The 144,179-nt window shown below is 48.6% G+C and overlaps 1 protein-coding gene across 2 annotated transcripts; it reads right to left on the reverse strand.

Annotated features, from left to right (window-relative positions):
- Window positions 1-24,869: 24,869 nt before the first annotated feature.
- On the reverse strand, window positions 24,870-94,599 carry FAM131C (family with sequence similarity 131 member C). Of its 2 annotated transcripts, XM_063943915.1 has the most exons (7): window positions 93,933-94,599; window positions 77,095-77,236; window positions 48,146-48,309; window positions 46,063-46,147; window positions 27,725-27,907; window positions 27,272-27,382; window positions 24,870-25,879 (listed from the first exon to the last, which is right to left on the reverse strand). In XM_063943915.1, the coding sequence occupies exons 2-7, from the start codon at window positions 77,165-77,167 to the stop codon at window positions 25,524-25,526; spliced, it is 972 nt and encodes a 323-aa protein (XP_063799985.1). In that variant the 5' UTR covers window positions 77,168-77,236; window positions 93,933-94,599; the 3' UTR covers window positions 24,870-25,523. The 2 variants fall into 2 exon arrangements, with proteins under 2 accessions (XP_063799985.1, XP_063799986.1); XM_063943916.1 differs by lacking the exon at window positions 77,095-77,236 and having other exon boundaries at window positions 93,933-94,595.
- Between the last annotated feature and the right edge of the window lie 49,580 nt (window positions 94,600-144,179).

Consider the following 144,179-nt stretch of genomic DNA (forward strand, 5'->3'; position numbering starts at 1 on the left):
TACGCTCTCATTGATGTCACTGGCTGCTAGTGACTGGATAGGCTGCGCTCTCGGTGATGTCACTAGCTCCTACTGACTGGATAGGCTGCGCTCTCAGTGATGTCACTGGCTCCTAGTGACTGGATAGGCCGCACTCTGTGATGTCACTGGCTCCTAGTGACTGGATAGGCTGCACTCTCAGTGATGTCACTGGCTCCTAGTGAAGGGATAGGCAGCACTCTCAGTGATGTCACTGGTTACTGCATAGGCCGCACTCTCAGTGATGTCACTGGTTTCTAGTGACTGCATAGGCCGCATTGTCAATGATGTCACTGGCTCCTAGTGACTGGATAGGCTGCGCTCTCAGTAATGGCATTGGTTCCTAGTGACTGAATAGGCTGCGCTCTCAGTGATGTCACTGGTTCCTAGTGACTGGATAGGCTGCACTATCAGTGATATCACTGGCTCCTAGTGACTGAATAGGCTGCAGTCTCAGTGATGTCACTGGCTCCTAGTGACTGGATAGGCTGCGCTCTCAGTGATGTCACTGGCTCCTAGTGACTGGATAGGCTGCGCTCTCAGTGATGTCACTGGCTCCTAGTGACTGGATAGGCTGCACTCTCAGTGATGTCACTGGCTCCTAGTGACTGGATAGGCTGCACTCTCAATGATGTTACTGGTTCCTAGTGAAGGAATAGGCTGCGCTCTCATTGATGTCATTGGCTCCTAGCGACTGGATAGGCTGCGCTCTCAGTGATGTCTCTGGCTCCTAGTGACTGGATAGGCTGCGCTCTCAGTGATGTCACTGGCTCCTAGTGATTGGATAGGCCGCGCTCTCAGTGATGTCACTGGCTCCTAGTGAAGGGATAGGCTGCGCTCTCAGTGATGTTACTGGTTCCTAGTGAAGGGACAGGCTGCGCTCTCATTGATGTCATTGGCTCCTAGTGATTGGATAGGCTGCGCTCTCTGTGATGTCTCTGTCTCCTAGTGACTGGATAGGCTGCGCTCTCAGTGATGTCACTGGCTCCTAGTGACTGGATAGGCCGCGCTCTCAGTGATGTCACTGGCTCCTAGTGAAGGGATAGGCTGAGCTCTCAGTGATGTCACCGGTGACTGGATAGGCCACACTCTCAGTGATGTCACTGGTTACTGCATAGGCCGCACTCTCAGTGATGTCACTGGTTTCTAGTGACTGCATAGGCCGCACTCTCAGTGATGTCACTGGCTCCTAGTGACTGGATAGGCTGCACTCTGTGATGTCACTGGCTCCTAGTGACTGGATAGGCTGCGCTCTCAATGATGTCACTGGCTCCTAGTGACTGGATAGGCCGCGCTCTCAGTGATGTCACTGGCTCCTAGTGAAGGGATAGGCTGCGCTCTCAGTGATGTTACTGGTTCCTAGTGAAGGGATAGGCTGCGCTCTCATTGATGTCATTGGCTCCTAGTGATTGGATAGGCTGCGCTCTCTGTAAAGTCTCTGTCTCCTAGTGACTGGATAGGCTGTGCTCTCAGTGATGTCACTGGCTCCTAGTGACTGGATAGGCCGCGCTCTCAGTGATGTCACTGGCTCCTAGTGAAGGGATAGGCTGCGCTCTCAGTGATGTCACCGGTGACTGGATAGGCCACACTCTCAGTGATGTCACTGGTTACTGCATAGGCCGCACTCTCAGTGATGTCACTGGTTTCTAGTGACTGCATAGGCCGCACTCTCAGTGATGTCACTGGCTCCTAGTGACTGGATAGGCTGCACTCTGTGATGTCACTGGCTCCTAGTGAAAGGATAGCCTGCGCTCTCAGTGATGTCACTGGTTCCTAGTGACTGAATAGGCTGCACTCTCAGTGATGTTACTGGTTCCTAGTAAATGGATAGGCTGCACTCTCAGTGACGTCACTGGCTCCTAGTGACTGGATAGGCCGCGCTCTTAGTGATGTCACTGGCTCCTTGTGACTGGATAAGCTGCGCTTTCTGTGATGTCACTGGCTCCTAGTGAAGGGATAGGCTTTGCTCTCAGTGATGTCACTGGTTCCTAGGGAAGGGATAGGCTGCGCTCTGAGTGATGTCACTGGTTACTAGTGACTGGATAGGCTGCACTCTTAGTGATGTCACTGGCTCCTAGTGACTGGATAGGCTGCAGTCTCAGTGATGTCACTGGCTACTAGTGCAGGGATAGGCTGCGCTCTCAGTGATGTCACTGACTCCTAGTGACTGGATAGGCCGCACTCTTAGTGCTGTCACTGGCTCCTAGTGACTGAATAGGCTGCACTCTCAGTGATGTCACTGGTTTCTAGTGACTGAATAGGCTGCGCTCTCAGTGATGTTTCTGGTTCCTAGTGTATGGATAGGCTGCACTCTCAGTGACGTCACTGGCTCCTAGTGACTGGATAGGCTGCACTCTCAGTGATGTCACTGGCTTCTAGTGACTGGATAGGCCGCGCTCTTAGTGATGTCACTGGCTCCTCGTGACTGGATAAGCTGCGCTCTCTGTGATGTCACTGGCTCCTACTGAAGGGATAGGCTGTGCTCTCAGTGATGTCACTGGTTCCTAGGGAAGGGATAGGCTGTGCTCTGAGTGATGTCACTGGCTCCTAGTGCAGGGATAGGCTGCGCTCTCAGTGATGTCACTGACTCCTAGTGACTGGATAGGCCGCACTCTCAGTGATGTCACTGGCTCCTAGTGACTGGATAGACTGTGCTCTCAGTGTTGTCACTGGATCCAAGTGAAGGGATAGCCTGCGCTCTTAGTGATGTCACTGGCTCCTAGTGAAGGGACGTCTTTTATTGTACAATCTACAGGTAGACGTTTGAGAGGTACAATCCCCGTTACAATATTTTCTCCGAATTTGGTCATAATGTTATTTATTTGCATTCTCAGTAGTTCAGTTAGTATTATTATAAAGTGCAGAGAGGAAGAATTGATAACGAGAATTACAGCCAATATACAGAATAACACATTGTTCTGTGCCTACAAAAGCTGCCTGGACATTAGGGGCATTCGGCAACTGAAGCTGTGGGTAGATGACAGGTCCAATTAGGCAAACTGCCCTAAGTAGAGAGTAGAGGGCGGATGCGGAGTGAGCACTACGCCAGGTTGTGCAGTGCACCTTATTTCGCACTGCAAGGATAGGAATGCACACAAATAAGCGATAAAGTGGCAAACACCTTTGGTGTGTATAAGCTGACGACCGCTGCGGCACAACGGGGCAGGAGCATTATATTATGAGGATCTGAAGCAGACTGGGTACATAGGCCCTCATTCCGAGTTGTTCGCTCATTATTTTCCTTTGCATCGGTGCGATTTTACGCTAACTGCGCATGCGCAATGTTCGCACTGCGGCTGCGCCAAGTAAATTTGCTATGCAGTTAGGTATTTTACTCACGGCATTACGAGGTTTTTTTCTTCGTTCTGGTGATCGTAATGTGATTGACAGGAAGTGGGTGTTTCTGGGCGGAAACTGGCCGTTTTATGGGAGTGTGTGAAAAACCGCTACCGTTTCTGGGAAAAACGCGGGAGTGGCTGGAGAAACGGGGGAGTGTCTGGGCGAACGCTGGGTGTGTTTGTGACGTCAAACCAGGAACGAAACTGACTGAACTGATCGCAGTGGAAGAGTAAGTATCGAGCTACTCAGAAACTGCTAAGAAAAATCTTTTTGCAATATTGCGAATACTTCGTTCGCAATTCTGCTATGCTAAGATTCACTCCCAGTGGGCGACGGCTTAGCGTGTGCAATGCTGCTAAAAGTGGCTAGCGAGCGAACAACTCGGAATGAGGGCCATAGTGTGTAGAAGTGATGTGAGATGTCTATAGCGCTGCACACCTGCAGAAATACGCCCACTTACCCACTATGCACCAGACCCTACGGGTGTAGTATGGCTGACCGCCGGTCTCCTGACCGCCGGTCAGCTTACCGACGCCGGGATCCCGGCAGCATACCGACGCCGGGATCCCAGCGGGGAGGGGCGAGTGCAGCAAGCCCCTTGCGGGCTCGCTGCACTCGCCACGCTGCGGGCTCGGTGGCGACCTGCGGTCGCCACGGGTTCTATTCCCACTCTATGGGTGTCGTGGACACCCACGAGTGGAAATAGTCCCTGTTGGTCGGCATGCCGACCATCGGGAAAGTGAGCCGTCGGGCTCGTGGAGGAGGTCATGTGACTGTCGGTCAGCTGACCGGCGGTCACATGAATACCACCCAGACCCTACATGTACAACCCTGGACTGTTCTCAGTCACTGTGTAAAATCCAGGTACATCAATCTGCCCACCTGTTATTCCAGCATATACCACTCGGGGGCAGCAGAACCCCACACTGCTGGAAGTTCTATGAACACCTGGCTGAGAAGAGGTTTCCAGTAGATGGGGGTTTATAAGACCCAGCTGCCCCTGAGAATGACCCCTTGTTGTCAGAAGTGACACCTCTCTGGTCACAAGTTGTCATTATCACTGGGGTTACTCTTCAATGAGACAGGTGAGCTCGCCCTTCCCATGAGGACAGATCTGTGTAATCCTGGAGACACCTGGTTACACTACCTGTCATATGGTGTCACCTCCTCCTTGCATTACAGTGTGGCAGAGAGGGAGAGAAATGATGGAATTAGTACACTGTGATGTGGCTTTATCACACAGCACTGTACTGTACGACTGTATGCTGTCATCGGAAAGTCAGCACTGTACTGTACCGCTGTATGCTGTCATCGGAAAGTCAGCACTGTGCTGTACCGCTGTATGCTAACCCAGGAAAGTCAGCACTGTACTGTACCACTGTATGCTGTCACCGGAAAGTCAGCACTGTACTATACCGCTGTATGCTGTCATCGGAAAGTCAGCACTGTGCTGTACCGCTGTATGCTAACCCAGGAAAGTCAGCACTGTACTATACCACTATATGCTACCACTGGAAAGTCAGCACTATACTATACCACTATATGCTATCACTGGAAAGTAAGCACTGTACTATACCACTGTATGCTATCACTGGAAAGTCAGCACTATACTGTACCACTATACGCTATCACTGGAAAGTCATCAGCACTGCACTATACCACTGTATGCAGTCATCGGAAAGTCAGCACTATACTATTCCACTGTACGCTATCGCTGGAAAGAAAGCCCTGTACTATACCACTGTATGCTATCACTGGAAAGTCAGCACTATACTGTACCACTATACGCTATCACTGGAAAGTCATCAGCACTGCACTATACCACTGTATGCAGTCATCGGAAAGTCAGCACTATACTATTCCACTGGACGCTATCGCTGGAAAGAAAGCCCTGTACTATACCACTGTATACGGCCATAGGAAAGTCAGCACTGTACTATAGTATGCTGTCATCAGAAAGTCAGCACTGCACTATACCACTGTATGCTATCACCAGAAAGTAAGCACTGTACTGTACCACTGTATGCTATCACTGGAAAGTCATCAGTACTGCACTGTACTACTGTATGCTAACATCAGAAAGCTAGCACTGTATTATACCACTGTATGCTGTCAGCGGGGAAAAAGCACTGCACTATACCACTGTATGCTGTCATCAGAAAGTAAGCATTGTTCTGAACCACTGTATGCTAACCCAGGAAAGTCAGCACTGTACTGTACCACTGTATGCTGTCATCGGAAAGTCAGCACTGTACTGAACCACTGTATGCTAACATCGGAAAGTCAGAGCTGTACTGTACCACTGTACACTGTCACCACAAAGCCAGTACTGCACTATACCACTGTATGCTAACATCAGAAAGTCAGCGCTGTACTGTACCACTATACACTGTCACCGGAAAGTCAGCACTGCACTATACCACTGTATGCTGTCATCAGAAAGTAAGCATTGTACTGAACCACTGTATGCTAACCCAGGAAAGTCAGCATTGTACTGAACCACTGTATGCTAACATCGGAAAGTCAGAGCTGTACTGTACCACTGTATGCTGTCTCTGTACTATACTGTAGGGCACCCTGCAAAGACCATACCGGGAGATCAGGGTCGGGATTTTCAGATACCAAGTACTTTTGATAATGACCATAGTAAATCCTGAGACAATGACACGTCCTGTGATTAGCATGTATACTAGTATGTTATATGTAACAGTGACACGTCCTGTGATCAGCATGTATGTATACTAGTATGTTATATGTAACAGCGGCACGTCCTGTGATCAGCATGTATACTAGTATGTTATATGTAACAGCGGCACGTCCTGTGATCAGCATGTATACTAGTATGTTATATGTAACAGCGACACGTCCTGTGATCAGCATGTATACTAATATGTTATATGTAACAGCAGCACGTCCTGTGATCAGCATATATACTAGTATGTTATATGTAACAGCGGCACGTCCTGTGATCAGCATGTATACTAGTATGTTATATGTAACAGCGGCACGTCCTGTGATCAGCATGTATATTAGCATGTTATATGTAACAGCGGCACGTCCTGTGATCAGCATGTATACTAGTATGTTATATGTAACAGCGGCACGTCCTGTGATCAGCATGTATACTAGTATGTTATATGTAACAGTGACACGTCCTGTGATCAGCATGTATACTAGTATGTTATATGTAACAGTGACACGTCCTGTGATCAGCATGTATACTAGTATGTTATATGTAACAGCGGCAAGTCCTATGATCAGCATGTATACTAATACCTGTGATCAGCATGTATACTAGTATGTTTTATGTAACAGCGGCACGTCCTGTGATCAGCATGTATACTAGTATGTTATATGTAACAGCGGCACATCCTGTGATCAGCATGTATACTAGTATGTTATATGTGACAGCAGCACGTCCTGTGATCAGCATGTATACTAGTATGTTATATGTAACAGCGGCACGTCCTGTGATCAGCATGTATACTAGTATGTTATATGTAACAGCGGCACGTCCTGTGATCAGCATGTAAACTAGTATGTTATATGTAACAGCGACACGTCCTGTGATCAGCATGTATACTAGTATGCTATATGTAACAGCGGCACGTCCTGTGATCAGCATATATACTAGTATGTTATATGTAACAGCGGCACGTCCTGTGATCAGCATGTATACTAGTATGTTATATGTAACAGCGGCACGTCCTGTGATCAGCATGTATATTAGCATGTTATATGTAACAGCGGCACGTCCTGTGATCAGCATGTATACTAGTATGTTATATGTAACAGCGGCACGTCCTGTGATCAGCATGTATACTAGTATGTTATATGTAACAGTGACACGTCCTGTGATCAGCATGTATACTAGTATGTTATATGTAACAGGGACACGTCCTGTGATCAGCATGTATACTAGTATGTTATATGTAACAGTGGCACGTCCTGTGATCAGCATGTATACTAGTATGTTATATGTAACAGCGGCACGTCCTGTGATCAGCATGTATACTAGTATGTTATATGTAAAAACGCACGTCCTGTGATCAGCATGTATATTAGTATGTTATATGTAACAGCGAAACGTCCTGTGATCAGCATGTATACTAGTATGTTATATGTAACAGTGACACGTCCTGTGATCAGCATGTATACTAGTATGTTATATGTAACAGTGGCACGTCCTGTGATCAGCATGTATATTAGTATGTTATATATATAACAGTGACACGTCCTGTGATCAGCATGTATATTAGTATGTTATATGTAACAGCGGCACGTCCTGTGATCAGCATGTATATTAGTATGTTATATGTAACAGCGGCACGTCCTGTGATCAGCATGTATACTAATACCTGTGATCAGCATGTATACTAGTATGTTTTATGTAACAGCGGCACGTCCTGTGATCAGCATGTATACTAGTATGTTATATGTAACAGCGGCACGTCATGTGACCAGCATGTATACTAGTATGTTATATGTGACAGCGGCACGTCCTGTGATCAGCATATATACTAGTATGTTATATGTAACAGCGGCAAGTCCTGTGACCAGCATGTATACTAGTATGTTATATGTAACAGCGGCACGTCCTGTGATCAGCATGTATATTGGTATGTTATATGTAACAGCGGCACGTCTGTGATCAGAATGTATACTAGTATGTTATATGTAACAGCGGCACGTCCTGTGATCAGCATGTATATTAGTATGCTATATGTAACAGCTGCACGTCCTGTGATCAGCATGTATACTAGTATGTTATATGTAACAGCGGCACGTCCTGTGATCAGCATGTATATTAGTATGTTATATGTAACAGCGGCACGTCCTGTGATCAGCATGTATATTAATATGTTATATGTAACAGCGGCACGTCCTGTGATCAGCATGTATGCTAGTATGTTATATGTAACAGCGGCACATGCAGTGATCAGCATGTATATTAGTATGTTATATGTAACAGCGACACGTCCTGTGATCACCATGTATATTAGTATGTTATATGTAACAGCGACACGTCCTGTGATCAGCATGTATATAGTATGTTATATGTAACAGCGGCACGTCTTGTGACCAGCATGTATACTAGTATGTTATATGTGACAGCGGCACGTCCTGTGATCAGCATGTATACTAGTATGTTATATGTAACAGCGGCACGTCCTGTGATCAGCATGTATATTAGTATGTTATATGTAACAGCGGCACGTCCTGTAATCAGCATGTATACTAGTATGTTATATGTAACAGCGGCACGTCCTGTGATCAGCATGTATATTAGTATGTTATATGTAACAGCGGCACGTCCTGTAATCAGCATGTATACTAGTATGTTATATGTAACAGCGGCACGTCCTGTGATCAGCATGTATATTAGTATGTTATATGTAACAGTGGAACGTCCTGTGATCAGCATGTATATTAATATGTTATATGTAACAGCGGCACGTCCTGTGATCAGCATGTATACTAGTATGTTATATGTAACAGCGACATGTCCTGTGATCAGCATGTATACTAGTATGTTATATGTAAAGGCGGCACGTCCTGTTATCAGCATGTATATTAGTATGTTATATGTAACAGCGGCACGTCCTGTGATCATCATGTATATTAGTATGTTATATGTAACAGCGACACGTCCTGTGATCAGCATGTATATAGTATGTTATATGTAACAGCGGCACGTCCTGTGATCAGCATGTATACTAGTATGTTATATGTAACAGCGGCACGTCCTGTGATCAGCATTTATACTAGTATGTTATATGTAACAGCGGCACGTCCTGTGATCAGCATGTATACTAGTATGTTATATGTAACAGCGGCACGTCCTGTGATCAGCATTTATACTAGTATGTTATATGTAACAGCGGCACGTCTTGTGATCAGTATTTATACTAGTATGTTATATGTAACAGCGGCACGTCCTGTGATCAGCATGTATATTAGTATGTTATATGTAACAGCGGCACGTCCTGTGATCAGCATGTATATTAGTATGTTATATGTAACAACGGCACGTCCTGTGATCAGCATTTATACTAGTATGTTATATGTAACAGCGGCACGTCCTGTGATCAGCATGTATATTAGTATGTGATATGTAACAGCGGCACGTCCTGTGATCAGCATGTATATTAGTATGTTATATGTAACAGCGGTACGTCCTGTGATCAGCATGTATACTAGTATGTGATATGTAACAGCGGCACGTCCTGTGATCAGCATTTATACTAGTATGTTATATGTAACAGCGGCACGTCCTGAGACAGTAACACGTAACAGCGGCACGTCCTATGGTCAGCATGTATATTAGTATGTTATATGTAACAACGGCACGTCCTGTGATCAGCATTTATACTAGTATGTTATATGTAACAGCGGCACGTCCTGTGATAAGCATGTATATTATTATGTGATATGTAACAGCGGCACGTCCTGTGATCAGCATGTATATTAGTATGTGATATGTAACAGCGACACGTCCTGTGATCAGCATTTATACTAGTATGTGATATGTAACAGCGGCACGCCCTGTGGTCAGCATGTATACTAGTATGTTATATGTAACAGCGGCACGTCCTGTGATCAGCATTTATACTAGTATGTTATATGTAACAGCGGCACGTCCTGTGATCAGCATTTATACTAGTATGTTATATGTAACAGCGGCACGTCCTGTGATCAGCATTTATACTAGTATGTTATATGTAACAGCGGCACGTCCTGTGATCAGCATTTATACTAGTATGTTATATGTAACAGCGGCACGTCCTGAGACAGTAACACGTAACAGCAGCACGTCCTGTGGTCAGCATGTATACTAGTATGTTATATGTAACAGCGGCACGTCCTGTGATCAGCATTTATACTAGTATGTTATATGTAACAGCGGCACGTCCTGAGACAGTAACACGTAGCAGCAGCACGTCCTGTGATCAGCATGTATATTAGTATGTTATATGTAACAGCGGCACGTCCTGAGACAGTAACACGTAACAGCAGCACGTCCTGTGGTCAGCATGTATATTACTATGTTATATGTAACAGCGGCACGTCCTGTGATCAGCATTTATACTAGTATGTGATATGTAACAGCGGCACGTCCAGTGATCAGCATGTATACTAGTATGTTATATGTAACAGCGGCACGTCCTGTGATCAGCATGTATATTAGTATGTTATATGTAACAGCGGCACGTCCTGTGATCAGCATTTATACTAGTATGTTATATGTAACAGCGGCACGTCCTGTGATCAGCATGTATACTAGTATGTTATATGTAACAGCGGCACGTCCTGAGACAGTAACACGTAACAGCAGCACGTCCTGTGGTCAGCATGTATATTACTATGTTATATGTAACAGCGGCACGTCCTGTGATCAGCATTTATACTAGTATGTGATATGTAACAGCGGCACGTCCAGTGATCAGCATGTATACTAGTATGTTATATGTAACAGCGGCACGTCCTGTGATCAGCATGTATATTAGTATGTTATATGTAACAGCGGCACGTCCTGTGATCAGCATTTATACTAGTATGTTATATGTAACAGCGGCACGTCCTGTGATCAGCATGTATATTAGTATGTTATATGTAACAGCGGCACGTCCTGTAATCAGCATGTATACTAGTATGTTATATGTAACAGCGGCACGTCCTGTGATCAGCATGTATATTAGTATGTTATATGTAACAGCGGCACGTCCTGTAATCAGCATGTATACTAGTATGTTATATGTAACAGCGGCACGTCCTGTGATCAGCATGTATATTAGTATGTTATATGTAACAGTGGAACGTCCTGTGATCAGCATGTATATTAATATGTTATATGTAACAGCGGCACGTCCTGTGATCAGCATGTATACTAGTATGTTATATGTAACAGCGACATGTCCTGTGATCAGCATGTATACTAGTATGTTATATGTAAAGGCGGCACGTCCTGTTATCAGCATGTATATTAGTATGTTATATGTAACAGCGGCACGTCCTGTGATCATCATGTATATTAGTATGTTATATGTAACAGCGACACGTCCTGTGATCAGCATGTATATAGTATGTTATATGTAACAGCGGCACGTCCTGTGATCAGCATGTATACTAGTATGTTATATGTAACAGCGGCACGTCCTGTGATCAGCATGTATACTAGTATGTTATATGTAACAGCGGCACGTCTTGTGATCAGTATTTATACTAGTATGTTATATGTAACAGCGGCACGTCCTGTGATCAGCATGTATATTAGTATGTTATATGTAACAGCGGCACGTCCTGTGATCAGCATGTATATTAGTATGTTATATGTAACAACGGCACGTCCTGTGATCAGCATTTATACTAGTATGTTATATGTAACAGCGGCACGTCCTGTGATCAGCATGTATATTAGTATGTGATATGTAACAGCGGCACGTCCTGTGATCAGCATGTATATTAGTATGTTATATGTAACAGCGGCACGTCCTGTGATCAGCATGTATATTAGTATGTTATATGTAACAGCGGCACGTCCTGTGATCAGCATTTATACTAGTATGTGATATGTAACAGCGGCACGTCCTGAGACAGTAACACGTAACAGCAGCACGTCCTGTGATCAGCATGTATATTAGTAGGTTATATGTAACAGCAGCACGTCCTGTGATCAGCATGTATATTAGTAGGTTATATGTAACAGCGGCACGTCCTGTGATCAGCATGTATACTAGTATGTGATATGTAACAGCGGCACGTCCTGTGGTCAGCATGTATATTACTATGTTATATGTAACAGCGGCAAGTCCTGAGACAGTAACACGTAACAGCAGCACGTCCTGTGATCAGCATGTATATTAGTATGTTATATGTAACAGCGGCACGTCCTGTGATCAGCATTTATACTAGTATGTGATATGTAACAGCGGCACGTCCAGTGATCAGCGGGGGTCATTCCGAGTTGTTCGCTCGCAAGCTGCTTTTAGCAGCTTTGCACACGCTAAGCCGCCGCCTACTGGGAGTGAATCTTAGCTTATCAAAATTGCGAACGAAAGATTAGCAGAATTGCGAATAGACACTTCTTAGCAGTTTCTGAGTAGCTCCAGACTTACTCGGCAACTGCGATCAGTTCAGTCAGTTTCGTTCCTGGTTTGACGTCACAAACACACCCAGCGTTCGGCCAGACACTCCTCCGTTTCTCCAGCCACTCCCGCATTTTTCCCAGAAACGGTAGCGTTTTTTCACACAATCCCATAAAACGGCCAGTTTCCGCCCAGAAACACCCATTTCCTGTCAATCACATTACGATCACCAGAAGGTAGAAAAAACCTCGTAATGCCGTGAGTAAAATACCTAACTGCATAGCAAATTTACTTGGCGCAGTCGCACTGCGGACACTGCGCATGCGCATTAGCGACTAATCGCTCCGTTGCGAAAAAAAAAATAACGAGCGAACAACTCGGAATGACCCCCAGCATTTATACTAGTATGTGATATGTAACAGCGGCACGTCCTGTGATCAGCATGTATACTAGTATGTTATATGTAACAGTGGCACGTCCTGTGATCAGCATGTATATTAGTATGTGATATGTAACAGCGGCACGTCCTGTGATCAGCATGTATACTAGTATGTGATATGTAACAGCGGCACGTCCTGTGATCAGCATGTATATTAGTATGTTATATGTAACAGCGGCACGTCCTGTGATCAGCATGTATACTAGTATGTGATATGTAACAGCGGCACGTCCTGTGATCAGCATGTATACTAGTATGTGATATGTAACAGTGACACGTCCTGTGATCAGCATGTATACTAGTATGTTATATGTAACAGCGGCACATCCTGTGATCAGCATGTATACTAGTATGCTATATGTAACAGCGGCACGTCCTGTGATCAGCATGTATACTAGTATGTTATATGTAACAGCGGCACATCCTGTGATCAGCATGTATACTAGTATGTCATATGTAACAGCGGCACGTCCTGTGATCAGCATATATACTAGTATGTTATATGTAACAGCGGCACATCCTGTGATCAGCATGTATACTAGTATGTTATATGTAACAGCGGCACATCCTGTGATCAGCATGTATACTAGTATGTTATATGTAACAGCGGCACATCCTGTGATCAGCATGTATATTAGTATGTTATATATATATATAACAGTGACACATCCTGTGATCAGCATGTATATTAGTATGTTATATGTAACAGCGGCACGTCCTGTGATCAGCATGTATATAGTATGTGATATGTAACAGCGGCACATCCTGTGATCAGCATGTATATTAGTATGTTATATGTAACAGCGGCACGTCCTGTGATCAGCATGTATACTAGTTTGTGATATGTAACAGCGGCACGTCCTGAGACAGTAACACGTAACAGCAGCACGTCCTGTGATCAGCATGTATATTAGTATGTTATATGTAACAGCGGCACGTCCTGTGATCAGCATGTATACTAGTATGTGATATGTAACAGCGGCACGTCCTGTGATCAGCATGTATATTAGTATGTTATATGTAACAGCGGCACGTCCTGTGATCAGCATGTATACTAGTATGTTATATGTAACAGTGGCACGTCCTGTGATCAGCATGTATACTAGTATGTTATATGTAACAGCGGCACGTCCTGTGGTCAGCATGTATATTAGTATGTTATATGTAACAGCGGCACGTCCTGAGACAGTAACACGTAACAGCAGCACGTCCTGTGATCAGCATGTATACTAGTATGTGATATGTAACAGCGGCACGTCATGTGATCAGCATGTATATTAGTATGTTATATGTAACAGCGGCACGTCCTGTGATCAGCATGTATACTAGTATGTGATATGTAACAGCGGCACGTCCTGTGATCAGCATGTATACTAGTATGTGATATGTAACAGCGGCACGTCCTGTGATCAGCATGTATACTAGTATGTGATATGTAACAGCGGCACTTCCTGTGATCAGCATTTATACTAGTATGTTATATGTAACAGCGGCACGTCCTGTGATCAGCATGTATATTAGTATGTGATATGTAACAGCAGCACGTCCTGTGATCAGCATGTATACTAGTATGTGATATGTAACAGCAGCACGTCCTGTGATCAGCATGTATACTAGTATGTGATATGTAACAGCGGCACGTCCTGTGATCAGCATGTATATTAGTATGTTATATGTAACAGCGGCACGTCCTGTGATCAGCATTTATACTAGTATGTTATATGTAACAGCGTCACGTCCTGTGATCAGCATGTATACTAGTATGTGATATGTAACAGCGGCACGTCCTGAGACAGTAACACGTAACAGCGGCACGTCCTGTGATCAGCATGTATACTAGTATGTTATATGTAACAGCGGCACGTCCTGTGATCAGCATGTATACTAGTATGTTATATGTAACAGCGGCACGTCCTGTGATCAGCATGTATACTAGTATGTTATATGTAACAGCGGCACGTCCTGTGATCAGCATGTATACTAGTATGTGATATGTAACAGCGGCACGTCATGTGATCAGCATGTATATTAGTATGTTATATGTAACAGCGGCACGTCCTGTGATCAGCATGTATACTAGTATGTGATATGTAACAGCGGCACGTCCTGTGATCAGCATGTATACTAGTATGTGATATGTAACAGCGGCACGTCCTGTGATCAGCATGTATACTAGTAAGTGATATGTAACAGCGGCACGTCCTGTGATCAGCATTTATACTAGTATGTGATATGTAACAGCGGCACGTCCTGTGATCAGCATGTATACTAGTATGTGATATGTAACAGCGGCACGTCCTGTGATCAGCATTTATACTAGTATGTGATATGTAACAGCGGCACGTCCTGTGATCAGCATGTATACTAGTATGTGATATGTAACAGCGGCACGTCCTGTGATCAGCATTTATACTAGTATGTGATATGTAACAGCGGCACGTCCTGTGATCAGCATGTATACTAGTATGTTATATGTAACAGCGGCACGTCCTGTGATCAGCATGTATACTAGTATGTTATATGTAACAGCGGCACGTCCTGTGATCAGCATGTATACTAGTATGTTATATGTAACAGCGGCACGTCCTGTGATCAGCATGTATACTAGTATGTTATATGTAACAGCGGCACGTCCTGTGATCAGCATGTATACTAGTATGTTATATGTAACAGCGGCACGTCCTGTGATCAGCATGTATACTAGTATGTTATATGTAACAGCGGCACGTCCTGTGATCAGCATGTATACTAGTAAGTGATATGTAACAGCGGCACGTCCTGTGATCAGCATGTATACTAGTATGTGATATGTAACAGCGGCACGTCCTGTGATCAGCATTTATACTAGTATGTTATATGTAACAGCGGCACGTCCTGTGATCAGCATGTATACTAGTATGTTATATGTAACAGCGGCACGTCCTGAGACAGTAACACGTAACAGCGGCACGTCCTGTGATCAGCATGTATACTAGTATGTGATATGTAACAGCGGCACGTCCTGTGATCAGCATTTATACTAGTATGTTATATGTAACAGCGGCACATCCTGTGATCAGCATTTATACTAGTATGTTATATGTAACAACGGCACGTCCTGTGATCAGCATTTATACTAGTATGTTATATGTAACAACGGCACGTCCTGTGATCAGCATTTATACTAGTATGTTATATGTAACAACGGCACGTCCTGTGATCAGCATTTATACTAGTATGTTATATGTAACAGCGGCACGTCCTGTGATCAGCATTTATACTAGTATGTTATATGTAACAGCGGCACATCCTGTGATCAGCATTTATACTAGTATGTTATATGTAACAGCGGCACGTCCTGTGATCAGCATATATACTAGTATGTTATATGTAACAGCGGCACGTCCTGTGATCAGCATTTATACTAGTATGTTACATGTAACAGCGGCACATCCTGTGATCAGCATTTATACTAGTATGCTATATGTAACAGCGGCACGTCCTGTGATCAGCATGTATACTAGTATGTTATATGTAACAGCGGCACGTCCTGTGATCAGCATATATACTAGTATGTTATATGTAACAGCAGCACGTCCTGTGATCAGCATATATACTAGTATGTTATATGTAACAGCGGCACGTCCTGTGATCAGCATTTATACTAGTATGTTACATGTAACAACGGCACGTCCTGTGATCAGCATTTATACTAGTATGTTATATGTAACAGCGGCACGTCCTGAGACAGTAACACGTAACAGCGGCACGTCCTGTGATCAGCATTTATACTAGTATGTTATATGTAACAGCGGCACGTCCTGTGATCAGCATTTATACTAGTATGTTATATGTAACAGCGGCACGTCCTGTGATCAGCATGTATACTAGTATGTTATATGTAACAGCGGCACGTCCTGTGATCAGCATGTATACTAGTATGTGATATGTAACAGCGGCACGTCCTGTGATCAGCATTTATACTAGTATGTGATATGTAACAGCGGCACGTCCTGTGATCAGCATGTATACTAGTATGTAATATGTAACAGCAGCACATCCTGTGATCAGCATGTATACTAGTATGTGATATGTAACAGCGGCACGTCCTGTGATCAGCATTTATACTAGTATGTTATATGTAACAGCGGCACATCCTGTGATCAGCATTTATACTAGTATGTTATATGTAACAGCGGCACGTCCTGTGATCAGCATTTATACTAGTATGTTATATGTAACAGCGGCACGTCCTGTGATCAGCATTTATACTAGTATGTTATATGTAACAGCGGCACGTCCTGTGATCAGCATTTATACTAGTATGTTATATGTAACAGCGGCACATCCTGTGATCAGCATTTATACTAGTATGTTATATGTAACAGCGGCACGTCCTGTGATCAGCATGTATACTAGTATGTTATATGTAACAGCAGCACATCCTGTGATCAGCATGTATACTAGTATGTTATATGTAACAGCAGCACGTCCTGTGATCAGCATGTATACTAGTATGTGATATGTAACAGCGGCACGTCCTGTGATCAGCATTTATACTAGTATGTTATATGTAACAGCGGCACGTCCTGTGATCAGCATTTATACTAGTATGTTATATGTAACAGCGGCACGTCCTGTGATCAGCATGTATACTAGTATGTTATATGTAACAGCAGCACATCCTGTGATCAGCATGTATACTAGTATGTTATATGTAACAGCAGCACGTCCTGTGATCAGCATGTATACTAGTATGTGATATGTAACAGCGGCACGTCCTGTGATCAGCATTTATACTAGTATGTTATATGTAACAGCGGCACGTCCTGTGATCAGCATGTATACTAGTATGTTATATGTAACAGCGGCACGTCCTGTGATCAGCATGTATACTAGTATGTTATATGTAACAGCAGCACATCCTGTGATCAGCATGTATACTAGTATGTTATATGTAACAGCAGCACGTCCTGTGATCAGCATGTATACTAGTATGTGATATGTAACAGCGGCACGTCCTGTGATCAGCATTTATACTAGTATGTTATATGTAACAGCGGCACGTCCTGTGATCAGCATGTATACTAGTATGTTATATGTAACAGCGGCACGTCCTGTGATCAGCATTTATACTAGTATGTGATATGTAACAGCGGCACGTCCTGTGATCAGCATTTATACTAGTATGTTATATGTAACAGCGGCACGTCCTGTGATCAGCATTTATACTAGTATGTTATATGTAACAGCGGCACGTCCTGTGATCAGCATTTATACTAGTATGTTACATGTAACAGCGGCACGTCCTGAGACAGTAACACGTAACAGCGGCACGTCCTGTGATCAGCATTTATACTAGTATGTTATATGTAACAGCGGCACGTCCTGTGATCAGCATATATACTAGTATGTTATATGTAACAGCGGCACGTCCTGTGATCAGCATATATACTAGTATGTTATATGTAACAGCGGCACGTCCTGTGATCAGCATTTATACTAGTATGTTACATGTAACAACGGCACGTCCTGTGATCAGCATTTATACTAGTATGTTATATGTAACAGCGGCACGTCCTGAGACAGTAACACGTAACAGCGGCACGTCCTGTGATCAGCATGTATACTAGTATGTTATATGTAACAGCGGCACGTCCTGTGATCAGCATTTATACTAGTATGTTATATGTAACAGCGGCACGTCCTGTGATCAGCATATATACTAGTATGTTATATGTAACAGCGGCACGTCCTGTGATCAGCATATATACTAGTATGTTATATGTAACAGCGGCACGTCCTGTGATCAGCATGTATATAGTATGTGATATGTAACAGCGACACGTCCTGTGATCAGCATTTATACTAGTATGTTACATGTAACAACGGCACGTCCTGTGATCAGCATGTATACTAGTATGTTATATGTAACAGCGGCACGTCCTGTGATCAGCATTTATACTAGTATGTTACATGTAACAACGGCACGTCCTGTGATCAGCATTTATACTAGTATGTTATATGTAACAGCGGCACGTCCTGTGATCAGCATTTATACTAGTATGTTATATGTAACAGCGACACGTCCTGTGATCAGCATGTATACTAATATGTTATATGTAACAGCGACACGTCCTGTGATCAGCATGTATACTAATATGTTATATGTAACAGCGGCACGTCCTGTGATCAGCATTTATACTAGTATGTTATATGTAACAGCGGCACGTCCTGTGATCAGCATTTATACTAGTATGTTACATGTAACAACGGCACGTCCTGTGATCAGCATTTATACTAGTATGTTATATGTAACAGCGGCACGTCCTGTGATCAGCATTTATACTAGTATGTTATATGTAACAGCGGCACATCCTGTGATCAGCATTTATACTAGTATGTTATATGTAACAGCGGCACGTCCTGTGATCAGCATATATACTAGTATGTTATATGTAACAGCGGCACGTCCTGTGATCAGCATATATACTAGTATGTTATATGTAACAGCGGCACGTCCTGTGATCAGCATTTATACTAGTATGTTACATGTAACAACGGCACGTCCTGTGATCAGCATTTATACTAGTATGTTATATGTAACAGCGGCACGTCCTGAGACAGTAACACGTAACAGCGGCACGTCCTGTGATCAGCATGTATACTAGTATGTTATATGTAACAGCGGCACGTCCTGTGATCAGCATTTATACTAGTATGTTATATGTAACAGCGGCACGTCCTGTGATCAGCATGTATACTAGTATGTTATATGTAACAGCGGCACGTCCTGTGATCAGCATGTATACTAGTATGTGATATGTAACAGCGGCACGTCCTGTGATCAGCATTTATACTAGTATGTTATATGTAACAGCGGCACGTCCTGTGATCAGCATTTATACTAGTATGTTATATGTAACAGCGGCACGTCCTGTGATCAGCATTTATACTAGTATGTTATATGTAACAGCGGCACGTCCTGTGATCAGCATTTATACTAGTATGCTATATGTAACAGCGGCACGTCCTGTGATCAGCATTTATACTAGTATGTTATATGTAACAGCGGCACATCCTGTGATCAGCATGTATATTAGTATGTTATATGTAACAGCGGCACGTCCTGTGATCAGCATTTATACTAGTATGTTATATGTAACAGCGGCACGTCCTGTGATCAGCATTTATACTAGTATGTGATATGTAACAGCGGCACGTCCTGTGATCAGCATTTATACTAGTAAGTGATATGTAACAGCGGCACGTCCTGTGATCAGCATGTATACTAGTAAGTGATATGTAACAGCGGCACGTCCTGTGATCAGCATGTATACTAGTATGTGATATGTAACAGCGGCACGTCCTGTGATCAGCATTTATACTAGTATGTTATATGTAACAGCGGCACGTCCTGTGATCAGCATGTATACTAGTATGTGATATGTAACAGCGGCACGTCCTGTGATCAGCATGTATACTAGTATGTTATATGTAACAGTGACACGTCCTGTGATCAGCATGTATATTAGTATGTGATATGTAACAGCGGCACGTCCTGTGATCAGCATTTATACTAGTATGTTATATGTAACAGCGGCACGTCCTGTGATCAGCATGTATACTAGTATGTGATATGTAACAGCGGCACGTCCTGTGATCAGCATGTATACTAGTATGTTATATGTAACAGTGACACGTCCTGTGATCAGCATGTATATTAGTATGTGATATGTAACAGCGGCACGTCCTGTGATCAGCATGTATACTAGTATGTGATATGTAACAGCGGCACGTCCTGTGATCAGCATGTATACTAGTATGTTATATGTAACAGCGGCACGTCCTGTGATCAGCATTTATACTAGTATGTGATATGTAACAGCGGCACGTCCTGTGATCAGCATTTATACTAGTATGTGATATGTAACAGCGGCACGTCCTGTGATCAGCATGTATACTAGTATGTGATATGTAACAGCGGCACGTCCTGTGATCAGCATTTATACTAGTATGTTATATGTAACAGCGGCACGTCCTGTGATCAGCATTTATACTAGTATGTGATATGTAACAGCGGCACGTCCTGTGATCAGCATTTATACTAGTATGTTATATGTAACAGCGGCACGTCCTGTGATCAGCATGTATACTAGTATGTGATATGTAACAGCGGCACGTCCTGTGATCAGCATGTATATTAGTATGTTATATGTAACAGCGGCACGTCCTGTGATCAGCATTTATACTAGTATGTGATATGTAACAGCGGCACGTCCTGTGATCAGCATGTATACTAGTATGTTATATGTAACAGCGGCACGTCCTGAGACAGTAACACGTAACAGCGGCACGTCCTGTGATCAGCATGTATACTAGTATGTTATATGTAACAGCGGCACGTCCTGTGATCAGCATTTATACTAGTATGTTATATGTAACAGCGGCACGTCCTGTGATCAGCATTTATACTAGTATGTTACATGTAACAACGGCACGTCCTGTGATCAGCATTTATACTAGTATGTTACATGTAACAACGGCACGTCCTGTGATCAGCATTTATACTAGTATGTTATATGTAACAGCGGCACGTCCTGTGATCAGCATTTATACTAGTATGTTACATGTAACAACGGCACGTCCTGTGATCAGCATTTATACTAGTATGTTATATGTAACAGCGGCACGTCCTGTGATCAGCATTTATACTAGTATGTTATATGTAACAGCGGCACGTCCTGTGATCAGCATTTATACTAGTATGTTACATGTAACAACGGCACGTCCTGTGATCAGCATTTATACTAGTATGTTATATGTAACAGCGGCACGTCCTGTGATCAGCATGTATACTAGTATGTTATATGTAACAGCGGCACATCCTGTGATCAGCATGTATATTAGTATGTTATATATATATATAACAGTGACACATCCTGTGATCAGCATGTATATTAGTATGTTATATGTAACAGCGGCACGTCCTGTGATCAGCATGTATACTAGTATGTTACATGTAACAACGGCACGTCCTGTGATCAGCATTTATACTAGTATGTTATATGTAACAGCGGCACGTCCTGTGATCAGCATGTATACTAGTATGTTATATGTAACAGCGGCACATCCTGTGATCAGCATGTATATTAGTATGTTATATATATATATAACAGTGACACATCCTGTGATCAGCATGTATATTAGTATGTTATATGTAACAGCGGCACGTCCTGTGATCAGCATGTATACTAGTATGTGATATGTAACAGCGGCACGTCCTGTGATCAGCATTTATACTAGTATGTTATATGTAACAGCGGCACGTCCTGTGATCAGCATTTATACTAGTATGTTATATGTAACAGCGGCACGTCCTGTGATCAGCATGTATACTAGTATGTTATATGTAACAGCGGCACGTCCTGTGATCAGCATTTATACTAGTATGTTATATGTAACAGCGGCACGTCCTGTGATCAGCATTTATACTAGTATGTTATATGTAACAGCGGCACATCCTGTGATCAGCATTTATACTAGTATGCTATATGTAACAGCGGCACGTCCTGTGATCAGCATGTATACTAGTATGTTACATGTAACAACGGCACGTCCTGTGATCAGCATTTATACTAGTATGTTATATGTAACAGCGGCACGTCCTGTGATCAGCATGTATACTAGTATGTTATATGTAACAGCGGCACGTCCTGTGATCAGCATTTATACTAGTATGTTATATGTAACAGCGGCACGTCCTGTGATCAGCATGTATACTAGTATGTTATATGTAACAGCGGCACGTCCTGTGATCAGCATTTATACTAGTATGTTATATGTAACAGCGGCACGTCCTGTGATCAGCATTTATACTAGTATGCTATATGTAACAGCGGCACGTCCTGTGATCAGCATTTATACTAGTATGTTATATGTAACAGCGGCACGTCCTGTGATCAGCATTTATACTAGTATGTTATATGTAACAGCGGCACGTCCTGTGATCAGCATTTATACTAGTATGTTACATGTAACAGCGGCACGTCCTGTGATCAGCATTTATACTAGTATGCTATATGTAACAGCGGCACGTCCTGTGATCAGCATTTATACTAGTATGTTATATGTAACAGCGGCACGTCCTGTGATCAGCATTTATACTAGTATGTTACATGTAACAGCGGCACGTCCTGTGATCAGCATTTATACTAGTATGTTATATGTAACAGCGGCACGTCCTGTGATCAGCATTTATACTAGTATGCTATATGTAACAGCGGCACGTCCTGAGACAGTAACACGTAACAGCGGCACGTCCTGTGATCAGCATGTATACTAGTATGTTATATGTAACAGCGGCACATCCTGTGATCAGCATGTATATTAGTATGTTATATATATATATAACAGTGACACATCCTGTGATCAGCATGTATATTAGTATGTTATATGTAACAGCGGCACGTCCTGTGATCAGCATGTATACTAGTATGTGATATGTAACAGCGGCACGTCCTGTGATCAGCATTTATACTAGTATGTTATATGTAACAGCGGCACGTCCTGTGATCAGCATTTATACTAGTATGTTATATGTAACAGCGGCACGTCCTGTGATCAGCATTTATACTAGTATGTTATATGTAACAGCGGCACGTCCTGTGATCAGCATTTATACTAGTATGTTACATGTAACAACGGCACGTCCTGTGATCAGCATTTATACTAGTATGCTATATGTAACAGCGGCACGTCCTGTGATCAGCATTTATACTAGTATGTTACATGTAACAGCGGCACGTCCTGTGATCAGCATTTATACTAGTATGTTATATGTAACAGCGGCACGTCCTGTGATCAGCATTTATACTAGTATGTTATATGTAACAGCGGCACGTCCTGTGATCAGCATTTATACTAGTATGTTATATGTAACAGCGGCACGTCCTGTGATCAGCATGTATACTAGTATGTTATATGTAACAGCGGCACGTCCTGTGATCAGCATTTATACTAGTATGTGATATGTAACAGCGGCACGTCCTGTGATCAGCATTTATACTAGTATGTTATATGTAACAGCGGCACGTCCTGTGATCAGCATGTATACTAGTATGTTATATGTAACAGCGGCACGTCCTGTGATCAGCATTTATACTAGTATGCTATATGTAACAGCGGCACGTCCTGTGATCAGCATTTATACTAGTATGCTATATGTAACAGCGGCACGTCCTGTGATCAGCATTTATACTAGTATGTTATATGTAACAGCGGCACATCCTGTGATCAGCATGTATATTAGTATGTTATATATATATATAACAGTGACACATCCTGTGATCAGCATGTATATTAGTATGTTATATGTAACAGCGGCACGTCCTGTGATCAGCATTTATACTAGTATGTTATATGTAACAGCGGCACATCCTGTGATCAGCATGTATATTAGTATGTTATATATATATATAACAGTGACACATCCTGTGATCAGCATGTATACTAGTATGTGATATGTAACAGCGGCACGTCCTGTGATCAGCATTTATACTAGTATGCTATATGTAACAGCGGCACGTCCTGTGATCAGCATTTATACTAGTATGTTACATGTAACAGCGGCACGTCCTGTGATCAGCATTTATACTAGTATGTTATATGTAACAGCGGCACGTCCTGTGATCAGCATTTATACTAGTATGTTATATGTAACAGCGGCACGTCCTGTGATCAGCATGTATACTAGTATGTTATATGTAACAGCGGCACGTCCTGTGATCAGCATTTATACTAGTATGTTATATGTAACAGCGGCACGTCCTGTGATCAGCATTTATACTAGTATGTTATATGTAACAGCGGCACGTCCTGTGATCAGCATTTATACTAGTATGCTATATGTAACAGCGGCACGTCCTGTGATCAGCATGTATACTAGTATGTGATATGTAACAGCGGCACGTCCTGAGACAGTAACACGTAACAGCGGCACGTCCTGTGATCAGCATGTATATTAGTATGTTATATATAACAGAGAAATGCCAACACTACAACATCACCCAGGAACAGCCGTGTGCTCAGACACGGCACACGGAACGCGCATTACAGGACAGGTCTGAGTGGAGTAAGGCTTAGGGGCAAAACCTTATTCAGAAGAAAAGGCTGAGCGCTCTACAGTAACAAATATATTGCTGATGTGTGAGAGTCCACGTTCTGACCAGAGGATGTGTCCATGTTCCAATCAACGTGAGGCCACGTGTTTCTATGCTGCATTGTCCACATTGTATTCCTAACCAGCTGGTGGGTCCACCTGCTATAGCAGTCCATGTCCACTTTCTGTGAGGACCTCCACAATCTGGCCAGCTGGTCACCCTCTGTTCCCACTGTCATCCCTGCATTATCCACCGTCCCCTCCGTTCTGGAGGCCACAGGTTCTGACCATTCCAAGATGAAGGGTCAGATAATGGATACAGATCATAGCGATAAGTCTCGTTGGTGGCCTCGGTCACTGATGGTCTCCTCAGAGACAAGTCACGAGGAGGTGCTGGAATACAGAGAAGCTGACAATCACCAGTCGCTAACGATGGTCACAAAATGCCAGTCGGAGAATCGGTTTCTACGAGTACGGAACCTCCCATCTGTCTGCTGTACACTTAGTTGTAGAAGACCTCGTCCTCGGACAGAGAGCTGCTGTCCACGTAATGAAGCCAGCTGTTGAGTCGGGGTTTGCAGGCTTCAGGAGCAGTCTCTCCGTCCCCCAGTACCGGGGCCTTGGTGTTCTCCAGGCTGCTGCTTCTCACGCCATTCAGTAAGGGGGCCCCGAACACAGATTGGTTAGAAGGAGGCTCCGTCATGTCCCATCTCTCCATGGGCAGTAGCTGGTGGGACGTAGCGGCTAAGGACACAGCGGAGGAATAGGAGAGGCCTGGAAGGCTTCCACCCAGGTCTGAGCCGCAGGCCCCTTGAGCATAGCTCAGCAGTCGGCTCTGTAGGTAGAGGCTCTCCAGGTCTGCAGGGAAGAGAGAGATACCTGTTACAGAAGGCCAGGGCTTGGGAAATGCACCACCAGTGGTGGTGGTGGTGGTGGTGGTGGTGGTGGTGGGGGCACTAGCCTGACTACTCAGGATCTCAGTGTGAGGTGATACGTGTAGCCCAATCCCTGGCTCAGTAAAAGCAGTGGCACCTGGAACTGTGATCCCTCGCTTCCCCAATACTCCTATTCACTAAAGAAACATTAGATAGAGCGAGATGGAAGAAATACAAGAGGTAGAGAAAGAGAGAGGTAGGGGAAGAGAGAAAGATGAAGAGAATAAGAAAGGGAGAGAAAAGGAGAGAGGGAGACGGAAAGAAAGAGAGGGAGGGGGAGAGAGAGAGAGAATCATAGAGGGAGGGGGAGAGAGAGAGAGAATCATAGAGGGAGGGGGAGAGAGAGAGAGAATCATAGAGGGAGGGGGAGAGAGAGAGAGAATCATAGAGGGAGGGGGAGAGAGAGAGAATCATAGAGGGAGGGGGAGAGAGAGAGAGAATCATAGATGGAGGGGGAGAGAGAGATGGAGAGAGTTATAGAGGGAGAGAGATGGAGAGAATAAGAAAGGGAGAGAAAAGGAAAGAGATGAAGATAGATAGAGAGAGAGGGAGGGGGGAGAGAGCTGGAGACAGAGAAAGAGAGGGAGGAGGGGGGAGAGAGAGAGAGAGGGAAGGGGAGAGAAGAAAAGAGAGAGAGATGGAGAGAATAAGAAACGGAGAGAAAGACAGACGTAGAGAAAGGGGGAGAGAGAGAAAGGGGGAGAGAGGGAAGGAGAGAGATGGAGAGAATAAGAAATAGAAACACAGAGGGAGAGAAAGGGAGAGAGAGAAAGGGAGTGAGGGAGAGAAAGAGAGAGAGGGAAGGGGAGAAAGAGAAAGGGGGAGAGAGAGAGGGAGGGGGAGAAAGAGAGAGAGAAGGAAGCAGGGAGGGAGAGAGAGAGAGGGAGATGGAGAGAGAAAGCAAATCTGTGGAGGAACAGTGTAATTCTAGCACCAGACCTAACACGCGAGCTGTGTTTTGGGGTGACCCACTTTGTCCCCACTCCTTCGCACATAAACTGGGTTGCTCCCATTAATCAGCGCTGCAGCAGAGCCAGGAATAGAAGCGATTTGCGTGTGAGCATTCGGTTGCCAGGAGGACTTACAGAGCAGAGGACCGGGGCCCGGGGGACATACAGACTGTTCAGCAGATGGGACTCCTCTTATTAACCTCTGAGCTACATCTATGAGGACCAGATGGAGAACTAAATCTAGTCCTGGCCTATTGGGATCTCCGTGCAGCCTGCGGGACAGGTAATCACAGACCGCCCCATGCTTAGGGGAAGCCCCAGAAGTAAACACCAAGGGGCTGACAGGTGCAGGATTTCTGGCTTACCTTGTAGCTGTCGGACATCCTGAGACCCCAGCTCATAGCGCATTTCTTCATCGTCCAGGGAGGACCAAGCGCTCAGTGTAGCTTCGGTGATGGCGAATTGCTCTGCAACCCCTGGTGGAGAGGAAAGATCAGACAATGCTACTCGCTGCTGAATCTGTATCGGGGGATGGTTCCCTGTAACCTCCATTAACATTAACAACATATTCAACACCTCCACGCTTTATTTCACAGTCACCCTGGACCCTCTGCCCCTGCAGAACTGTGTTCCACCACCAGCCACGCGTTTCACTATTGGGAGTAATGCCAGGTCAGGTCTGATCATGGAATATCTGATGATGAGGATTGTAGTCTGGACAGAGTCTATGTAGACATTATATAGAGGTCACGTAATGTACAGTACACACTGTATCACAGCGTATACCCAATAAACAGCGTAGTGTCTTCCTACCTTACCTGCGGCAAAACGCGCTTCCTTCAGCTCGTCAGTCAGGTCTGAGTAATGCTCTTCATCTGTCAGCGAGGGGTCCCAGCCGGACTGGGGGGCGCTCCAACCCTTCCACTCAATAAGATGGGCTACACGCCCCCGCGCCATGGCTGTGGGCTTGGTGATATGGTCCTTAATGGTCTGCACCAGACCTAGATGGCATGACAGGGAACGTACAACTTAATATCACTGGGGACACAGGCTATGTCCTCAGTCATCTGATTAGCATATTCATATGAGTTATATACCAACAGCTGTACACTGTGGGCCTAATTCAGACCTGATCACAACAGCAAATTTGTTCTCTAATGGGCAAAACCATGTGCATTGCAGGTGGGGCAGATGTAACATGTGCAGAGAGAGTTAGGTTTGGGTGGGGTGTGTTCAAACTGAAATCTATATGCAGTGTAAGAATAAAGCAGCCGGTATTTACCCTGCACAGAAACAAAATAACCCACCCAAATCTAACTCTCTCTGCACATGTTACATCTGCCCCACTTGCAGTGCACATGCTTTTGCCCATTAGAGAAAGATTTTGCTTTTGCAATCAGGTCTGAATTAGGCCCTATATTCCGTATGATAACAGTGAAAAGATTGTTATATTCATAGTGTTATGTACAGACACATCTCCTTAACATATTTATATTATGTACCATATAAACACATTCTCAGGAGGTCAAACAAAGCGACAAATGATGTTACCTGAGCAATCCGGGGGTAGCAGCGATTGGTACCTGTGCGCAAGTCAGAGCCTGTGGCCGGAGAGACAAGCCAGCCACACGTGTAATGGCGTCTGCGGCACTGAAGGGGTTAACCCTCGTGCCCAGCGCCATGTTGCGGACTGTTTAAAAGTTTGTTGAATGATGTGTTTTAACATGTCATATGTAGTGCTCTGTGCACCATTGCAGGAAGACATGTTTAAATGTATTTATTTTATATTCAAGACAAGCTTGGTGTATATTTAAAGGGAAACACGTGTTTAAATGAAATGTATTTAAAGGAAAAATGGCTCTGTGCTAGCAGAGAGGTGTGAAGGACAAAACCTTTTGATGTGTAAGTTCCTTAGAGAGAGATACTAATCACTGGGTCTATGGGCTTGGAATCTGTTTCATGTAGGGGATGTAATTGATTTACGATCCGTGAATGGCAGATAAAGGAAGGAAGACTGTTTGTTTGTATTGTAGCCATTCCTGTTGTAATCTTAAACACTGGGATTGCCTGCAGATGGGAATGACCAGACACATTTGTATTTTGAAGATATGTGATAAATTTATCAATAGTGAATGTTAATCTGATACCAAACGTTGTCTGGGTGACAGGAAGGAGGATATTGTTTTATTGCACTTATATCCTTGTAAAATGTAATTTATTGGTATTTTGTAAAATAACCTGATTGGTTGGAGAAGACAGGGAGGGCTTACCCCCCTGTGGTACTGTGTGGAAAATTGACATAAAAAGGAGACCTGCGTGCCTCCAGAGTAGTAGTTGTACCATCTTTATTCTGCTGAAACATCTGATTGTATGCTGTTGCCCCTAGCAATAGGGAAGGGTTCTCTTTAGAACTATTGAGCAAATAAACATCTTTGCCTCAAGAAGACTGCTTCATCTTGTGACCAACAGGGTTAGGCCAAACCTAGCTCCGTTCTCCGGCTGTCCAGGGAAGCACCCAACGTCTCCAAGTTCCGCCCTCCGCCAGCTACCGGTAGAGGCCTAGCAAGTGGCTAGTGGGGATTCGTCAGCACCACACAGCTGTGGTAAAGCAGTGCGTCGGCACATACAGAGCAGAACCGTGGTTCCAAACGCCACGGCAGGTTAGGAGTTTGGTGGTGGCAGCGAGAACCCGCCCACAGCGCAGTGGGTGGAGTCAGTAACAGGCAGTTACTGACGGTAAGCGGGAATCCCCTATGTGGTCAGGCCTCGTGCGGCTTGACCTTCCATTCTGTGCGCAGTCGACGGGACGCGGCAAGCGGCGAGTGCTTCCGTACGGTACCGTCCTGTCACAGAAATTGGTGGCATAGTGGTGGGATATTCCCAGGCGGCTTTTCATCACCCGATTGGAGAAGCCGAGTTACTCAGGAGAGGAGTAACTGCAGCGCAGGAGAACGCACAAGATGGCGGAATTCAGCGGAATGTCCAAGGATGATCTGGAGATCGTATGCCAGGACAAGGGTGTGGATATCCCTTTCAACGCGTCCAGAAGCGTCATGCAGGCGGCGCTCAGGAGCTGGGAGGAGTCTCATCGGGTGGAGGTGGAAAACACTGACGGCGTCAGCATCGCAGAGGACGACCCAACAGTGGACCTTCGCACAGGACCGGTGAGAACCACAAGCCCCGCCCTCTCTCACAACAGCCATGTTTCCCAGCAATCCCTAGCAGGGCCAGGATCCCAACGTCCCAGGGGGGGCGACCCGGATACCCTAGCAGATCGGCTAGCGGAATTGGGGGAAAGGGCAACGGAGCAAGAACGCATGCTTGTCATTCGGATGTGGCATGCGGAGCGGGCACCACAGGCCGTGGTACCCCGGGAGCCGTTGTCAGCTGTTGTACACAGATCAGGACGTATTCAGTTTGCCAAGTTTGCAGACAGTGATGGGGACATTGGTGGACATTTACAAGTTTTTGAAAGGACTTGCAAACTACACGATCTACCCAAGTCGGAGTGGGTGAGACACCTTGTGCCCACTCTGCATGGAGAGGCCTTGGAGGCCTATCGAGGAGTGGCGACGGAGGACTGTGAGAACTACGACGAAGTCGCGAAGGCCCTCCTCCAGCGATTCTTCATCACTCCAGAGTCTTACAGGAAGAAGTTCAGAGACTTGCCCAAGAATCCTAGCAGCACCCATGAGCAGTTCGCCAACCAGCTGCGGCAGTACGTGGTGAAGTGGGTGAAGGATTCTGAAGCCACTACATGGGACGCACTGATCGACCTGATCTGCAGGGAGCAGTTCTACCGCAGGTGCGCCCAAGAAGTGAAGGAGTGGGTGCTAGATCGGGAGCCACCCAGCTTAAATATGGCTGCCCAATTAGCCGACAAGTATGTGGCAATTCGGCCACAGGGGCAGAAGCGCCCAGCCAGCAGCCAGCTCCAAAAGACTGCACCACCAAGGGGACCCCCCTCTTCAGCTCATCACCCCCAAAGACAAGCATCTTCCAACCCGGGTGCTCTTGGCCAGCAACCGCACCGCAGCGTCCCTGCAACTGATCAGAGATCATCGGTGCCACGACTGGAGAAGAAGTGCTACGGCTGTGGGAAAATCGGACATCTGAGGATGAACTGTCCTGCATCCCAAGCACCCAAGGCTCGTGCCCCAAATCCGAGTGCTGGAGCCCGGATCGCTTGTTTGAGGAGAGGAGATGAGCCTACAGAGACTGTTCCCCCTCCAGTCAGTCCGATGGAGTGTGGCGAGAGACAGGTGCACTCTGCGGAGAGAGTCACCTGCATGGCCAAACAGCCCCTACACAACATGTGGAGGCACCTGCAGCCAGTCCACGTGGGACCCCTGCAGGGAGAAGGCCTAAGAGACTCTGGGGCCTCAATCACTGTGGTGAGCCCCCACCTCATAGATCCTGCTGCAGTATTGCAGGGTCGCACTGCCACGGTCACCCTGGCAGAAGGAACAGAAAAGGCGGTTCCCATGGCAAGAGTCTACCTGGACTGGGGAGCTGGACCAGAGTTGCGAAAAGTTGCCGTCATGGATGGTCTCCCAACTGATGTGGTCCTAGGAAATGATCTGGGTGGTGGGATCGTCACTATGTTTGTTGGCGCCATTCCCCGGAGTCAAGTTCCAAAACCACCGTTGACATCAGCTACTCCAGCACAGCCCAGCCCAAAGGAAAAGACTACAGCTGCTAGACAACTGCCAGCACAGCCAACCACAGCATCAACCAGCCCAGAGGAAAAGATCACAGCGGCTAGATCAGTACATCGACCCCGCATGCCTTTTGCCTCTGGTATGCCTACGTCCCCTAGCAACGCAGAGGATGTCGGTTCCAGCTCGTGTGATCCTGTGGGGGTGCCCAATGATGCTCCTGACCCAAGTGGTTTGCCAACTCCGGCGGTGAGTATGAGAAACCACACTGACTTTTCCATGACTGACCCCTACCAGACTGACCCTAGTAGTCCCCACCTAGATCCCCCTGTAGAGTGTCCCAATTTAGGAGAGATTGAGGGCCACAGGCAGAAGTTTAGGGAGGCTCAACTCTCTGACCCATCCCCGAAAGGCATGAGGCGCCACTCTGGCAGCGGCCTTGACAGGGTTGGGGCGGGGAGGTTGACCTGGCGGGAAGGGTTAAGGTACAGGGTAGCCAGGAAAGTGGGAGGGGATAGACCAGATAGGGAATGTGTCCAACTGGTCCCCTCAGGGAACGTTCCTGCGCAACCGGTGTCGGTTGCCAGCGAAACCCCTTTGGACAGTAACCCGGAGACAGACCATACCCTGAAGTGCCTGACACAGAGCTTACCCTGGTCTGGAATGTCGGATGACGCCCAGACCAACTGTAAGGCTGGTGCCATGCGATGGCAGCCGGGGCACTCCAGCGTTTGTGTTGTCTCTGGGCCTCTGCCCATAGGAGAACCCTTGCAGCAAGTTGCTGTGGACATAGCAGGTCCCCTGCCTGTGCGCAGTAGATCGGGGAAGACACGCAGCCTCCCTGTAGTGGATGCCACACAGGATCCAGAGGCTGGTGGTCTGGCCGCCATCACTGTGGCACAGGTAGCGGACGAGGAGGAAGGAGTAGGCCTAGGTGACAGGGTAGGTTTCCCGAGTCATAGGTCGACGGAGGAGGATTGGAGGGCAGGTCTGACAGTTAGGGCAGACAGTTGCCAGATAGGTATGACGGAGGTGCAGTGCCTGGGGCACCATGTGGGAGGAGACAGGGGTAGGCCCAACCCAGAGGGGGTGGAGGCAACCAGAGGCTGTCCCCGACCCACATCACCCAGACCGGTACTGACCTTAGAACCTGTAAGGCCCTACGGACATGTTGTCATTGACTTTAGTCCTGTAGTGAACCCCTTGACAGAGATGGCTAGGAAGGGCATTCCCAAGTCAGTGGACTTTGCACCCGCTTGCGAGTTGGCATTCCAGTCATTGAAGGAGGCTCGGGTACCCGCTCCAGTGCTGATGGCGCACATTCTTGACCAGGACTGTGTGTTACGAACTATTGCGCCACTGCACGGACTGGGAGCTGTACAGAGCCAGAAAGAGCCTTATGGGCAGGAGCACCCTGTGGCCTGGTTGAGCAGTATACTGCTATTGTGGGAGGTGGGGTATGCCACGATTGGGACACCTTGGGTGGCACTTGTTTGTAATCGGCCCCCCACCGTGGTGACTTACCACCTACCCGTTAGGTGGCGGCAACCTACCTTGGGGAAATTGGACAGACTTTTGTGGTGGAGCCTTGCACTTGGACTTCAGGTGGACTATTTGAACATTGTGCACCCATGAAGAGAGGCCCACTGCACTATGGATGAACTGTCTAGGCCGGAGCCTACACACCCTAGGTAGCATCCCCTTCAACACAAGGGACTGCGGGACCAGGACCCAAATCGTTGGGACATGGGTCCCTGGTTGACCCGCTTGAATGGGGGGGAAGGAATGTGGCCGGAGAGACAAGCCAGCCACACGTGTAATGGCGTCTGCGGCACTGAAGGGGTTAACCCTCGTGCCCAGCGCCATGTTGCGGACTGTTTAAAAGTTTGTTGAATGATGTGTTTTAACATGTCATATGTAGTGCTCTGTGCACCATTGCAGGAAGACATGTTTAAATGTATTTATTTTATATTCAAGACAAGCTTGGTGTATATTTAAAGGGAAACACGTGTTTAAATGAAATGTATTTAAAGGAAAAATGGCTCTGTGCTAGCAGAGAGGTGTGAAGGACAAAACCTTTTGATGTGTAAGTTCCTTAGAGAGAGATACTAATCACTGGGTCTATGGGCTTGGAATCTGTTTCATGTAGGGGATGTAATTGATTTACGATCCGTGAATGGCAGATAAAGGAAGGAAGACTGTTTGTTTGTATTGTAGCCATTCCTGTTGTAATCTTAAACACTGGGATTGCCTGCAGATGGGAATGACCAGACACATTTGTATTTTGAAGATATGTGATAAATTTATCAATAGTGAATGTTAATCTGATACCAAACGTTGTCTGGGTGACAGGAAGGAGGATATTGTTTTATTGCACTTATATCCTTGTAAAATGTAATTTATTGGTATTTTGTAAAATAACCTGATTGGTTGGAGAAGACAGGGAGGGCTTACCCCCCTGTGGTACTGTGTGGAAAACTGACATAAAAAGGAGACCTGCGTGCCTCCAGAGTAGTAGTTGTACCATCTTTTCTCTATCGTCCTAGTGGATGCTGGGGTTCCTGAAAGGACCATGGGGAATAGCGGCTCCGCAGGAGACAGGGCACAAAAAGTAAAGCTTTAGGATCAGGTGGTGTGCACTGGCTCCTCCCCCCATGACCCTCCTCCAAGCCTCAGTTAGATTTTTGTGCCCGGCCGAGAAGGGTGCAATCTAGGTGGCTCTCCTAAAGAGCTGCTTAGAAAAGTTTAGCTTAGGTTTTTTATTTTACAGTGAGTCCTGCTGGCAACAGGATCACTGCAACGAGGGACTTAGGGGAGAAGAAGTGAACTCACCTGCGTGCAGGATGGATTGGCTTCTTTGGCTACTGGACATTAGCTCCAGAGGGACGATCACAGGTACAGCCTGGATGGTCACCGGAGCCTCGCCGCCGGCCCCCTTGCAGATGCTGAAACGAGAAGAGGTCCAGAATCGGCGGCAGAAGACTCCTCAGTCTTCTTAAGGTAGCGCACAGCACTACAGCTGTGCGCCATTTCCTCTCAGCACACTTCACACGGCAGTCACTGAGGGTGCAGGGCGCTGGGAGGGGGGCGCCCTGGGAGGCAAATGAAAACCTTTTTTGGCTAAAAATACCTCACATATAGCCTCCGGGGGCTATATGGAGATATTTAACCCCTGCCAGAATCCATTGAAGAGCGGGAGACGAGCCCGCCGAAAAAGGGGCGGGGCCTATCTCCTCAGCACACAGCGCCATTTTCCCTCACAGAAAGGCTGGAGGGAAGGCTCCCAGGCTCTCCCCTGCACTGCACTACAGAAACAGGGTTAAAACAGAGAGGGGGGGCACTAATTTGGCGTTAGAAATATATAAAAGATGCTATAAGGGAAAACACTTATATAAGGTTGTCCCTATATAATTATAGCGTTTTTGGTGTGTGCTGGCAAACTCTCCCTCTGTCTCTCCAAAGGGCTAGTGGGTCCTGTCCTCTATCAGAGCATTCCCTGTGTGTGTGCTGTGTGTCGGTACGTGTGTGTCGACATGTATGAGGACGATGTTGGTGAGGAGGCGGAGCAATTGCCTGTAATGGTGATGTCACTCTCTAGGGAGTCGACACCGGAATGGATGGCTTATTTAGGGAATTACGTGATAATGTCAACACGCTGCAAGGTCGGTTGATGACATGAGACGGCCGACAAACAATTAGTACCGGTCCAGACGTCTCAGAAACACCGTCAGGGGTTTTAAAACGCCCGTTTACTTTAGTCGGTCGACACAGACACAGACACGGACACTGAATCCAGTGTCGACGGTGAATAAACAAACGTATTCCTTATTAGGGCCACACGTTAAGGGCAATGAAGGAGGTGTTACATATTTCTGATACTACAAGTACCACAAAAGAGGGTATTATGTGGGATGTGAAAAAACTACCGTAGTTTTTCCTGAATCAGATAAATTAAATGAAGTGTGTGATGATGCGTGGGTTCCCCCCGATAGAAAATTATGGGCGGTATACCCTTTCCCGCCAGAAGTTAGGGCGCGTTGGGAAACACCCCTTAGGGTGGATAAGGCGCTCACACGCTTATCAAAACAAGTGGCGGTACCGTCTATAGATAGGGCCGTCCTCAAGGAGCCAGCTGACAGGAGGCTGGAAAATATCATAAAAAGTATATACACACATACTGGTGTTATACTGCGACCAGCGATCGCCTCAGCCTGGATGTGCAGAGCTGGGGTGGCTTGGTCGGATTCCCTGACTAAAAATATTGATACCCTTGACAGGGACAGTATTTTATTGACTATAGAGCATTTAAAGGATGCATTTTCTATATATGCGAGATGCACAGAGGGATATTTGCACTCTGGCATCAAGAGTAAGTGCGATGTCCATATCTGCCAGAAGATGTTTATGGACACGACAGTGGTCAGGTGATGCAGATTCCAAACGGCACAAAGGTGTATTGTCGTATAAAGGAAGAGGAGTTATTTGGGGTCGGTCCATCGGACCTGGTGGCCACGGCAACTGCTGGAAAATCCACCGTTTTTACCCTAAGTCACATCTCTGCAGAAAAAGACACCGTCTTTTCAGCCTCAGTCCTTTCGTCCCTATAAGAGTCATATCTGCCCAGGGATAGAGGAAAGGGAAGAAGACTGCAGCAGGCAGCCCATTCCCAGGAACAGAAGCGTTCCACCGCTTCTGCCAAGCTCTCAGCATGACGCTGGGACCGTACAGGACCCCTGGATCCTACATGTAGTATCCCAGGGGTACAGATTGGAATGTCGAGACGTTTCCCCTTCGCAGGCTCCTGAAGTCTGGTTTACCAAGGTCTCCCTCCGACAAGGAGGCAGTATGGGAAACAATTCACAAGCTGTATTCCCAGCAGGTGATAATCAAATTACCCCTCCTACAACAAGAAAAGGGGTATTATTCCACATTATATTGTGGTACTGAAGCCAGAAGGCTAGGTGAGACCTATTCTAAATCTAAAAAAATTTGAACACTTACAAAGGTTCAAATCAAGATGGAGTCACTCAGAGCAGTGATAACGAACCAGGAAGAAGGGGACTATATAGTGTCCCGAGACATCAGGGATGCTTACCTCCATGTCCAAAATTTGCCCTTCTCACTAAGGGTACCTCAGGTTCGTGGTACAGAACTGTCACTATCAGTTTCAGACGCTGCCGTTTGGATTGTCCACGGCACCCCGGGTCTTTACCAAGGTAATGGCCGAAATGATGATTCTTCTTCGAAGAAAAGGCGTCTTAATTATCCCTTACTTGGACGATCTCCTGATAAGGGCAAAGTCCAGGGAACAGTTGGAGGTCGGAGTAGCACTATCTCGGATACTGCTACAACAGCACGGGTGGATTCTAAATATTCCAAAATCGCAGCTGATCCCGACGACAAGTCTGCTGTGCCTAGGGATGATTCTGGACACAGTCCAGAAAAAGGTGTTTCTCCCGGAAGAGAAAGCCAGGGAGTTATCCGAGCTAGTCAGGAACCTCCTAAAATCAGTGCATCATTGCACAAGGGTCCTGGTAAAGATGGTGACTTCCTACGAAGCAATTCCATTCGGCAGATTTCACGCAAGAATTTTTCAGTGGGATCTGCTGGACAAATGGTCCGGATCGCATCTTCAGATGCATCAGCGGATAACCCTATATCCAAGGACAAGGGTGTCTCTCCTGTGGTGGTTACAGAGTGCTCATCTTCTAGAGGGCCGCAGATTCGGCATTCAGGATTGGATGCTGGTGACCACGGAGGCCAGCCCGAGAGGCTGGGGAGCAGTCACACAAGGAAAAAATTTCCAGGGAGTGTGATCAAGTCTGGAGACTTTTCTCCACATAAATATACTGGAGCTAAGGGTAAATTTATAATACTCTAAGCTTAGCAAGACCTCTGCTTCAAGGTCAGCCGGTATTGATCCAGTGGGAAAAACATCACGGCAGTCGCCCACGTAAATAGACAGGGCGGCACAAGAAGCAGGAGGGCAATGGCAAAAACTGCAAGGACTTTTCGCTGGGCGGAAAATCATGTGATAGCACTGTCAGCAGTGTTTCATTCCGGGAATGGAAACTGGGAAGCAGACTTCCTCAGCAGGCACGACCTCCACCCGGCAGAGTGGAAACTTCATCGGGAAGTTTTCCACATGATTGTAAACCGTTGGGAAATACCAAAGGTGGACATGATGGCGTCCCGTCTGAACAAAAAACGGGACAGGTATTGCGCCAGGTTAAGAGACCCTCAGGCAATAGCTGTGGACGTTCTGGTAACACCATGAATGTACCAGTCGGTGTATGTGTTCCATCCTCTGCTTCTCATACCTAAGGTACTGAGACTTATAAGACGTAGAGGAGTAAGAACTATACTCATGGCTCCGGATTGGCCAAGAAGGACTTGGTACCCGGAACTTCAAGAGATGCTCACAGAGGACTTATGGCCTCTGCCGCTAAGAAGGGACTTGTTTCAGCAAGTACCATGTCTGTTCCAAGACTTACCGCAGCTGCGTTTGACGGCATGGCGGTGGAACGCCGGATCCTAAGGGAAAAAGGCATTCCGGAAGAGGTCATTCCTACCCTGGTCAAAGCCAGAAAGGAGGTGACCGCACAACATTATCACCACATGTGGCAAAAATATGTTGCGTGGTGTGAGGCCAGAAAGGCCCCACGAAGAAATTTCAACTCGGTCGATTCCTGCATTTCCTGCAAACAGGAGTGTCTATGGGCCTCAAATTGGGGTCCATTAAGGTTCAAATTTCGGCCCTGTCGATTTTCTTCCAGAAAGAAGTGGCTTCAGTTCCTGAAGTCCAGAAGTTTGTCAAGGGAGTATTGCATATACAACCCCCTTTTGTGCCTCCAGTGGCACTGTGGGATCTCAACGTAGTTCTGGGATTCCTCAAATCACATCGGTTTAAAACCAGTCAAATCTGTGGATTTGAAGCATCTCACATGAAAAGTGACCATGCTCTTGGCCCTGGCCTGGACCAGGCGAGTGTCAAATTGGTGTTTTTTTTCTCAAAAAAGCCCATATCTGGTTGTCCATTTGGACAGGGCAGAGCTGCGGACTCGTCCCCAGTTCTCTCCCTAAGGTGGTGTCAGTGTTTCACCTGAACCAGCTTATTTTGGTGCCTTGCGCCTACTAGGGACTTGGAGGACTCCAGGTTGCTAGATGTTGTCAGGGCCCTGTAAATATAGGTTCCAGGACGGCTGGAGTCAGGAAAACTGACTTGCTGTTATCCTGTATGCACCCAACAAACTGGGTGCTCTTGCTTCTAAGCAGACTATTGCTAGTTGGATGTGTAATACAATTCAGCTTGCACATTCTGTGGCAGGCCTGCCACAGCCAAAATATGTAAATGCCCATTCCACAAGGAAGGTGGGCTTATCTTGGGCGGCTGCCCGAGGGGTCTCGGCTTTACAACTTTGCCGAGCGGCTATTTAGTCAGGGGCAAACACGTTGGTAAAATCCTACAAATTTGATACCCTGGCTAAGGAGGACCTGGAGTTCTCTCATTCGGTGCTGCAGAGTCATCCGCACTCTCCCGCCCGTTTGGGAGCTTTGGTATTATCCCCATGGTCCTTTCAGGAACCCCAGCATCCACTAGGACGATAGAGAAAATAAGAATTTACTTACCGATAATTCTATTTCTCGGAGTCCGTAGTGGATGCTGGGCGCCCATCCCAAGTGCGGATTATCTGCAATACTTGTACATAGTTACAAAAATCGGGTTATTATTGTTGTGAGCCATCTTTTCAGAGGCTCCGCTGTTATCATACTGTTAACTGGGTTCAGATCACAGGTTGTACAGTGTGATTGGTGTGGCTGGTATGAGTCTTACCCGGGATTCAAAATCCTTCCTTATTGTGTACGCTCGTCCGGGCACAGTATCCTAACTGAGGCTTGGAGGAGGGTCATGGGGGGAGGAGCCAGTGCACACCACCTGATCCTAAAGCTTTACTTTTTGTGCCCTGTCTCCTGCGGAGCCGCTATTCCCCATGGTCCTTTCAGGAACCCCAGCATCCACTACGGACTCCGAGAAATAGAATTATCGGTAAGTAAATTCTTATTTATTCTGCTGAAACATCTGATTGTATGCTGTTGCCCCTAGCAATAGGGAAGGGTTCTCTTTAGAACTATTGAGCAAATAAACATCTTTGCCTCAAGAAGACTGCTTCATCTTGTGACCAACAGGGTTAGGCCAAACCTAGCTCCGTTCTCCGGCTGTCCAGGGAAGCACCCAACGTCTCCAAGTTCCGCCCTCCGCCAGCTACCGGTAGAGGCCTAGCAAGTGGCTAGTGGGGATTCGTCAGCACCACACAGCTGTGGTAAAGCAGTGCGTCGGCACATACAGAGCAGAACCGTGGTTCCAAACGCCACGGCAGGTTAGGAGTTTGGTGGTGGCAGCGAGAACCCGCCCACAGCGCAGTGGGTGGAGTCAGTAACAGGCAGTTACTGACGGTAAGCGGGAATCCCCTATGTGGTCAGGCCTCGTGCGGCTTGACCTTCCATTCTGTGCGCAGTCGATGGGACGCGGCAAGCGGCGAGTACTTCCGTACGGTACCGTCCTGTCACAGAGCCTTGCGGACTTTAACACATTTCTCCCCTAAGTAGATATCTAGAAGTATAGACGTGGTGACCAGGACAGTCACACAGCTGCAACCGATGCCCCAGTGATGCCTTAAGACACCTGAATCTCAGACCTTCTGGTCCCTAGCACCACTGAATCCCTGGCTGACTCCCAGCAACATTGCAGATGTGACATAATGATGTCATCACGTGGTCAGAGGAGCACACCACGGCCGGAGATAAGGGAACCACCAGGGCATGGCAGAGGAACACAGCACAGCCTGAGATAAGGGAACCACCAGGACATGGCAGAGGAGCACAGCACAGCTGGAGATAAGGGAACCACCAGGGCATGGCAGAGGAACACAGCACGGCCTGAGATAAGGGAACCACCAGGGTATGGGAGAGGAGCACAGCACAGCCTGAGATAAGGGAACCAACAGGACATGGCAGAGAAGCACAGCACGGCTGGAGATAAGGGAACCACCAGGGCATGGCAGAGGAGCAAAGCACGGCCGGAGATAAGGGATCCACCAGGGCATGGCAGAGGAGCACAGCACGGCCTGAGGTAAGAGAACCACCAGGGCATGGCAGAGGAGCACAGCACGGCCTAAGGTAAGGGAACCACCAGGGCATGGCAGAGGAGCACAGCACAGCCTGAGGTAAGGGAACCAGCAGGGCATGGCAGAGGAGCACAGCACAGCCTGAGGTAAGGGAACCAGCAGGGCATGGCAGAGGAGTACAGCACGGCCTGAGGTAAGGGAACCAGCAGGGCATGGCAGAGGAGTACAGCACGGCCTGAGGTAAGGGAACCACCAGGGTATGGGAGAGGAGCACAGCACGGTCTGAGATAAGGGAACCAACAGGACATGGCAGAGAAGCACAGCACAGCCTGAGATAAGGGAACCACCAGGACATGGCAGAGGAACACAGCACAGCCTGAGATAAGGGAACCACCAGGACATGGCAGAGGAACACAGCACAGCCTGAGATAAGGGAACCACCAGGACATGGCAGAGGAGCACAGCTGGAGATAAGGGAACCACCAGGGCATGGCAGAGGAACACAGCACGGCCGGAGATAAGGGAACCACCAGGGCATGGCAGAGGAACACAGCACAGCCTGAGATAAGGGAACCACCAGGACATGGCAGAGGAGCACAGCACAGCTGGAGATAAGGGAACCACCAGGGCATGGCAGAGGAACACAGCACGGCCTGAGATAAGGGAACCACCAGGGTATGGGAGAGGAGCACAGCACAGCCTGAGATAAGGGAACCAACAGGACATGGCAGAGAAGCACAGCACGGCTGGAGATAAGGGAACCACCAGGGCATGGCAGAGGAGCAAAGCACGGCCGGAGATAAGGGATCCACCAGGGCATGGCAGAGGAGCACAGCACGGCCTGAGGTAAGAGAACCACCAGGGCATGGCAGAGGAGCACAGCACGGCCTAAGGTAAGGGAACCACCAGGGCATGGCAGAGGAGCACAGCACAGCCTGAGGTAAGGGAACCAGCAGGGCATGGCAGAGGAGCACAGCACAGCCGGAGGTAAGGGAACCAGCAGGGCATGGCAGAGGAGTACAGCACGGCCTGAGGTAAGGGAACCAGCAGGGCATGGCAGAGGAGTACAGCACGGCCTGAGGTAAGGGAACCACCAGGGTATGGGAGAGGAGCACAGCACGGTCTGAGATAAGGGAACCAACAGGACATGGCAGAGAAGCACAGCACGGCTGGAGATAAGGGAACCACCATGGCAGAGGAGCACAGCACGGCCGGAGATAAGGGAACCACAAGGGCATGGCAGAGGAGCACAGCACGGCCTGAGGTAAGAGAACCACCAGGGCATGGCAGAGGAGCACAGCACGGCCTAAGGTAAGGGAACCACCAGGGCATGGCAGAGAAGCACAGCACGGCCTGAGGTAAGGGAACCACCAGGGCATGGCAGAGGAGCACAGCACAGCCTGAGGTAAGGGAACCAGCAGGGCATGGCAGAGGAGCACAGCACGGCCTGAGGTAAGGGAACCAGCAGGGCATGGCAGAGGAGTACAGCACGGCCTGAGGTAAGGGAACCAAAAGGGCATGGCAGAGGAGTACAGCAAGCCGGAGATAAGGGAACCAGCAGGGCATGGCAGAGGAGCACAGCACGGCCTGAGGTAAGAGAACCACCAGGGCATGGCAGAGGAGCACAGCACGGCCTAAGGTAAGGGAACCACCAGGGCATGGCAGAGAAGCACAGCACGGCCTGAGGTAAGGGAACCAGCAGGGCATGGCAGAGGAGTACAGCACGGCCTGAGGTAAGGGAACCACCAGGGCATGGCAGAGGAGTACAGCACGGCCTGAGGTAAGGGAACCAGCAGGGCATGGCAGAGGAGTACAGCACGGCCTGAGGTAAGGGAACCAGCAGGGCATGGCAGAGGAGTACAGCACGGCCTGAGGTAAGGGAACCAAAAGGGCATGGCAGAGGAGTACAGCAAGCCGGAGATAAGGGAACCAGCAGGGCATGGCAGAGAAGCACAGCACGGCCTGAGGTAAGGGAACCACAAGGCATGGCAGAGGAGCACAGCACAGCCTGAGGTAAGGGAACCAGCAGGGCATGGCAGAGGAGCACAGCACGGCCTGAGGTAAGGGAACCACCAGGGCATGGCAGAGGAGCACAGCACGGCCTGAGGTAAGGGAACCACCAGGGCATGGCAGAGGAGTACAGCACGGCCGGAGATAAGGGAATCACCAGGGCATGGCAGAGGAGCACAGCACAGCCTGAAATAAGGGAACCACCAGGACATGGCAGAGGATCACAGCACAGCCTGAGATAAGGGAACCACCAGGGTATGGCAGAGGAGCACAGCACGGCCTAAGGTAAGGGAACCACCAGGGCATGGCAGAGAAGCACAGCACGGCCTGAGGTAAGGGAACCACAAGGCATGGCAGAGGAGCACAGCACGGCCGGAAATAAGGGAACCACCAGGGCATGGCAGAGGAGCACAGCATGGCCGGAGATAAGGGAATCACCAGGACACGGCAGAGAAGCACAGCACAGCCTGAAATAAGGGAACCACCAGGACATGGCAGAGGAGCACAGCACAGCCTGAGATAAGGGAACCACCAGGGTATGGCAGAGGAGCACAGCACGGCCGGTGATAAGGGAACCAACAGGACATGGCAGAGGAGCACAGCACGGCCGGAGATAAGGGAACCACCAGGGCATGGCAGAGGAGCACAGCACGGCCTGAGATAAGGGAACCACCAGGGCATGGCAGAGGAGCACAGCACGGCCTGAGGTAAGAGAACCACCAGGGCATGGCAGAGGAGCACAGCACGGCCTAAGGTAAGGGAACCACCAGGACACGGCAAAGGAGCACAGCACAGCCTGAAATAAGGGAACCACCAAGACATGGCAGAGGAGCACAGCACAGCCTGAAATAAGGGAACCACCAGGGCATGGCAGAGGAGCACAGCACGGCCGGAGATAAGGGAATCACCAGGACATGGCAGAGGAGCACAGCACAGCCTGAAATAAGGGAACCACCAGGGCATGGCAGAGGAGCACAGCACAGCCTGAAATAAGGGAACCACCAGGACATGGCAGAGGAGCACAGCACAGCCTGAAATAAGGGAACCACCAGGGCATGGCAGAGGAGCACAGCACGGCCGGAGATAAGGGAATCACCAGGACACGGCAAAGGAGCACAGCACAGCCTGAAATAAGGGAACCACCAGGACATGGCAGAGGAGCACAGCACAGCCTGAAATAAGGGAACCACCAGGGCATGGCAGAGGAGCACAGCACGGCCGGAGATAAGGGAATCACCAGGACACGGCAGAGGAGCACAGCACAGCCTGAAATAAGGGAACCACCAGGGCATGGCAGAGGAGCACAGCACAGCCTGAGATAAGGGAATCACCAGGACACGGCAGAGGAGCACAGCACAGCCTGAAATAAGGGAACCACCAGGGCATGGCAGAGGAGCACAGCACGGACAGAGATAAGGGAACCACCAGGACATGGCAGAGTGAATCAATTTTTTTGATGGGAGCCTAAAAGAGTTAGATGCCCCGGGGTCCCCACAAACCTTAGTCTGGTATTGGCAACTTTCCCACCTGTCCTCTTTAGAAGGTTTGATACATCGCCCCTTCAGCCAGCGATGTTGCTTCTGTACATGCATTGGGAGGGTGAAGGAGACCTAACATATCTTCCAATATTAGTGGTGGTTGAGGGGGTGAGCTGATTTGCGACCCCCTGGGCATGGCCACATTGCGGAGGCGACGTGTGTGTTTCACTTAGGGGGTTCAACGCATTACTGAGCTTGGTACCAGCGGGTCACACCATCTTAGGGTACCTGTGGACTACTATTGCAATTTCCCCCTGAGAGGGATCCAATCAGATTCCTCCCAGTGCCCCCCGCGGTGTGTGCATCACTGGACACACAGACAGAAGGGCTCTCGGGGGCCGAAACCCAGAAGTCCCATGACCCATGTGGCCATGCAAGCCGGCCGCCGCAGGAGATACCAAGAGGTGAGGAAATCTCCATCCTCTGACAGAGATCCTGGCCTGTCCCTCCCCTGCCAGCGTCCCGCTGCCCCCTCCCTGCCCTCCAAACAGCAGCAAATTGTCAATCACTGACAGTCCGCTGCCTTCCTGCCTTGCAGAACCCGGTTGTGCACGTGCAGAACGGGTCCTGCGCATGTGCAAAGTGCCGGACACCGGTACTTGTGGAGCTGGACGGCCCACTGTCCTGAGGTAGAGGGCTTTGCGCCCAAAATCTGTATTTTACTGTCAAGTGTGTATTATGGGGGGGAAGGGGGCATGTCGCAGTGACCCCTCATGGATGGCAGATACTGCACACGTGATTGGGAGGTAACTGGTGGAGACTGTGGCTGTACCTGAGCCTACCATGAAGATCTCACTCTAGAAGGAGTATCCACTAAAGCCAATCAAATACGCTGTGCTTTTCTGTGGTACCAGGCCTGGCGCCATAACACTGTGTGTGTGTGTATATATATATATATACTGTATATACGAGAACATCCGGAACACTAGCAGGACTTGCATGTTCTTTCTCAGTAAACTGAAAAATGAAACGAGGTGACGGATCCATGTGGTTTCCACAGAAACGTTCATCAATATTATCTCAGGAACACATCTAATTACTGAGCGACTGAGAAATTGTCACGCACAGCGGCCTGCAGACTCCGAGACACCCAACCTGGGGGTACACACCTTCACCAGGACACCCACCGGCTGCCCAGCCCCATGAGGGGGGACCTACCTCCTGCTCAGCCCCATGACAGGCACTTACCTCCTGCTCAGCTACATGAGGGGGCACTTACCTCTCCCAGCAACATGGATGTTGCTCGCTATAGTTGGCACTTACCTCTCCTGGTGGCACCAACCACTGCCCGAACATGTGCACTGAATGAGTTAAGACAGGTGCTCTTCTGTGGAAGGGACTTACCTGCTATTACTATTTTTGGTACGATATTTGATATTTCATCACGCTGTTACCTCTGTGTCCGTAACATCTTCCCAACACAACTGTAACAATCGCTTTGTAGCATCTAAATTTGTATGTAACCAAATACTAAGCGATACTCCGTACTGTATATTCGGAGCCTTGAACTGATGGATTGCGCCACCACATAACCTCAGCTAGGTAGGATCAGAGGTGGCATCTGTACTACACGAGTCGTATAATACCACAACCATTAGCCGCATTATACCGCACTTAAGCTCATTAGCTGCAACATACAGAGTAACAGTACCACCGCTGACCGGGCCAGACAGCACTACGGATCAGACGCCATTATTATGCCACAGGAAAAGCAACGGAGATCCTTTTCTGTGTTACAAGAAGAAGACCGATAACAGGCCGTCCCAGGTAATCCCTTTACCAGCAAATTACCTAAAGGACGCACTGTTACTGATAAATCCCTTACCTATGAGTGATGACGTAGCCAGCTCCGTGATGTCATAGTCACCAGAATTATCCTTTGAGTCACACATGAAGCCATTGGGCGTCTTCTGTGAGGAGACACAAGTGGAAAGGACACTAGTGTGAGTGGGAGCTTTACATGAGGGCGGCACTTTACATTGATGGAGTTAAAATTCCAAATAATGGTTTGTCCAAATATTATGCTGACATTTAGAAATGAGAATATGTCCTTCAAGTTATACTCTCACATTCTTTAAGGTATTCTTAGCTTCAAGTCTCATAAGCCTGGTTTGAAAGATACAAATATCGCAATGTAGTAATGGAATGTGTCTGAATGTTCTTTTCAAGGATAGCATCAGTGTGTTCCCAGGCTAGAAAATTAGTAATTATTTGATTATTAATAAGTTAGCCAATGCTGCACTCTGCTGTTAATACGAAATTGAGTTTAAAGTGTATACGTGACATTTTTATCTTGATTGGAAATTATCTGCACATGCTCAGAATATGAGATGACGTCTACTTAGAAAAACTTTATAAAGCCTAGTGACACTAATAAATGTCAGAGTACTGCTGATACACAATTGTGTCTGGGTGTGTCCATTGCTCTCCGGCTGTGATTAACTATTTGTTTTACAGATAGCCTGACTGATTGATATCTGCCCTTATTAACATGAGGACGGCACTTTACATGAGGGAGGCACTTTACATGAGGGAGGCACTTTACATGATGGTGGCACTTTACAGGAGGGAGGCAATTTACATGAGGGTGGCTCTTTACATGAGGGAGCACTTTACAAGAGGATGGCACTTTACATGAGGGTGGCACTTTACATGAGGGTGGCACTTTACATGAGGGTGGCACTTTACATGAGGATGGCACTTTACATGAGCTTGGCTCTTTACATGAGGGAGGCACTTTACATGAGGGAGGCACTTTACATGAGGGAGGCACTTTACATGAGGGTGGCACTTTACATGAGGGCGGCACTTTACATGAGGAAGGCACTTTACATGAGGAAGGCACTTTACATGAGGGCAGCACTTTACATGAGGGAGGCACTTTACATGAGGGTGGCACTTTACATGAGGGCGGCACTTTACATGATGGTGGCACTTTACAGGAGGGAGGCAATTTACATGAGGGTGGCTCTTTACATGAGGGAGCACTTTACAAGAGGGTGGCACTTTACATGAGGGTGGCACTTTACATGAGGGTGGCACTTTACATGAGGGTGGCACTTTACATGAGGGTGGCACTTTACATGAGGATGGCACTTTACATGAGCTTGGCACTTTACATGAGGGAGGCACTTTACATGAGGGAGGCACTTTACATGAGGGAGGCACTTTACATGAGGGTGGCACTTTACATGAGGGCGGCACTTTACATGAGGGCGGCACTTTACATGAGGGAGGTACTTTACATGAGGAAGGCACTTTACATGAGGGCAGCACTTTACATGAGGGAGGCACTTTACATGAGGGTGGCACTTTACATGAGGGCGGCTCTTTTTAGATGAGGGTAGCACTTTACATGAGTATGGCACTTTACATGAGGGTGGCTCGTTACATGAGGATGGCACGTTACATGAGGGAGGCACTTTACATGAGGGAGGCACTTTACATGAGGGCGGCACTTTACATGAGGGCGGCACCTTACATGAGGGCAGCACTTTACATGAGGGCAGCACTTTACATGAGGGTGTCACTTTACATGAGGGTGGTTTGTTTCATAAGGGCAGCACTTTATGAAGGTAACACTTCTACATGATCAGTGTTATTAGCTGTAGAGGTTGATGCAGGGCTCCAGACATAGCCACTGGTGACAAATGCCAGCGACACTGCTTGTGCCCTATACGGTTACCAACCAGCTGGAGTCTATGTTGGCCTAGAAGCTGAACCTTGTAGCGGATAATTAGCTGGTGAGATGGCCGGAGGCGTTAGGTGACACTGACCGGACACCGGTGTTATGTACAGTATGATACCTAGTTTCATGATTAATCTTTATAAATAGCTGACATTTATACCCGGACCCAGCCAGAACCTGATCCATCCACCTGGCAGTACAACGCCAATACTGCACCCACCTTGCCCAACATCCCCTCTTCATCGTCGTCCTCGTCTTCCTCTGGGCTCTCGGTGGGGGCAGTGCCCTCTGGTAGTGGTGGCAAGTCCGCAGCTGCTGGTGGGCCAGCTGGTTTCATGTTATTGTTGGACAAGTGAAAGTCTTTGTGGCCGCTGAAGAATAACTCTAGAATAGAAATAAATGACAGTAAAGATATGCGCCATCGCTGAGAGAGGAACACACTATGGCACCAATGTTCACAATCATGAGGCAAGACTAAGTCTGGGCACAAGAGCTCACAATCGCCATGTCCGGATCACTGTATCACATATTTGCTGCTTCTCCCAAACTATCTTCACTGTGGAAAGAATTTGAGACTCTGATCTGAGCAGTTACCCCTGAGATGACCCCAGTAATGATCCATCACGCAAGAACAGATAATATAACCCCCACCCCCTATAAGTGTGCAGCATTACTGCCTCACAGCACTGAGGTCTTGAGTTCAGCTCCCACCACGGCCCTGTCTGTGTGGGGTTTGTATGTTCTCCATGTATTTACATGTGTTTCCTGCAGTTTCCTCCCACACTCCACATACATACTGGTTGGGGAATTGGTTACTGCCAAAAGAAAATGATCCACAGTGTATGTGTGTGTCCGTGTTACTGGGAATGTAGATTGTAAGCTCCACTGGGGCAGGAACTGATGTGGGTGACTGATATAGTCTCTGTACAGTGCTGCGGTATATGTGTGCGCTATATAAATAACTGTAAAACATAATTCAATATGAATAATAATGGAAACACAGTGGGACTGCCCTCAGCAGCTGGCATCACCCTTATATGAAGGTTATCGGCTGTGAGACGACGCACCTCTTCTGTCATTGGTCAGTATTGTATTGTATAATGATTTACGCATAATGGACATTCAGTCACGGCCTTCAGCTGATTATTCCTGGCTGACCCATCACAAATCAGCAACCGATCACTGATCTATATCTGACAACACCCTTTATTACAGCTGTGACAATGACAATGTTGCTGTGATTAAAATGTCGACACCTGAAAAATAGTGACATTGATAGAATGCTGACATGTGAAATGCCGACATCTGCATCACGATCAGGTTTGTTGTTACCATTAGCGTTAAACAGACATTAAAGCCATTCCGGCCATTTCGTTCTAAACATGGACATCCTTCAAACCTGGACTGTTAGGTTGGAGGGCTGAGTTTGGGACCCACTGCTGGATGCTGATAATATTATGGGGGGTGATTCAGATCTGATTGCTGGGCTGCGTTTTCGTACAGCGGGCGATTAGGTCATAACTGCGCATGCGTCACAATGAGCACGCGCGACGGACAACAACAGGCATCGCTGGTCAGCGACGGGATGGTGCGAAAAAGCTGATCGCACGGGCGTTCGCACGGTGATTGACAGGAAGAGGGCGTTTGTGGGTGGTAACTGACCGTTTACTGGGAGTGTCCGGAAACACGCAGGCGTGTCCTAGCGTTTTCAGGGAGGGTGTCTGACGTCAGCTCCGGCCCCGATCAGCCAATTCTCATCGCACCGTAGGAGTAAGTCCTGTGCTGTGCACACACCGCACACAGGGGATTTTTAGCAGCTCGGCGTACACATACGTTCGCACACTTGCACAGCGAATTTACACTCCCCCTAGAGGCGGCGACTATCTGATCGCAGGACAGCAAAAAACGCAGCCCAGCGATCAGATCTGAATTACCCCCTGTGTCCTTTATGTTCCTGATACCCCATTCACTTGGCATTACGGCCGGGAGGGTTTTCCAGAGACTATTTCCACCTTCTGCTGCAGTGGCATGAGAGGCCGCAGTACCGGGCCTGCCCAACAGATGGCAGCCTGCTGTGACGGCACTAAGCTTGTGGCTCTGTGGGAGACCGGTCACTGCCCATGATGAGCGGAGCGTGTAGGAGCTGTAAGCCTCACACAAAGGCTGCCAGCCGCCTGAGAGAACGCTCTGTGCCGAGGGTCTCATTACGCTGTGTATATGCTGAATTGTGTACAATTAATGGATTAAAGGCTTACGTGGCGCGCAGACGTGTTCATAACATCCTGCACTGACATCATGGGATATTTTCTTATTAAAGTCCTGAAAATGCTAAATGATGTTTTATAATGTGACTTTAGTTTTAGGCTACAAGAAATGGTTATGAAAGCAAATAACCAGCCACCCGCTCCCAAAGCGGCCCATCCACCAATGATCTGGGCGCGACATTAGTTCCCGGGATGCCACTGCAGAATGCGATCATATTGGGTGACTGTATCACCCGGCACACGCAAGGGGGGGACAGGGGCTCCGAGAGGAACCAGTGATGTGCGGAGCGCGGTGCCGGAGCCGCTATGCATGCGCGGTCAGTCTGACCACCATACACAGCGGCCATTACTGAAGGAGGGTTCCTGAGGAAACCTGCCGGAACTACATCCCCGGTGTGTAGCCCATAGGCTACCACCAGTGGTGTTGTCAGGGATATAGCTGCAAATATTGTTTGATAAATGGGCCCCAAACACTGGAAAGCAGACAAAAATGGACGGTCAGACAAATTAGTTCAATCCAATCTGCTTGTTGTCGCTATTACAGGTGTATAAAGGCGGGCGAGGCGTTAGTACAGACAGGGGACCCTGTCACTGACTACATGTATTAACAACTTACTGCTGAGACTGCGGGAAATGTGCGGCCCCTGTGGAGGTTAGAGGGCGCCCAGCGCAGCCCATGTAGAGGTTAGAGGGCACCCAGTGTGGCCCCTGTGGAGGTTAGAGGACGCCCAGTGTGGCCACTGTGGAGGTTAGAGGGCGCCCAGCGCAGCCCATGTAGAGGTTAGAGGGCACCCACTGTGGCCACTGTGAAGGTTAGAGGGCGCCCAGTGTGGCCACTGTGGAGGTTAGAGGATGCCCAGTGTGGCCACTGTGAAGGTTAGAGGGCGCCCAGTGTGGCCACTGTGGAGATTAGAGGGCGCCCAGTGTGGCCACTGTGGAGGTTAGAGGATGCCCAGTGTGGCCACTGTGGAGATTAGAGGGCGCCCAGTGTGGCCACTGTGGAGGTTAGAGGGTGCCCAGTGTGGCCACTGTGGAGATTAGAGGGCGCCCAGTGTGGCCACTGTGGAGGTTAGAGGGTGCCCAGTGTGGCCACTGTGGAGATTAGAGGGCGCCCAGTGTGGCCACTGTGGAGATTAGAGGGCGCCCAGTGTGGCCACTGTGGAGGTTAGAGGGTGCCCAGTGTGGCCACTGTGGAGGTTAGAGGGTGCCCAGTGTGGCCACTGTGGAGGTTAGAGGGCGCCCAGCGCAGCCCATGTAGAGGTTAGAGGGCACCCACTGTGGCCACTGTGGAGGTTAGAGGGCGCCCAGTGCAGCCCCCCGCAGGGCATGAGGTTGCTACTGATAAAAACCTCTTACTGAAGGGTTAGTTCTAATTAAACTGTATCTGTAACATAAACCGGCATTATACGGAAACACTTGTCAGAGGACACGTTGCACAGACACGTCAGTTGTGTGTGTGTGTACGGTGTGTGTGTGTGTGTGTGTGTGTGTGTACGGTGTGTGTGTGTGTGTGTGTGTGCACGGTGTGTGTATAGTGTACCTTACCATAAGGACAAGCGCTGGTAACTATATATATGTCACATTTCCACAGATAATAGCTAGACTGACAATAGCACTCAGCAGCAGGTCGTGGCAGAACAATGCTCTGCAGGTTTCCGCAGCAGAGCAATATACTGCAGGCATTGTACTAGAGGAGGCTGCAGAGATGAAGGCCTGAGGGTCTCCATGACAACTGAGACAGGCACACAGTGGAAAAACAAGTTACACACACAAACATCACGCACACACATGACCACATCACAAACCCTCTGCCGCCTGCTATACATCACTGCACATCGCCCGCCAGCACATCGCCCCAAACTGGCCACAAATACAATACAAATGAGAATAAAGAGCAGGAGATGGAAGTATGGGGCACTGAAACAATTGTCCAACCCAGCACCACAGGCTCCCCTGCACACTGCCATATATCACAGGTTCCCCTGCACACAGCCATATATCACAGGCTCCCCCGCACACAGCCATATATCACAGGCTCCCCTGCACACAGCCATATATCACAGGCTCCCCTGCACGCAGCCATATATCACAGGCTCCCCTGCACACTGCCATATATCACAGGTTTCCCTGCACACAGCCATATATCACAGACTCCCCTGCACACAGCCATATATCACAGGCTCCCTCGAACACAGCCATATATCACAGGTTCGCCTGCACACAGCCATATATCACAGGCCCGCCTGCACACAGCCATATATCACAGGCCCTCCCGCACACAGCCATATATCACAGGCTCCCCTGCACACAGCCATATATCACAGGCTCCCCTGCACACAGCCATATATCACAGGCTCCCCAGCACACAGCCATATATCACAGGCTCCCCTGCACACAGCCATATATCACAGGCTCCCCTGCACACAGCCATATATCACAGGCTCCCCTGCACACAGCCATATATCACAGGCTCCCCTGCACACAACCATATATCACAGGCTCCCCTGCACACAGCCATATATCACCTGCACACAGCCATATATCACAGGCTCCCCTGCACACAGCCATATATCACAGGCTCCCCTGCACACAGCCATATATCACAGGCTCCCCTGCACACAGCCATATATCACAGGCTCCCCTGCACACATCCATATATCACAGGCTCCCCTGCACACAGCCATATATCACAGGCTCCCCTGCACACAGCCATATATCACAGGCTCAAAAAGATATACAGCGCTCATTGACACAGTGTAATCTAAAAAAGGTAAGTATTTCATAATAGGGTTTTTTGTTTTTTTAAAAAGACTTAGACAGTTAAAAAACATGCAATCTATGATATAATGTGTCTCAATATTGACTTCAGGTGAGTGAATATTGAGACACATTATATCATAGATTGCATGTTTTTTAACTGTCTAAGTCTTTTTAAAAAAAACAAAAAACCCTATTATTAAATACTTACCTTTTTTAGATTACACTGTGTCAATGAGCGCTGTATATCTTTTTTCCTCCTCTTGTTAATGAAAGGGTTTGACTACCCCTTATCTATTCAGCTGCTAGGAAAAGCACATTCATCACAGCGCCTGTATATATACTTGATATATATAACCTTTCATATATCACAGGCTCCCCTGCACACAGCCATATATCACAGGCTCCCCTGCACACAGCCATATATCACAGACTCCCCTGCACACAGCCATATTTCACAGGCTCCCCTGCACACAACCATATATCACAGGCCCTCCCGCACACAGCCATATATCACAGGCCCTCCCGCACACAGCCATATATCACAGGCCCTCCTGCACACAGCCATATATCACAGGCTCCCCTGCACACAGGCATATATCACAGGCTCCCCTGCACACAGCCATATATCACAGGCTCTCCTGCACACAGCCATATATCACAGGCTCCCCTGCACACAGCCATATATCACAGGCTCCCCCGCACGCAGCCATATATCACAGGCTCCCCTGCTCACAGCCATATATCACAGGCCCGCCTGCACACAGCCATATATCACAGGCCCTCCCGCACACAGCCATATATCACAGGCTCCCCTGCACACAGCCATATATCACAGGCTCCCCTGCACACAGCCATATATCACAGGCTCCCCTGCACACAGCCATATATCACAGGCTCCCCTGCACACAGCCATATATCACAGGCTCCCCTGCACACAGCCATATATCACAGGCTCCCCTGCACACAGCCATATATCACAGGCTCCCCTGCACACAGCCATATATCACAGGCTCCCCTGCACACAGCCATATATCACAGGCTCCCATGCACACAGCCATATATCACAGGCCCGCCTGCACACAGCCATATATCACAGGCTCCCCTGCACACAGGCATATATCACAGGCTCCCCTGCACACAGCCATATATCACAGGCTCTCCTGCACACAGCCATATATCACAGGCTCCCCTGCACACAGCCATATATCACAGGCTCCCCCGCACGCAGCCATATATCACAGGCTCCCCTGCACGCAGCCATATATCACAGGCTCTCCTGCACACAGCCATATATCACAGGCTCCCCTGCACACAGCCATATATCACAGGCTCCCCTGCACACAGCCATATATCACAGACTCTCCTGCACACAGCCATATATCACAGGCTCCCCTGCACACAGCCATATATCACAGGCTCCCCTGCACACAGCCATATATCACAGGCCCTCCCGCACACAGCCATATATCACAGGCTCCCCTGCACACAGCCATATATCACAGGTTCCCCTGCACACAGCCATATGTCACAGGTTCCCCTGCACACAGCCATATATCACAGGCTCCCCCGCATGCAGCCATATATCACAGGCTCCCCTGCACACAGCCATATATCACAGGTTCCCCTGCACACAGCCATATATAACAGGCTCCCCCGCATGCAGCCATATATCACAGGCTCCCCTGCACACAGCCATATATCACAGGCTCCCCTGCACACAGCCATATATCACAGGCTCCCCTGCACACAGCCATATATCACAGGCTCCCCCACACACAGCCATATATCACAGGTTCCCCTGCACACAGCCATATATCACAGGCCCTCCCGCACACAGCCATATATCACAGGCTCCCCTGCACACAGCCATATATCACAGGCTCCCTCGAACACAGCCATATATCACAGGCTCCCCTGCACACAGCCATATATCACAGGCCCGCCTGCACACAGCCATATATCACAGGCCCGCCTGCACACAGCCATATATCACAGGCCCGCCTGCACACAGCCATATATCACAGGCCCGCCTGCACACAGCCATATATCACAGGCCCGCCTGCACACAGCCATATATCACAGGCTCCCCTGCACACAGCAATATATCACAGGCTCCCCTGCACACAGCCATATATCACAGGCTCCCCTGCACACAGCCATATATCACAGGCTCCCCTGCACACAGCCATATATCACAGCCTCCCCTGCACACAGCCATATATCACAGGCTCCCTCGAACACAGCCATATATCACAGGCTCCCTCGAACACAGCCATATATCACAGGCCCGCCTGCACACAGCCATATATCACAGGCCCGCCTGCACACAGCCATATATCACAGGCCCGACTGCACACAGCCATATATCACAGGCCCTCCCGCACACAGCCATATATCACAGGCTCCCCTGCACACAGCCATATATCACAGCCTCCCCTGCACACAGCCATATATCACAGGCTCCCTCGAACACAGCCATATATCACAGGCTCCCCTGCACACAGCCATATATCACAGGCTCCCCTGCACACAGCCATATATCACAGGCTCCCCTGCACACAGCCATATATCACAGGCTCCCCTGCACACAGCCATATATCACAGGCTCCCCTGCACACAGCCATATATCACAGGCTCCCCTGCACACAGCCATATATCACAGGCTCCCCTGCACACAGCCATATATCACAGGCTCCCCTGCACACAGCCATATATCACAGGCTCTCCTGCACACAGCCATATATCACAGGCTCCCCTGCACACAGCCATATATCACAGCCTCCCCTGCACACAGCCATATATCACAGCCTCCCCTGCACACAGCCATATATCACAGACTCCACTGCACACAGCCATATATCACAGGCTCCCCTGCACACAGCCATATATCACAGGCTCTCCTGCACACAGCCATATATCACAGGCTCCCTCGAACACAGCCATATATCACAGGCTCTCCTGCACACAGCCATATATCACAGGCCCGCCTGCACACAGCCATATATCACAGACTCCACTGCACACAGCCATATATCACAGGCTCCCCTGCACACAGCCATATATCACAGGCTCTCCTGCACACAGCCATATATCACAGGCTCCCTCGAACACAGCCATATATCACAGGCTCTCCTGCACACAGCCATATATCACAGACTCCCCTGCACACAGCCATATATCACATCCCCTCCCGCACACAGCCATATATCACAGGCTCCCCTGCACACAGCCATATATCACATCCCCTCCCGCACACAGCCATATATCACAGGCTCCCCTGCACACAGCCATATATCACAGGCCCGCCTGCACACAGCCATATATCACAGGCCCGCCTGCACACAGCCATATATCACAGGCTCCCCTGCACACAGCCATATATCACAGGCTCCCCTGCACACAGCAATATATCACAGGCTCCCCTGCACACAGCCATATATCACAGGCTCCCTCGAACACAGCCATATATCACAGGCCCGCCTGCACACAGCCATATATCACAGGCCCGCCTGCACACAGCCATATATCACAGGCCCGACTGCACACAGCCATATATCACAGGCCCTCCCGCACACAGCCATATATCACAGGCCCTCCCGCACACAGCCATATATCACAGGCCCTCCCGCACACAGCCATATATCACAGGCTCCCCTGCACACAGCCATATATCACAGACTCCACTGCACACAGCCATATATCACAGGCTCCCCTGCACACAGCAATATATCACAGGCTCCCCTGCACACAGCCATATATCACAGCCTCCCCTGCACACAGCCATATATCACAGGCTCCCTCGAACACAGCCATATATCACAGGCTCCCCTGCACACAGCCATATATCACAGGCTCCCCTGCACACAGCCATATATCACAGGCTCCCCTGCACACAGCCATATATCACAGGCTCCCCTGCACACAGCCATATATCACAGGCTCCCCTGCACACAGCCATATATCACAGGCTCCCCTGCACACAGCCATATATCACAGGCTCCCCTGCACACAGCCATATATCACAGGCTCCCCTGCACACAGCCATATATCACAGGCTCCCCTGCACACAGCCATATATCACAGGCCCTCCCCCACACAGCCATATATCACAGCCTCCCCTGCACACAGCCATATATCACATGCTCCCTCGAACACAGCCATATATCACAGGCTCTCCTGCACACAGCCATATATCACAGGCCCGCCTGCACACAGCCATATATCACAGACTCCACTGCACACAGCCATATATCACCTGCACACAGCCATATATCACAGGCTCCCCTGCACACAGCCATATATCACAGGCTCTCCTGCACACAGCCATATATCACAGGCTCCCTCGAACACAGCCATATATCACAGGCTCTCCTGCACACAGCCATATATCACAGACTCCCCTGCACACAGCCATATATCACATCCCCTCCCGCACACAGCCATATATCACAGGCTCCCCTGCACACAGCCATATATCACAGGCTCCCTGCACACAGCCATATATCACAGGCTCCCCTGCACACAGCCATATATCACAGGCTCCCCTGCACACAGCCATATATCACAGCCTCCCATGCACACAGCCATATATCACAGGTTCCCCTGCACACAGCCATATATCACAGGCTCCCCTGCACACAGCCATATATCACAGGCTCCCCTGCACACAGCCATATATCACAGGCTCCCCTGCACACAGCCATATATCACAGGCTCCCCTGCACACAGCCATATATCACAGGCTCCCCTGCACACAGCCATATATCACAGGCTCCCCTGCACACAGCCATATATCACAGGCTCCCCTGCACACAGCCATATATCACAGGCTCAAAAAGATATACAGCCATATATCACAGGCTCCCCTGCACACAGCCATATATCACAGGCTCCCCTGCACACAGCCATATATCACAGGCCCTCCTGCACACAGCCATATATCACAGGCTCCCCTGCACACAGCCATATATCACAGGCTCCCCTGCACACAGCCATATATCACAGGCTCCCCTGCACACAGCCATATATCACAGACTCCCCTGCACACAGCCATATATCACAGGCCCTCCCGCACACAGCCATATATCACAGACTCCCCTGCACACAGCCATATATCACAGGCCCGCCTGCACACAGCCATATATCACAGGCTCCCCTGCACACAGCCATATATCACAGACTCCCCTGCACACAGCCATATATCACAGGCTCCCCTGCACACAGCCATATATCACAGGCTCCCCTGCACACAGCCATATATCACAGGCCCGCCTGCACACAGCCATATATCACAGGCTCCCCTGCACACAGCCATATATCACAGGCTCCCCTGCACACAGCCATATATCACAGGCCCTCCCGCACACAGCCATATATCACAGGCTCCCCTGCACACAGCAATATATCACAGGCTCCCCTGCACACAGCCATATATCACAGCCTCCCCTGCACACAGCCATATATCACAGGCTCCCTCGAACACAGCCATATATCACAGGCTCCCCTGCACACAGCCATATATCACAGCCTCCCCTGCACACAGCCATATATCACAGGCTCCCCTGCACACAGCCATATATCACAGGCTCCCCTGCACACAGCCATATATCACAGGCCCTCCCCCACACAGCCATATATCACAGCCTCCCCTGCACACAGCCATATATCACAGGCTCCCTCGAACACAGCCATATATCACAGGCCCGCCTGCACACAGCCATATATCACAGGCTCCCCTGCACACAGCCATATATCACAGGCCCGCCTGCACACAGCCATATATCACAGGCTCCCCTGCACACAGCCATATATCACAGACTCCACTGCACACAGCCATATATCACAGACTCCCCTGCACACAGCCATATATCACATCCCCTCCCGCACACAGCCATATATCACAGGCTCCCCTGCACACAGCCATATATCACAGGCTCCCTGCACACAGCCATATATCACAGGCTCCCCTGCACACAGCCATATATCACAGGCTCCCCTGCACACAGCCATATATCACAGCCTCCCATGCACACAGCCATATATCACAGGTTCCCCTGCACACAGCCATATATCACAGGCTCCCCTGCACACAGCCATATATCACAGGCTCCCTGCACACAGCCATATATCACAGGCTCCCCAGCACACAGCCATATATCACAGGCTCCCCTGCACACAGCCATATATCACAGGCTCCCCTGCACACAGCCATATATCACAGGCTCCCCTGCACACAGCCATATATCACAGGCTCCCCTGCACACAGCCATATATCACAGGCTCCCCTGCACACAGCCATATATCACAGGCTCCCCTGCACACAGCCATATATCACAGGCTCAAAAAGATATACAGCCATATATCACAGGCTCCCCTGCACACAGCCATATATCACAGGCTCCCCTGCACACAGCCATATATCACAGGCCCTCCTGCACACAGCCATATATCACAGGCTCCCCTGCACACAGGCATATATCACAGGCTCCCCTGCACACAGCCATATATCACAGGCTCTCCTGCACACAGCCATATATCACAGACTCCCCTGCACACAGCCATATATCACAGGCCCGCCTGCACACAGCCATATATCACAGGCTCCCCTGCACACAGCCATATATCACAGACTCCCCTGCACACAGCCATATATCACAGGCTCCCCTGCACACAGCCATATATCACAGGCTCCCCTGCACACAGCCATATATCACAGGCCCGCCTGCACACAGCCATATATCACAGGCCCGCCTGCACACAGCCATATATCACAGGCTCCCCTGCACACAGCCATATATCACAGGCTCCCCTGCACACAGCCATATATCACAGGCCCTCCCGCACACAGCCATATATCACAGGCTCCCCTGCACACAGCAATATATCACAGGCTCCCCTGCACACAGCCATATATCACAGCCTCCCCTGCACACAGCCATATATCACAGGCTCCCTCGAACACAGCCATATATCACAGGCTCCCCTGCACACAGCCATATATCACAGCCTCCCCTGCACACAGCCATATATCACAGGCTCCCCTGCACACAGCCATATATCACAGGCTCCCCTGCACACATCCATATATCACAGGCTCCCCTGCACACAGCCATATATCACAGGCTCCCTGCACACAGCCATATATCACAGGCCCTCCCCCACACAGCCATATATCACAGCCTCCCCTGCACACAGCCATATATCACAGGCTCCCTCGAACACAGCCATATATCACAGGCCCGCCTGCACACAGCCATATATCACAGGCTCTCCTGCACACAGCCATATATCACAGGCCCGCCTGCACACAGCCATATATCACAGGCTCCCCTGCACACAGCCATATATCACAGACCCCACTGCACACAGCCATATATCACAGACTCCCCTGCACACAGCCATATATCACATCCCCTCCCGCACACAGCCATATATCACAGGCTCCCCTGCACACAGCCATATATCACAGGCTCCCTGCACACAGCCATATATCACAGGCTCCCCTGCACACAGCCATATATCACAGCCTCCCATGCACACAGCCATATATCACAGGTTCCCCTGCACACAGCCATATATCACAGGCTCCCCTGCACACAGCCATATATCACAGGCTCCCTGCACACAGCCATATATCACAGGCTCCCCAGCACACAGCCATATATCACAGGCTCCCCTGCACACAGCCATATATCACAGGCTCCCCTGCACACAGCCATATATCACAGGCTCCCCTGCACACAGCCATATATCACAGGCTCAAAAAGATATACAGCCATATATCACAGGCTCCCCTGCACACAGCCATATATCACAGGCTCCCCTGCACACAGCCATATATCACAGGCCCTCCTGCACACAGCCATATATCACAGGCTCCCCTGCACACAGCCATATATCACAGGCTCCCCTGCACACAGCCATATATCACAGGCTCCCCTGCACACAGCCATATATCACAGACTCCCCTGCACACAGCCATATATCACAGGCCCTCCCGCACACAGCCATATATCACAGACTCCCCTGCACACAGCCATATATCACAGGCCCGCCTGCACACAGCCATATATCACAGGCTCCCCTGCACACAGCCATATATCACAGACTCCCCTGCACACAGCCATATATCACAGGCTCCCCTGCACACAGCCATATATCACAGGCTCCCCTGCACACAGCCATATATCACAGGCCCGCCTGCACACAGCCATATATCACAGGCTCCCCTGCACACAGCCATATATCACAGGCTCCCCTGCACACAGCCATATATCACAGGCCCTCCCGCACACAGCCATATATCACAGGCTCCCCTGCACACAGCAATATATCACAGGCTCCCCTGCACACAGCCATATATCACAGCCTCCCCTGCACACAGCCATATATCACAGGCTCCCTCGAACACAGCCATATATCACAGGCTCCCCTGCACACAGCCATATATCACAGCCTCCCCTGCACACAGCCATATATCACAGGCTCCCCTGCACACAGCCATATATCACAGGCTCCCCTGCACACAGCCATATATCACAGGCCCTCCCCCACACAGCCATATATCACAGCCTCCCCTGCACACAGCCATATATCACAGGCTCCCTCGAACACAGCCATATATCACAGGCCCGCCTGCACACAGCCATATATCACAGGCTCCCCTGCACACAGCCATATATCACAGGCCCGCCTGCACACAGCCATATATCACAGGCTCCCCTGCACACAGCCATATATCACAGACTCCACTGCACACAGCCATATATCACAGACTCCCCTGCACACAGCCATATATCACATCCCCTCCCGCACACAGCCATATATCACAGGCTCCCCTGCACACAGCCATATATCACAGGCTCCCTGCACACAGCCATATATCACAGGCTCCCCTGCACACAGCCATATATCACAGGCTCCCCTGCACACAGCCATATATCACAGCCTCCCATGCACACAGCCATATATCACAGGTTCCCCTGCACACAGCCATATATCACAGGCTCCCCTGCACACAGCCATATATCACAGGCTCCCTGCACACAGCCATATATCACAGGCTCCCCAGCACACAGCCATATATCACAGGCTCCCCTGCACACAGCCATATATCACAGGCTCCCCTGCACACAGCCATATATCACAGGCTCCCCTGCACACAGCCATATATCACAGGCTCCCCTGCACACAGCCATATATCACAGGCTCCCCTGCACACAGCCATATATCACAGGCTCCCCTGCACACGGCCATATATCACAGGCTCAAAAAGATATACAGCCATATATCACAGGCTCCCCTGCACACAGCCATATATCACAGGCTCCCCTGCACACAGCCATATATCACAGGCCCTCCTGCACACAGCCATATATCACAGGCTCCCCTGCACACAGGCATATATCACAGGCTCCCCTGCGCACAGCCATATATCACAGGCTCTCCTGCACACAGCCATATATCACAGACTCCCCTGCACACAGCCATATATCACAGGCCCGCCTGCACACAGCCATATATCACAGGCTCCCCTGCACACAGCCATATATCACAGACTCCCCTGCACACAGCCATATATCACAGGCTCCCCTGCACACAGCCATATATCACAGGCTCCCCTGCACACAGCCATATATCACAGGCCCGCCTGCACACAGCCATATATCACAGGCCCGCCTGCACACAGCCATATATCACAGGCTCCCCTGCACACAGCCATATATCACAGGCTCCCCTGCACACAGCCATATATCACAGGCCCTCCCGCACACAGCCATATATCACAGGCTCCCCTGCACACAGCAATATATCACAGGCTCCCCTGCACACAGCCATATATCACAGCCTCCCCTGCACACAGCCATATATCACAGGCTCCCTCGAACACAGCCATATATCACAGGCTCCCCTGCACACAGCCATATATCACAGCCTCCCCTGCACACAGCCATATATCACAGGCTCCCCTGCACACAGCCATATATCACAGGCTCCCCTGCACACATCCATATATCACAGGCTCCCCTGCACACAGCCATATATCACAGGCTCCCTGCACACAGCCATATATCACAGGCCCTCCCCCACACAGCCATATATCACAGCCTCCCCTGCACACAGCCATATATCACAGGCTCCCTCGAACACAGCCATATATCACAGGCCCGCCTGCACACAGCCATATATCACAGGCTCTCCTGCACACAGCCATATATCACAGGCCCGCCTGCACACAGCCATATATCACAGGCTCCCCTGCACACAGCCATATATCACAGACCCCACTGCACACAGCCATATATCACAGACTCCCCTGCACACAGCCATATATCACATCCCCTCCCGCACACAGCCATATATCACAGGCTCCCCTGCACACAGCCATATATCACAGGCTCCCTGCACACAGCCATATATCACAGGCTCCCCTGCACACAGCCATATATCACAGCCTCCCATGCACACAGCCATATATCACAGGTTCCCCTGCACACAGCCATATATCACAGGCTCCCCTGCACACAGCCATATATCACAGGCTCCCTGCACACAGCCATATATCACAGGCTCCCCAGCACACAGCCATATATCACAGGCTCCCCTGCACACAGCCATATATCACAGGCTCCCCTGCACACAGCCATATATCACAGGCTCCCCTGCACACAGCCATATATCACAGGCTCAAAAAGATATACAGCGCTCATTGACACAGTGTAATCTAAAAAAGGTAAGTATTTAATAATAGGGTTTTTTGTTTTTTTAAAAAAGACTTAGACAGTTAAAAAACATGCAATCTATGATATAATGTGTCTCAATATTCACTCACCTGAAGTCAATATTGAGACACATTATATCATAGATTGCATGTTTTTTAACTGTCTGAGGGCCATATTCAATTAGCAGTGATAACGGACTTTTCACGTGAAAAGTCCGGTTTTCGGGTGAAAAACCGGACTTTTCACGTGAAATGCAATTACAGCCTATTCAATTATCCTGGAAAATTTATCGGTGATCATGTTTTCACTAATTTCACTTCACCTTCTCTGAAGCAGGTGAAAAGTTGGGAAAAGTCACTATTTTAAGGTAAAAATGTTTGGATATGGGCCCTCATTCCGAGTTGTTCGCTCGGTATTTTTCATCGCATCGCAGTGAAAATCCGCTTAGTACGCATGCGCAATGTTCGCACTGCGACTGCGCCAAGTAACTTTACTATGAAGAAAGTATTTTTACTCACGGCTTTTTCTTCGCTCCGGCGAACGTAATGTGATTGACAGGAAATGGGTGTTACTGGGCGGAAACACGGCGTTTCAGGGGCGTGTGGCTGAAAACGCTACCGTTTCCGGAAAAAACGCAGGAGTGGCCGGGGAAACGGTGGGAGTGCCTGGGCGAACGCTGGGTGTGTTTGTGACGTCAAACCAGGAACGACAAGCACTGAAATGATCGCACAGGCAGAGTAAGTCTGGAGCTACTCTGAAACTGCTAAGTAGTTAGTAATCGCATTATTGCGAATACATCGGTCGCAATTTTAAGAAGCTAAGATTCACTCCCAGTAGGCGGCGGCTTAGCGTGTGTAACTCTGCTAAATTCGCCTTGCGACCGATCAACTCGGAATGAGGGCCATGGTACAGAACTCCTGGGACACCCCCCTTTATGACTAATTAGGCACGTTGAAGTTTTTAATTATTTTTAATTGGCCAATAATGACATGTCATTTTTGGGGTGAAAAAGTAAAAAGTGATGGAAATTGGGGTTCAAGGTATGGGACAGGTATATTGGGGTGCTTTATGAGTGGGACAGGTGTTTTTTAGGCTTGCAGATGGGAGTAATCGGTCTGTTTCCACTTTTTTTTTAAGTACCCTAAAATGACCCAAATATATACTTATACCCATTTTCATGTACCCCAAATTTAATGAGAGCATTTATTTTGCTCAAAAAAACTTGCTTTCTATCATTTTTTTGCATTTAAAAAAAAATGCATATAACCGCCATTTCATACAATTTAAGTCCCCAAAAACTCTCTAATATGATCTCTAACACACTTCTCTTCTGTTTTCCTATGTTAGTTTAGCATTTTTTGGGGTACAGGCTGATTTCTCCATTTTCACCTGCACTTTTCACTGCAAGAATTTTCACGTGAAACCCGGTCGGAATTGAATAGGTCGAAAAATGGAGCGTTTTCGCGGCAATTTTCGGCCGATTACCGCGAAAAATTTTCGGGCGCAAAATTGCCGCGAATTTGCGGAAAATGGAAAAACGGAGCGTTTTCGCGGCAATTTTCGGCCGATTGCCGCGAAAAATTTTCGGGCGCAAAATTGCCGCGAATTTGCGGATAATTGAATATCCCCCTAAGTCTTTTTAAAAAAACAAAAAACCCTATTATGAAATACTTACCTTTTTTAGATTACACTGTGTCAATGAGCGCTGTATATCTTTTTTCCTCCTCTTGTTAATGAAAGGGTTTGACTACCCCTTATCTATTCAGCTGCTAGGAAAAGCACATTCATCACAGCGCCTGTATATATACTTGATATATATAACCTTTCATATATCACAGGCTCCCCTGCACACAGCCATATATCACAGGCTCCCCTGCACACAGCCATATATCACAGACTCCCCTGCACACAGCCATATATCACAGGCTCCCCTGCACACAGCCATATATCACAGGCTCCCCTGCACACAACCATATATCACAGGACCTCCCGCACACAGCCATATATCACAGGCCCTCCCGCACACAGCCATATATCACAGGCCCTCCTGCACACAGCCATATATCACAGGCTCCCCCGCACACAGGCATATATCACAGGCTCCCCTGCACACAGGCATATATCACAGGCTCCCCTGCACACAGCCATATATCACAGGCTCTCCTGCACACAGCCATATATCACAGACTCCCCTGCACACAGCCATATATCACAGGCCCTCCCGCACACAGCCATATATCACAGGCTCCCCTGCACACAGCCATATATCACAGGCTCTCCTGCACACAGCCATATATCACAGGCTCCCCTGCACACAGCCATATATCACAGGCTCCCCTGCACACAGCCATATATCACAGGCTCCCCTGCACACAGCCATATATCACAGGCTCTCCTGCACACAGCCATATATCACAGGCTCCCCTGCACACAGCCATATATCACAGGTTCCCCTGCACACAGCCATATATCACAGGCTTATCTGTTCCCGCTGTGTACTGCAAACCTTCATCCCATGCACCTCTAGGGTCTGTGGGGGTAATTCAGACCTGATTGTAGCAGCAAATTTGTTAGGAGTTGGGATAAACCATGTGCACTGCAGGAGGGGCAGATGTAACATGTGCAGAGAGAGTTAGATTTGGGTGGGTTATTTTGTTTCTGTGCAGGGTAAATACTGGCTGCTTTATTTTTACACTGCAATTTAGATTTCAGTTTGAACACACCACACCCAAATCTAATGGTGCCCATACACTTGTGCGATGCCACGCGACGCGACATCGCGGGGCATCGCACCGGCAGTTCAGGTGCGATGAAATTGCACCTGTACTGCCAAAGTGATTACCATGTGATCATGCGATAGATCGCATGGTAATCACCTGATGGGCACGTCACCGCTGAGTGGGAGCGGCCTCCGTCTGCTCCCGGCGGCTGTCCATCGTGCATCGCAGTGCGATATATCGCATGTGTTTTTAAAACACAAGCGATCGCACTGTGATTCGATAAACATTAAGTGCAGCACATACTATCTTGAGATGCGAGATGCAACCGGCGTGCCCGCGCATCGCGTCGCAAGGTATATAAAATATCTCCCAAGTGTATGGGCTACATGACTCTCTCTGCACGTGTTACATCTGCCACACCTGCAGTGCGCATTGTATGTATTGTATTGCTCCAGGTCTGAATTACCCCCAGTAATCTCAGATGTTGCCTCTCATTGTGTGACCCTGCATTACGCTGCACACATGAAGCCGTCACACCCGCTGTCACATTTCAGTCTCTGATAAATTGCTCATATGAGTCACTAAAAGCTTTCTGTAGCCGAAGTGCCGCTGGTACCACCACGAGCTGCTCACCGACCGGCAATGATCAAACTAATGGCCCCGTCACCATCCCTTTCTCTTCAGATGTGGCATCACATACCATCGCGTTGCACAGACTGACACCCCTGGCTCTGCCCTTACCCCCTTGCTCAGACACAGATCGATGTCGCCATGTGAACAGCATCCCTGAGGTGACTATTCCGCAGCAGCCCTAATTACACCATCAACAGGGATTCTGCCACAGGGAGCTCTGACACTACTGCTCCTACCGGGGACGCATCCAGTTATCCAACGGTACACAGGCCGCAGGCACCAGTCCATACGTCCTGGCAATAGCTTGCTCTGCAGACCTCTGTCCGACGATGGGACCCATTACTGCAACGCCCTATACATTGCCCTGCTCCACAGTCCAGTGTCTGTGTGCTTTACACCACTCCACAGAGCACGTGCCCACTGCTCCACAGTCCAGTGTCTGTGTGCTTTACACCACTCCACAGAGCACGTGCCCACTGCTCCACAGTCCAGTGTCAGTGTGCTTTACACCACTCCACAGAACACGTGCCCACTGCTCCACAGTCCGCGTCGGTGTGCTTTACTCCACTCCACAGAACACGTGTCCACTGCTCCACAGTCCGCGTCGGTGTGCTTTACACCACTCCACAGAACACGTGTCCACTGCTCCACAGTCCAGTGTCTGTGTGCTTTACACCACTCCACAGAACACGTGCCCACTGCTCCACAGTCCGCGTCGGTGTGCTTTACACCACTCCACAGAACACGTGTCCACTGCTCCACAGTCCGCGTCGGTGTGCTTTACACCACTCCACAGAACACGTGTCCACTGCTCCACAGTCCAGTGTATGTGTGCTTTACACCACTCCACAGAACACGTGCCCACTGCTCCACAGTCCGCGTCGGTGTGCTTTACACCACTCCACAGAACACGTGTCCACTGCTCCACAGTCCAGTGTCTGTGTGCTTTACACCACTCCACAGAACACGTGTCCACTGCTCCACAGTCCAGTGTCGGCGTGCTTTACACCACTCCACAGAGCACGTGCCCACTGCTCCACAGTCCAGTGTGTGTGCTTTACACCACTCCACAGAACACGTGTCCACTGCTCCTCAGTCCAGTGTCGGTGTGCTTTACACCACTCCACAGAACACGTGTCCACTGCTCCACAGTCCAGTGTCGGTGTGCTTTACACCACTCCACAGAACACGTGTCCACTGCTCCACAGTCCAGTGTCGGTGTGCTTTACACCACTCCACAGAACACGTGCCCACTGCTCCACAGTCCATTGTCGGCGTGCTTTACACCACTCCACAGAACACGTGTCCACTGCTCCACAGTCCAGTGTTGGTGCGCTTTACACCACTCCACAAACCACGTATCCACTGCTCCACAGTCCAGTGTCGGTGTGCTTTACACCACTCCACAGAACACGTGTCCACTGCTCCACAGTCCATTGTCGGCGTGCTTTACACCACTCCACAAACCACGTATCCACTGCTCCACAGTCCAGTGTCGGTGTGCTTTACACCACTCCACAGAACACGTGTCCACTGCTCCACAGTCCAGTGTCGGTGTGCTATACACCACTTCACAGAACACGTGTCCACTGCTCCACAGTCCAGTGTCTGTGTGCCTTACACCGCTCCACAGAACACGTGTCCACTGCTCCACAGTCCAGCGTCTGTGTGCTTTACACCACTCCATAGAACACGTGTCCACTGCTCCACAGTCCGCGTCGGTGTGCTTTACACCACTCCACAGAACACGTGTCCACTGCTCCAGAGTCCAGTGTCTGTGTGCTTTACACCACTCCACAGAACACGTGTCCACTGCTCCACAGTCCAGTGTCAGTGTGCTTTACACCACTCCACAGACCACGTGTCCACTGCTCCACAGTCCAGTGTCTGTGTGCTTTACACCACTCCACAGAACACGTGTCCACTGCTCCACAGTCCGTTGTCGGCGTGCTTTACACCACTCCACAGAACACTTGTCCACTGCTCCACAGTCCAGTGTCGGTGTGCTTTACACCACTCCACAGAACACGTGTCCACTGCTCCACAGTCCAGTGTCGGTGTGCTTTACACCACTCCACGGAACACGTGTCCACTGCTCCACAGTCCATTGTCGGCGTGCTTTACACCACTCCACAGACCACGTATCCACTGCTCCACAGTCCAGTGTCGGCGTGCTTTACACCACTCCACAGAACACGTGTCCACTGCTCCACAGTCCAGTGTCTGTGTGCCTTACACCGCTCCACAGAACACGTGTCCACTGCTCCACAGTCCGCGTCGGTGTGCTTTACACCACTCCACAGAACACGTGTCCACTGCTCCACAGTCCAGTGTCAGTGTGCTTTATACCATTCCACAGAACACGTGTCCACTGCTCCACAGTCCAGTGTCGGCGTGCTTTACACCACTCCACAGAACACATGTCCACTGCTCCACAGTCCAGTGTCGGTGTGCTTTACACCACTCCACAGAACATGTGTCCACTGCTCCACAGTCCAGTGTCTGTGTGCCTTACACCGCTCCACAGAACACGTGTCCACTGCTCCACAGTCCAGTGTCTGTGTGCCTTACACCGCTCCACAGAACACGTGTCCACTGCTCCACAGTCCAGTGTCTGTGTGCTTTATACCATTCCACAGAACACGTGTCCACTGCTCCACAGTCCAGTGTCTGTGTGCTTTACACCACTCCACAGAACACGTGTCCACTGCTCCACAGTCCAGTGTCTGTGTGCCTTACACCGCTCCACAGAACACGTGTCCACTGCTCCACAGTCCAGCGTCTGTGTGCTTTACACCACTCCACAGAACACGTGTCCACTGCTCCACAGTCCGCGTCGGTGTGCTTTACACCACTCCACAGAACACGTGTCTACTGCTCCACAGTCCAGTGTCTGTGTGCTTTACACCACACCACAAAACACGTATCCACTGCTCCACAGTCCAGTGTCTGTGTGCTTTACACCACTCCACAGAACACGTGTCCACTGCTCCACAGTCCAGTGTCGGTGTGCTTTACACCACTCCACAGAACACGTGTCCACTGCTCCACAGTCCAGTGTCTGTGTGCCTTACACCGCTCCACAGAACACATGTCCACTGCTCCACAGTCCAGCGTCTGTGTGCTTTACACCACTCCACGGAACACGTGTCCACTGCTCCACAGTCCGCATCGGTGTGCTTTACACCACTCCACGGAACACGTGTCCACTGCTCCACAGTCCAGTGTCTGTGTGCTTTACACCACTCCACAGAACCCGTGTTCACTGCTCCACAGTCCGCGTCTGTGTGCTTTACACCACTCCACAGAACACGTGCCCACTGCTCCACAGTCCAGTGTCGGTGTGCTTTACACCACTCCACAGAACCCGTGTCCACTGCTCCACAGTCCATTGTCGGCGTGCTTTACACCACTCCACAGACCACGTATCCACTGCTCCACAGTCCATTGTCGGCGTGCTTTACACCACTCCACAGAACACGTGTCCACTGCTCCACAGTCCATTGTCGGCGTGCTTTACACCACTCCACAGAACACGTATCCACTGCTCCACAGTCCAGTGTCGGTGTGCTTTACACCACTCCACAGAACACGTGTCCACTGCTCCACAGTCCAGTGTCGGTGTGCTTTACACCACTCCACAGAACACGTGTCCACTGCTCCACAGTCCAGTGTCTGTGTGCCTTACACCGCTCCACAGAACACGTGTCCACTGCTCCACAGTCCAGCGTCTGTGTGCTTTACACCACTCCACAGTCCACAGTCCGCGTCGGTGTGCTTTACACCACTCCACAGAACACGTGTCCACTGCTCCACAGTCCAGTGTCTGTGTGCTTTACACCACCCTACAGAACACGTGTCCACTGCTCCACACTCCAGTGTCTGTGTTCTTTACACCACTCCACAGAACACGTGTCCACTGCTCCACAGTCCAGTGTCGGCGTGCTTTACACCACTCCACAGAACACGTGTTCACTGCTCCACAGTCCAGTGTCGGTGTGCTTTACACCACTCCACAGAACACGTGTCCACTGCTCCACAGTCCAGTGTCAGTGTGCTTTACACCACTCCACAGAACACGTGTCCACTGCTCCACAGTCCGTTGTCGGCGTGCTTTACACCACTCCACAGAACACGTATCCACTGCTCCACAGTCCAGTGTCGGTGTGCTTTACACCACTCCACAGAACACGTGTCCACTGCTCCACAGTCCAGTGTCGGTGTGCTTTACACCACTCCACAGAACACGTGTCCACTGCTCCACAGTCCAGTGTCAGTGTGCTTTACACCACTCCACAGAACACGTGTCCACTGCTCCACAGTCCGCGTCGGTGTGCTTTACACCACTCCACAGAACACGTGTCCACTGCTCCACAGTCCAGTGTCGGTGTGCTTTACACCACTCCACAGAACACGTTCCCACTGCTCCACAGTCCAGTGTCGGTGTGCTTTACACCACTCCACAGAACACGTGTCCACTGCTCCACAGTCCAGTGTCGGCGTGCTTTACACCACTCCACAGAACACGTGTTCACTGCTCCACAGTCCAGTGTCGGTGTGCTTTACACCACTCCACAGTCCACAGTCCGCGTCGGTGTGCTTTACACCACTCCACAGAACACGTGTCCACTGCTCCACAGTCCAGTGTCTGTGTGCTTTACACCACCCTACAGAACACGTGTCCACTGCTCCACACTCCAGTGTCTGTGTGCTTTACACCACTCCACAGAACACGTGTCCACTGCTCCACAGTCCAGTGTCGGCGTGCTTTACACCACTCCACAGAACACGTGTCCACTGCTCCACAGTCCAGTGTTGGTGTGCTTTACACCACTCCACAGAACACGTGTCCACTGCTCCACAGTCCAGTGTCTGTGTGCTTTACACCACTCCACGGAACACGTGTCCACTGCTCCACAGTCCAGTGTCTGTGTGCTTTACACCACTCCACAGACCACGTATCCACTGCTCGACAGTCCAGTGTCGGTGTGCTTTACACCACTCCACGGAACACGTGTCCACTGCTCCACAGTCCAGTGTCGGTGTGCTTTACACCACTCCACAGAACACGTGTCCACTGCTCCACAGTCCAGTGTCGGTGTGCTTTACACCACTCCACAGAACACGTGTCCACTGCTCCACAGTCCAGTGTCCGTGTGCTTTACACCACTCCACAGAACACGTGCCCAGTGCTCAACAGTCCAGTGTCAGTGTGCTTTATACCATTCCACAGAACACGTGTTCACTGCTCCACAGTCCAGTGTCGGTGTGCTTTACACCACTCCACAGAACACGTGTCCACTGCTCCACAGTCCAGTGTTGGTGCGCTTTACACCACTCCACAGAACACGTGTCCACTGCTCCACAGTCCAGTGTCAGTGTGCTTTACACCACTCCACAGAACACGTGCCCAGTGCTCCACAGTCCAGTGTCAGTGTGCTTTATACCATTCAACAGAACACGTGTTCACTGCTCCACAGTCCAGTGTCGGTGTGCTTTACACCACTCCACAGAACACGTGTCCACTGCTCCACAGTCCAGTGTTGGTGTGCTTTACACCACTCCACAGAACACGTGTCCACTGCTCCACAGTCCAGTGTCGGTGTGCTTTACACCACTCCACAGAACACATGTCCACTGCTCCACAGTCCAGTGTCTGTGTGCTTTACACCACTCCACAGAACACTTGTCTACTGCTCCACAGTCCGGTGTCAGTGTGCTTTACACCACTCCACAGAACACGTGCCCACTGCTCCACAGTCCAGTGTCGGTGTGCTTTACACCACTCCACAGAACACGTGTCCACTGCTCCACAGTCCAGTGTCGGTGTGCTTTACACCACTCCACAGAACACGTGTCCACTGCTCCACAGTCCAGTGTCTGTGTGCTTTACACCACTCCACAGAACACGTGTCCACTGCTCCACAGTCCAGTGTCGGTGTGCTTTACACCACTCCACAGAACACGTGTCCACTGCTCCACAGTCCAGTGTCGGTGTGCTTTACACCATTGCACAGAACACGTGTCCACTGCTCCACAGTCCAGTGTCGGTGTGCTTTACACCATTGCACAGAACACGTGTCCACTGCTCCACAGTCCAGTGTCGGTGTGCTTTGCATCACTCCATCAAACGCCTGGCATTGGACTTAGTGATGTAAGGCTTGCGTGCAGCCTCTTGGCCTTGGGAACCCATTTAGCTCCTGCCACACAGGATATTGGGGGTCATTCCGAGTTGATCGCTCGCTAGCAGTTTTTAGCAGCTGTGTAAACGCTATGCCGCCTCCCACTGGGAGTGTATTTTAGTTTAACAGAAGTGTGAACGGTTGTATCGCAGAGCGCCTGCTAAAGATTTTTGTGTAGTTTCAGAGTAGCTCAAAACCTACTCAGCGCTTGCGATCACTTCAGACCATTCTGTTCCGGATTTGACGTCACAAACCTGCCCAGCGTTCGCCCAGCCACGCCTGCGTTTTTCCTGGCACGCCTGCGTTTTTCCGCACACTCCCTGAAAACGGTCAGTTGCCACCCAGAAACGCCCACTTCCTGTCAACCACTCTGCGGCAAGCAGTGCGACTGAAATGCATCGCTAGACCCTGTGCAAAACTACATCGTTCGTTGTCCCCGTACGTCGCGTGTGCGCATTGTGCCGCATGCGCAGAACTGCCGTTTTATAGCCTGATCGCTGCGCTGTGAACAAATTCAGCTAGCGATCAACCCGGAATGACCCCCATTGTGCTTACATGTGGAAGTTCGGAACTCTTCAGCTATGGAAACAGCAGAGCGTTGGCAACTTTTACGCACCATGCGCATTAGCAGTCGCTGACTGCGCTCTGTGATGTTACGTGGTCTTCCGCTCCGTGGCTGAGTTGCTGTTGTTCCTAAAAGCTTCCACGTTCTAATAATATAACTTACAGGTGACCGTGGAATATCCAGCAGGGATGAAATTTCACAAACCGTCCTATTGCGAATGTGGCGTCCTATCCCAGCACCGCGCTATCACTGAGCTCTTCATAATGACACATTTTGTATCACACGTGTTTACACATGGCTGGGTGCCTGATTTTATACACCTGTGGCAACGGGTCTGATAAGAACTTATAGGCCCTACTTCACTCCCCCCCCGTCTCTCAACCCCTCCCGCGCGCCGCCGGGTCGCCTGTCGGCTGTATCGGCCATCGGGCACATTGCCGGGTGTGTACGGCCTATTAGACTTTTCCTTAGGAAAAAAATAGATTTTAGATTGAACAGGATATTGTAAATAATATAACAACAATGGGATGGGGGAGGACCAAGATGACGGGACCTGTAACCTAATATCTTCCTGCACAACCTGTAGAAGTAATCACAGCAAGCCAGCAATTTCTGCAGCTCTCAGTGACACATCTGCACCTGTCGGCAGGTAGTTTGGGCCACTGCCCCACCTGTCTCAGGTGTGCTGGTGCCTTCACCAGGCTGTAGGTGTCAGGTCTTCCCATACATGTTCCATAGGAGTCAGATCAGGCTCACACAGACTATTTCAGGACTGTCCAAGGTTCTGTTCTTACCTATTCTTTGGTGCTTTGAGCCGTGTGCTTTGAGTCATTAGTCTGTTGGAGGATTCACATATAACCCAGCTTCTTCCATGTGTCTCAGTAGGAACGGGGCTCTTTTCTTTGAAAGCATAAGCTCCAGTTGTGACTCCTCTGTCCAAAGGAAGCATTGTCATCCGTCCGAAGGAATATTGTCATCCATCCGAAGGAAGCATTGTCCTCTGTCCGAAGGAAGCATTGTCCTCCGTCCGAAGGAAGCATTGTCCTCCGTCCGAAGGAAAAATTGTCATCCGTCCGAAGGAAGCATTGTCCTCCGTCCGAAGGAAGCATTGTTCTCCGTCCGAAGGAAGCATTGTCCTCCGTCCGAAGGAAAAATTGTCATCCGTCCGAAGGAAAAATTGTCATCCGTCCGAAGGAAGCATTGTCCTCCGTCCGAAGGAAGCATTGTCCTCCGTCCGAAGGAAGCATTGTCCTCCGTCCGAAGGAAGCATTGTCCTCCGTCCGAAGGAAGCATTGTCATCCGTCCTAAGGAAGCATTGTCATCCGTCCTAAGGAAGCATTGTCCTCCGTCCTAAGGAAGCATTGTCCTCCGTCCGAAGGAAGCATTGTCCTCCGTCCGAAGGAAGCATTGTCCTCCGTCCGAAGGAAGCACTGTCCTCTGTCCGAAGGAAGCATTGTCATCCGTAAGAAGGAAGCATTGTCCTCCGTCAGAAGTAAGCACTGTCATCTGTCAGAAGGAAGCACTGTCCTCCGTCAGAAGGTAGCATTGTCCTCCGTCCAAAGGAAGCATTGTCCTCCGTCCAAAGGAAGCATTGTCCTCCGTCCAAAGGAAGCATTGTCCTCCGTCCAAAGGAAGCATTGTCCTCCGTCCAAAGGAAGCATTGTCCTCCGTCCGTAGGAAGCATTGTCATCCGTCCGTAGGAAGCATTGTCATCCGTCCGTAGGAAGCATTGTCATCCGTCTGAAGGAACATTGTCGTCCGTCTGGAGGAAGCATTGTCCTCTGTCCGAAGGAAGCATTGTCATTTGTCCTGAAGGAAAGCAATGTCATCCGTCCAAAGGAAGCATTGTCCTCCGTCCAAAGGAAGCATTGTCCTCCGTCCAAAGGAAGCATTGTCCTCCGTCCAAAGGAAGCATTGTCCTCCGTCCGTAGGAAGCATTGTCATCCATCCGTAGGAAGCATTGTCATCCGTCCGTAGGAAGCATTGTCATCCGTCCGAAGGAACATTGTCGTCCGTCTGGAGGAAGCATTGTCCTCTGTCCGAAGGAAGCATTGTCATTTGTCCTGAAGGAAAGCAATGTCATCCGTCCAAAGAAAGCATTGTCATCCGTCCTGAAACAAGCATTGTCATCCGTCCGAAGGAAGCATTGTCATCCGTCCAAAGAAAGCATTGTCATCCGTCCTGAAACAAGCATTGTCATCCGTCCTGAAGGAAGCATTGTCATCCGTCCTGAAGGAAGCATTGTCATCCGTCCTGAAGGAAGCATTGTCATCCGTCCTGAAGGAAGCATTGTCATCTGTTGAAGGAAGCATTGTCATCCATCCTGAAGGAAGCATTGTCATCTGTTGAAGGAAGCATTGTCATCCGTCCTGAAGGAAGCATTGTCATCTGTTGAAGGAAGCATTGTCATCTGTTGAAGGAAGCATTGTCATCCGTCCGAAGGAAGCATTGTCATCCGTCCTGAAGGAAGCATTGTCATCTGTTGAAGGAAGCATTGTCCTCTGTTCAAGTTGCATTGTCATCCGTCCTGAAGGAAGCATTGTCATCTGTTGAAAGAAGCATTGTCATCTGTTGAAGGACGCATTGTCATCTGTTCAAGTTGCATTCTCATCCATCCTGAAGGAAGCATTGTCATCTGTTGAAGGAAGCATTGTCATTCCTCCTGAAGGAAGCATTGTCATCTGTTGAAGGAAGCATTGTCATCCCTCCTGAAGGAAGCATTGTCATCTGTTGAAGGAAGCATTGTCATCTGTTGAAGGAAGCATTGTCATCCCTCCTGAAGAAAGCATTGTCATCTGTTTGAAGGAAGCATTGTCATCTGTTGTAGGAAGCATTGTCCTCCGTCCTGAAGGAAGCATTGTCATCTGTTGAAGGAAGCATTGTCATCCCTCCTGAAGGAAGCATTGTCATCTGTTGAAGGAAGCATTGTCATCTGTTGAAGAAAGCACTGTCATCTGTTGAAGCAAACATTGTCCCACAAGCATTGTATCATTATTTGTTTTAGCAGATTCCAGTCTGGCTTTTTTATGTTGTTTTTCAGAAGGGCTCCTTACTGGGTCTTCTTCCATGGAACCCACTGTCTCTAAGAAAACATCAGAGTGTACCATCAGACACTGATATACCATGACCTTGGAGTTCAGATACTATCTCATTGGAAGATTTCCTGGGCTCATTTTCTACCTGTCTCACAATCCTCCTATTTAATCTGGGGTCGTTTGTCTCCAGAGAGGTGGGCTACAGTCCCATGAACTTTAAACATCTTAATATTTACAACTATGATCACAGGAACACCAGGCTGCTTGGAGATGGTATAATAGCCTTTACCTTTAACATGCTTGTCTATAATTTTCTTTTTGAGCTCCTCGGACAACTCTCTCCTTTCATTTCTCTGATCCATGCTCAGTTAGGTGCACACGATGATACCAAACAGCTGAGGTACTGCTTTTCTCTATTCACAGTAAATAGGCTGGATGACAGATTAGAAGATTGAAGACATGTGTGATGATAATTCAAGAAAGCATTTAGATTGAAATATTTATCCATTAATTTATTAGCTTTTCTAAGGGGTACCAACAAATCTGCCCAGGCCATTTTAGAATATCTTTGGAAAATTAGCAATAATTTATCTGTTTTCACGGTTTCATTGCTGTATTCTGTAACATAGCAAAGGCATGCGGGTATACATGAGACAATGGCTTTTCCTTTCATCACTACCCAGGAGGAATGAGCTGTAGGGGTACCAACAAATTTGTCTACGTGTGTGTGTGTATATGTCACAGCTGCAGAGGAGATAGCGCTCACAGCGGCACTTTCCAAACTCCCTGTATATCACAGATCAATGGCAGCACTGGGGTCGGCGACATCCGGTGAAGGGCGTCACTTCACGGTTAGGGGGTGTGGCCTTAAAGAAGCCCCCATTTGCGGGCTAGTTAAATCACTCTGAGGGGTACCTAGTATCTCCAGAGAAGCTGTGCTGCCCACGGAAACTGCACTGCCGTGACATGATCCGGGCGCTGCAGGATAATGTTACACTGCAGCAACCGGGGGGAGCCAGCATTTCGGTGTCACCTCCTGGAAGGGTGAGACCCGGGTGCGGCCGGTCCCCCCCTAGTGACGCCTCTGTCACAGATACATATTTATCTCACACCTATATGTGGGCGAGCCACAGAAGACACTTTGAGAGAAGGCCCTTCTGGATCTGAAGAGGTAAGTGACAGTGGATGAGTGCTTGTGGTTGCTTTGCTGGGTTCGCTGTAGTTCTGAGATTTATACGTCGGAATTTTCTTTTTGAATGCGTCCCAGATATGTAATGAAAGTAAAGGTGTCAGGAAACAGATCAGAGGTCCGCACACAACCTTTCATTAAGCCAGAAAATGTGATTAATAGTCACCAGCTTAGGCTGAGCGTCGCCATAGATACAGGGAAATGGCCGGGACACTCCGTGCGGCCCAAGTGCTGCGGCGAGACAGGACGCCTCACAGAGACGCTGCAGGACAATCTGCGTCTCCCACCTTCGCTTCTCCTTCCCACCTACGCCCATTCCCTGAGCATACGTGTAACTTTGCATTCTGAGTCTAGGAACAGAGCTGGGACGCGGGTGGCCTGCTCCCTGTGGCGCGGCTGGCGCAGGTCTGGGATCACCCCTCCGGACATTCTGCAGCCAATAGCCACATGAGCTAAATATTTTGCGTTGCAGCTTGGAAAGGGGGCTCATCTGCAATAGTTACTGGGCACCTGATATTATGTCAGGCACAGGATAGGTGAGAAGGGGTCACGTGGGTATCTGCAGGCTGCGCATCAGCTGGTCCAAGTATTCGCCATGCCATGGCTACGCACACACGGATGGACTGATCTGTCCGCTGATGGAATCAGATCGCTCTTGTGGGACTGACACGAGATGACTTCTAGTAAAGTGCCAGCTGCCTGTAACATCAGAATTTCCATTTAAGCCGCCTGTGGTGTAATGCTTGTGGTGCCGCTTGTGGTGAAATGCTTGTGGTGCCGCTTGTGGTGTAATGCTTGTGGTGTAATGCTTGTGGTGCCGCTTGTGATGCAATGCTTGTGGTGCAATGCTTGTGGTGCCTCTTGTGGTGTAATGCTTGTGGTGCAATGCTTGTGGTGCCTCTTGTGGTGTAATGCTTGTGGTGTAATGCTTGTGGTGCCATGCTTGTGGTGCAATGCTTGTGGTGCTGCTTGTGGTGTAATGCTTGTGGTGCCATGCTTGTGGTGTAATGCTTGTGGTGCCGCTTGTGATGCAATGCTTGTGGTGCAATGCTTGTGGTGCCTCTTGTGGTGTAATGCTTGTGGTGCCATGCTTGTGGTGTAATGCTTGTGGTGCAATGCTTGTGGTGCCTCTTGTGGTGTAATGCTTGTGGTGCCATGCTTGTGGTGTAATGCTTGTGGTGCCGCTTGTGGTGTAATGCTTCTGGTGCCGCTTGTGATGCAATGCTTGTGGTGCAATGCTTGTGGTGCAATGCTTGTGGTGCCTCTTGTGGTGTAATGCTTGTGGTGTAATGCTTGTGGTGCCTCTTGTGGTGTAATGCTTGTGGTGCTGCTTGTGGTGTAATGCTTGTGGTGTAATGCTTGTGGTGCCATGCTTGTGGTGTAATGCTTGTGGTGTAATGCTTGTGGTGCAATGCTTGTGGTGCCTCTTGTGGTGTAATGCTTGTGGTGTAATGCTTGTGGTGCTGCTTGTGGTGTAATGCTTGTGGTGCAATGCTTGTGGTGTAATGCTTGTGGTGCAATGCTTGTGGTGCCTCTTGTGGTGAAATGCTTGTGGTGCCTCTTGTGGTGCAATGCTTGTGGTGTAATGCTTGTGGTGCCGCTTGTGGTGAAATGCTTGTGGTGCCTCTTGTGGTGCAATGCTTGTGGTGCCGCTTGTGGTGCAATGCTTGTGGTGCCGCTTGTGGTGCCGCTTGTGGTGCAATGCTTGTGGTGCAATGCTTGTGGTGTAATGCTTGTGGTGCAATGCTTGTGGTGCCGCTTGTGGTGAAATGCTTGTGGTGAAATGCTTGTGGTTCCGCTTGTGGTGCAATGCTTGTGGTGAAATGCTTGTGGTGCCGCTTGTGGTGTAATGCTTGTGGTGCCGCTTGTGGTGCAATGCTTGTGGTGAAATGCTTGTGGTGCCACTTGTGGTGCAATGCTTGTGGTGAAATGCTTGTGGTGCCGCTTGTGGTGCAATGCTTGTGGTGCCGCTTGTGGTGCAATGCTTGTGGTGCCGCTTGTGGTGCAATGCTTGTGGTGCAATGCTTGTGGTGCAATGCAATGCTTGTGGTGTAATGCTTGTGGTGCCGCTTGTGGTGCAATGCTTGTGGTGCCACTTGTGGTGCAATGCTTGTGGTGCCACTTGTGGTGCAATGCTTGTGGTGCAATGCAATGCTTGTGGTGTAATGCTTGTGGTGCCGCTTGTGGTGCAATGCTTGTGGTGCCACTTGTGGTGTAATGCTTGTGGTACCGCTTGTGGTGCAATGCTTGTGGTGTAATGCTTGTGGTGCCGCTTGTGGTGAAATGCTTGTGGTGCCTCTTGTGGTGCAATGCTTGTGGTGCCGCTTGTGGTGCAATGCTTGTGGTGCCGCTTGTGGTGCAATGCTTGTGGTGCCGCTTGTGGTGCAATGCTTGTGGTGCCGCTTGTGGTGCAATGCTTGTGGTGCCGCTTGTGGTGAAATGCTTGTGGTGCAATGCTTGTGGTGCAATGCTTGTGGTGCCGCTTGTGGTGAAATGCTTGTGGTGAAATGCTTGTGGTGTAATGCCTGTGGTGCCGCTTGTGGTGCAATGCTTGTGGTGTAATGCTTGTGGTGCCGCTTGTGGTGCAATGCTTGTGGTGCCGCTTGTGGTGCAATGCTTGTGGTGAAATGCTTGTGGTGCAATGCTTGTGGTGCAATGCAATGCAATGCTTGTGGTGTAATGCAATGCTTGTGGTGCAATGCTTGTGGTGCCACTTGTGGTGTAATGCTTGTGGTACCGCTTGTGGTGCAATGCTTGTGGTGTAATGCTTGTGGTGCCGCTTGTGGTGCAATGCTTGTGGTGCCACTTGTGGTGCAATGCTTGTGGTGTAATGCTTGTGGTGTAATGCTTGTGGTGCAATGCTTGTGGTACCACTTGTGGTGCAATGCTTGTGGTGCAATGCTTGTGGTGCCGATTGTGGTGCAATGCTTGTGGTTTCGCTTGTGGTACCACTTGTGGTGCAATGCTTGTGGTGAAATGCTTGTGGTGCCACTTGTGGTGCAATGCTTGTGGTGAAATGCTTGTGGTGCCGCTTGTGGTGCAATGCTTGTGGTGTAATGCGTGTGGTGCCGCTTGTGGTGCCGCTTGTGGTGCAATGCTTGTGGTGAAATGCTTGTGGTGCCACTTGTGGTGCAATGCTTGTGGTGAAATGCTTGTGGTGCAATGCTTGTGGTGCAATGCTTGTGGTGCCACTTGTGGTGCAATGCTTGTGGTGAAATGCTTGTGGTGCAATGCTTGTGGTGTAATGCTTGTGGTGTAATGCTTGTGGTGCAATGCTTGTGGTACCACTTGTGGTGCAATGCTTGTGGTGCAATGCTTGTGGTGCCGATTGTGGTGCAATGCTTGTGGTTTCGCTTGTGGTACCACTTGTGGTGCAATGCTTGTGGTGAAATGCTTGTGGTGCCACTTGTGGTGCAATGCTTGTGGTGAAATGCTTGTGGTGCCGCTTGTGGTGCAATGCTTGTGGTGTAATGCGTGTGGTGCCGCTTGTGGTGCAATGCTTGTGGTGAAATGCTTGTGGTGCCACTTGTGGTGCAATGCTTGTGGTGAAATGCTTGTGGTGCAATGCTTGTGGCGCAATGCTTGTGGTGCCACTTGTGGTGCAATGCTTGTGGTGAAATGCTTGTGGTGCAATGCTTGTGGTGCCGCTTGTGGTGCAATGCTTGTGGTACCACTTGTGGTGCAATGCTTGTGGTGTAATGCTTGTGGTGCCGATTGTGGTGCAATGCTTGTGGTTTCGCTTGTGGTGCAATGCTTGTGGTGCCGCTTGTGATGCAATGCTTGTGGTGCCGCTTGTGATGCAATGCTTGTGGTGCCGCTTGTGGTGCAATGCTTGTGGTGTAATGCTTGTGGTGCCGCTTGTGGTGAAATGCTTGTGGTACCACTTGTGGTGCAATGCTTGTGGTGAAATGCTTGTGGTACCACTTGTGGTGCAATGCTTGTGGTGTAATGCTTGTGGTGCCGATTGTGGTGCAATGCTTGTGGTTTCGCTTGTGGTCATCATCATCATCACCCTAATATTGACCACTGATTCTTCTAAGAACAACATGTAAAACACATCCTGTGCAGATGTCCCTCCTACCGTTTGAAACCCCAGCGAACGTCCACATGTAGAATGAGGCTTTCCCATTTCCCAGATGACTACCGCTACGGGCTGTCTCTCAGCAACTGTATATACAAGGCCCGGTTAGATCGCAATTTAGAAAACATATCTCTAAGCAACATCTCTGAAGTTCTGCTACATTATTATTACGCAGAGCTACCCGGTGGTAATTTGCCGTAACACGAAGGCCAGCATGAAGCTTGGGGTGTCTAGAAGGTGGCCTTAAGACCGTTAAAGGGGGCTTATTCTTAAACAGGCCCCTAGGAGTAATGCTCACCAGTGGGTTAGGTGCTTCCACGCAGGGCACAGGTCACTCAGGAGAGGAATGTTTGAGTGACTATATCAGCGGGACTGAAGGCTCAACATAGCGGCTCAGCTGTCCTGCCCTGTGCGGGTGCCCACTGGCTGGCACATATAGCCCAGCAGGCGAGTATATGGCACTGGCATATGGTATAGAGCAGGGGTGGGGAACCTCAGGCCCGGGGGCCGTATAAGGCCCGCAAAGCCACTTGATCCGGCCCTCCCAGGCTAACCTAACCTCAGCAGCAGCCGTAGGCAAGAGCTCACTCCTGAGCTCCGGATTCCGGCTCTAGCAGTGTGCGTGTGTGCCTGTGCGATGCTATGGGAGAGATGTCATGATGTCTCTCCCATAGTTCTGAGGAGCGGCCAGCCAGGCAGAGGGCAAAAGTCTGGAAGCAGGAGCGTGGCTTGTGAGTACTGTGTTTTTTCTTTCTTTTAATGTGTGTGTGTGTAAGCGGCGCTTCTAGGGGTCATATCTAATGGGGGCAGGCCAATTTTTAAGTTGATAATTTTTGTATGGCCCCCAAAGGGTTTTTATAAATATCCAAATGGCCCTTGGTAGAAAAAAGGTTCCCCGCCCCTGGTATAGAGCAATAGCAAAACTGTGGCAGGGCATGCTGGGATATGTAGTTACACAGCAGCTGTAGGGCTACATGTTGAATACCGCATCTATATAGCATTGACTCCTGTGAGTGGGGTCTGATGTACCATCAATATATAACCCGAGAGACTATTCTTACAAAGCTTCTCGGCAGGTTGAAGCTGACAATATAAAGCAGCAATGGCGGGATTTACACTCAGTGTCAGATATATGGCTAGATGCATCATCACTTGGAGAGTAATAAAATGGAGAGAAAATGCTAATCAGCTCCTAACTGCCACGTCACAGGCTGTGTTTGAAAAATGACAGTGAGCTAGTACTTTATCACTTTCCATTTTATCAAACTCCAAGCGATGGTACCACCTGTGTGAGATACACAGTCAGTAGGTAGTTATGTACCACCTGTGTGTGATAGAGTCAGTAGGTAGTCACGTACCACCTGTGTGAGATACAGAGTTAGTAGGTAGTCACATACCACCTGTGTGTGATACAGAGTCAGTAGGTAGTTACGTACCACCTGTGTGAGATACAGAGTCAGTATGTAGTCACGTACCACCTGTGTGAGATAGTCGGTAGGTAGTCACGTACCACCTGTGTGAAATACAGAGTCAGTAGGTAGTCACAATCCACCTGCGTGAGATACAGAGACAGTAGGTAGTCACGTACCACCTGTGTGAGATACAGTCGGTAAGAAGTCACGTACCACCTGTGTGAGATACAGACTCAGTAGGCAGTCACGTACCACCTGTGTGTGATACGGAGTCAGTAGGTAGTCACATACCACCTGTGTGAGATACAGAGACAATGGGTAGTCACGTACCACCTGTGTGAGATACAGAGTCAGTAGGTAGTCACATATCACCTGTGTGTGATACGGAGTCAGTAGGTAGTCACATACCACCTGTGTGAGATACAGAGTCAGCAGGTAGTCACGTACCACCTGTGTGTGATAGTCACTAGGTAGTCACGTAACACCTGTGTGTGATAAAGTCAGTAAGTAGTCACGTACCACCTGCATGAGATACAGAGTCAGTAGGTAGTCACATACCACCTGTGTTTGTTGCAGAGTCAGTAGGTAGTCACGTACCACCTGTGGGAGATACAGACTCAGTAGGTAGTCACGTACCACCTGTGTGTGATACAGAGTCAATAGGTAGTCACATACCACCTGTGTTTGTTGCAGAGTCAGTAGGTAGTCACGTACCACCTGTGTGAGATACAGAATCAGTAGGTAGTCATGTACCACCTGTGTGAGATACAGAGTTAGTAGGTAGTCACATACCACCTGTGTGTGATACAGAGTCAGTAGGTAGTTACGTACCACCTGTGTGAGATACAGAGTCAGTAGGTAGTCAAATAACACCTGTGTGTGATGCAGAGTCAGTAGGTAGTCACGTACCACCTGTGTGTGATACAGAGTCAGTAGGTAGTCACGTATCAACTGCATGAGATACAGAGTCAGTAGGTAGTCACGTACCACCTGCATGAGATACAGAGTCAGTAGCTAGTCACGTACCACCTGTGTGAGATACAGAGTCAGTAGGTAGTCACATACCACCTGTGTGTGATGCAGAGTCAGCAGGTAGTCACGTATCACCTGCGTGAGATACAGAGTCAGTAGGTAGTCACGTACCACCTGCGTGAGATACAGAGTCAGTAGGTAGTCACGTACCACCAGTGTGAGATACAGAATCAGTAGGTAGTCACGTATCACCTGCGTGAGATACAGAGTCAGTAGATAGTCACGTACCACCTGTGTGAGATACAGAGTCAGTAGGTAGTCACGTACCACCTGTGTGAGATACAGAGACAGCAGGTAGGCAGGTACCACCTGTGTGAGATACAGAGTCAGTAGGTAGTCAAGTACCACCTGTGTGAGACACAGAGTCAGTAGGTAGTCACGTACCACCTGTGTGAGATACAGTCGGTAAGAAGTCACGTACCACCTGTGTGAGATACACACTCAGTAGGCAGTCACGTACCACCTGTCTGAGATACAGACTCGGTAGGTAGTCAAGTACCACCTGTGTGAGATACAGTCAGTAGGTAGTCACATACCACTTGTGTGAGATAAAGAGTCAGTAGGTAGTCACGTACCACCTGTGTGAGATAGTCGGTAGGTAGTCACGTACCACCTGTGTGTGAAATACAGAGTCAGTAGGTAGTCACAATCCACCTGCGTGAGATACAGAGACAGTAGGTAGTCACGTACCACCTGTGTGAGATACAGTCGGTAAGAAGTCACGTACCACCTGTGTGAGATACAGACTCAGTAGGCAGTCACGTACCACCTGTGTGTGATACGGAGTCAGTAGGTAGTCACATACCACCTGTGTGAGATACAGAGACAATGGGTAGTCACGTACCACCTGTGTGAGATACAGAGTCAGTAGGTAGTCACATACCACCTGTGTGTGATACGGAGTCAGTAGGTAGTCACATACCACCTGTGTGAGATACAAAGTCAGTAGGTAGTCACGTACCACCTGTGTGAGATACAGAGTCAGCAGGTAGTCACGTACCACCTGTGTGTGATAGTCACTAGGTAGTCACGTACCACCTGTGTGTGATAAAGTCAGTAAGTAGTCACGTACCACCTGCATGAGATACAGAGTCAGTAGGTAGTCACATACCACCTGTGTTTGTTGCAGAGTCAGTAGGTAGTCACGTACCACCTGTGTGAGATACAGAATTAGTAGGTAGTCATGTACCACCTGTGTGAGATACAGAGTTAGTAGGTAGTCACATACCACCTGTGTGTGATACAGAGTCAGTAGGCAGTTACGTACCACCTGTGTGAGATACAGTCGGTAAGAAGTCACGTACCACCTGTGTGAGATACAGACTCAGTAGGCAGTCACGTACCACCTGTGTGTGATACGGAGTCAGTAGGTAGTCACATACCACCTGTGTGAGATACAGAGACAATGGGTAGTCACGTACCACCTGTGTGAGATACAGAGTCAGTAGGTAGTCACATACCACCTATGTGTGATACGGAGTCAGTAGGTAGTCACATACCACCTGTGTGAGATACAAAGTCAGTAGGTAGTCACGTACCACCTGTGTGAGATACAAAGTCAGTAAGTAGTCACATACCACCTGTGTGAGAGACAAAGTCAGTAGGTAGTCACGTACCACCAGTGTGAGATACAGAGTCAGCAGGTAGTCACGTACCACCTGTGTGTGATAGTCACTAGGTAGTCACGTAACACCTGTGTGTGATAAAGTCAGTAAGTAGTCACGTACCACCTGCATGAGATACAGAGTCAGTAGGTAGTCACATACCACCTGTGTTTGTTGCAGAGTCAGTAGGTAGTCACGTACCACCTGTGGGAGATACAGACTCAGTAGGTAGTCACGTACCACCTGTGTGTGATACAGAGTCAATAGGTAGTCACATACCACCTGTGTTTGTTGCAGAGTCAGTAGGTAGTCACGTACAACCTGTGTGAGATACAGAATCAGTAGGTAGTCATGTACCACCTGTGTGAGATACAGAGTTAGTAGGTAGTCACATACCACCTGTGTGTGATACAGAGTCAGTAGGTAGTTACGTACCACCTGTGTGAGATACAGAGTCAGTAGGTAGTCACGTACCACCTGTGTGAGATACAGAGTTAGTAGGTAGTCACATACCACCTGTGTGTGATACAGAGTCAGTAGGTAGTTACGTACCACCTGTGTGAGATACAGAGTCAGTATGTAGTCACGTACCACCTGTGTGAGATAGTCGGTAGGTAGTCACGTACCACCTGTGTGAGATACAGACTCAGTAGGTAGTCACAATCCACCTGCGTGAGATACAGAGACAGTAGGTAGTCACGTACCACCTGTGTGAGATACAGTCGGTAAGAAGTCACGTACCACCTGTGTGAGATACAGACTCAGTAGGCAGTCACGTACCACCTGTGTGTGATACGGAGTCAGTAGGTAGTCACATACCACCTGTGTGAGATACAGAGACAATGGGTAGTCACGTACCACCTGTGTGAGATACAGACTCAGTAGGTAGTCACATACCACCTGTGTGTGATACGGAGTCAGTAGGTAGTCACATACCACCTGTGTGAGATACAAAGTCAGTAGGTAGTCACGTACCACCTGTGTGAGATACAAAGTCAGTAGGTAGTCACGTACCACCAGTGTGAGATACAGAGTCAGCAGGTAGTCACGTACCACCTGTGTGTGATAGTCACTAGGTAGTCACGTAACACCTGTGTGTGATAAAGTCAGTAAGTAGTCACGTACCACCTGCATGAGATACAGAGTCAGTAGGTAGTCACATACCACCTGTGTTTGTTGCAGAGTCAGTAGGTAGTCACGTACCACCTGTGGGAGATACAGACTCGGTAGGTAGTCACGTACCACCTGTGTGTGATACAGAGTCAATAGGTAGTCACATACCACCTGTGTTTGTTGCAGAGTCAGTAGGTAGTCACGTACCACCTGTGTGAGATACAGAATCAGTAGGTAGTCATGTACCACCTGTGTGAGATACAGAGTTAGTAGGTAGTCACATACCACCTGTGTGTGATACAGAGTCAGTAGGTAGTTACGTACCACCTGTGTGAGATACAGAGTCAGTAGGTAGTCACATACCACCTGTGTGTGATGCAGAGTCAATAGGTAGTCACGTATCACCTGCGTGAGATACAGAGTCAGTAGGTAGTCACGTACCACAAGCGTGAGATACAGAGTCAGCAGGTAGTCACGTATCACCTGCGTGAGATACAGAGTCAGTAGGTAGTCACGTACCACCTGCGTGAGATACAGAGTCAGTAGGTAGTCACGTACCACCAGTGTGAGATACAGAATCAGTAGGTAGTCACGTATCACCTGCGTGAGATACAGAGTCAGTAGATAGTCACGTACCACCTGTGTGAGATACAGAGTCAGTAGGTAGTCACGTACCACCTGTGTGAGATACAGAGACAGCAGGTAGGCAGGTACCACCTGTGTGAGATACAGAGTCAGTAGGTAGTCACGTACCACCTGTGTGAGATACAGTCGGTAAGAAGTCACGTACCACCTGTGTGAGATACAGACTCAGTAGGCAGTCACGTACCACCTGTCTGAGATACAGACTCGGTAGGTAGTCAAGTACCACCTGTGTGAGATACAGAGTCAGTAGGTAGTCACATACCACCTGTGTGAGATAAAGAGTCAGTAGGTAGTCACGTACCACCTGTGTGAAATACAGAGTCAGTAGGTAGTCACAATCCACCTGCGTGAGATACAGAGACAGTAGGTAGTCACGTACCACCTGTGTGAGATACAGTCGGTAAGAAGTCACGTACCACCTGTGTTAGATACAGACTCAGTAGGCAGTCACGTACCACCTGTGTGTGATACGGAGTCAGTAGGTAGTCACATACCACCTGTGTGAAATACAGAGACAATGGGTAGTCACGTACCACCTGTGTGAGATACAGAGTCAGTAGGTAGTCACATACCACCTGTGTGTGATACGGAGTCAGTAGGTAGTCACATACCACCTGTGTGAGATACAAAGTCAGTAGGTAGTCACGTACCACCTGTGTGAGATACAAAGTCAGTAGGTAGTCACGTACCACCAGTGTGAGATACAGAGTCAGCAGGTAGTCACGTACCACCTGTGTGTGATAGTCACTAGGTAGTCACGTACCACCTGTGTGTGATAAAGTCAGTAAGTAGTCACGTACCACCTGCATGAGATACAGAGTCAGTAGGTAGTCACATACCACCTGTGTTTGTTGCAGAGTCAGTAGGTAGTCACGTACCACCTGTGTGAGATACAGAATCAGTAGGTAGTCATGTACCACCTGTGTGAGATACAGAGTTAGTAGGTAGTCACATACCACCTGTGTGTGATACAGAGTCAGTAGGTAGTTACGTACCACCTGTGTGAGATACAGAGTCAGTAGGTAGTCAAATAACACCTGTGTGTGATGCAGAGTCAGTAGGTAGTCACGTACCACCTGTGTGTGATACAGAGTCAGTAGGTAGTCACGTATCAACTGCATGAGATACAGAGTCAGTAGGTAGTCACGTACCACCTGCGTGAGATACAGAGTCAGTAGGTAGTCACGTACCACCTGCGTGAGATACAGAGTCAGCAGGTAGTCACGTATCACCTGCGTGAGATACAGAGTCAGTAGGTAGTCACGTACCACCTGCGTGAGATACAGAGTCAGTAGGTAGTCACGTACCACCAGTGTGAGATACAGAATCAGTAGGTAGTCACGTACCATCTGTGTGAGATACAGAGTCAGTAGATAGTCACGTACCACCAGTGTGAGATACAGAATCAGTAGGTAGTCACGTACCACCTGCGTGAGATACAGAGTCAGTAGATAGTCACGTACCATCTGTGTGAGATACAGAGTCAGTAGGTAGTCACGTACCACCTGTGTGAGATACAGAGACAGCAGGTAGGCAGGTACCACCTGTGTGAGATACAGAGTCAGTAGGTAGTCACGTACCACCTGTGTGAGACACAGAGTCAGTAGGTAGTCACGTACCACCTGTGTGAGATACAGTCGGTAAGAAGTCACGTACCACCTGTGTGAGATACAGACTCAGTAGGCAGTCACGTACCACCTGTCTGAGATACAGACTCGGTAGGTAGTCAAGTACCACCTGTGTGAGATACAGAGTCAGTAGGTAGTCACATACCACCTGTGTGAGATAAAGAGTCAGTAGGTAGTCACGTACCACTTGTGTGTGATACAGAGTCAGTAGGGCACATATCACCTGTGTGAGATACAGAGTCAGTAGGTAGTCACATACCACCTGTGTGTGATATTCAGTAGGTAGTCACATACCACCTGTGTGTGATACAGAGTCAGTAAGTAGTCACGCACCACCTGCGTGAGATACAGAGTCAGTAGGTAGTCACGTACCACCTGTATGAGATACAGAGTCAGTATGTAGTCACGTACCACCTGTGTGAGATAATCGGTAGGTAGTCACGTACCACCTGTGTGAAATACAGAGTCAGTAGGTAGTCACGTACCACCTGTGTGAGATACAGAGTCAGTAGGTAGTCACAATCCACCTGCGTGAGATACAGAGACAGTAGGTAGTCACGTACCACCTGTGTGAGATACAGAGACAATGGGTAGTCACGTACCACCTGTGTGAGATACAGAGACAATGGGTAGTCACGTACCACCTGTGTGAGATACAGAGTCAGTAGGTAGTCACATACCACCTGTGTGTGATACGGAGTCAGTAGGTAGTCACATACCACCTGTGTGAGATACAGAGACAATGGGTAGTCACGTACCACCTGTGTGAGATACAGAGTCAGTAGGTAGTCACATACCACCTGTGTGTGATACGGAGTCAGTAGGTAGTCACATACCACCTGTGTGATATACAGAGTCAGTAGGTAGTCACGTACCACCTGTGTGAGATACAAAGTCAGTAAGTAGTCACGTACCACCAGTGTGAGATACAGAGTCAGCAGGTAGTCACGTACCACCTGTGTTTGTTGCAGAGTCAGTAGGTAGTCACGTACCACCTGTGGGAGATACAGACTCAGTAGGTAGTCACGTACCACCTGTGTGTGATACAGAGTCAATAGGTAGTCACGTATCACCTGTTTGAGATACAGAATCAGTAGGTAGTCATGTACCACCTGTGTGAGATACAGAGTTAGTAGGTAGTCACGTACCACCTGTGTGTGATACAGAGTCAGTAGGTAGTCACGTACCACCTGCGTGAGATACAGAGTCAGTAGGTAGTCACGTACCACCTGTATGAGATAGTCAGTAGGTAGTCACGTACCACCTGTGTGTGATACGGAGTCAGTAGGTAGTCACATACCACCTGTATGAGATACAGAGTCAGTAGGTAGTCATGTACCACCTGTGTGAGATACAGAGTCAGTAGGTAGTCACGTACCACCTGTGTGAAGCTGGGAAATGGAGGTATGTACAGGGACCTCCACAGAGTCAGAGGTGGTAGAGGTGGATTATTCTATATAACTGTGTGGGTGTTTATAGCAAGCGGTGAGAGTTTTGTGCAACTTCCCCGTATTTATCATCAGCAGTAAGTACAGCACGTGGGTTTTGCAGCCCTGTCCGTCATCTCACCCTCTGTGATTCCATGCTGTGAATAAGGTGGGAGGCACTACAAACCTCCTGAATATGTACAAATAAAATCTGACCGTGGTGTATGGCTTGACCTTAAGAGTGACCCCAATAACTCAACCACTTTACTCCTGGCTGAAATCAGCGATGGCTGTTCTGTATTATATACAGTGTCTTATACATGCTGCACCTATACAGCACCCATGCAGCATCCTGATAATCAGCTGTCCTGTAATATATACAGTATTCGTATAGGACACATGCAGCATATATACAGCAGATCAGTCCCTGATAATCAGCTGTCCTGTAATATATACAGTATTCGTATAGGACACATGCAGCACATATACAGCAGGTCAGTCCCTGATAATCAGCTGTCCTGCAATGTATACAGTGTATATGTATAGGACACATGCAGCACATATGCAGCAGGTCAGTCCCTGATAATCAGCTGTCCTGCAATGTATACAGTGTACATATAGGACACATGCAGCACATATACAGCAGATCAGTCCCTGATAATTAGCTGTCCTGCAATGTATACAGTGTACGTATAGGACACATGCAGCACATATACAGCAGGTCAGTCCCTGATAATCAGCTGTCCTGCAATGTATACAGTGTATATGTATAGGACACATGCAGCACATATGCAGCAGGTCAGTCCCTGATAATCAGCTGTCCTGCATTGTATACAGTGTACGTATAGGACACATCCAGCACATATACAGCAGATCAGTCCCTGATAATCAGCTGTCCTGCAATGTATACAGTGTACGTATAGGACACATGCAGCACATATACAGCAGGTCAGTCCCTGATAATCAGCTGTCCTGCAATGTACACAGTGTACGTATAGGACACATGCAGCACATATACAACAGGTCAGTCCCTGATAATCAGCTGTCCTGCAATGTATACCGTGTACGTATAGGACACATGCAGCACATATACAGCAGATCAGTCCCTGATAATCAGCTGTCCTGTAATATATACAGTGTACGTATAGGACACATGCAGCACATATACAGCAGATCAGTCCCTGATAATCAGCTGTCCTGCAATGTATACCGTGTACATATAGGACACATCCAGCACATATACAGCAAGTCAGTCCCTGATAATCAGCTGTCCTGCAATGTATACAGTGTACGTATAGGACACATGCAGCACATATACAGCAGATCAGTCCCTGATAATCAGCTGTCCTGCAATGTATACAGTGTACATATAGGACACATGCAGCACCTATACCACAGGTCAGTCCCTGATAATCAGCTGTCCTGCAATGTATACAGTGTACGTATAGGACACATGCAGCACATATACAGCAGATCAGTCCCTGATAATCAGCTGTCCTGTAATATATACAGTGTACATATAGGACACATCCAGCACCTATACAGCAGGTCAGTCCCTGATAATCAGCTGTCCTGCAATGTATACAGTGTACGTATAGGACACATCCAGCACATATACAGCAGGTCAGTCCCTGATAATCAGCTGTCCTGCAATGTATACAGTGTACATATAGGACACATCCAGCACATATACAGCAGGTCAGTCCCTGATAATCAGCTGTCCTGCAATGTATACAGTGTACGTACAGGACACATGCAGCACATATACAGCAGATCAGTCCCTGATAATCAGCTGTCCTGCAATGTATACAGTGTACGTATAGGACACATGCAGCACATATACAGCAGATCAGTCCCTGATAATCAGCTGTCCTGCAATGTATACAGTGTACATATAGGACACATCCAGCACATATACAGCAGGTCAGTCCCTGATAATCAGCTGTCCTGCAATGTATACAGTGTATATGTATAGGACACATGCAGCACATATACAGCAGATCAGTCCCTGATAATCAGCTGTCCTGCAATGTATACAGTGTACGTACAGGACACATGCAGCACATATACAGCAGATCAGTCCCTGATAATCAGCTGTCCTGCAATGTATACAGTGTATATGTATAGGACACATGCAGCACATATACAGCAGATCAGTCCCTGATAATCAGCTGTCCTGCAATGTATACCGTGTACGTATAGGACACATGCAGCACATATACCACAGGTCAGTCCCTGATAATCAGCTGTCCTGCAATGTATACCGTGTACGTATAGGACACATGCAGCACCTATACCACAGGTCAGTCCCTGATAACCAGCTGTCCACTACACTCTGGTGGTCATTCCGAGTTGATCGCTCGCTAGCTACCTTTAGCAGCCGTGCAAACGCATAGTCGCCGCCCATAGGGGAGTGTATTTTCGCTTTGCAAGTGTGCGAACGCTTTTGCAGCCGAGCGGGACGAAAACTTTTTTTGCAGTTTCTGAGTAGCTCAGGACTTACTCAGCCGCTGCGATCACTTCAGTCTTTTTGGTCACGGAATTGACGTCAGACACCCGCCCTGCAGACGCCTGGACACGCCTGCGTTTTCCCTACCACTCCCAGAAAACGGTCAGTTGCCACCCACAAACGCCCTCTTTCTGTCAATCTCCTTGCGATGGACTGTGCGAATGGATTCTTCGTTAAATCCATCGCACAGCTACGATCCACTTTGTACCCATACGACGCGCCTGCGCATTGTGGTGCATACACATGCGCAATAGTAACCTGTTCGCTGTGCTGCGAAAAAATGGCAGCGTGCGATCAACTGGGAATGACCCCCTCTGTCCCTATACATTGCATTATTGCAGAATAAAGACCCCATAACATGAATGTATAAGGCACAGGTGTCACCACAGAGATGGACTTATTGCAGCAACTCTCAGTGCAGCTTGTGCTGGTCATACAGGTAATTGCCCCAATGCCCCCAGAACACTCTAATGCCCCCAGAACTCACCTTTAGAGATACAGGATCCCATAGTGACCAGCAGGGAAATCCCAGACTCAGCTCCAACTGGACACTTCTCCCCCCAGCCATCCACAGCCCACCATGGTGTACAGAGGGGTCTCAGCAGCCTCCACTCAGCTGAGGGTCTCAGCAGCCTCCATTCTGAGGGTCTCACCAGCCTCCATTCAGCTGGGGGTCTCAGCAGCCTCCACTCAACTGCGGATCTTAGCAGCCTCCACTCTGAGAGTCTCACCAGCTTCCACTCACAGGGTCTCAGTAGCTTCCACTCAACTAGTGGTTCCAGCAGCCTCCAAACACCAGGGGGACAGGCCAACCTCCGCTAAACTGTGGTCTCAGCAGCCTCCATAGATCTGGGGGTCTAAGCAGCCCAGCCTCCAGAGGAATAGCGGTCTCAGCAGCCTCCCCACAACTGGTGGTCTCAGCATTCTCCTCGTCACGGAACTGGGGGTCTCTGCAGCCTCCACACCGCCGGGGCTCTCAGAGGTCCCGCTCGGTCCCCCGGCTGGCCCTGGGCAGGAGCTGGCAGCGGCTGGTTGGCATCCCTGGCACCGGGAGTGAGGACGGAGGAGGAGAAGGTCTGTGTGCTGCTCAGACTCTCAGACAGTCCGCCCCTCTATCCTCATATCTGGGAGGGTCTCAGCGTCTGCTGTACGAGGAGGTGACACTGGCAGCAGCAGCAGCAGCCGGGGATTAACGCTACCTGTGCCGGGGAGCAGCCACAGGATCCAGGTGAGATCACCGCACACAGGAGCATCATACAGGTGACATCACCGCACACAGGAGCCTCATCCAGGTGACATCACCGCACACAGGAGCCTCATCCAGGTGACATCACCGCACACAGGAGCCTCATCCAGGTAACATCACCGCACACAGGAGCCTCATCCAGGTGACATCACCGCACACAGGAGCCTCCCTCCAGGTGACATCACCGCACTCAGGAGCCTCATCCAGGTGACAACACCGCACACAGGAGCCTCATCCAGGTGGGATCACCGCACACAGGAGCCTCATCCAGGTGAGATCACCGCACACAGGAGCATCATACAGGTGACATCACCGCACACAGGAGCCTCATCCAGGTGACATCACCGCACACAGGAGCCTCGTCCAGGTGACATCACCGCACACAGGAGCCTCATACAGGTGACATCACCGCACACAGGGGCCTCCCTCCAGGTGACATCACCGCACTCAGGAGCCTCATCCAGGAGACAACACCGCACACAGGAGCCTCATCCAGGTGGGATCACCGCACACAGGAGCCTCATCCAGGTGAGATCACCGCACACAGGAGCCTCATCCAGGTGACATCACCGCACACAGGAGCCTCATCCAGGTGAGATCACCACACACAGGAGCCTCCCTCCAGGTGACATCACCACACACAGGAGCCTCCATCTAGGTGAAATCTCCACACACAGGAGCCTCCATCCAGGTGAGAGCACCACAGACAGGAGCCTCCATCCAGGTGAGATCACCGCACACAGGGAGCCTCCCTCCAGGTGAGATCACCGCACACAGGTAGCCTCCATCCAGGTGAGATCACCGCACACAGGAGCCTCCCTCCAGGTGAGATCACCGCACACAGGAGCCTCATCCAGGTGACATCACCGCACACAGGAGCCTCATCCAGGTGACATCACCGCACACAGGAGCCTCATACAGGTGACATCACCGCACACAGGAGCCTCCCTCCAGGTGACATCACCGCACTCAGGAGCCTCATCCAGGTGACAACACCGCACACAGGAGCCTCATCCAGGTGGGATCACCGCACACAGGAGCCTCATCCAGGTGAGATCACCGCACACAGGAGCCTCATCCAGGTGGGATCACCGCACATAGGAGCCTCATACAGGTGACATCACCGCACACAGGAGCCTCCCTCCAGGTGACATCACCACACACAGGAGCCTCCATCCAGGTGAGATCTCCACACACAGGAGCCTCCATCCAGGTGAGAGCACCACAGACAGGAGCCTCCATCCAGGTGAGATCACCGCACACAGGGATCCTCCCTCCAGGTGAGATCACCGCACACAGGGAGCCTCCATCCAGGTGACATCACTGCACACAGGAGCCTCCATCCAGGTGAGATCACCGCACACAGGAGCCTCCCTCCAGGTGGGATCACCGCACACAGGAGCCTCCCTCCAGGTGAGATCACCGCACACAGGAGCCTCATCCAGGTGACATCATGCACACAGGATCCTCCATCCAGGTGACATCACAGCGCACAGAAGCCTCATCTAGGTGAGATCACCTGCACACAGGGAGCCTCCATCCAGGTGAGATCACCGCACACAGGGAGCCTCCATCCAGGTGAGATCACCGCACACAGGAGCCTCCATCCAGGTGAGATCACTGTACACAGGAAGCCTCCATCCAGGTGAGATCACCGCACACAGGAGACTCATCCAGGTGAGATCACCGCACACAGGAGACTCCATGCAGGTGAGAACACAGCACACAGGAGCCTCCATCCAGATGAGATCACCGCACACAGGAGCCTCCATCCAGGTGACATCACAGCGCACAGGAGCCTCATCCAGGTGAGATCACCTGCACACAGGAAGCTTCCATCTAGGTGAGATCACCGCACACAGGGAGCCCCCATCCAGGTGAGATCACCGCACGCAGGAGCCTCATCCAGGTGAGATCACCACACACAGGAGCCTCCATCCAGGTGACATCATGCACACAGGATCCTCCATCCAGGTGACATCACAGCGCACAGAAGCCTCATCTAGGTGAGATCACCTACACACAGGGAGCCTCCATCCAGGTGAGATCACCGCACACAGGGAGCCTCCATCCAGGTGAGATCACCGCACACAGGAGCCTCCATCCAGGTGAGATCACTGCACACAGGAGACTCATCTAGGTGAGATCACCACACATAGGGAGCCTCCATCCAGGTGGGATCACCGCACACAGGAGCCTCCTTCCAGGTGAGATCACTGCACACAGGAGCCTCATCCAGGTGAGATCACCGCACACAGGAGCCTCCATCCAGGTGGGATCACCGCACACAGGAGCCTCCCTCCAGGTGAGATCACCGCACACAGGAGCCTCATCCAGGTGAGATCACCGCACACAGGAGCCTCCCTCCAGGTGGGATCACCGCACACAGGAGCCTCCCTCCAGGTGAGATCACCGCACACAGGAGCCTCATCCAGGTGAGATCACCGCACACTGGAGCCTCCATCCAGGTGAGATCACCGCACACATTGAGCCTCATCCAGGTGATATCACCGCACACAGAAGCCTCATCCAGGTGACATCACCAAACACTGGAGCCTCCCTCCAGGTGAGATCACTGCACACAGGTAGCCTCCATCCAGGTGACATCACTGCACACAGGGATCCCCCATCCAGGTGAGATCACCGCACACAGGAGCCTCATCCAGGTGAGATCACCACACACAGGAGCCTCCATCCAGGTGACATCATGCACACAGGATCCTCCATTCAGGTGACATCACAGCGCACAGAAGCCTCATCTAGGTGAGATCACCTGCACACAGGGAGCCTCCATCCAGGTGAGATCACCGCACACAGGGAGCCTCCATCCAGGTGAGATCACCGCACACAGGAGCCTCCATCCAGGTGAGATCACTGTACACAGGTAGCCTCCATCCAGGTGAGATCACCGCACACAGGAGACTCATCCAGGTGAGATCACATGTATCCAGGAGCCTCCATCCAGGTGAGAACACAGCACACAGGAGCCTCCATCCAGATGAGATCCCCGCACACAGGAGCCTCCATCCAGGTGTGATCACCACACATAGGGAGCCTCCATCCAGGTGAGATCACCGCACACAGGAGACTCATCCAGGTGAGATCACCACACACAGGAGCCTCCATCCAGGTGACATCATGCACACAGGATCCTCCATCCAGGTGACATCACAGCGCACAGAAGCCTCATCTAGGTGAGATCACCTGCACACAGGGAGCCTCCATCCAGGTGAGATCACCGCACACAGGGAGCCTCCATCCAGGTGAGATCACCACACACAGGAGCCTCCATCCAGGTGACATCATGCACACAGGATCCTCCATTCAGGTGACATCACAGCGCACAGAAGCCTCATCTAGGTGAGATCACCTGCACACAGGAGCCTCCATCCAGGTGAGATCACTGCACACAGGTAGCCTCCATCCAGGTGAGATCACCGCACACAGGAGACTCATCTAGGTGAGATCACATGTATCCAGGAGCCTCCATGCAGGTGAGAACACAGCACACAGGAGCCTCCATCCAGATGAGATCACCGCACACAGGGAGCCTCCATCCAGGTGTGATCACCAAACACAGGGAGCCTCCATCCAGGTGACATCACCGCACACAGAAGCCTCATCCAGGTGAGATCACCTGCACACAGGGAGCCTCCATCCAGGTGAGATCACCGCACACAGGGAGCCTCCATCCAGGTGAGATCACCGCACACAGGAGCCTCCATCCAGGTGAGATCACTGCACACAGGTAGCCTCCATCCAGGTGAGATCACCGCACACAGGAGACTCATCTAGGTGAGATCACATGTATCCAGGAGCCTCCATGCAGGTGAGAACACAGCACACAGGAGCCTCCATCCAGATGAGATCACTGCACACAGGGAGCCTCCATCCAGGTGTGATCACCAAACACAGGGAGCCTCCATCCAGGTGACATCACCGCACACAGAAGCCTCATCTAGGTGAGATCACCTGCACACAGGGAGCCTCCATCCTGGTGAGATCACTGCACACAGGAGCCTCCATCCAGGTGAGATCACTGCACACAGGACCCTCATCCAGGTGTGATCACCACACACAAGGAGCCTCATCCAGGTGACAACACCGCACACAGGAGCTTCATCCAGGTGAGATCACCGCACACAGGAGCCTCCATCCAGGTGAGATCACCTCACACAGGAGCCTCTATCCAGGTGAGATCACTGCACACAGGAGCCTCCATCCAGGTGAGATCACCGCACACTGGAGCCTCCATCCAGGTGAGATCACCGCACACAGGAGCCTCATCCAGCTGAGATCAGCCGCCATACAGGTGAAATCACCGCACACAGGGAGCCTCCATCCTGCTGAGATCACCGCACACAGGGAGCCACCATCCAGGTGAGATCACTGCACACAGGAGCCTCCATCCAGGTGAGATCACTGCACACAGGAGCCTCACACCAGGTGAGATCACCGCACTCAGGGAGTGTCCATACAGGTGAGATGACTGCACACAAGGAGCCTCATCCAGCTGAGATCATCGCACACAGGGAGCCTCATCCAGGTGAGATCACCGATCACAGGGAGCCTCATCCAGGAGAGATCACATGTACCAAGGAGCCTCCATACAGGTGAGATCACCACTCAGAAGTAGCCTCATCCAGGGGAGATCACATGTACACCGACGGTGTAATGGTTAGCATTACTGCCTCACAGCACTGAGGTCATGGGTTTGATTCACATTCTGGCCCTAACTGTGCAGAGTTTGTATGTTCTCCCTGTACTTCCGTGGGTTTCCTTCGGGTACTTCGATTTCCTCCCACAATCCAAAAATGTACTGGTAGGTTAATTACCTCCCAACAAATTAACCTTAGCGTGAATGTGTACGCCTGTACGTGTTGTAGGGAATATAGATTGTAAGCTCCACTGGAGCAGGTACTGATGTGAATCGCCAAATACTCTCTGTAAAGCGCTGCGGAATATGTGTGCGCTATATAAATAACTGATAATAATAATAATCATAATAATGCACCCAGGAGCCTCATCCAGGTGAGAGCATCGCACATAGGGAGCCTCATCCAAGTGAGATTACCTGTACCCAGGAGCCTCATCCAGGTGAGATCACATGTACTCAGGAGCCTCATCCAGGTGAGATTACATGTACCCAGGTGCCTCATCCAGGTGAGATTACATGTACCCAGGAGCCTCCATCCAGGTGAGATCACATGTACCCAGGAGCCTCATCCAGGTGAGATCACATGTACCCAGGAGCCTCATCCAGGTGAGATCACATGTACCCAGGAGCCTCATCCAGGTGAGATCACATGTACTCAGGAGCCTCATCCAGGTGAGATTACATGTACCCAGGTGCCTCATCCAGGTGAGATTACATGTACCCAGGAGCCTCCATCCAGGTGAGATCACATGTACCCAGGAGCCTCATCCAGGTGAGATCACATGTACCCAGGAGCCTCATCCAGGTGAGATCACATGTACCCAGGAGCCTCATCCAGGTGAGATTACATGTACCCAGGAGCCTCATCCAGGTGAGATTACATGTACCCAGGAGCCTCATCCAGGTGAGATTACATGTACCCAGGAGCCTCCATCCAGGTGAGATCACATGTACCCAGGAGCCTCATCCAGGTGAGATTACATGTACCCAGGAGCCTCATCCAGGTGAGATTACATGTACCCAGGAGCCTCATCCAGGTGAGATTACATGTACCCAGGAGCCTCATCCAGGTGAGATTACATGTACCCAGGAGCCTCATCCAGGTGAGATTACATGTACCCAGGAGCCTCATCCAGGTGAGATTACATGTACCCAGGAGCCTCATCCAGGTGAGATCACATGTACCCAGGAGCCTCATCCAGGTGAGATTACATGTACCCAGGAGCCTCATCCAGGTGAGAGCATCGCACATAGGGAGCATCATCCAGGTGAGATCACATGTACCCAGGAGCCTCATCCAGGTGAGACCACATGTACCCAGGAGCCTCATCCAGGTGAGACCACATGTACCCAGGAGCCTCATCCAGGTGAGATCACATGTACCCAGGAGCCTCATCCAGGTGAGATCACATGTACCCAGGAGCCTCATCCAGGTGAGATCACATGTACCCAGGAGCCTCATCCAGGTGAGATCACATGTACCCAGGAGCCTCATCCAGGTGAGATCACATGTACCCAGGAGCCTCATCCAGGTGAGATTACATGTACCCAGGAGCCTCATCCAGGTGAGATCACATGTACCCAGGAGCCTCATCCAGGTGAGATTATATGTACCCAGGAGCCTCATCCAGGTGAGATCACATGTACCCAGGAGCCTCATCCAGGTGAGATCACATGTACCCAGGAGCCTCATCCAGGTGAGATCACATGTACCCAGGAGCCTCATCCAGGTGAGATCACATGTACCCAGGAGCCTCATCCAGGTGAGATCACATGTACCCAGGAGCCTCATCCAGGTGAGATCACATGTACCCAGGAGCCTCATCCAGGTGAGATCACATGTACCCAGGAGCCTCATCCAGGTGAGATCACATGTACCCAGGAGCCTCATCCAGGTGAGATCACATGTACCCAGGAGCCTCCATCCAGGTGAGATCACATGTACCCAGGAGCCTCATCCAGGTGAGATCACATGTACCCAGGAGTCTCATCCAGGTGAGATCACCTGTACCCAGGAGCCTCATCCAGGTGAGATTATATGTACCCAGGAGCCTCATCCAGGTGAGATCACATGTACCCAGGAGCCTCATCCAGGTGAGATTACATGTACCCAGGAGCCTCATCCAGGTGAGATTATATGTACTCAGGAGCCTCATCCAGGTGAGATTACATGTACCCAGGAGCCTCATCCAGGTGAGATCACATGTACCCAGGAGCCTCATCCAGGTGAGATCACATGTACCCAGGAGTCTCATCCAGGTGAGATCACATGTACCCAGGAGCCTCATCCAGGTGAGATTACATGTACCCAGGAGCCTCATCCAGGTGAGATCACATGTACCCAGGAGCCTCATCCAGGTGAGATCACATGTACCCAGGAGCCTCATCCAGGTGAGATCACATGTACCCAGGAGCCTCATCCAGGTGAGATCACATGTACCCAGGAGCCTCATCCAGGTGAGATCACATGTACCCAGGAGCCTCATCCAGGTGAGATTACATGTACCCAGGAGCCTCATCCAGGTGAGATTACATGTACCCAGGAGCCTCATCCAGGTGAGATCACATGTACCCAGGAGCCTCATCCAGGTGAGATTACATGTACCCAGGAGCCTCCATCCAGGTGAGATCACATGTACCCAGGAGCCTCATCCAGGTGAGATCACATGTACCCAGGAGCCTCATCCAGGTGAGATTATATGTACCCAGGAGCCTCATCCAGGTGAGATCACATGTACCCAGGAGCCTCATCCAGGTGAGATCACATGTACCCAGGAGCCTCATCCAGGTGAGATCACATGTACCCAGGAGCCTCATCCAGGTGAGATCACATGTACCCAGGAGCCTCATCCAGGTGAGATCACATGTACCCAGGAGCCTCATCCAGGTGAGATCACATGTACCCAGGAGCCTCATCCAGGTGAGATCACATGTACCCAGGAGCCTCATCCAGGTGAGATCACATGTACCCAGGAGCCTCCATCCAGGTGAGATCACATGTACCCAGGAGCCTCATCCAGGTGAGATCACATGTACCCAGGAGTCTCATCCAGGTGAGATCACCTGTACCCAGGAGCCTCATCCAGGTGAGATTATATGCACCCAGGAGCCTCATCCAGGTGAGATCACATGTACCCAGGAGCCTCATCCAGGTGAGATTACATGTACCCAGGAGCCTCATCCAGGTGAGATTATATGTACTCAGGAGCCTCATCCAGGTGAGATTACATGTACCCAGGAGCCTCATCCAGGTGAGATCACATGTACCCAGGAGCCTCATCCAGGTGAGATCACATGTACCCAGGAGTCTCATCCAGGTGAGATCACATGTACCCAGGAGCCTCATCCAGGTGAGATTACATGTACCCAGGAGCCTCATCCAGGTGAGATCACATGTACCCAGGAGCCTCATCCAGGTGAGATCACATGTACCCAGGAGCCTCATCCAGGTGAGATCACATGTACCCAGGAGTCTCATCCAGGTGAGATCACCTGTACCCAGGAGCCTCATCCAGGTGAGATTATATGTACCCAGGAGCCTCATCCAGGTGAGATCACATGTACCCAGGAGCCTCATCCAGGTGAGATTACATGTACCCAGGAGCCTCATCCAGGTGAGATCACATGTACCCAGGAGCCTCATCCAGGTGAGATTACATGTACCCAGGAGCCTCATCCAGGTGAGATCACATGTACCCAGGAGCCTCATCCAGGTGAGATTACATGTACCCAGGAGCCTCATCCAGGTGAGATTACATGTACCCAGGAGCCTCATCCAAGTGAGATCGCTGCACACAGGGAGTCTCCCTCCAGGTGAGATCATCGCACACAGGGAGCCTCCATCCAGGTGAGAGCATCGCACACAGGGAGCCTCCATCCAGGTGAGAGCATCGCACACAGGGAGCCTCCATCCAGGTGAGATCACATGTACCCAGGAGCCTCCCTCCCTTGTGGGTGACCCCAATTAACTCACGGTTAACCGCAGACCGCAAAGTTCCCACCTTTGGTTATAATGGAGCGCCGCTACGCTATATTGTAACCAGTGCGCTCCTCCTGATTGACAGGGCAGGAGCACACAGCCAATCAGGAGAGTGCCATGACGTGGCGCTCCCTGATTGGCCGGTGGGACTCTCTTTGACAGGAGTCACGGGGGGTCCCGGCAGTCGGGGAAAGGGGTTCCATGTGTAAACATGGGACCCCTTTCAGTTCGTGGTTCGGGTATTTCGTTTTTTTATTTTAACAAGTCCCTGGGTTACAAAGATAAAGAAGAGGACCGATCTACACAGGATTGTTTGTAAGTATATATTTTATTTACAGGTACCCCATGGATCCTACTGGAGAAGAGGCCGAGGGGCTCCGTGTCAACATAGGTAAGTATGTATGTAAGTGTGCATGTATGTACATTAAAGTTGTACTTTCACGGTGTCTGTGTTTATTTTTATTTGGGTATTTTTTGTAGTAGAACTACAGGTACCAGCGGGCCCGTTTTTTTCTCTGCATGCTGGTACTTGTGGTTCTCCAAGTACCAGCTTGCGGGGAGGCTTGCTGGGACTTGTAGTTCTGCTACAAAAAAACAATATTCTTATTTTACACAAAACGCTATCAGCCTCCCATCCACAGCCCACGGATGGGGGGGGGGACAGCTTTGGGCTTCACCCCTGGCCCTTGGGTGGCTGGAGGGGGGGACCCCTTGATTTAAGGGGTCCCCACTCCTCCAGGGCACCCCGGCCAGGGGTGACTAGTTGGGGGGGGGGTAATGCCAGGGCTGCAGGGACCTATATAAAAGTGTCCCTCGGCTGTGGCATTATCTCTCTGACTAGTGGAGCCTGGTACTGGTGTTAAAGATACGGGGGACCCCAACGTTTTTTGTCCCCCGTATTTTTTGCACCAGGACCAGGCGCAGAGCCCGGTGCTGGTTGTTTAAATATGGGGGAAACCAAGTCATTTTTTCCCCCTGTATTTTTACAACCAGGACCGGCTCAAAGAGCCCGAGGCTGGTCATGCTTAGGAGGGGGGACCCCACGCAATTTTTTTTTATTTTTTTTATCACTTTCATCACTTCTCATAATATACACAACGAAGCCCTGCACGGATCTCACAGATCCGGCCGGGATTCGTTGTGTTTTGTCAGACAGTGTTTTACCAATCACTCCCGTAAAACACTGCCCGACATTACGAATGACATCGACATCGGAAAAAAACGAAAATGCAGAATACGACAGCATAGTAAATGCCACGTAAAAAAACCCAAAAAGTTGCAAATTCACACTACCGATGTCATTCGTGTTTAATCTGCCACCAAATCCCGACAATTACGATCTTAGTAAATATACCCCCAAGAGGTCTGCTGTTCCCCCTTCTGCGATTCCCTGAAGGCTCTCTGGCGCTGCCTTGCATAAGAGCTATGAAATTACCAGCAGCTAGGAGCCGGTACAGAAAGGGGCCATGAAGTATTATGGAATCTGCGAAAATACATTTTCTTAGTGGTAGAATTTAAAAAAAATCCCTGCTCACTGGTGCTGACATCATGGGAGAAATATCCTCCTTGAATTTCATGTTTTTATGTCCATGGACTTAGACTGGGTGTTGATGAGTCAGTCAGTATATATACTCGTATATCTTATTCAATGATGCCGAGTGATTATTACCTTTATTCAATGATACATTTTTTCCTTTCCCATTTTATTTTAGTTTACTCATCTGCCTTAATATCTTCTGTATTCAATGCGTTGATGATTTTGTCAGCTAATTAGCCAATTTACATGATAGTGAGATGATTCATAGCCTGTGTTACTTGGAGGATTTCAGGGAACATTTCAGTGAAAACGCGGTTCATTAGTTTTCGAGCTTATCATGAACAGACATACATACATACAAACTAATTTATGTACATAGATCGATATACCATGAACAGACATACATACATACATACATACATACATACAAACTAATTTATGTACATAGATCGATATATCACTGTGATATTCCAGTTACCCATGTCTTTCTATCATCAGGGTAAGTGTTTTCTGTTCATCCTGAGGTATAACACAGAGCGGCTCTCTGTACGCACTTGAACCTGATGCAGAGAGCAGAGCTGGGTCAGGTCTAAAGGCACCAAAATAAACAGCTCTTCCTGATGCTATAAAGAAATGGCTGAAAAGTGCAGACACCCTGTAAGTAACGGCTGTTACTGCTATAATCTCAGAATTTACTGACTGGGGTGCAACGTGATCTTTTCTGTGTGTGGCAGGTTGTATGCTGTTTATACTGACAGCAAATTATAGTCTTTTTTTTGTGTCCCCGTTGTCTTATTATTTTAATAATTTATGACCTGAAAATAAAGGTTACAAGAATGTTTCCATATGGGTCAGAGAAATACAGAGAATAACATAATATTGCTCTCTCTATGGAACCCATTCATCATAGAATATTTGCGGCTTAATTCCAGAAAATACCCGTTTTGGGGGGTTAACCACAAATATTTAGTATCACCCAAATGCATCACTGAGCAGATAAGCACCAATACCTACTGTGATCCATCCATTCCCACCAGCAGCCGCACCCCCCACAGGTTTCTGTGGATGATGCTGAGATATCCATTGCAGCTAATGCCACCTGAAGGTGCTACTAGCCCGTGAGAGGGTTCCCCCTCCCCGGTAATGGCAGCACTCAGAGCACATTGCAGGGACTGGCTCCTTTCTTTTTGAGGCCGTCTCTGTCACCTGTGGCCAGTCATGGCTATACTTAAATCCTGGGCCGTTAGGGTGCCTTGAGGTCTGCGTTTGGGATCCTCTGGCATATGCAGTTATTGATAAATGAGCCCCTATAGCACATACTGGGCTGATGTAGAGTCGGTAGTTCAGAGAAAAGGGAGAAATTTGCACCTGGGCAGGTGAGGTGGCGCAGGTGTTACATGTGCAGGGGCAGTTAGAGTTGGCAGGGGCATGTCCTAGCTGAACTCTACACTGCAGTGTAAAAATGAAACTGCCCAGCGTGTGTGGGCTACATGCAGAAGCAGCCAGTATTTACCCTGCACGCAATAATTAGCACATGCATTTGTTCCCCTTGTATAGTAACGTGTAAGAGCTCACGGTCAGGTTATCGGCAAATCGGACTCAAAGTCGCCAACCTAAGCTGGCGCCATCACAAAATCAGCACGTGGGGCTTATTTGCACGATAGGGACCTCCGATGTACGTATCTGAGAGGAGCATGGACCCCCAACAGTGCAGAAAAGGGGGTCGCAGTGAAGGTAACCTGACAGTTCAGGTAATGAGGAATGAGAGGGGAGGGGGGGTCTTTTGAAAATTTCCACCTTAGAGGCATATAAACTGGGAATGCTCCGGCACTGGCTGTAGCTAAGCAACGCCATTATGTCCATACATTCCTGTGTTCCTGGAAGTTTCCATGCCGGCACCGCAGCGGCAGGTGGTAATAAAGCTGGTCGCTCGCAGGCAGCAATACAGTGGGCTATTCATGGCTACGTATATAGCTAATTTAGGTGACTCGGACTAAAATAGAGTCAGATAACGGGAGGTGGCAGCAGGGGAGCAGCAGATTTAACTTTCCACACAGCAAACTGGGACATCGTCGGTGCGACAGAAGAAATAGCCTGCTATATTTACAGAGTGGGGAAACCTCGCTCGTGTCACACAGTGTTTCCTGATGACGGATTGAATTCAGAGATTGCACAGGGCCGAATTCAGCATGGATCGCTATTCAGAGAATCTGCAAATGGAGCGATTATCGGACGACTGTGCATGTGTAACATTCGCATTGCGCACGCGCAAGGGGTAATAGCAACAGAAATTGCGTACAGATCATAATCGCAATGTAGCCGTTGATTGACTGACAGGAAGCCGGCGATTCTGGGCGGAAACCTGACGTTTTCTAGGTGTGTCAGAAGAAAAAAAAACGCAGGCGTGGCCAGGCATTTTTGGGGAGGGTCTCTGATTTCGGCGCAGACCACTTCCAGCTCGCCTCAGTCGCAGATTACTGACAGCCTCAGACCGACTTTCATTTGCTCAGACGGCAAAAAATCTTCGATGTTCCGGAAATTGCGTATGCATCTGTGAATGGACAGCGATCTGTGATGCATTCCCAAACTTGCACGGGGAGTTTTCTCTTCCTGTCGGGCGGCGCCTTTCTATTCGCAGACAACCGCAATTTGTCAGATTAACGATCCATACTGAATTAGGCCCTCAGTTACATACATCGCGAGGCCTGCCCCAGAGCGCCAGAACGTAGGGATCAAAGACAGGGTCAGTAGCGGATCTTGCCATGGGCAAGCAGGACTTTTGCCCGGGGTGCTGCCTTCTGGAGGGCGCCGGCACCACCCGGAGGGCGCCACACCATGGCAAAATCCGCTACTGTGCCCCTCGCCGCTGTGCCCCCCGCTGTGAAGGGAACCAGACGCTACGTGTCTAGCTTCCCTTCATGGAGGGGACCTTTGCTGTGCGGTACACAATGATGTCATTGAGCACCGCACAGCATTGTGGCACAGACGCTAGGGGTCATAATTGACCTCTAGTGTCTATGCTGATCCGAGGAGAGGAGCGGCGTCGGTGGAGGTCTGCAGCGGTCTGGAATCAGGAGCGGGGATAGTAAGTATACATTTTTTTTTCTCTTTCAGCGGCGCTACAGGGGGCACAAATAGGGGCGTAACTGACTACACCCCCGTATGAAGCCACGCCCCTATCATTTTGCCCGGGGTGCCACAAAGGCAAGAACCGGCCCTGGACAGGGTCACTGTATATAGTAAGGGGCCCATTTTGCGCAGTTGCGGAGCAGGACAGGAAAAAGACACGTTAAGCCTGGGAAGGGCGGATTATTTTGTGGGACCCGCCAATTTGCAGACATTGCCATGGCTGGCGGCCTACCTCTCGGGGGCTTAGAGAAACGTTTTGTGTGCGTCTTCCATATTGGAACACGAGACGCGAGGCTGTTACTGCTACCCGTTCTGTGAGCCAGTGTAAGATACGTGACCAGGTTATACTAACACCAGACACATGTGACAATCACCACGGTCACACAACTGAGGGGCACAATCACGTTTATTCTGTTCTAACGCCCTGAAACGTCCCTGAAGCTCCTCTGAGGGAAGAATGTGTTTTCCTATCCGTGAGAAGTGTCACAAAGACACAGGATCAGAACAGCCTCTGTTCCTGCACGTAATTTCTTCCAGGGCACTCCCTGTCTCTTACTCGTATCACAGGTGCATCATGGTGCATGTATGTCGGCTACAGCTGCTGCATGTCAAGGTCATGGCAGGTTGTGGCATTGTGCCGCCTGGCAGGTCGGTGGTTCATGGGTTAAATCCAGAAGGCGAGCCCCTCGTCACACGCCTCTCAGCACACGCTGATGACAGGAGCAACAGAGTCATTATGGAAACCCTTTTTTGGTGAAGCTCTGGGTGTCCTTGGGCAAAGTCATTTCATGTGTGCGTGTGTCAGATGCCAATTACCCGGCCGTCCCTGTGAGGTAGGAACAGCACCGTCGCCCATGAGCGCCTCCTGCCAGGCCTGGTGACCACGTTTAACCCTTGTTCCGCCAGTGGGGAGGGGGGGTCTGAATCTCCCTCCCCCCTGGGAGAAGCGGGGATGATTGCACTGACGTCTTTCTGTGCCCAGAATCCAATGGCTTCTCTGTGGTGATACTCCAGCCGTCACTATGGGGGTAAAGTCAGGACGGAGATGGGTCCGCAGCTCGGGACAAGGTTTATAACGCTGCATGTGAGGCGGTGATAAGACGGGTCATTCTCTTTCTACAGCTCCATCCAGATAGGTAAAGTGACGCAATATAGTACAATCACCTAAACTGCGCCACTCCTGCCAAACCAGCCTGACAACCAAGTGAGAGGGTCGGTGTCCAACGGGTCACAGGCGTAACGCTGGGGTCAGAGCTGTATATAGAACACATTGGGCCCTAGGCAAGATACTGGTGTGGGCCCCCCTCCCTCAAACAATCCATAGCACTATATATTCCCTAATACCCTAACCTAAACGCCTAGACTAACCCTAATACCCTAACCCAAACCACTACACCAACTCTAATACCCTACCCCTAATACCCTAATCCAAACCACTACACCAACTCTAATACCCTACCCCTAATACCCTAATCCAAACCACTACACCAACTCTAATACCCTACCCCTTATACCCTAACCCAAACCCCTAAACTAATCCAAATATCCTATCCCTAATACCCTAACCCAACCCCTAAACTAATCAAAATATCCTATGCCTAATACCCTAACCCAAACCCCTAAATTAATCCAAATATCCTATCCTTAATACCCTAACCCAACCCCCTAAACTAATCCTAATATCCTACCCCTAATGCCCTAACCCCAACCCCTAAACTAATCCTAATATCCTATCCCTAATACCCTAACCCAACCCCTAAACTAATCCTAATATCCTATCCCTAATACCCTAACCCTTAAACTAATCCTAATATCCTACCCCTAATACCCTAACCCAAACCCCTAAACTAATCCTAATATCCTATTCCTAATATCCTATCCCTAATACCCTAACCCAAACCCCTAAACTAATCCAAATATCCTATCCTTAATACCCTAACCCAACCCCCTAAACTAATCCTAATATCCTACCCCTAATGCCCTAACCCAAACCCCTAAACTAATCCTAATATCCTATCCCTAATACCCTAACCCAACCCCTAAACTAATCCTAATATCCTATCCCTAATACCCTAACCCTTAAACTAATCCTAATATCCTACCCCTAATACCCTAACCCAAACCCCTAAACTAATCCTAATATCCTATTCCTAATATCCTATCCCTAATACCCTAACCCAAACCCCTAAACTAATCCAAATATCCTATCCTTAATACCCTAACCCAACCCCCTAAACTAATCCTAATATCCTACCCCTAATGCCCTAACCCAAACCCCTAAACTAATCCTAATATCCTATCCCTAATACCCTAACCCAATCCCTAAACTAATCCTAATATCCTATCCCTAATACCCTAACCCTTAAACTAATCCTAATATCCTACCCCTAATACCCTAACCCAAACCCCTAAACTAATCCTAATATCCTATTCCTAATATCCTATTCCTAATACCCTAACCGAAACCCCTAAACTAATCCTAATATCCTATACCTAATACCTTAACCCAACCCCCTAAACTAATCCTAATATCCTATCCCTAATACCCTAACCCAAACCCCTAACCAATCTTAATATCCTATCCCTAATACCCTAATCCAAACCCCTAAACTAATCCTAATATCCTATCCTTAATACCCTAACCCAACCCCTAAACTAATCCTAATATCCTATCCCTAATACCTTAACCCAAACCCCTAAACTAATCCTAATATCCTATCCCTAATACCTTAACCCAACCCCCTAAACTAATCCTAATATCCTATCCCTAATACCCTAACCCAACCCCTAAACTAATCCTAATATCCTATCCCTAATACCCTAACCCAAACCCCTAAACTAATCCTAATATCCTATCCCTAATACCCTAACCCAACCCCTAAACTAATCCTAATATCCTATCCCTAATACCCTAACCCAACCCCTAAACTAATCCTAATATCCTATCCCTAATACCCTAACCCAAACCCCTAAACTAATCCTAATATCCTATCCCTAATGCCCTCACCCAAACCCCTAGACCAGAGGTGGAAAACCAGTCAGAGGGAAAGAGCCTACGGTGCACGCCCAAAAAATGGGGCATGCCCTAACTGACCCATTTTTGGGGGTCATTCCACGTTGTTCGCTAGCAGATTTCGGTCGCTGCGCAGCGATCAGGCAAAAAAACGGCATTTCTGCACATGCGTATGCGGCGCAATGCCCACGCGCATCGTACTATTACAACGAACTATAAAGTTTCACATAGGGTCTAGTGATGCTTTTCAGTCGCACTGCTGGCCGCAGAGTGATTGACAGGACGTTTCTGGGTGTCAACTGACCGTTTTCAGGGAGTGTGTGGAAAAACGCAGGCGTGCCACATAAAAACGCAGGCGTGGTTGGAGAAACGCAGGCGTGGCTGGCCGAACGCAGAGCGTGTTTGTGACGTCAAAACAGGAACTGAATAGTCTGAAGTGATCGCTAGCGCTGAGTAGGTCTGGAGCTACTCTGACACTGCACAAACTTATTTTGTAGCCGCTCTGCGATCTTTTCGTTCGCACTTCTGCTAAGCTAAAATACACTCCCAGAGGGCGGCGGCTTAGCGTTTGCACGGCTGCTAAAAGCAGCTAGCGAGCGAACTACTCGGAATGAGGGCCTTTGTGCGCCCGCCTTTGATATGACGTTTGTAGGAGCATGACCATGTTTTAGTCAGCCTGGGGACGAGAAACACTTAAACAATCCAGATCCACATTAAATACACTGAAACAAGCCAGCCTCCCCCTTCACTCTGTGCCTCTCAGCATCCCACTGCTGTGTCTTTCAGTCTGCCCCTTCAATCTGTGCCTCTCAGCATCTCATCTCTGTCTTTTAGCCTGTCCCCCTTCAATCTTTGCCTCACAGCCTCCCCCCTTCACTCTGTGTCTCTCAGCCTGCTCCCTCTCTCTGTGCCTCCCAGCCTACCTCCTTCACTCTGTGTCTCTCAGCATGCTCCCCTTCACTGTGTCTCTCAGTCTGCCTCCCCATCACTCTGTGTCTCTCAGCCTGCCCTCCCCATCACTCTGTGTCTCTCAGCCTGCCCTCCCCATTCACTCTGTGTCTCTCAGTCTGCTCCCCCTTCAATCTGTGTCTCTCAGCATCTCATCTCTGTATTTTAGCCTGTCTCCCTTCAATATTTGCCTCACAGCCCCCCCCCCCCCCCTTCACTCTGTGTCTCTCAGCCTGCTCCCTCTCTCTGTGCCTCTCAACCTACCTCCTTCACTCTGTGTCTCTCAGCCTGCTCCCTCTTCACTCTGTGTCTCTGAGCCTCCCCCTTCGCTCTGTGTCTCTCAGCCTTTTCCCCCTTCACTCTGTGTCTCTCAGCCTGCTCCCCCTTCACTCTGTGCCTCTCAGCCTGCTCCCCCTTCACTCTGTGTCTCTCAGCCTGTTCCACCTTCACTCTGTGTCTCTCAGCCTGCCCCCCTTTACTCTGTGCCTATCAGCCTGCTCCCCTTCACTCTGTGCCTCTCAGCCTGCTCCCCCTTCACTCTGTGCCTCTCAGCCTGCCCCCCTTCACTCTGTGCCTCTCAGCCTGCTCCCCCTTCACTCTGTGTCTCTCATCCTGCTCCCCTTCACTCTGTGTCTCTCAGCCTGCTCCCCCTTCACTCTGTGTCTCTCAGCCTGCTCCCCCTTCTCTCTGTGCCTCTCAGCCTGCCCTCTCCCTTCACTCTGTGCCTCTCAGCCTGCCCTCCCCCTTCACTCTGTGTCTCTCAGCCTGCTCCCCTTCACTCTGTGTCTCTCAGCCTGCTCCCCTTCACTCTGTGTCTCTCAGCCTGCCCCCCCTTCACTCTATGTCTCTCAGCCTGCTCCCCTTCACTCTGTGTCTCTCAGCCTGCCTTCCCCCTTCACTCTGTGTCTCTCAGCCTGCTTCCCCCTTCACTCTGTGCCTCTCAGCCTCCCCCTTCACTCTGTGTCTCAGCCTGCTCCCCTTCACTCTGTGCCTCTCAGCCTCCCCCTTCACTCTGTGCCTCTCAGCCTGCTCCTCCTTCACTCTGTGCCTCTCAGCCTGCTCCCCCATCACTCTGTCTCTTAGCCTGCTCCCCCTTCACTCTGTGTCTCTCAGCCTGCTCCCCCATCACTCTGTGTCTCTTAGCCTGCTCCCCCTTCACTCCGTGCCTCTCAGCCTGCTACCCCTTCACTCTGTGTCTCTCAGCATGCTCCCCCTTCACTCTGTGTCTCTCAGCCTCCCTTTTCTCTCTGTGTCTCTCAGCCTGCTCCCCCTTCTCTCTGTGCCTCTCAGCCTGCTCCCTTCACTCTGTGCCTCTCAGCCTGCTCCCCTTCACTCTGTGCCTCTCAGCCTCCCCCTTCACTCTTTGTCTCTGAGCCTGCTCCCCTTCACTCTGTGTCTCTCAGCCTGCTCCCCCTTCACTGTGCCTCCCAGCCTGCTCCCCCCTTCACTATGTACCTCTCAGCCTCCCCCTTCACTCTGTGTCTCTCAGCCTGCTCCCCTTCACTCTGTGTCTCTCAGCCTGCTCCCCTTCATTCTGTGTCTCTCAGTCTGCCCCCCTTCACTCTGTGTCTCTGAGCCTCCCCCTTCGCTCTGTGTCTCTCAGCCTGCTCCCCTTAACTCTGTGTCTCTCAGCATGCTCCCCCTTCACTCTGTACCTCTCAGCCTGCCCCCCTTTACTCTGTGCCTCTAAGCCTGCTCCCCTTCACTCTGTGCCTCTCAGCCTGCTCCCCCTTCACTCTGTGCCTCTCAGCCTGCCCCCCTTCACTCTGTGCCTCTCAGCCTGCTCCCCCTTCACTCTGTGTCTCTCAGCCTGCTCCCCTTCACTCTGTGTCTCTCAGCCTGCTCACCCTTCACTCTGTGTCTCTCAGCCTGCTCCCCCTTCTCTCTGTGCCTCTCAGCCTGCCCTCCCCCTTCACTGTGTGTCTCTCAGCCTGCTCCCCTTCACTCTGTGTCTCTCAGTCTGCCCCCCCCCCCCTTCACTCTGTGTCTCTCAGCCTGCTCCCCCCTTCACTCTGTGCCTCTCAGCCTCCCCCTTCACTCTGTGGGGTATATTTACTAAGGTCCCGATTTTGACCGAGATGCCGTTTTTTCTTCAAAGTGTCATCTCGGTAATTTACTAAGCAAAAATCACGGCAATGATGAGGGCATTCGTATTTTTTTGGAAGTTCAAGTGTAAAATTACGAATGAATACACCATCGGTCAAAACGCGGCTGTTTAGGTATGAATCACGGTCATTTACTAACCATTCGTATTTGTAATGTCTACCGTGAAAATGCATTTGCGGCCGTGAAAAAATACATTTCGTAAAAAAGTCCTAAAAAAAACCAGACCTGCTTTTGATAAGCGTGTTTACATGTGTATTCAATTATCCATTAGTCACACCTGAATGTTTGGCCCTATAAAAGGTTCCCAGGCACATTTTGAATATCTCTCACTCTGAAATGGCTGCTGCTGTGTGTGCTACTGATTTTCTGGTTGCTGGGGGATACCTGAGACTGCTCCATGACTCTTCATGAAATCTGGCCCAGGTAAGTGTACATGGTCAGCAGGTTGAACAGGTTCCGCGGAGGCTGCGCCAGCCACGTTTGATTAGGGGACGTTTAAACTTAAACTGTCTGATGATAGGGTCATACAGATGTTTCCCCACAAAACAACCAACATTTTCCGTCTATATGACCTTGTCAAACTGGGACTATATCCTGAGACAGCACGCTCACGCTCTGTCTCAGGCCTGCACAAACTCCTGGCTGTGTAGCACTTTATGGCTACTGGCAGTTTCCAGGCTGTGACAGGCGACGTCATTGTTATTTCCCAGCCAACCTTTCCAAATTTTTTGAAACAGGTGTGTTGAAAAATACATACACATCTATGTCTAAGTGTTGCTTCTGGTAGGTCTTAGAACACAGTATTGTTTGTTCTTTATACTGTTGTGTAATTTTGTATTTTAATTTTTTATTACAACAGTGACACTCATTACCCCATTAAACCATACACACATAGCGTGTTTTACAATGTTTGACACGGACACAGGATTTTTGGTGAAGACAATATTTAAATTTTTATTGTGTTACACAAATGTCATGTCAGATTCATTTTTTTTTCTTTTGTGTGCTGGGTGCCGAGGTTTGAGCAGGGTCGCTGGCCCGTGTTCTGGATGATCGTCGAACAGGGGAGGTAACTGGGGTCTGGCTAGGGGTAGTCGTTCCTGAGCTGGAGCTGAGATGTTGTGCTGACATCAGAGTGATGCTTTGGCTCAAGTTATGTATACTGGCATTCAGTTGATTATTACTGGCAGTGTGGCTGGCCACAATCCTAGACAAAGTCTCATTTACTACCTGATTGTGTTGGATCACTTGTATCAGGGCTTGTTGATGCCGCTGTTGCTCATCGATGATGCGCGTCAAATTTGCCAGCATTTGCGCGTTGTCCGCCCTGATTTGTTCCATCGATGTCGCAATTCTGCCTACCTGAACAATCAGTCTGCCCGAGTTCCGACTAATGCGCGGAAGATGATGGGGCAGACTGGCAAGGTGTTGTGTGTGTGTTCAGGCAGGCAGTGTTTTGGGCCTGTTGCGTTGCCCAACTGGACCAAAAGTCAGCGGACATTTGTTGCTGGGGTGGAGGTGGTATCAATTGTGGACTTAAGGAGGCTTGGGGCATATCCTGCGGCTGGGTTGGCTGGGTAGGATCAACGGCCGTAAGTTGCAGTGTATAGGTTGCCTGTTGGTCTGGTTCCTGCTGGTCATCGTCTCCCATGAAGGTTGGTTCTGTATGGGGTGGCCAACAGGCACTGTTTAGTTATAATTAAATATCTTTGCTTGTCCTAAACAGTCCATACTTAATATTTTTTTTTTTTTTTAGGTTTTTGTTTTAAAACTAGGAATCTTTCCTTTTCAAACACATATGTGCCATAACAGGCGTGCGCAGAGACTGACTGGCGGGTTCCGCACCAAACTTCCCCCCCTCCACAGCATTATAGTGTTCTCTCACCTCCCCTGTCCTGGATATAGACTTCTCACCTGGACGGACCAGAGGAGCGCATCAGGTAAGCAGTCTACATCCCGGACAGGGGAGATGTGTGAACACTATAATGCTGTGGAAGGGGGGGGGGGGGGGGGGGTTAAGTCCGGTGAGAAACCCGCTATTCATTTTCTGTGCACGTCTGTGGGCTCAATTTAGTAAGGTGGGTGTTCTATTTAAAATGTGATGTGGCCCATAGCAACCAATAAGACTTTAATTCACATTTATTTGGCACCTTCAAGAAGATAATACCTGCAATCTGAATGGTTGCTACGGGAAACATGCCATCTCACATTGAGCTCACATCATAGTAAATGTACTGTGTCGAAATGTTTGAATGTATTTCTTTGAAGTTTTTACTCACCAGACAGCTGAGGTGATCGTGGCTCATCACTTTGGGGACTAGCCAAAATTGCCTGTGGTGGCTGGGGCAAGACTGCAGAGATGCGCCGCCTGGGTGGTGAAGAAGGAGGCGCAGATTCCGACTCCACACGCCGCGTCTTAGTGGGCCTCCTAGTTGAAGTCACAGAGCCCTGTGATGGCCGCCTTAGAGGAGGGCGGCTTGCAGAAGAAGAACCTATGTGAAAATAGCAACATTAATATTTTGTGGTTCTATGTGTTTGCAGAATATGTGACTACACTGATTTCTTACCTGCATTCCCTGCAGCTTCATCAGTTGGCTGTGGCCTGTCTGTGGCGCGTCTCTGGCGTACTGTTGAAAAATTGCACAAAACATTATGACCATACTTTTAAAACTCATTGTTATATGAAAATCATTATTGTAATGTAAACATCTCGCAGCTAATGTTAAGTTAACTATTTAATGTTTAAGCTATTCTGGATTGATTAATTAATTGGGTGTGTATTCTAAAAATAAGATGATGTTGCACTAAATAATCCAGAAACATAGCTTAATTCGTCACGATATATCGCAGATAATTTTAATAATAAATTTCACACAAACAACATAAAAACCATAATTAAAAAATCGTAAAAAAAATGAAAAAGTAAAAAATTAAAAAGGCCATTTGAAAAAACAGATAGGGACAAGCAAAATCTAAGATTATGTATTATAACTACACATACCAGCATGCACTGCAACAGATTTCACATTCAATAATAGCAAAACTCTGGCAATGCATGATGGGCCTTGTAGTTTTGAAACACATTTACAGCTACAGGTTGCACAGGCCTGCACGACATTACCAACACAATGTTTGCATATTTACAAACACCATAACAATTAGCAGCATTATCATTTTAAAAATAACAAGAGCCAAAAAAATTAAAAAGACAACTCACCATCCTGCCTTGGACGGTCCGAATCCCGGACATGAGTCGCTGACACCACTTCTGCAGGAATAAGTGACCGCACAGGCTCCTCCCAATCTCGAAAAGTGGCACGGAAAGGGTGTCCACACCCGGTTTGGCGGGCTGATTTGGCCTCCTTGGCCATCTTGGCCTTGACACGGCGCTTGATATCATAAAACCTTTTTCTACACGTGTCCTCAGTCCGCCTCACCACACCCTCACTATTGACTGCAGCAATAACTTTTCCCCACAGGACCGACTTCCTACGTGAGGACACCTTGTCAGCATCCTGCCCAAACAATTGGCGATGATGCCTCATCAGCTCCCGCACCAAAGCCATGTTTTCAGCATAGCTGAACTTCACATTGCGCCCAGTCTTGGTAGTGGTGCGTGGCTGCGGAGCCACAGCACCATCACTATCACTGGAGAACGCTGCAACAGGCACCCCCTCCTCCTCCTCCTCACTAACCTCCTCCCTCTCACTAACCTCCTCCACCTCACTAACCTCCTCCCTCTCACTAACCTCCTCCACCTCACTCACCTCCTCCCTCTCACTCACCTCCTCCACCACACTGACCTCTGACTGAGACATAATCCCCACAAACTACACAAAACACTGAGAAAAAAAAAATAAGAATTTACTTACCGATAATTCTATTTCTCATAGTCCGTAGTGGATGCTGGGGACTCCGTAAGGACCATGGGGAATAGTGGCTCCGCAGGAGACTGGGCACATCTAAAGAAAGCTTTAGGACTATCTGGTGTGCACTGGCTCCTCCCCCTATGACCCTCCTCCAAGCCTCAGTTAGGATACTGTGCCCGGACGAGCGTACACAATAAGGAAGGATCTTGAATCCCGGGTAAGACTCATACCAGCCACACCAATCACACCGTACAACTTGTGATCTGAACCCAGTTGACAGCATGATAACAGAGGAGCCTCTAGAAAAGATGGCTCACTACAGCAATAACCCGATTTTTTTTTTTTTTTGGTAACAATAACTATGTACCAGTATTGCAGACAATCCGCACTTGGGATGGGCGCCCAGCATCCACTACGGACTACGAGAAATATAATTATCGGTAAGTAAATTCTTATTTTCTCTAACGTCCTAAGTGGATGCTGGGGACTCCGTAAGGACCATGGGGATTATACCAAAGCTCCCAAACGGGCGGGAGAGTGCGGATGACTCTGCAGCACCAATGAGAGAACTCCAGGTCCTCCTCAGCCAGGGTATCAATTTTGTAGAATTTTACAAACGTATTTGCTCCTGACCAAGTAGCTGCTCGGCAAAGTTGTAAAGCCGAGACCCCTCGGGCAGCCGCCCAAGATGAGCCCACCTTCCTTGTGGAGTGGGCATTTACAGATTTTTGGCTGTGGCAGGCCTGCCACAGAATGTGCAAGCTGAATTGTACTACAAATCCAACGAGCAATAGTCTGCTTAGAAGCAGGAGCACCCAGCTTGTTGGGTGCATACAGGATAAACAGCGAGTCAGTTTTCCTGACTCCAGCCGTCCTGGAAACATATATTTTCAGGGCCCTGACAACGTCTAGCAACTTGGAGTCCTCCAAGTCCCTAGTAGCTGCAGGCACCACAATAGGTTGGTTCAGGTGAAACGCTGAAAACACCTTAGGGAGAAACTGAGGACGAGTCCTCAATTCCGCCCTGTCCGAATGGAAAATCAGATAAGGGCTTTTACAGGATAAAGCCGCCAATTCTGACACGCGCCTGGCCCAGGCCAGGGCCAACAGCATGACCACTTTCCATGTGAGATATTTTAACTCCACAGATTTAAGTGGTTCAAACCAATGTGACTTTTGGAACCCAAAAACTACATTGAGATCCCAAAGTGCCACTGGAGGCACAAAAGGAGGCTGTATATGCAGTACCCCTTTTACAAACGTCTGAACTTCAGGGACTGAAGCTAGTTCTTTTTGGAAGAAAATTGACAGGGCCGAAATTTGAACCTTAATGGACCCCAATTTCAGGCCCATAGACACTCCTGTTTGCAGGAAATGTAGGAATCGACCCAGTTGAATTTCCTCCGTCGGGCCTTACTGGCCTCGCACCACGCAACATATTTTCGCCAAATGCGGTGATAATGTTTTGCGGTTACATCCTTCCTGGCTTTGATCAGGATAGGGATGACTTCATCCGGAATGCCTTTTTTCCTTCAGGATCCGGCGTTCAACCGCCATGCCGTCAAACGCAGCCGCGGTAAGTCTTGGAACAGACAGGGTCCTTGTTGGAGCAGGTCCCTTCTTAGAGGTAGAGGCCACAGATCCTCCGTGAGCATCTCTTGAAGTTCCGGTTACCAAGTCCTTCTTGGCCAATCCGGAGCCACGAATATAGTGCTTACTCCTCTCCATCTTATCAATCTCAGTACCTTGGGTATGAGAGGCAGAGGAGGGAACACATACACTGACTGGTACACCCACGGTGTTATCAGAGCGTCTACAGCTATTGCCTGAGGGTCCCTTGACCTGGCGCAATACCTGTCGAGTTTTTCCCAACGGTTTATAATCATGTGGAAGACTTCTGGGTGAAGTCCCCACTCTCCCGGGTGGAGGTCGTGCTGAGGAAGTCTGCTTCCCAGTTGTCCACTCCCGGAATGAATACTGCTGACAGTGCTATCACATGATTTTCCGCCCAGCGAAGAATCCTTGCAGCTTCTGCCATTGCCCTCCTGCTTCTTGTGCCACCCTGTCTGTTTACGTGGGTGACTGCCGTGATGTTGTCCGACTGGATCAACACCGGCTGACCTTGAAGCAGAGGTCTTGCTAAGCTTAGAGCATTGTAAATGGCCCTTAGCTTCAGGATATTTATGTGAAGTGATGTCTCCAGGCTTGACCATAAGCCCTGGATATTCCTTCCCTGTGTGACTGCTCCCCAGCCTCGCAGGCTGGCATCCGTGGTCACCAGGACCCAGTCCTGAATGCCGAATCTGCGGCCCTCTAGAAGATGAGCACTCTGCAACCACCACAGGAGGGACACCCTTGTCCTTGGTGACAGGGTTATCCGCTGATGCATCTGAAGATGCGACCCGGACCATTTGTCCAGCAGGTCCCACTGGAAAGTTCTTGCGTGGAATCTGCCGAATGGGATTGCTTCGTAGGAAGCCACCATTTTACCCAGAACCCTTGTGCATTGATGCACTGAGACTTGGCTCGGTTTTAGGAGGTTCCTGACTAGCTCGGATAACTCCCTGGCTTTCTCCTCCGGGAGAAACACCTTTTTCTGGACTGTGTCCAGGATCATCCCTAGGAACAGAAGACAAGTCGTCGGAACCAGCTGCGATTTTGGAATATTGAGAATCCAATCGTGCTCCCGCAACACTACCTGAGATAGTGCTACACCGACCTCCAACTGTTCCCTGGATCTTACCCTTATCAGGGAATCGTCCAAGTAAGGGATAACTAAAATTCCCTTCCTTCGAAGGAATATCATCATTTCGGCCATTACCTTGGTAAAGACCCGGGGTGCCGTGGACCATCCATACGGCAGCGTCTGACTGATAGTGACAGTTCTGTACCATAAACCTGAGGTACCCTTGATGAGAAGGGTAAATTTTGACATGAAGGTAAGCATCCTTGATGTCCCGAGACATCATGTAGTCCCCTTCTTCCAGGTTCGCAATCACTGCTCTGAGTGACTCAATCTTGAATTTGAACCTCTGTATGTAAGTGTTCAAAGATTTTAGATTTAGAATCGGTCTCACCGAGCCGTCCGGCTTCGGTACCACAACAGTGTGGAATAATACCCCGTTCCCTGTTGCAGGAGGGGTACCTTGATTATCACCTGCTGGGAATACAGCTTGTGAATGGCTTCCAAAACTGCCTCCCTGTCAGAAGGAGACATCGGTAAAGCCGACTTTAGGAAACGGCGAGGGGGAGACGTCTCGAATTCTAATTTGTACCCCTGAGATATCACCTGAAGGATCCAGGGGTCTACTTGCGAGTGAGCCCACTGCGCACTGAAATTCATTGAGACGGGCCCCCCACCGTGCCTGATTCTGCTTGTAAAGCCCCAGCGTCATACTGAGGGCTTGGCAGAGGCGGGAAAGGGTTTCTGTTCCTGGGAACTGGCTGATTTCTGCAGCCTTTTTTCCTCTTCCTCTGTCACGGGGCAGAAATGAGGAACCTTTTGCCCGCTTGTCCACGAAAAGACTGCGCCTGATAATACGGCGTCTTCTCATGTTGAGAGGCGACCTGGGGTACAAACGTGGATTTCCCAGCTGTTGCCGTGGCCACCAGATCTGAAAGACCGACCCCAAATAACTCCTCCCTTTAATAAGGCAATACTTCCAAATGCCGTTTGGAATACGCATCACCTGACCACTGTCGTGTCCATAACCCTCTACTGGTAGAAATGGACAACGCACTTAGACTTGATGCCAGTCGGCAAATATTCCGCTGTGCATCACGCATATATAGAAATGCATCTTTTAAATGCTCTATAGGCAAAAATATACTGTCCCTATCTAGGGTATCAATATTTTTAGTCAGGGAATCCGACCACGCCAACCCAGCACTGCACATCCAGGCTGAGGCGATTGCTGGTCGCAGTATAACACCAGTATGTGTGTAAATACATTTTAGGATACCCTTCTGCTTTCTATCAGCAGGATCCTTAAGGGCGGCCATCTCAGGAGAGGGTAGAGCCCTTACAAGCGTGTGAGCGCTTTATCCACCCTAGGGGGTGTTTCCCAACGCACCCTAACCTCTGGCGGGAAAGGATATAATGCCAATAACATTTTAGAAATTATCAGTTGTTATCGGGGGAAAACCACGCATCATCACAGACCTCATTTAATTTCTCAGATTCAGGAAAACTACAGGTAGTTTTTCCTCACCGAACATAATACCCCTTTTTGGTGGTACTCGTATTATCAGAAATGTGTAAAACATTTTTTCATTGCCTCAATCATGTAACGTGTGGCCCTACTGGAAGTCACATTTGTCTCTTCACCGTCGACACTGGAGTCAGTATCCGTGTCGGCGTCTATATCTGCCATCTGAGGTAACGGGCGCTTTAGAGCCCCTGACGGCCTATGAGACGTCTGGACAGGCCCAAGCTGAGTAGCCGGCTGTCTCATGTCAACCACTGTCTTTTATACAGAGCTGACACTGTCACGTAATTCCTTCCAACAGTTCATCCACTCAGGTGTCGACCCCCTAGGGGGTGACATCACTATTACAGGCAATCTGCTCCGTCTCCACATCATTTTTCTCCTCATACATGTTGACACAAACGTACCGACATACAGCACACACACAGGGAATGCTCTGATAGAGGACAGGACCCCACTAGCCCTTTGGGGAGACAGAGGGAGAGTTTGCCAGCACACACCAGAGCGCTATATATATACAGGGATAACCTTATATAAGTGTTTTTCCCCTTATAGCTGCTGTATCTTTAATACTGCGCGTAATTAATGCCCCCCCTCTCTTTTTTAACCCTTTCTGTAGTGTAGTGACTGCAGGGGAGAGACAGGGAGCTTCCCTCCAACGGAGCTGTGAGGGAAAATGGCGCCAGTGTGCTGAGGAGATAGGCTCCGCCCCCTTATCGGCGGCCTTATCTCCCGTTTTTCTATGTATTCTGGCAGGGGTTAAATGCATCCATATAGCCCAGGAGCTATATGTGATGCATTTTTTTGCCATCCAAGGTGTTTTTTATTGCGTCTCAGGGCGCCCCCCCCCAGCGCCCTGCACCCTCAGTGACCGGAGTGTGAAGTGTGCTGAGAGCAATGGCGCACAGCTGCAGTGCTGTGCGCTACCTTGTTGAAGACAGGACGTCTTCTGCCGCCGATTTTCCGGACCTCTTCTGCCTTCTGGCTCTGTAAGGGGGCCGGCTCTGGGACCCATCCAGGCTGGGCCTGTGATCGTCCCTCTGGAGCTAATGTCCAGTAGCCTAAGAAGCCCAATCCACTCTGCACGCAGGTGAGTTCGCTTCTTCTCCCCTTAGTCCCTCGATGCAGTGAGCCTGTTGCCAGCAGGTCTCACTGAAAATAAAAAACCTAAACTAAAACTTTCACTAAGAAGCTCAGGAGAGCCCCTAGTGTGCACCCTTCTCGTTCGGGCACAAAGATCTAACTGAGGCTTGGAGGAGGGTCATAGGGGGAGGAGCCAGTGCACACCAGATAGTCCTAAAGCTTTCCCCAGTCTCCTGCGGAGCCGCTATTCCCCATGGTCCTTACGGAGTCCCCAGCATCCACTTAGGACGTTAGAGAAAAACAGAAAACACACTCCTCCACTACCACTACACACCACACACACAACACACACACACTCACTCACAAACAATGACAATAGACTTGAAACAAAAAACTGACAAAAAAGTAGACAAACTTCGAAAAAACTACACAAGTATGACAAGACTACTTACACACACAGTACAGCACTCAACAATCGCAAAACTCCGCTCCAAATCCACCAAAAACTCCACCAAACTCACCAACTCCTAATACACCTTCCTCTCTCCTCTCCACTAGATAAACCCACGAGGTGCGGATGGTTTGGGGCGTTTTTATAGTAATGTGCACAGACACTCCTCCATCACGAATACAACCAATCACGGATGAGTGACAAAAACGAAACTTAGTAAAAAAACGCGGCCGGAAACGAAAAAACACTGCCGTAACAGACATGTGACGCAGTCGTAAAAAAACACTAAGAACACGGCCGCAAAACAACAAAATCGTCCGCATTACACATCAAAAAAACACGAATGACATCGACATCGGATAACACTAAAAATACAATTACGACAGCTTAGTAAATTAGTCGTAATCAATTCAAAAAGTTGCAGTTTTACACTTTCGATGTCATTCGTGATGATTTGCTCTCCAAATCGGTAACAATACGAATCTTAGTAAATTTACCCCTGTGTCTCTCAGCCTGCTCCCCTTCACTCTGTGCCTCTCAGCCTCCCCCTTCACTCTGTGCCTCTCAGCCTGCTCCTCCTTCACTCTGTGTCTCTCAGTCTGCTCCCCCATCACTCTGTCTCTTAGCCTGCTCCCCCTTCACTCTGTGTCTCTCAGTCTGCTCCCCCATCACTCTGTGCCTCTCAGCCTCCCGCTTCACTCTGTGCCTCTCAGCCTGCTCCCCCATCACTCTGTGTCTCTCAGCCTGCTCCCCCTTCACTCCGTGCCTCTCAGCCTACTACCCCTTCACTCTGTGTCTCTCAGCATGCTCCCCCTTCACTCTGTGTCTCTCAGCCTCCCTTTTCTCTGTGTCTCTCAGCCTGCTCCCCCTTCTCTCTGTGCCTCTCAGCTTGCCCCCCTTCACTCTGTCCCTCTCAGCCTGCTCCCCTTCACTCTGTGCCTCTCAGCCTCCCCCTTCACTCTGTGTCTCTGAGCCTGCTCCCTTTCACTCTGTGTCTCTCATCCTGCTCCCCCTTCACTCTGTGCCTCCCAGCCTGCTCCCCCCTTCACTATGTACCTCTCAGCCTCCCCCTTCACTCTGTGTCTCTCAGCCTGCTCACCTTCACTCTGTGTCTCTCAGCCTCCCCCTTCACTCTGTGTCTATCAGCCTCCCCCTTCACTCTGTGTCTCTCAGCATGCTCCCCTTCACTCTGTGTCTCTCAGCCTGCTCCCCTTCACTCTGTGTCTCTCAGCATGCTCCCCCTTCACTCTGTGTCTCTCAGCCTGCTCCCCCTTCACTCTGTGCCTCTCAGCCTGCTCCCCTTCACTCTGTGTCTTTCAGCCTGCTCCCCCTTCACTCTGTGTCTCTCAGCCTCCCTTTTCTCTCTGTGTCTCTCAGCCTTCTCCCCCTTCGCTCTGTGTCTCTCAGCCTGCCCTCCCCCTTCACTCTGTGTCAGCCTGCTCCCCCTTCACTCAGTGTCTCTCAGCCTGCCCTCCCCCTTCACTCTGTGTCTCTCAGCCTCCCTTTTCTCTCTGTGTCTCTCAGCCTTCTCCCCCTTCACTCTGTGTCTCTCAGCCTGCCCTCCCCCTTCACTCTGTGCCTCTCAGCCTGCCCCCTTCACTCTGTGTCTCTCAGCCTTCCCTCCCCCTTCACTCTGTGTCTCTCAGCCTCCCCTTCACTCTGTGCCTCTCAGCCTGCTCCCCCTTCACTCTGTGCCTCTCAGCCTGCTCCCCCTTCACTCTGTGCCACTCAGCCTGCCCCCCTTCACTCTGTGCCTCTCGGCCTGCTCCCCTTCACTCTGTGCCTCTCGGCCTGCTCCCCCTTCACTCTGTGTCTCTCGGCCTGCCCCCCTTCACTCTGTGTCTCTCAGCATGCTCCCCCTTCACTCTGTGTCGCTCAGCCTTCTCCCATTCACTCTGTGTCTCTCAGCCTGCTCCCCTTCACTCTGTGTCTCTCAGCCTTCTCCCATTCACTCTGTGTCTCTCAGCCTCCCCCTTCACTCTGTGCCTCTCAGCCTGCTCCTCCTTCACTCTGTGTCTCTCAGCCTGCTCCCCTTCACTTTGTGCCTCTCAGCCTCCCCCTTCACTCTGTGTCTCTCAGCCTTCTCCCATTCACTCTGTGTCTCCCAGCCTGCTCCCTCTTCACTCTGTGTCTCTCAGCCTTCTCCACCTTCACTCTGTGTCTCTCAGCCTCCCCCTTCACTCTGTGCCTCTCAGCCTGCTCCTCCTTCACTCTGTGTCTCTCAGCCTGCTCCCCCATCACTCTGTGCCTCTCAGCCTTCTCCTATTCACTCTGTGTCTCTCAGCCTGCTCCCCTTCACTTTGTGCCTCTCAGCCTCCCCCTTCACTCTGTACCTTTCAGCCTGCTACCCCTTCACTCTGTGTCTATCAGCCTGCTCCCCCTTCACTCTGTGCCACCAACTTAATAAAAAATTCATTATAATAATATATATATTATTGAACCCATTATAATACATTTTTTATTAAGTTGGTGGCACAGTGGAAATATAATTGGTGGGGCAGTGGGTGAAGAAAACTTCATTGGTGGGGCAGTGGAAGAAATTATGACGGAGACGCTGAGTGGTAAGCGGCTCAGCTAAAATGGAGCCGCTGCCGGGGAGGGAACCACTGCTGGGGAGGTAAGCAATGTCACATTGTGAACATCGCTCATTGCGGCTCCGTACACACATGCCGTGATGAGCGGTGTCACATTGAGCATTCTGCATGGGCGACCGGTCGTAATAATCGTCAAGTGTGTTTGGCCCTTTAATACCTAACCCAGGGGTAGCCAAACTACCACACCAACCCTAATACCCCAACCCAAACTACTACATCAACCCTCATACCCTAACCCAAACTACTACACCATCCCTAATACCCTAACCCAAACTACTACTCCAACCCTAATACCATAACCCAAACTACTACACCAACCCTAATACCCTAACCCAAACTACTACACCATCCCTAATACCCTAACCCAAACTACTACACCATCCCTAATACCCTAACCCAAACTACTACACCATCCCTAATACCCAAACCCAAACTACTACACCAACCCTAATACCCCAACCCAAACTACTACACCAACCCTCATACCCTAACCCAAACTACTACACCATCCCTAATACCCTAACCCAAACTACTACACCAACCCTAATACCCTAACCCAAACTACTACTCCAACCCTAATACCATAACCCAAACTACTACACCATCCCTAATACCCTAACCCAAACTACTACACCAACCATAATACCCTAACCCAAACTACTACACCAACCCTCATACCCTAACCCAAACTACTACACCATCCCTAATACCCTAACCCAAACTACTACACCAACCCTAATACCCTAACCCATACTACCACATCATCCCTAATACCCTAACCCAAACTACTACACCAACCCTAATACCATAACCCAAACTACTACACCAACCATAATACCATAACCCAAACTACTACTCCAACCCTAATACCATAACCCAAACTACTACACCAACCATAATACCATAACCCAAACTACTACACCAACCCTAATACCCTAACCCAAACTACTACTCCAACCCTAATACCATAACCCAAACTACTACACCATCCCTAATACCCTAACCCAAACTACTACTGCAACCCTAATACCATAACCCAAACTACTACACCAACCCTAATACCCTAACCCAAACTACTACACCATCCCTAATACCCTAACCCAAACTACTACACCAACCCTAATACCATAACCCAAACTACTACACCAACCCTAATACCCTAACCCAAACTACTACTCCAACCCTAATACCATAACCCAAACTACTACACCATCCCTAATACCCTAACCCAAACTACTACTGCAACCCTAATACCATAACCCAAACTACTACACCAACCCTAATACCCTAACCCAAACTACTACACCATCCCTAATACCCTAACCCAAACTACTACACCAACCCTAATACCATAACCCAAACTACTACACCAACCCTAATACCCTAACCCAAACTACTACTCCAACCCTAATACCATAACCCAAACTACTACACCAACCCTAATATCCCAACCCAAACTACTACACCAACCCTCATACCCTAACCCAAACTACTACACCATCCCTAATACCCTAACCCAAACTACCACACCATCCCTAATACCCTAACCCAAATTACTACACCAACCCTAATACCCTAACCCAAACTACCACACCATCCCTAATACCCTAACCCAAACTACTACACCATCCCTAATACCCCAACCCAAACTACTGCACCAACCCTAATACCCTAACCCAAACCACTACACCAACCCTAATACCCTAACCCAAACTACTACACCATCCCTAATACCCTAACCCAAACTACTACACCAACCCTAATACGCTAACCCAAACTTCTACACCAACCATAATACCCTAACCCTCTGTACACTTTACTAAGTCTCAAGCAGAGTAGCACCTCACTACCTAAATTAAGGTGTGCAAATTAGGGCCCTTTTCCCTCTGTAACTGATGTATTCATACATTTTTGAAGGTAGGAGACACCTTCACCCTAATTTAGCACCCTGCCCCACCCACCCCTCTGATTTTAAATAGTCCAACACTCCAGCCTTTACATTTGGAATGAGCACACTGAGGTAAGACTCCTACATTTTGTTTAATATGGCAGTCCATAATGGGGGGGAATTCTCTGGGGTGCGGGGCTCCCTGTGCCTGCCGTGGCTGGGTGTCCCTGGGGCATCGCAATTTAACACTATTTCATCACTCCATGGCACTTATAGTTTGTCTTATATATTTGTAACACCTTCACATAATTTTCTTTTACTCCTCACATTACTCACACATGCAGCAACAGCTGCTCCTACCTCTTTAACCCTATATTTTTATCACTCCTGCGATGCCCTGGGGTTGTCTGGCTGGGTGGCTCTGGGGTGTCCTGCCCCCCGACCCTGAACCACTATAGTTAGTGTTAGGGACTTACCCAATGAGAGGCTACCTTGATGCGGTGGGTAAGCTCATAGCCCTGGCCAGGAATATGCTAAGTGCCTCTGGTTACTACAGGTTGAGCTAGTGTGAGATAGTGCACCTGCTACCTTTAACTTCTGTATACTACACCAACCCTAATACCCTAACCCAAACTACTACACCAACCCTAATACCCTAACCCAAACTACTACACCAACCATAATACCCTAACCCAACTACTACACCAACCCTAATACCCTAACCCAAACTACTACACCAACCATAATACCCTAACCCAAACTACTACACCAACCCTAATACCCTAACCCAAACTACTACACCAACCCTATTACCCTAACCCAAACTATTACACCATCCCTAATACCCTAACCCAAACTACTACACCAACCCTAATACCCTAACCCAAACTACTACACCAACCATAATACCCTAACCCAAACTACTACACCAACCCTCATACCCTAACCCAAACTACTACACCATCCCTAATACCCTAACCCAAACTACTACACCAACCCTAATACCCTAACCCAAACTACTACACCATCCCTAATACCCTAACCCAAACTACTACACCAACCCTAATACCATAACCCAAACTACTACACCAACCATAATACCATAACACAAACTACTACTCCATCCCTAATACCATAACCCAAACTACTACACCAACCATAATACCCTAACCCAAACTACTACACCAACCCTAATACCCTAACCCAAACTACTACTCCAACCCTAATACCATAACCCAAACTACTACACCATCCCTAATACCCTAACCCAAACTACTACTCCAACCCTAATACCATAACCCAAACTACTACACCAACCCTAATACCCTAACCCAAACTACTACACCATCCCTAATACCCTAACCCAAACTACTACACCAACCCTAATACCATAACCCAAACTACTACACCAACCCTAATACCCTAACCCAAACTACTACTCCAACCCTAATACCATAACCCAAACTACTACACCAACCCTATTATCCCAACCCAAACTACTACACCAACCCTCATACCCTAACCCAAACTACTACACCATCCCTAATACCCTAACCCAAACTACCACACCATCCCTAATACCCTAACCCAAATTACTACACCAACCCTAATACCCTAACCCAAACTACCACAACATCCCTAATACCCTAACCCAAACTACTACTCCAACCCTAATACCATAACCCAAACTACTACACCATCCCTAATACCCTAACCCAAACTACTACACCAACCCTAATACCATAACCCAAACTACTACACCAACCCTAATACCCTAACCCAAACTACTACACCATCCCTAATACCCTAACCCAAACTACTACACCATCCCTAATACCCTAACCCAAACTACTACACCAACCCTAATACCCCAACCCAAACTACTACACCAACCCTCATACCCTAACCCAAACTACTACACCATCCCTAATACCCCAACCCAAACTACTGCACCAACCCTAATACCCTTACCCAAACCACTACACCAACCCTAATACCCTAACCCAAACTACTACACCATCCCTAATACCCTAACCCAAACTACTACACCAACCATAATACCCTAACTAAAACTACTACACCATCCCTAATACCCTAACCCAAACTATTACACCAACCCTAATACCCTAACCCAAACTACTACACCAACCCTAATACCCTAACCCAAACTACTACACCATCCTTAATACGCTAACCCAAACTTCTACACCAACCATAATACCCTAACCCTCTGTACACTTTACTAAGTCTCAAGCAGAGTAGCACCTCACTACCTAAATTAAGGTGTGCAAATTAGGGCCCTTTTCCCTCTGTAACTGATGTATTCATACATTTTTGAAGGTAGGAGACACCTTCACCCTAATTTAGCACCCTGCCCCACCCACCCCTCTGATTTTAAATAGTCCAACACTCCAGCCTTTACATTTGGAATTAGCACACTGAGGTAAGACTCCTACATTTTGTTTAATATGGCAGTCCATAATGGGGGGGAATTCTCTGGGGTGCGGGGCTCCCTGTGCCTGCCGTGGCTGGGTGTCCCTGGGGCATCGCAATTTAACACTATTTCATCACTCCATGGCACTTATAGTTTGTTTTATATATATGTAACACCTTCACATAATTTTCTTTTACTCCTCACATTATTCACACATGCAGCAACAGCTGCTCCTACCTCTTTAACCCTATATTTTTATCACTCCTGCGATGCCCTGGGGTTGTCTGGCTGGGTGGCTCTGGGGTGTCCTGCCCCCTGACCCTGAACCACTATAGTTAGTGTTAGGGACTTACCCAATGAGAGGCTACCTTGATGCGGTGGGTAAGCTCATAGCCCTGGCCAGGAATATGCTAAGTGCCTCTGGTTACTACAGGTTGAGCTAGTGTGAGATAGTGCACCTGCTACCTTTAACCTCTGTATACTACACCAACCCTAATACCCTAACCCAAACTACTACACCAACCCTAATACCCTAACCCAAACTACTACACCAACCATAATACCCTAACCCAACTACTACACCAACCCTAATACCCTAACCCAAACTACTACACCAACCATAATACCCTAACCCAAACTACTACACCAACCCTAATACCCTAACCCAAACTACTACACCAACCCTATTACCCTAACCCAAACTATTACACCATCCCTAATACCCTAACCCAAACTACTACACCAACCCTAATACCCTAACCCAAACTACTACACCAACCCTAATACCCTAACCAAAACTACTACACCAACCCTAATACCCTAACCCAAACTACTACACCAACCCTAATACCCTAACCCAAACTACTACACCATCCCTAATACCCTAACCCAAACTACTACACCAACCCTAATACCCTAACCCAAACTACTACACCAACCCTAATACCCTAACCCAAACTACTACACCAACCCTAATACCCTAACCCAAACTACTACACCATCCCTAATACCCTAACCCAATCTACTACACCAACCCTAATACCCTAACCCAAACTACTACACCATCCCTAATACCCCAGCCCAAACTACTACACCAACCATAATACCCTAACCCAAACTACTACACCATCCCTAATACCCTAACCCAAACTACTACACCAACCCTAATACCCTAACCCAAACTACTACACCATCCCTAATACCCTAACCCAATCTACTACACCAACCCTAATACCCTAACCCAAACTACTACACCATCCCTAATACCCCAACCCAAACTACTACACCAACCATAATACCCTAACCCAAACTACTACACCATCCCTAATACCCTAACCCAATCTACTACACCAACCCTAATACCCTAACCCAAACTACTACACCAACCATAATACCCTAACCCAAACTACTACACCATCCCTAATACCCTAACCCAAACTACTACACCATCCCTAATACCCCAACCTAAACTACTACACCAACCATAATACCCTTACCCAAACTACTACACCATCCCTAATACCCCAACCTAAACTACTACACCAACCCTAAAACCCTAACCCAAACTACTACACCATCCCTAATACCCCAACCCAAACTACTACACCAACCATAATACCCTAACCCAAACTACTACACCAACCATAATACCCTAACCCAAACTACTACACCATCCCTAATACCCTAACCCAAACTACTACACCAACCATAATACCCTAACCCAAACTACTACACCAACCCTAATACCCTAACCCAAACTACTACACCATCCCTAATACCCTAACCCAAACTACTACACCAACTCTAATACCCTAACCCAAACTACTACACCAACCCTAATACCCTAACCCAAACTACTACACCATCCCTAATACCCTAACCCAAACTTCTACACCAACCATAATACCCTAACCCAAACTACTACACCAACCCTAATACCCTAACCCAAACTACTACACCAACCCTAAAACCCTAACCCAAACTACTACACCAAACCTAATACCCTAACCCAAACTACTACACCAACCCTAATACCCTACCCCAAACTACTACAGCAACCATAATACCCTAACCCAAACTACTACACCAACCCTAATACCCTAACCCAAACTACTACACCAACCATAATACCCTAACCCAAACTACTACACCATCTCTAATACCCTAACCCAAACTACTACACCAACCCTAATACCCTAACCTAAACTACTACACCAACCCTAATACCCTAACCCAAACTACTACACCAACCATAATACCCTAAATCAAACCGCAACACCGACCCTAATATCCTAACCCAAACTACTACACCAACCCTAATACCCTAAATCAAACCGCTACACCAACCCTAATATCCTACTCCAAACCCCTACACCAACCCTAACACCCTAACTCAAACCGCTACACCAACCCTAATATCCTAACTCAAACCATTACACCAACCCTAACCCAAACCATTACACACCAACCCTAATACCCTACTTAAACCCCTACACCAACCCTAATACCCTACCCCAAACCATTACACCAACCCTAATACCCTACTTAAACCCCTACACCAACTCTAATACCCTACCCCAACCCATTACACCAAACCTAATACCATACCCCAAACCATTACACCAACCCTAAAACCCTACCCCAAACCATTACACCAAACCCTAATACCCTAACCCAAGCCATTACACCAACCTTAATACCCTAACCCAAACCATTACACCAAACCCTAATACCCTAACCCAAACCATTACACCAACCCTAATACCCTAACCCAAACCATTACACCAACCCTAATACCCTTACCCAAACCATTACCCCAACCCTAATACCCTACCCCAAACCATTACACCAAACCTAAGACCCTACCCCAAACCATTACACCAACCCTAATACCCTACCCCAAACCATTACACCAAACCCTAATACCCTAACCCAAACCATTACACCAACCCTAATACCCTAACCCAAACCATTACACCAAACCCTAATACCCTTAGCCAAACCATTACCCCAACCCTAATACCCTACCCCAAACCATTACACCAACCCTAACCCAAACTGCTACACATACCCGGAATACATACTATTTACAGGCGGGATCCCTGCTGTCAAGATCCCAACAGCGGCATCCCACCCGCCAGAATGCCGGCAGCGGGGCGAGCACTAAGAGTCCCCTTGCGGGCTCTGTGCGCTTGCCACAGGTTCTGTTCTCACTCTATGGGTGTTGTGGACACCCACGAGTGGGAATAGCCCCTGAGCGCAGGAATGTCGGTATTGTCAGCTGTCGGGATTCCGGCATTGGCAAATTGATTGCATCCCACATATAATACCCTATCCGTTATACCCTAACCCCAACCCCTAAACTAACCCTTATCCAAACTGCTACTTTTAGTGGTTTGGGTGCAACCCTGTTCAGCCCGCAACGGGCCCCCTGGGACCTGACAGGCCCTAGGAGGGTGCTTAGGTTGCCTTGTGATAAATCCAGCCCTGGCTGGGGTCAAAAGACGCTCAGGCCAATGTCATCATCCAACCATTTACCGACATGCAGAATAATAATCTGATCCTTTCACATTATATTATTGGTCGCCCCAGTGTTTTGGGCCTTAGTTGCCCGATATCGTTGGCAGTATTGTTGCCCAAGTATTGTAAAGTGACTGTACTGGGGCCCCTATACACCCATTCATGGGAGCCAATTAAAGAAAAAGCAGAACATTCCCCCTCTGTGGTCCTGCGCCGTCTCTTCACACGCTTCCATACAGTGATTGGCTGTCATCGCTCCGCAGGCAGGGAGGCAGCTAGAAAAAGTTACATGACCACTCTGATTGTGTGACCACCACCTGCCCCTGCTGGAGGGCCCCGAGAAGTGTGAGGCCCTGGGCTGCTGCCTAAAATGGACCTGAATGGGATGACTTAATCTTCCCCCCTTCCTCTTCCAGCCCCGGACACAGCCCCACACACCACACTTGCACCTACCCCATTCCAGCTGCACACAGTATGCCAGGAAACAGGGGTATTATTGTTTACATCTCTTCATAGCCGGCAATTGCGTAGACACACCGTCACTGACCCGTCCCTATGTGACAGTGCCCCCGTTACATCCCAGTAACGCCTCTGCAGCCGTAAGTGTGGATATGACAGAAATACGTAATGCCGCGCCCGTACTTGTGTGCGTTCAATCCCGTACGCAGTGCACATACACGCCAGATCCGCTCTGCCAACAGTTGTACATTCATTGTACGGCGCTGTAGGAGCCATGTGGTGGGGTGTACATGAAAGGTAAAATATTAATATAAAAACCACAATATTATCTCTATGGGGGTCATTCCGAGTTGATCGCTCGCGAGCAGTTTTTAGTAGCCGTGCAAACGCATTGTCGCCGCCCACCGGGGAGTGTATTTTCACTTTGCAGAAGTGCGAACGCCTGTGCAGCAGGGCGCCTGCAAAATCTTTTAGTGCAAAACCTGGACTTACTCTTCGTGTGCGTTGTTTCTAACGTTGGAGGGACAGATTTCAACTTCACACACCCACCCAGCATACGCCCTGCCATGCCTGTGTTTTTTCAGCCACGCCTGCGTTTTTCTATGCACTCCCTGAAAACGGTCAGTTGACACCCAGAAACGCCCTCTTTCTGTCAATCTCCTTGCGGCCGGCTGTGCGACTGAAATCGTCACTAGAACCAGTGCAAAACCACAACGGACGCATGCGCAGATTAGCTGTTTTTTTTCACTGATCGCTACGCAGCGAACAACGGCAGCTAGCGATCAACTCGGAATGACCCCCTATATCAGCCACTACATGAGATTTCGTGCTGTCAAAGTCGAAAAATATTGTAATGCATATGCCTTGTACTAACCCCATGCACATGCCCGCTGCGCGTGCACTCAGTCTGCCGTGCGTGCACATATCCGCAATTTGCGTAAAGTAGCTTTCCACGGTCATGCGCCTTAGAGCATGGTATGCGCATTTACGGTAGAGTTTGTGAACGCATAGAGGGTTATTAGAACATTACATATTTAACCCAAATAGTGTACATTTTAGATATAACTCCCCTACACCACATCAGCGAGTATTAATAGTTTAGACAGTTCCTGGACAGAGAGATTCGCCTATGCATGATAGGAAGGGTCAGATGAAGGTTGGAAGGTGATGTCTAGTATCCAGCTGTAGGGTATTTTGAGGGTAACATTCCGGTGTTGGTTAGAGAAAGGTCGCATGTTCCAGCGTATAGTTATGTGCAAAAGTAGAATATGAACATTAACTGTATTTACTGTATATTATGTATGCGGCGGGAATCCAGAGGATACCACCCCCAAGAGCAGTTGGGGAAAGACATCGCCCACCTATTCAAATCCACCTATGACCTCTTCTGTAATGTAAGGACACATCCCTGTGTCCAATGGACAATGCGATTACAGTGACCATTGTATTGTGTATGCGTGTTGTGTATAAAAAGCCCATTGTTGCCTGGCCAGTCAGAAGACTCTGAACGCTATCCGTATGACCAGCGGAGGACCGGCCGGGTTGCGCTTGCGTACATTCTCACGTATGTATATTCTCTGTAGCCATTATTCTGTTTAGATTTATCTTGTTAGCCTGTAGTGTATGATTTGTACTGTTTACCTTTTGGAACAAATCCACGGTGGCCTTAGAACCCTGTGGTTGCAACTACAAATCAGTGTTGTGTCTTCACTTTCCTGCAAGGGCTTTAAAGTATTTATCTGTATAAGGTGTATAAGTATTGTTAAGGTGTACGCACTGCGGGTACTTTGTACCGTCAGCGCTACTTAAGGTTTAAGGTATAACATCGTTGCAGTACTTTGCTGCTAAGGGTTTAAAGTGTAATCATATCATTGCATTGTATCATTAACAAGGTTTAAAGGTTATCAATTGTGTGCGCGCACGCTGTGTGTACTCTGTACACTCAGCGCGGCGTGTGTACGCCAAGTACGTACCACGTGCAGGACTCTGTACGCAAATAGCGTACAAAGTGCGTAGCACGTGTATTCAGTCTAGCGGCCATAGCGGCTCCACGGTAATAGTGTATCTAGAGGTATAGCTTTTCGGTCTAAGATAATATCGACATTATAAGTGCAGGTTGCAGGACTCTGATCTGGTCACAAGGGGGCGCCTGTACATTGTATATTTATACTCGCACAGCAGCAGCACGGTCACACAAGTACAGACAGTTGTGTAAGTACAGTACAGTGTGTGCGCTGGGTAACATTCCCACGTAAGGACAGCACAATGTTATAGAAGACATGCGTCATGTAAAAGTCAGATTACGGACATTGTACCATTTCAGATTAGGAAACTGTGCATATAACGCTCACATGTATGCAATGTTTGTACGCAATGGCCGATGTTCACGCAGTGGAGTGATTATCATCAGACTGCGCATGTGCTGCAATGGAGATAGATTTCTTCCCTTTCCTTCTTGACTTTCTCGCCTACTAACCCCCTTCCCCCTTCCCTGTTTCTGTATACCGGAACTAGTTACAATTTTAACAAATGTGGCCGTTTAGGGGCGTTAGCGGGGAGCGTAAGGGGAGTGGATGGCAAAACACAGGCGTGCTATGGCTGTTTTCGGGGCGTGTATCTTCTGATTACTGCGGGATCGTACGTGCAAATTTGTGGCATCTCAGTCGCTACTGCTGTGGCCAGTCTCCGTATCTATAAACCAAACCCTTACCTTCCATGTTCTCCGTAAACGCGAATACTCCGCTAATGTGTGCGCAATTGTGATTGAGCTTGCAGTGAGTCCAGTGGACGTCTCTTTACATTCCTGGGCGGCAAAGTCACTTACTAACATTAGCAGCTCCGTAGCCTAGAGAATCGCAATTGAAATGGAAATGAATTGGCCCTTTCATCAAACAAAGATGTGATCACTGACACTGCACATACTACAGTAACACTGCCCATATACTACACATACTACAGTAATACTGCACATATACTACACATACTACAGAACCACTCCTCATATACTACACATACTACAGTGACACTGCTCATATACTACACATACTACAGTAACACCGCTCATGTACTACACATACTACATTAACACTGCCCATATACTACACATACTACAGTAATACTGCCCATATACTACACATACTACAGAACCACTCCTCATATACTACACATACTACAGTGACACTGCTCGTATACTACACATACTACAGTAACACCGCTCATGTACTACACATACTACATTAACACTGCACATATACTACACATACTACAATAATATTGCCCATATACTACACATACTACAGTAATACTGCCCATATACTACACACACTACAGTAATACTGCCCATATACTACACATACTACAGAACCACTCCTCATATACTACACATACTACAGTGACACTGCTCATATACTACACATACTACAGTAACACCGCTCATGTACTACACATACTACATTAACACCGCTCATATACTACACATACTACAGTAACACTGCCCATATACTACACATACTACAGTAATACTGCCCATATACTACACATACTATAGAACCACTCCTCATATACTACACATACTACAGTAACACTGCTCATATACTACACATACTACAGTAACACCGCTCATGTACTACACATACTACATTAACACTGCCCATATACTACACATACTACAGTAATATTGCCCATATACTACACATACTACAGTAAAACTGCTCATATACTACACATACTACAGTAACACTGCCCATATACTACACATACTACAGTAATACTGCCCATACACTACACATACTACAGTAACACTGCTCATATACTACACATACTACAGTAACACTGTCCATATACTACACATACTACAGTAAAACTGCCCATATACTACACATACTACAGTAAAACTGCCCATATACTACACATACAGTACTACAGTAAGACCGCTCATATACTACACATACTACAGTAACACTGCCCATATAGTACACATACAACGGTAACACCGCTCATATACTACACATACTACAGTACCACCGCCCATATACTGCATATAATACAGTAACACTGCCAATATACTACACATACTACAGTAACACCGCTCATACACTACACATACTACAGTAACACCGCTCATTTACTACAAATACTACAGTAACACCGCTCATGTACTACACATACTACAGTAATACTGCCCATATACTACACATACTACAGTAACACCGCTCATGTACTACACATACTACAGTAATACTGCCCATATACTACACATACTACAGTAATACAGCTCCTATACTACACATACTACAGTAACACCGCTCATATATTACACATACTACAGTAAAACTGCCCATATACTACACATACTACAGTAATACCGCTCATATACCACACATACTACAGTAACACCGCTCACATATTACACATACTACAGTAATACTGCTCCTATACTACACATACTACAGTAAAACTGCTCATATACTACACATACTACAGTAACACTGCCCATATACTACACATACTACAGTAATACTGCCCATACACTACACATACTACAGTAACACTGCTCATATACTACACATACTACAGTAACACTGTCCATATACTACACATACTACAGTAAAATTACCCATATACTACACATACAGTACTACAGTAAGACCGCTCATATACTACACATACTACAGTAACACCGCCCATATAGTACACATACAATAGTAACACCGCTCATATACTACACATACTACAGTACCACCGCCCATATACTACACATACTACAGTAATACTGCCCATATACTACACATACTACAGAACCACTCCTCATATACTACACATACTACAGTGACACTGCTCATATACTACACATACTACAGTAACACCGCTCATGTACTACACATACTACATTAACACCGCTCATATACTACACATACTACAGTAACACTGCCCATATACTACACATACTACAGTAATACTGCCCATATACTACACATACTACAGAACCACTCCTCATATACTACACATACTACAGTGACACTGCTCATATACTACACATACTACAGTAACACCGCTCATGTACTACACATACTACATTAACACTGCCCATATACTACACATACTACAGTAATACAGCTCCTATACTACACATACTACAGTAACACCGCTCATATACTACACATACTACAGTAAAACTGCCCATATACTACACATACTACAGTAATACCGACCACACATACTACAGTAACACTGCTCACATATTACACATACTACATTAATACTGCTCCTATACTACACATACTACAGTAAAACTGCTCATATACTACACATACTACAGTAACACTGCCAATATACTACACATACTACAGTAATACTGCCCATACACTACACATACTACAGTAACACTGCTCATATACTACACATACTACAGTAACACTGTCCATATACTACACATACTACAGTAAAACTGCCCATATACTACACATACAGTACTACAGTAAGACCGCTCATATACTACACATACTACAGTAACACCGCCCATATAGTACACATACAATAGTAACACCGCTCATATACTACACATACTACAGTACCACCGTCCATATACTACACATACTACAGTAATACTGCCCATATACTACACATACTACAGAACCACTCCTCATATACTACACATACTACAGTGACACTGCTCATATACTACACATACTACAGTAACACCGCTCATGTACTACACATACTACATTAACACTGCCCATATACTACACATACTACAGTAATATTGCCCATATACTACACATACTATAGTAAAACTGCTCATATACTACACATACTACAGTAACACTGCCCATATACTACACATACTACAGTAAAACTGCCCATATACTACACATACAGTACTACAGTAAGACCGCTCATATACTACACATACTACAGTAACACCGCCCATATAGTACACAAACAACAGTAACACCGCTCATATACTACACATACTACAGTACCACCGCCCATATACTGCATATAATACAGTAACACTGCCAATATACTACACATACTACAGTAACACCGCTCATATGCTACACATACTACAGTAACACCGCTCATATACTACAAATACTACAGTAACACCGCTCATGTACTACACATACTACAGTAATATTGCCCATATACTACACCTACTACAGTAACACCGCTCGTGTACTACACATACTACAGTAATACTGCCCATATACTACACATACTACAGTAATACAGCTCCTATACTACACATACTACAGTAACACCGCTCATATACTACACATACTACAGTAAAACTGCCCATATACTACACATACTACAGTAATACCGCTCATATACCACACATACTACAGTAACACCGCTCACATATTACACATACTACAGTAATACTGCTCCTATACTACACATACTACAGTAACACCGCTGATATACTACACATGCTACAGTAACACTGCTCATATACTACACATACTACAGTAACACTGCACATATACTACACATACTACAGTAATACTGCTCCTATACTACACATACTACAGTAACACCGCCCATATACTAAACATACTACAGTAACACTGCTCTTATACTACACCTACTACAGTAACACCGCTCATACACTATACATACTACAGTAACACCGCCCATATATTTTACACATACTACAGTAACACCGCTCCTATACTACACATACTACAGTATCACCGCTCATATACTACACATACTACATTAACACTGCTCATATACTACACCTACTACAGTAACACCGCTCATATACTACAAATACTACAGTAACACTGCCCCTATACTACACATACTACAGTAACACTGCACATATACTACACATACTACAGTAACACCGCTCATATATTACACATACTACAGTAATACTGCCCATTTACTACACATACTACAGTAACACCGCTCATATACTACATGTACTACAGTAACACCGCTCGTATACTACACATACTACAGTAACACCGCCCATATACTACACATACTACAGTAACACTGCTCCTATACTACACATACTACAGTAACACCGCTCATATACTACACATACTACAGTAACACCGCTTATATACTACAAACAATACAGTAATACTGCCCCTATACTACACATACTACAGTAACACCGCTCATATATTACACATACTACAGTAACATTGCACATATACTACACATACTACTGTAACACTGCTCCTATACTACAGTAACACTGCTCATATACTACACATACTACAGTAATACTGCTCCTATACTACACATACTACAGTAACACCGCTCATATACTACACAAACTACAGTAACACTGCTCATATACTACACATACCACAGTAATACTGCTTATATAATTCACATACTACAGTAACACCGCTCATATACTACACATAATACATTAACACCGCTCATAAACTACACATACTACAGTAACACCGCTCATACACTACACATACTACAGTCACACTGCACATATACTACATACTACAGTAATACCACTCCTATACTACACATACTACAGTAATACCGCTCATATACTACACATACTACAGTAACACCACTCATATACTACACATACTACAGTAATACTGCTCCTATACTACACATACTACAGTAATACCGCTCATATACTACACATACTACAGTATTAGTATCACTGCCCATATACTACACATACTACAATAATACTGCCCATATACTACACATACTACAGTAATACTGCTCCTATACTACACATACTACAGTAACACTGATCATATACTACACATACTACAGTAACACAGCTCATATACTACACATACTACAGTAACACCGCTCATATACTACACATACTACAGTAACACCGCTCACATACTACAATACTACAGTAACACCGCTCAAATACTACACATACTACAGTAACACCGCTCATATACTACACATACTACAGTAACACCGCTCATATACTACACATACTACAGTAACACCGCTCACATACTACACATACTACAGTAATACTGCCCATATACTACACATACTACAGTAACACCGCTCACATACTACACATACTACAGTAACACCGCTCATATACTACACATACTACAGTAACACTGCTCCTATACTACACATACTACAGTAATACTGCCCATATACTACACATACTACAGTAACACCGCTCACATACTACACATACTACAGTAACACCGCTCATATACTACACATACTACATTAACACTGATCATATACTACACATACTACAGTAACACCGCTCATATACTACAAATACTACAGTAACACTGCCCCTATACTACACATACTACAGTAATACCGCTCATATACTACACATACTACAGTATTAGTAACACTGCCCATATACTACACATACTACAATAATACTGCCCATATACTACACATACTACAGTAATACTGCTCCTATACTACACATACTACAGTAACACCGCTCACATACTACACATACTACAGTAACACCGCTCATATACTACACATACTACAGTAACACCGCTCATATACTACACATACTACAGTAACACCGCTCATATACTACACATACTACAGTAACACCGCTCACATACTACACATACTACAGTAACACCGCACATATACTACACATACTACAGTAACACCGCTCATGTACTACACATACTACAGTAATACTGCCCATTTACTACACATACTATAGTAACACCGCTCATATACTACATGTACTACAGTAACACCGCTCGTATACTACACATACAACAGTAACACCGCCCATATACTACACATACTACAGTAACACTGCTCCTATACTACACATACTACAGTAACACCGCTCATATACTACACATACTACAGTAACACCGCTTATATACTACAAACACTACAGTAACACTGCCCCTATACTATACATACTACAGTAACACCGCTCATATATTACACATACTACAGTAACATTGCACATATACTACACATACTACTGTAACACTGCTCCTATACTACACATACTACAGTAACACTGCTCCTATACTACAGTAACACTGCTCATATATACTACACATACTACAGTAATACTGCTCCTATACTACACATACTACAGTAACACCACTCATATACTACACATACTACAGTAACACTGCTCATATACTACACATACTACAGTAATACTGCCCATATACTACACATACTACAGTAACACCGCTCATATACTACACATAATACATTAACACCGCTCATAAACTACACATACTACAGTAACACCGCTCATACACTACACATACTACAGTAATACCACTCCTATACTACATATACTACAGTAATACCGCTCATATACTACACATACTACAGTAATACTGCTCCTATACTACACATACTACAGTAATACCGCTCATATACTACACATACTACAGTAACACCACTCATATACTACACATACTACAGTAATACTGCTCCTATACTACACATACTACAGTAATACCGCTCATATACTACACATACTACAGTATTAGTAACACTGCCCATATACTACACATACTACAATAATACTGCCCATATACTACACATACTACAATAATACTGCTCCTATACTACACATACTACAGTAACACTGATCATATACTACACATACTACAGTAACACAG

This window comes from Pseudophryne corroboree, chromosome 10 (genome assembly GCF_028390025.1).
Source record: "Pseudophryne corroboree isolate aPseCor3 chromosome 10, aPseCor3.hap2, whole genome shotgun sequence".
Classification (NCBI taxonomy): domain Eukaryota; kingdom Metazoa; phylum Chordata; class Amphibia; order Anura; family Myobatrachidae; genus Pseudophryne; species Pseudophryne corroboree.

Coding starts and splice junctions, on each gene's coding strand:
- FAM131C (XM_063943915.1), bottom strand. CDS start 77,167: ATGGATCAGAGAAATGAAAGGAGAGAGTTGTCCGAGGAGCTCAAAAAG. Junction 46,148..48,145: donor AAGAGGGGATGTTGGGCAAG/GTGGGTGCAGTA, acceptor GTCTCCTCACAG/AAGACGCCCAATGGCTTCAT. Junction 27,908..46,062: donor GGCTACGTCATCACTCATAG/GTAAGGGATTTA, acceptor CATGCCATCTAG/GTCTGGTGCAGACCATTAAG.